This window comes from Cervus canadensis, chromosome 4 (genome assembly GCF_019320065.1).
Source record: "Cervus canadensis isolate Bull #8, Minnesota chromosome 4, ASM1932006v1, whole genome shotgun sequence".
NCBI lineage: Eukaryota > Metazoa > Chordata > Mammalia > Artiodactyla > Cervidae > Cervus > Cervus canadensis.
Window position 1 is genome coordinate 29,171,453 of NC_057389.1, and position 127,445 is coordinate 29,298,897.

The window sequence follows — 127,445 nt, forward strand, 5'->3', positions numbered from 1 at the left end:
GGAAGCAAAACACGCTCTGATTTACTCAGTCTGACAAGAAGTTTAGCTTAATGTCTTCCTATAGCCTTTCCTGTCCCAAAGAGAACCCTCCTCCAAAGATTATATTCACTGTGTTTGAATCTTAAGTGAAAACAGCCTTGAAAAATGTATTTGCATCTCAAGAGCTGAAACTAAATATTTTTCCTGTATTGCTGAGAAGGTCAGGGGCCACAGGCTGTCAAGGCCAGAGGAGGAGAGCTCCATGCTGCCTGAACTGGATTCAGAACGCCCCCACCACCGTCCTGGTGGGCCCAGCGGTCCCCTGGGCCTAGGAACCTGGGGATGGAGGGAGGGGGAGGGAGGAAGGCTTCTGGAGCCCCCTCCCCGACTCCTCCATCTCCACACCAATCACACAGTGTCACCTGTCATCCCTTGTCTACCACAACTGCTCTGAGACACACCACTTAAGGCTTTCAAAAATTGTGAATTATTGTCTTTAAGATGGCTAATTTTGCGTTATGTGAATTTTATCTCCAACATTTTTTTCCTTTAAAAAGTTTTTAAAAAAAAAAAAAACAAAAACATGTGAACTGATGGGCAGAAAACATAGTCAAGGAAGGTTACCTGTTTAAATGCTAGCTCCCTCATCCATCCCCAATACAGGTTATCCCCTCTCCCACCAATCCTGGTTTGGTCCCATGGTGCTAAAGCCTCATTCTACCACTCCTTCCCCTAACAGGGGAATATCCTATTAGGGGATATAGGGGATATAGGTATATCACTAATATACCTATTAGGTATCACTAGTATACCTATTAGGTAATATACCCTAATAGGTATCACTATTTCAAGTGTCTCCAGTGAGTACCTCTATCATTTCTTGTTCAATCAAACATAGCCACACCCTGCTTTGTGAAGGGAGGCCCGCTCCACTTTCTTTTCACTCACTTTCTCCTAACTCCATGCTCTGTCATCTGTATTTTAATTTTTGCATCATTAAAGTTGACAGAAGTTATTCTCTTCTGAAATTATAATTATTTTTTTCCTTTTTTTTTTTTTTGCCATGCCATATGGTTAGTGGAATCTTCTTTCCTCCACCAGGGATTGAAATGGTACCTGTGACAATGAAAGTGCAGAGTCCCAATCACTAGACTTCCAGGGAATTCCCTGCCATTATATGAAGTCTTCCGTGCTTTGCCTTCACAGTTGAAAATCAAGTAAGTGCTCATACCACCCTAATTGCCCATATAATGTTTACTGCACAGTTTAATAACTGCTTTCTAAGAAAATTTCCCAGAACTGAACAACATGGGTTTTCCTGTGTGCTAAGTCGCTTCAGTCGTGTCCAACTCTGTGGGACCCTATGGACTGCAGACTGTCAGGCTCCTCCATCCATGGGATTCTCCAGGAAAGAATACTGGAGTGGGTTGCCATGCCCCTCCTCCAAGGGTATCTTCCCAACTCAAGGATGGAACCCACTTCTCTTACATCTACCTGCACGGCATGTGGGTTCTTTACCACTAGCACCACCTAGGAAGCCCAGGCAAAGGGCTCACTGAGTGCCTAAAGTATTACATAAAAATATTACTAGACACAGATTGAGGCAAACAATAGTGAAATTTAAACCACTGTAGGAAAAAAAAAAGGGTAAATGCTGCATGTTTGTAAAGACAGAGGGAAGAAAACATCCCAAATGAAAGACTGCAAATCAGAATGGCTTCAAAGTTTCTCTCAATAACTCTGGGAACTAGAAGACAGAGAATGCTTTCAGACTTTTGAAGAACAATCATTTTCAACTTGGAATTTTTATACCCAGAAAAATTATCAAACAAGTGTTCTGGCAAAATAAAGACATTTTCAGATATGCAAGGACTCAAAAATTTACCTTCCATATATACTTTCTGGGAAGTTACTGGAGATATGTACCAACAAATAGAGGAAGTAAGTTAAGAAAAGGAAAGATAGATATAGGACCATCCAGGAGAATCACAGAATCCTAGGGGGACAGCAAGCAGAAAGCAGTCAATTAAAATTTGAAAAGAGTGAAGTAAAAGGAGATATAAAAGACTTGACACTATCCTTGAGCTCTTGGAACAACTTAGGTAAGCAGCCAAGACAGAAAAGCTTAAGGAGAGAGGGGCGTGGTGGAAAGGAAGACAAGAAGTCCAGGGGAAAAACAGCTGTTCAAGAAAGGAAATAGTTATGAATAACGATGATGAGTACGATGATGATAACCATGGGATTTTTAACTCAAAATGGCACACATCTCCTCTCTGTCTTGAGATCTGAATTAAATAGATAGTAAGTGAATTATAAACCACTATTTTGAGGAGAACTGGAGGGGATCCATCAGTAGACCAAAGTGTTCAGGGAGGCAGAAAATAGTTGGAAGGATTTTGGATCAAGATGCTTATCAAACATAGGCATTTATTTTTACTTGTTCCTAAAACCCCATGAAAACATATTATTAAGGGTATAAAACCATGAAGACAACACGTTTCATATTCCAGATCATCCCACTTTATCACCCACAAAATACGATGTGTTTAATTTGGTTTGTACACCTTGGGTCAGTTCTGCCTCTCAGCTCTCATCACCTGGGGATCTCAGTGAATCTCACACAGCAGGGAGCTGGAGGAATGCCAAGGACAACAGGAAGAACGCCAAGACTCATACCATTTTTGGTTCCATTCCCGAGCCTCCTTGAGTAAATTAGAGGGCCTCTCAGAGCCCTGCTGGTCTCATCAGTAAAGTGGAGATTATAACATCTGTCCTATTTCCTTTAAGTTGCACTTGCTGAACTAAAGTGAGACCAGGAGTAAATAGAAACTATATGTTCTCATCCTCAAGCCTTGACTGTTAAAGTCTTCACCTTTTAATATTCAAGTTACAATGAAGGCAGGGCATGCTTGCCTAGATGAACAGACTCTTCTTCACCCCATCTCATCCTCACCTCACCTCACCTATTATGGGAAGTCAGTCCCTTCAGTTCCACCATCAGCCCCAAAACAGGTCAGTGGAATACTATACAGCAAAAGGAAGGAAGAAGCGAGGGACTTCCCCGGCAGTCCAGTGATTAAGACTCTTCACTTGCACTGCTTGTCAAAAATGAATAAATAAATAAAAGTATGAAAAAAGCTAAATCTATATATAGTATGCACCTCCTCAACACATTCTTAAGAGAGAAGCCAGAAAGAGTGTATTCTGTATGATTCAATTGCTATAAAATGTAAATATAAGCCAAAGCAATCTATGCTGGTTGAAGCCACTACCCTGCCCCCTAGAAGAGAGAAAAAAGACACAGTCTTCTGGAGAACTAGTAATAGTCTGTCTCTGGATGTTAATGATGCGTTAGTTTAAGCAAAATCATTGAAACTGTGAAAAGCATACATATTAAATATCTACTATCAGTTCAGTTCAGTTCAGGTCAGTCCCTCAGTGGTGTCTGACTCTCCCTGACCCCATGGAAGCAGCAGGCCAGGCTTCCCTTATCCATCACCAGCCCCCGGAGCTTGCTCAAACTCCATTGTCCATGGAGTTGGTGATGCCATCCAACCATCTCATACTCTGTCATCCCCTTCTGCTCCTGCCTTCAATCTTTCCCAGCATCAGGGTCTTTTCCAAGTATCTACTATACACTAATAAAAACTTCTTTAATGGGGGAAAGGAGACCTGTGCCCTCATGCAAATTTGCCCAGTCCCTTCCTGTTAATTCTGATTTCCACAAACAAATGGATGCGGGCAACGGACAATCCAAACCTAGGACTCCAGCTCCGTAGAGCTCAACCCTAGGTTAAAATAATCTATGAACTTAACATATACTTACTAAAGGGCCAATTTTAGCAGATTATTTTTCTAAATAATCCGCTCAAAGTTAAATCTACTTTCCCCCTTTAAGGACTCTAAACTACAAATTATTTTTAACTGACGTCATCTGAACAACCATAAAAGACAGTCACTGTCCTTTCTCCACCAAATGATTCCTGATAAATGAATTCAAATCATTGCTTCTTTTAAAATTCGTCTCTTTTTAATTCTATAGAGGAGTTTCACACGTAAAACATACATCAATTAATATGTATTAATGCTTTGATAATACTAGAATCAAGTTATAAACTCACAAAAACGAAAGAACAGCTGCTCCCACGACTGCCCTCAACCTGAAGTGAGATTCTGGCTTTACCAAAACAGGGGACAGGGACGGGAAAGGGGACGAGTGACCCGTGGAGGACAGACTCGTGGACCAGCCGTGTGGGTAAGAACTAGAAGGAGGGACGCAGACATAGACAGGGGGAACCAAGAGCAATTATGTAGAGGTGACTGACGCCCTGCAGTGGAAAAAACCCTGCCGCCCCTGCTCTGGGTCAAATCACCGCAGCCAAAGCGCGGTGGCCGGGCTGGGGTGTGAGGATAGCGGGTGGAGGATACTCGAGGGGACAAAAGGCGGAGCTTCAGAGGCCACACTTCGGCCCCGGGGCCGGAACAGACTTTGGCCCCGCCGCCCCCACCTGCAGCACAGCCCCGAACCCGCGCGTCACTCCCAGCGGAAACGAGGCGCAGCCCGGGCTTCTGGCGAGGTGCGCGCCTCCCGGCCCCCGCTCCGACGCTTCGCAGCTCCGGGTCCGCTGCCCGCATCTCTCCGCCGAGCGGGGGCGGGGACAGGGCTGCACCTACCAGGATCTGCGACTCGAGCGGCGGTGCAGCCAGCGGAGACAACATCCCAGCCGGGACGGCGCCCTGGGTCCACCGGCACGAAGGGTCGGAGCGGAACCCGGGAGGCGGGAGGCCCCCCGCCGACTCGACAGCGCGTCGCAGGTCAGTGTGCGGCGCCGGCTGTGCGGGCTGCACTTAGGAAAACTTTGGTTTGCGTGTCGGCTGCCGGGAGGAGGGCGCGGAGCGCGCAGCCCGGGCCCAGGGCCTCCGTGCGCCCCGCCGGGTATACTTGGGCCCTGGGAGCCGGCATCTCCCGCGCCCTGGCACTGCGGAGCCCTGGCGCCCACCGAGGGCCGCCGGAGTGCAGGGTCCTTTCCAGAGACTCTGCCCCGCCGAGCCGGGCGCGCTCCGCGGAACCCACACTCGCGCCTCCCGCAGTCCCCGCCCGTTCTTGGCGGGGGCTCTGCGGCGGCGCGGGCTCGGACCCCGCGGGCGAGCGAGTTTCGCCTCCTCCTCGGCCTTGCAGCGCTGGGGAAGTGATGAGGGTAGCCGGCGGCCGCAGGATATCTGAGAGGATTCGGACAGGGGCCCCGCGGGCGCGGGTCGGCGCCGCAGCGGGAACGGCGCGCGCTCGGCTGCCAGAGCGCGCGGGTCGGAGGGGCGGACTTGGGCGCGTCTCCGCAGGTGCCTGCGGCCGCCTGGCTGTGGGAGGTGCGGGCCGGGCGCGGGGCGCGGGCTAGCGGGGGTTGCGGAGCCGTTTGCAGTACGGTCTTCACAAATGCGAGCCACACAGGGGCCGGCAGCCGGGCCCCCGGAGCCTGTTGGGGCTCCAGGACCCCAGGCCCCTTGTCAGAGAACCGGGGTCCAGAGGTGCGCCTGCCCCCAGCAGAGGGGCAATGGCTTCTCCTCTCGGGCGTGCCATTTCCCAAAAGGAGGGCCGTGTCCCCCGGGCGGGCGGTGCGGGGAGCGCTCCGCAGCGACTCTGCTCAGACCCCTTCTCGTGGAGGGCCATCGCCTCAGCCTGCCAGCTGTACCCTGGCTCCGAGCAGAGGCGCCGAAACGCGCACCCCGCCCCCATCGGTGTCCCGACGCTGTCGCCCCAGTCACCTTCCTGTGCCCTTCTCCGACAGCTCCTCGGGCTCGCTGCCTCCCCGCTCTCGGGAAAAACTGAGGCAACAACTCCGTTCCGGAGGCCGCGAGGACTGTGAGGACGCCGCCAGAATCCTCGGCAGCCTGGAAATCCCATCACGTTGGTTCCCTGAGACTTGGCGGTATAGGTTTGCATGTCTTTATGTGTGTGTGCTGGGAAGGCAGGGTTGGGGGGGTGGTGCGGGTTCTGCAGAGGGATGTGAGGGTGCAGCTTCCCCAGGGCCCAGCACCAGAGACCTGGGGTCGGCTGCAGTAGGTAGAAGTAACCAGCATTTTGGGGGTACGTGTGGGAAAGTCAGCAAACCGCACCAGCTTGGGTCGTTTGTAAATATTTCTTACAAGCCCGGTGCCAGAGAACACTTTACCTGGCAAGTCATGACGTTCCCTGAGACAATCTCAGTGGCATCTCTTGTTCTGGCTTTGTCCCTTCCCTTGCATGGGGAAGGAGATGCGTATTTTGCTGGTGGTGGGCAGGCTTGCCTCATTCCAGGCGCAGCTGGCCTCCACGTCCTGGCCTGGGCTGCCCACTACAAAGCTTGACTTTCTCAGACCTGTCTGGGAAGGGTAGGGCAGCAGACCTCCAATACCTCGGCTGCTGTAACTCAAGGCTGCACTCTTCTCTGGACCTGTGGGCTCTCTTTGCCCACTCAGGCAGGGCAGTTCTCTCTGCCCCGTTGCTCCTGCAGCAGAGCTAAGCCTCAGATGCCCTGGAGGTGAAATGATGGAGACAGCCTGGTGGGGGAGCCTCAGGCAGGGACTGATAGCTAATAGGAAGTGGGACTGGGGGACGAGTTTGTCGCAGATTTTTCCCAAGTATGTACAAGAAGCACCCGCTATGGGGAGTGGAGTCTGGGATCTAATTAACAAGCTCTCCATGTAATTGTTAGGCCCATTGTAGGTGGAGGAACAGGAGGCACCTTAGCCCCGATTCTTAGACCCCCTAGCCCAGAGCACTCGCATTGAGTGATGTATGTTTAGAAAGTGACATAATTGAATTCCTAAGTGGCAAATGTATAAGGATCTTCTGAAATCCTCACAGTCATTGTCAGTAAATATTATCCCCACTTTAGGAATGGGGAAACAGAGGCTCAGAGAAACGGCTTCTCCAGGGTTCGTGACTTGGGAGGAGACAGAGCCCCAGGCTTTGACACACAGCCTGCTGCCCCCTCTGAGCATGCTCTGGTCCCCTGCAGGCAGCACAAAGACAGGGTAACCTGCTGCAGAGGTGAGGGCCTGAGTTTCCAGCTCGAAACCCATTTGTTAATTTCCACACACCCCCTCCCTCTCGCTGCCCTTTCTCAACATGGCCAGATAAATATTAATAACTTTCTGGGAGGAAGCATAGATCCTATTTGGAGGTGGACTAAGAGGCTCAAAGGAAAGTAAAATTTCTTCCCGAATGACAGGAAAACTAGGGGTGGCTTGGGGAGAAAAATGCCACAAGCAAGACCAAGCCTAGTATCTCCAAGATGACTTTTAAAGCACCTTGGCCCCTGTGGCAGTTGTGCGTGCTCAGTCACTTCAGTCGTGTCCGACTCTTTATGACCCTATGGTCCACAACCTGCCAGGCTCCTCTGTCCGTGGGGATTCTTCAGGCAAGAACTTTGGAGTGAGTTGCCAAGCCCTCCTCCAAGGGATCTTCCGGACCCAGGGATTGAACACCCCTCCTGCATTACAGGCGGATTCTATACCGCTGAGCCACAGGGGAAGTCCATAGATACCACACAAATCAGGTACTCAAAACAGAACTCTACCCTGTGGGAAGCTGGTGTCTAAGAAGCAAGGAGACGTAAGAGAAGGAACATGGGAGCATCTATTAACTCCTGGTGAGCAGGCGGGTAAGAGAAGTGACTCTGAGAGTTCTCTGACCTTTCTCTCCTCAGCCACATCAATGGGGCAGACCTCAGCATGGACTGGGGCAGACCAGGTGAATGCCACAGCTCAGCGGTCCTTGCAGGGCAGGCTTCGTCCTGTGTGCGTGAGTGCGTGTCTGTGTGTGGACACACACAGGATTGCCCTGCGTAGAATCCACTCCTAACACTTCACAGATTTATAAACAGTGAAACATGATTAACTGCATAAACACTGTGGGGATGTCTTCCTTAACAGGGAATTAAAAAACTAGACTCCTAATGGGAGAGATGTGTGGGACAAATTATTGGTATTTATGTAGCTCTGAATAGCTTTGATTTCCTTTAGTAGGAACTGACAGCTGGCTGACAGAAAACTCATCCAAGGAGAGAAAAGACATAAGTGAAGTATGAAATTTTGAATAACATTTTCAGGTAACTTTCTATTTCCATTTAAAGTGGGTGTCTGGAGGGGCGAATGTGGTTATGATTTGAATTGCTTCACTTATCTATAGAGATTTTTTAATAGGGCTCATAATTCTGAGATCCAATGCCTTTTACTTCTTTTTCCTACCTCCCAGTCCCCTGGTGACAGGGCAGCGAGCTGGGAATTGCACCATGCAGCCTGTAAACTCTCAGTTTCCCCCATTTTCAGCACGTGGCTTCTACGGCTGGAGCCTTCCTGATCAATTTGTTTAGAGAACAAATCTTCATTTTCTTGCCCAGGAGAGTTGTTGTCTACTTAGGGTGGGGTAAAGTTCTGGGGGTCTGGTTGTTCTATCCAACCATCCTGTCATGTTCAGCCGTGTGCCTCATTGCCCATTTCTGTGTCATTTGGAACCTCCATGTCCTAAGCTTCCAGGATCCTGCTGGTAAACTGGCTCTCTTCTCGCTGGGGCCATCTCCCTGGGGGGATTTATGTTGTAGCTTCTACTATGTTAAGGCAGTTAACCATGCCACCCCCACCTCTGTCTCCTCAGCAAGTTTGAAATTGATCATCTGATGCTACCCTCTTTCCGTTTTCTTTGTTCTTCAGAATAGATATCTTCTTAAAAAATAAACTGTAATTTTAGAAGGGCCTTGGGAGGTGGAGACCATCCTGGTGACTCAGATGGTGGAGAATATGCCTGCAATGCAGGAGACCTGGATTCAATCACTGGGTTGGGGAGATCCCCTGGAGAAGACAGAGAGGCAGTAAAAGAGTAGAGTAAATATGCCATGATGAATCATGCGCCTTGTTAAAGACAATTTAATTTTAAAAATAAAAGCAGTTTATCTGGCTGTTTAATAATTAATATCTTACATTACCCATATCTTTAATGCTGAAATTACTGTATTTGGAAATTATAAGGAAAATGCCCTTAAAGGGGTAGCTTATTCCATAGTTCACCTATTAGGTTACATTTATGTTTACAAACATTATTTACAGATTCTAGAAAAACAACATTTTAAATTTTTTATGTTATTTAAATAGCCTGTCAGTTAGAGACTTGGTGGGCTTCCCCAGTGGCTTAGCTGATAAAGAATCTGCCTGCAATACAGGAGACCCAGGTTAGATCCTTGGGTCGGGAAGATTCTCCTGGAGAAGGAAATGGCAACCCACTCCAGTATTCTTGCCTGGAGAATCCCTGTGGACAGAGGAGCCTGGCAGGCTACAGTCAGTCCATGGGATTGGAAAGAGTCGGACACAACCGAGCGACGAACGTTTTCACTTTTCACTGTAGAGACAGGATAAAAATAAAAGATGGCTAAATTCTGAGATAAAAATTTTAAAAAGGAGAACACAGTGAGTAGGAAGGCATACAGGAAAGCCTTTTTCCAGGTGTTGTGTGATTTCATCACCAGCCCCCAGGGGATGAATGTTTTATGATTGTCTTCCACAGATGGGGAACCCAAGACTCTGAGAGGCTGAGATATTTGACCAGGGCACACAGCTAGAAACTAGGAGAGTCAGGGTGGGAATCTGGGTCTACCTGACCTTCAGATTTTCTCCAGTTGAACAGTCTGTTTGGAAGGTGTCACTGACCTGGGGGATCATTTACAAGCTAGATTATAACAGAGCCTGACTGGGTGAGTACCGTACTAGTACGAGGTGCCCTGGGTGGGGATGTTTCCAGGGAAGAGACATAAGGCAGGAACACTTCTGAACTAGGATCACTGTAGCCTGGAGAAGTGATCTTCATCCCAGGTGGGGCTCACCTCTATGAAGAGTAAATTAGTCAAACTTCAGTATCAGCATTTTTGATGTGCAAATGGATGAGGTGAGAGAAAAGAATAGACTGAAAGAAGGTGAAGGCATGAAAACAAGGGGGTTATTCCAATAAAGTCCTGATTACAAGATGAGACACTAGGAAACCAAAAATATATGCATATGGAGAATAAAGTACGTGGTAACTTTTTTTCTGAAAAATTTAATGTTTAAACAATTTCAGAATTTCTCTATTAAGTGTAAACAGTTTAAAGAGTGAGCAGTCCGACATTTAAAATAGATAACCAGCAAGGACCTACTGTATAGACCATGGAACTGCTCAGTGTTATGTGGCAGCCTGGATGGGAGACGTGTTTGGGGGAGAATGGATACATGTATATGTTTGGCTAAGTCCCTTCTCATTGTTCACCTGAAACTATCACAACATTGTTAACTGGCTGTACCCCAATACAAAATTAAAATTTTTTTTAAAAAGTGATCAGTCCAATAGGCTTAGAAGTCTTTATAATGAGCAAGTTAAGCCTTTGTTGTTTTGACAGCCTGCAGTACTCAGGGGCGGGTCTGCCTACAGCCACGTGGCCGCACCTTTGCTAGCTGCCACCAGCTAGAGGTGCCACTTCCCAGCTTCTCTGAAGCCCTGGAGCCCACGGCATCTTCTCTTTCCACAGGACCGCGGCGGAACCGCTGCCCGGCCTAGACATCCCAGCCAGCTCCCCTTCTTCTCCCAGTGAGAGGGAAACTTTCCCTGTGGGAGGGAAAGTTATGGCAGGAAGTGGCCAGGTTTAGCACTGTGAAGAGAGGTCTCTACATGAGGATAGGTGAAAAAATTTGAATGTTGTTCCAAAAGATTCTTTTAAAACTTAAAAAAAAAGGAAGAGGATTGGCTCCAATACTAGAAACTATATTTAATACTGAAATCTGGTATCTGGCAACTGGTTCTCATTTGAATCTCTCTCTCAAATGCTACTTTTGGTCAGAGGTGTTTTTACATGATTGATACTATTACCTCTTCTCGAATGGCAGTTACAGAGTAGTTTTTATATTTTATGTTATGTTCCAGCTCATTTCTATAAGTCTCTTTGCTTTATTAAACCCATTTGTATATGAAAAATGCTAAAAGAAGGGTTTTTTTGTGATCACTGTCTCATGTGAACTCTTTTCAGATGTTTCACATTCTGAATAGACCTCTGAATTGGGCCCCAATCTGTCAGCCAGCCATAAATTCTTAGGTTGCAGGTACATCTGGTTCTGGAATAGCTTTTTTAGAAGGTTGCACAGAGGACAAAAAATAATGTATTTTATGTATTACTTTCTATACGATAGTAGTATCGTGTAGAGGAGTATATGAAGTGTATACTATTTGAAAAATAAAAATAAAATGGACACCTATATACACACCATCCAGGTTGAGAGACAGAACATCAGGTGAATCTTAAAAACCTCTCTGTGTCCCTCCCAAAGTGCATTAATCTCCTGATCCCCAGCGAGAGGTCACTTGGTCTTAACTATTGTGTGGATCATTCCCTTTGCTTCTTTTTTCCCCAGTTTCCCACTTGTATATAATCCTTAAGTAGACTGTTTATTTTTTGGCAAACTGGGTAGCAAGCACAAATTAGTTGAATAAAGGAAGATCAATATTGCCAAAATATGGCAGAAGTTCTCAGGAGAAGATAAGTTGAACAATCTCTGGATCTCGGTTCAGCTCAGCATCCCTGAGTGTTTACAGGAGCCCTTCTGGGCAAGTCAAGAGTGAATCCTGGGAAACATGGATTTACCATGACAGGGCTTCTGGCAGGCTACAGTGTAGACCAGATACTGAATATCCAAAGGCATTTGGTCCTCAGTTAACAAGATGGTAAAATGGCAGTATAATCTCAAAGAGGATGCCTGTGCACATTCATTATCCTGGCATCTCACCATCTTCCTGGGGATTTTTGTTGCTTCTCCTCTGATGATCTCCAGATCTCGTTTCTTCTTTCTTGTTCCACCATTTCATCTTGATAGATCATATTCTTCAGTAGATTCTTGAAAGTGAATTGGGATTCAATTGAAAGTGATTCCCAATTATTGACTAATGGTTTGGCTAGCAGAGAATTCTAACCTGGGAATCATTTATCCTTCAGATTAAAAAAAAAAAAAAAGGTATCCCTCTGTTGTCTCTCATTATTCTTGTTGATAGATCTGAATCCTTTGTAATTTTTGATCCTCTCTAGGTGACTTATCCATTCCACTCCCCTTACCTGCCTCCAAACTTGTGGAATCTTCTCTGTTCTCAGTGTTCTGGAAATTTACAACCATGTGCCATGGTCAGGGTCTGTCTTCATCCATTGTGCTGTGTTCTAATTGGCCCCTCTCAATTCAAGAACTTGTGTCCGTCACGTCTAGAAAATTTTCTTGATCTTAGTCATCATTTCCTCTCCTGCTCACCCATTCCTCCACCCCCACTATTTTCTCTAGCAGGAACTTCTGTTAGTTGAATCTTGGATTTCCTGATCTAGTCCTCTAATTTTCTCATTTTTTTTCTTTCTATTCTTTTTGCTTGACTGTGTTAGAGATTTTATCAACGTTATTATTCAACCCTTCTATTGAGTTTTGCAGTTTGTATCATGTTTTTATCTTTTGAGAGCTTTTTACAGTCTCTGAATATTCTTTTTAATAGACTCGTATCCTTGTTTCATGGTTACAATATCTTCTTATCCTTTTGAGGATAATGAGTTTTGGAAGCTTTCATTTTCTGGACTTCTCCAGGTTACATTTTCCTATTTGTTCTGGTCTCTACCTTTAGTATAAGAGGCTTTTTTGTTTGCATTCTCATGATTAAAGGGCTTGGGTTAAAAAGCTAATGTCAAGCTTTGAGCACATGAGTGATGTTTTATACCACCCTATGGGATGATTTGGGTGGCATGTTGAAGAATCCCTGTGATCAGTATACTTTAGGTATTTTCTCCTTGGTAGGTCACATTCTTGAGAGGAGCCTATTCCATTTTCTTCTGAAGAATAAAGATATGGGTGCTGTCCTTGAAGCTGAGTAGGGGGGCAGTGCTGTGAGTCCTTTGATATTGATGGTCAGTAAGCATACCGTCGTTGTTGTGGTGCAGTGGTAAAGAATCTGCTTGCAGTGCAGGAGATATGGATTTGCAAGGGTTCAGTACCGGAATTGGGAAGATCCCTTGGAGAAGGAAATGGCAGCCTGTTCCAGTGTTCTTGCCTGAGAAATCCCATGGACAGAGAAGCCTGGCAGGCCACAGTCCATGAGGTCATAGAAGAGTCAGACATGACTTAGCGACTAATCAAGAAGCATACAGTCACTTATTCTCCTGTTTTCTTGTCCTCAGATTTACCCAGCGGCTGTCAGTCCAGAGATTCTCCGTTTCACCGTTTCTGGAGAATAAACTGGACATCTTTTGAGGTGGGAAATGACAGTCCTCTGTCTCCGAGTGGCTTGGAGTGGTGAAGTGTTTCTCGTATTTTAATGTGCATGCAAGTCACCTGGGGATCTAGTTGAACCATAGGCTCTGATTCAGTAGGTCTGGGATCGGAGCCTGAGATTTTGCACATTTAACAAGTTTCGGGTAGGGCCACTGCTGGGGGTCCAAGGTAGGACCACCACACTTCTTGTAGCAAATCCCAGATCTAACTGCCTCTCTCACGGCCCTTCTCCTAACCCTCTAGGAGGGCTGTACTCTCCACTTGCTCCACTAGCTAGTTCTAGAGCCTCCGGCTGCTGCCTCTTTCAAGGATTCTGTAGTGTACACGGGTTCATTCTCAACTCTGCCACGATGACTCGAGGCACAGCCTTTTCAGGTTGGCTGAGTCAGTTACCACTGGCTCATTTGCTTTCTGGCTTCCAAAATGTTACTGTCATCTTCTGTCCTTTTCCTGCTATCTTTGTGAGTTTATCTTTCTGAAAAAAAAAATCTTTACTTTTAGGGGGTTTCAGGCAGGGTTAAAAATTAGATGTGTTTGTTCTGCCGTATCACCCTAACCATAATCAGCTGCTAAAGTATTTTCCTAAAGTTGATTATGGTATTGGTATAGAGCCTGATCTGTGATAAATAACTGTGCTAATTAAAGTTTTCAGGTCTTTGCACAAGAAATGGTCTCTACTTCTCCGTTCCCCCTTTTTCTTCCTGCTAAACTCTTTCACAGTCGTCAAGGTTTAGCTCAAATGGCTGGTCTCTGTGACGCCCCTCTTCCGTCCTCACACTATTAAGGTCTGTGTGTTCTCATGACTTTAAGCCATAACCAGCTGCTTATTCCAAAGAGCTGTATAAGCTCCTCAGGGCTGGGGCCTGTACCTTTATAACTCAGAACCCATCACAATATTAAGAGCTTATAGCTGTTTATCACTGCATTAATTTCTGTGTACATGTCTATCTCTTTTTTCTTCACTTTCTTTCTGCTCTCTTCATCTCTTCTTTCTTTTAAGAAGTCATATTTATTATCTATTCTACTATCCAATAGAAGTTCATGTCCAATATTCTTAATCTTAAAAGTAAATGAGTAGAATAAATAATCCTCAATTTATCAAAGCTACCAAATTAAATGAAATAGACTTAAATATTACATAAACTTTTATTTGCTTTTTATCCCTAGCTCCAAGGACTGTTGTAAAACTAACATGTCCTTGGCTCTCAATAAAGATATAATTCTTACCACCTTTTGAAATTATCTGTTGAGTGAGTTTGAATCTAAATTATTTAAATAAACATAAATCATCTTCCATTTTAATGATAACAAAATGTTTATGAAGTCTACATGTCTTCATTTGTTTTTAGCCTAGAAAACTCCTTTAAAGCAGCTGTCAAAATTTAACCCAATAGTACGTTTCTAACCCCATAACCTAGTCAGTATATGATTTAAATAATGGAGTCAAGAAAAATGCATAATCACATACTCACCATTCCTATCTCAGTGTCAGACACATCAGTTATTTTAACATCTTGTAGTCCAGATATTTTTCATCCTTTAAAAGAAACATCAAAATGCTCCTCAAATTGGAAATCTAGATCTTAATTATATTATTTAGTTGAAGAGCATATTTAGGTAATTTAATACTAAGAAGTATTTTATATTAAGCTGCCATAAACATGTTCTACTTCAGTTGATTCAGTTGCAATTACTCATAAATTTGGCTTTTTGGCTTAAATTTGCATTTTAATATTATTTTAAAAAAACTTTTCCAAGTAGAAAATAAGGTGATGATTATTTAGTCAATGTGGGGTTTAGAGAAATATCAGGCTAGTGTTATATCATAAATATTCAATGAAGATTTTAAAAGTAAATTTTAGTTTGAATGCCGTAAAGGTTGTTACTATTCTAAAATTATTTTTAATTTTGCAGTTCACTATTTTGCTCTGTATTTATTAAAGAACAATTTTATTTATGTCTTCTTTCTCTAGACATATTTCAGAAATCGTGAATAACAACATGAATATAAATTGGGACATTGATTCCGACTAATCTTTTGTTCTTCATCTTCTTTGATAACCAGGTATTGATTCTGACTTTTGAAGATGGATGAATGTGTTGAAATTTCCAGTGATGGAAATTCTCTAATTAAAGCGGTCCATCAGAGCCGGCTTCGCCTAACAAGACTTTTGTTGGAAGGTGGCGCCTACATCAATGAGAGCAATGACCGTGGGGAAACACCTTTAATGATTGCTTGTAAGACCAAACATGTTGATCACCAGAGTGTCAGTAAAGCCAAAATGGTTAAGTACCTGTTAGAAAACAATGCTGATCCCAACATACAGGACAAATCTGGGAAAACTGCCTTAATGCATGCTTGCTTAGAAAAAGCTGGTCCTGAAGTTGTTTCGTTGCTCCTAAAGAGCGGGGCTGACCTCAGCTTGCAAGATCATTCTAGTTCCTCGGCCCTGGTTTATGCTATAAATTCAGAAGATAGAGAGACCCTGAAAGTTCTCCTTAGTGCTTGCAAGGCAAAGGGGAAAGAGGTCATTATCATAACGACAGCAAAATCGCCCTCTGGCAGACACACCACCAAACAGTACTTAAATATGCCTCCTGGGGGTATGGATGGGTGTCATACCCCAGCCAGCTGTGCCTCTCCTTCAGAAATAGACTTAAAAACAGCCTCATCACCACTTTCACATTCTTCTGAAACTGAAACGACACTTTTTGGCTTTAAAGATCTGGAGCCTGCAGGAAGCAGTGATGATACTGGGGATCGAGGCTCCCCTGTGAGGAAGCCTGGTCTGGCTCCTAACGGGCCCAAGCTCCCTCAGGCTCCTCACTGGATCAGGAGCCCTCCTTCGTTAATGCACAGAGTGGCCTCCTTACAAGAGGAGCTCCAGGATATTACTCCAGAGGAAGAATTATCCTACAAAGCCAACCGGCTGGCACTTTCCAAGCGATTCATTACTAGGCACCAAAGTATTGATGTAAAAGACACTGCGCATTTGCTAAGAGCCTTTGATCAGGCCAGCTCAAGAAAGATGTCATTTGACGAAGTAAATCATCAATCATTTTTTTCTGAAGGAAATCAGCAATGCATTGACATCCCAGTGGATCAGGACCCAGACTCTAACCAGACAATATTTGCTTCCACCCTGAGAAGTATAGTTCAAAAAAGAAACTCAGGGGCAAATCACTACAGTTCTGATTCCCAGCTCTCGGCTGGTCTTACCCCTGCAGCTTCAGACGATGGCAAAGCACTTATAGGAAAGAAAAAGATTCTCTCGCCATCTTCCTCCTTGCTATCAGGGTCCAAAGAATTGTTGGAGAATATGCCCCCAGGTCCCCTGAGCAGGAGAACTCATGCCCTTTTAGAAAGGCGTGGTTCAGGAGCTTTCTCTTTAGATCACAACAGTACACAAACCAGACCAGGATTCCTGCCACCCTTAAATGTGAACCCTCACCCTCCCATATCAGATATCAATGTCAGCAACAAGATTTCCAGCCTTCTTTCTTGCGGTCAAAAAGTGCTTATGCCAACAGTTCCTAGTTTCCCCAAAGAATTCAAAAGTAAAAAGATGTTGTTAAGGAGACAATCATTGCAAACAGAACAAATTAAGCAGTTAGTTAATTTTTAAGACATGGCTAGAAAATACATTTTGTTCACGTTTAACCAGAAAAATACAGAACTAGAAGATTTAAATGTTCATCCTTTTAAATCTTTTTATTGGTTAGTTCATAATAGTTAGGGGTTATCAAAATGTACTGTGTCCCATCATACTATGCACTGTAGATATACAAATAATAGATAATTTTTGAAAAGAGATTCTCTCAAAGCGATTTGTTTTAAAAACCTTCCATATTTAACACACTTTATGTGGTCCAAGTTTTTAATTTAAACAAAAATAAGCAAACAAAGAAGGTTACATATGTTGGCGATAACTTTAAAGTTTTCAATTTTGCCAAAATTTTATTAGGAAACATTGTGTTCAAATCAGTAATTTTTTAAAAAAGCATTTCAAGATTGTAATTTGCCACGATGCCAACATCATAAAAGAGAACATTAACAGCTATAAATTGTTCTATGGTCAATAAGCCTAAGCTACAAAGAAAGAATGAACTAATTCTTGAAAAATCTTGACTGCAGGTAGGTGACAATCTAATTAATATTTTTAAAGGTCAACCATTATAGTAGACAAGGCAGCTAATATGTGTTGTCAGCTTAATCAGTGTCAAAGTGGCAGATCTGAGTTTTATAAGCTAGTTATAATCTATGCCAAATGTTTGTGTGCTATTTTTTGCTTTGCCTTTTTTTTTCAATAGGAACTTTTCTTCTTTTTATTCTATTTCCCAAGAGCAAACACAGTAAGACTAAAGCAAGAATAGAATACATTTAAAATACATAAAATATTAGTGAAAAGAAATTATAACAACAAAAATGTTAGTTTGTTGCTTGACATTGTGACAAAGTTTACTGAAATTTCTTCCAGATACTAAGCTTCTGCAGTATTGAATTTACAGGATTATTAGTCAAAGGAACATTTCTGTTCATTTGCTGTTGACAGAACCTTTTTCTTTATTTTATATTATGGACATTTTCAGTCACACAAATGTAGAGAGAATAGTTCAATGAGGCTTCATATATACAGTGTAATAGAGTATTGATTTTTTAAAACACGAAGGCATTTTGGTGTAATATTAACTCTTCAGTCCATAAATTCAATGTGGATCCAGATTTTTTTTTTAGTCCTCATATAGTGTCCTTCTTTACCTATCTTTATGACATTTGTTTTAAAGTCTATTTTGTCTGAAATGAGTATTGCTACCTCCAATTTCTTGTCATTTCTGTTTGCAAGAAATATCTTTTTCCATCCCCTTACTTTAAGTTTATGTGTGTCCTTTGCCCCATAGGGGTCGTTTATAGGCAGCATATTGTAGGCTCTTGTTTTCTTATCCTGTCAACCACTCTGCATCTTTCAATTGGAGCATTTAATCCATTGACATTTAAGGTAATTACTGATAGGTGTGTATTTATTGCCTTTGTTAACCTTGTTTTCCAGGTAATTTTTGGTTTCTTCTTTGTTGCTTTTTTTAAAAAAAAAATTGTTTTTCCTTTTGTGGTTTGATGAGTTTCATTTTTGTGTTCTCTTCTTCTTGGTTTTTGTGAATCTGTTGAATGTTTTTGACACATGGTTGCCCTGTGTTTCAAGTGTGTTAATCCATTACTATATCTTCTTGCAGTTCAGTTACCTATTACTATATCTTAGTGCAGTTCAGTTCAGTGTGTGCATGCTTAGTCACGTCCAACTCTGCAATCCCAGGGACTGTAGCCCACCAGACTCCTCTGTCCGTGGAATTTTCCAGGCAAGACTACTGGAGTGGGTTTTTGCCTTTTTCATTTTTAATGTTATTTTATGGAATTCTTTCTCCATATCTTTTCATCCCTGTTATTGTTTTTTGAAGCTTAGTCATAGATTCCCAATGACAAGATAATACAACTGTTAAAAGCATTTCTTGTTTTGTTGTATTAAACTATTCTTGTCTTTATAAATACAACCAAAAAAAAAGTGTGGGATTTATCACAAAAAGAAACTAAATGCTTGCTTTGTTGTAAAAAAGGAAAACTGATTATTAGATTATATTAGGTTAGCTAAAATTAAGAAAGCTGGTAGAAAATTTAATTACAAAATGTATTAAGTATTCGGTCAATATTAAAGCATATCTTTTTATTACTGAGATATGATTATTAGATTATTTATATAATTAGAATAATAAGGGTAATATCCTTAGTGTGACATTCCAATTATCTAGTATTTAGGACCTGTGAATAATTTCTAACAAAATAAATGAATGTGATGCTACTATCATAAAATATTATGGATATACTATCTATATTATTTCAAAATATGGTATCTATACAGAGTCCTTATTTCAAGTTAGCAGTTTTACAACAAAGAGTAAATCAAACTATACAGAGCCTGAGTATATTAATTTGAGGTCCTGGCAATTGACACGATGCTTTTCTTCATAATTTGATATAAGCAAGTTGTTGTTTAACATAGTAATTAATTTCTTGTGGCTTTTATTTGAAAAATAAATGGAAACTGGAAGTTTTCCATTTAATGTTTTGAAAAACATTAATATTAATTGCATTAAAAGTATTCTTTGGTTCAGAACTTAGAATTGTGCCTGATGTTTATAGGTAACTAAACCCTTTTTGCAAGTTTTAATACTGAGAAAAGTTCTTGGCTTCAAGTTGTAAGGATACGGTTTGGAAGAATATGTAGCTTGATTAGTTCATAAACAAAATGATATCAATAAAGATTTAAATGTCATTTTGAGTATCAGTGCTGTTTTTTACTTTTCATTATATAGTACACATACTAATGATAAAAATTAACATAATCTGAAGAGAAATTGTGCCATATACGTTTTCTTTGAGTAAATAGAAAGCTAAGAAAGAATAACTTTTGTTGTTACTCTTATCCCAACATGAAAATAATATTTAAAGTATTAAAACTTTGTTGGCCATGTTTGGAAGAGTTTTAGTCTTCTATCAATCCTAGGAACATTTTAGGGGCTGAGGTTGTTTGAGCCTGGTTGTAAAGTCATCCCGTGGGACTCAATTGAGATTTGACCTTAAGTACTGAAAGGACTGATGACTGACTTAGTCCGAATCCTCCAGATTAAGAAAAACAACTAAAGCCAGAAAATTGAAGTTACAAAAATATTTCAATTATTTTACCTATCCTAGGAAGATAACAATCACTTTTGGAAACAGGCTGAGAATAGATGTTAATCAAAGATTTAACAAAAGAGATTCCTTTGACTAACCATCAAAGTCTTATGAACTTCAAAGATTTTTTGAGACAGGCTTTACTTGACAATTCTAGATTCATTGGGACAAGTTGAAAACTAATGATTGAGATTACATTTTTGAATTTCAGTTATCCATGCAACTTCTTAGCTTTATTTTCATGTTTATTCCGTGTTAGCTTTAGTGGCATAAATATGAATTTTGACTGTCAGGCAACACATTTCAAAAAGGCTCTTCTCAATTTCTAAAAAAAAAAAAAATGTCTATATTATCCCTACAGCTTTGGGCCCTATAAATGTGAGGAATCTGACATCCAAGGGAAGAACTGTTCCACCAAGGGATTCAATCACAGTCCACCGGAATGTAAACTGTGATAACCATCTGATCATTCCAGGTTCCTTCACAGGAGAAAAAGGTTTCATGACACTGGTTGGAATAAATACGGATAGAATTTGAGGAATTCACTGGGGACCCCCTTGCATTATCATAGCCAGGGGTAAATGTAGGTTATCCCAGTTCCACACAAATGGAGCATCAAGCCATCAGAATTCTCAAGAATGAAGAGATGGGGGTACACCACCAGGTACATTCTTGGCTGTTTCTGCCCACAGCTTTTAGAAGGGGCAGCCTAAGGTATCATATCATCCCATTGGTTCCCTTACTCCCCGACAGTAAACTGGATGAAGGATGGACAAGTGGCCCAAAGGAACAAAGCTGCAAACTGAGATGAATCAATGGGGGCTTTCTCTCAGTATCTGAATTTGTCTGTGGCATACTGGAGTTTGTGACCTCCCACTGCTAAGGACCTTGTCTTAGTTGCTTAGGACAGTGGTCTTAGATTTTGCCCTTCCTGCAGCCTACGTGTTCAACATTTCTCTGAATTTTCTGGATATTTCTCCTATGGTAAGTTCTTCCCTAGCCTCAGTTATTTGAGTTAATTTGAGCAGGATTCTATTATTACATCCAAAATGTTTCAGACCAAGACAGTACCTAAAGCAGTATCAGTTGGATCAAAATGGAAAATATGGTCCAGAAAGAAGGTAATCATTATCAAAACAAGGGCTTCATGGCTCACGCCAAGAGAGTTCCAACTTTATAAGACAGCTTTGACACCTAAGGCTTCAGCTTTGAAGAGCGTATCAGGAGACAGTATCTTTATCAGTGATCATAGTATGTCACAGAGGCTCTTTAGTACAATGCCTGGCGTATAGTACACACTTCAGATTTTTACTGCTTCTCATAAATATAAGGATAAGGGAATTTTAAAAACTAGAAAACATTTGATAAGTTGGTAAGACAATGGTTATAATTATTCTCTTTCCTCTACAAAGTTCCAAATGGGTCATTATTTTATACAGGCTTTTAACTAAAAAACAACTTCAATATACTTCTGTACTGTTTGAGTCTTAAAACTGCTTGCATGTATATTTTTCAATTTAAAGGCTAATAGAGAATTCCCTGATTGTCTGGTGATTAGGACTTTGAACTTTCACTGCTGATGGCCTGGTTCAATCCCTGGTTGGGAAGTTAAGATTCCGCAAACTGAGTGGTGCGGCCAAGAAATAAATAAATAAAGACTAATAAAGCTATTTTTCAAGGATTGAATATGTTTAGACACAAAATACATTTAAATTAGAGATGCCAAGGGAACATTTCATGCAAAGATGGGCTCAATAAAGGACAGAAATTGTATGGACCTAACAGAAGAAGATATTAAGCAGAGGTGGCAAGAATGCACAGAAGAACTGTACAAAAAAGATCTTCACAACCCAGATAATCACGATGGTGTGATCACTCAACTAGAGCCAGACATTCTGGAATGTGAAGTCAAGTGGGCCTTAGGAAGCATCACTACGAACAAAGCTAGTGGAGGTGATGGAATTCCAGGTGAGCTATTTCAAATCCTGAAAGATGATGCTGTGAATGTGCTGCACTCGATATGCCAGCAAATTTGGAAAACTCAGCAGTGGCCACAGGACTGGAAAAGGTCAGTTTTCATTCCAATCTCAAAGAAAGGCAATGCCAAAGTATGCTCAAACTACCACACAATTGCACTCATCTCAAATGCTAGCAAAGTAACACTCAAAATTCTCCAAGCCAGCCTTCAACAATATATGAACCGTGAACTTCCAGATGTTCAAGCTGGTTTTATTTTTTTTTTTATTTTTATTTTTCAAGCTGGTTTTAGAAAAGGCAAAGCAACCAGAGATAAGTTGCCAACATCCGCTGGATCATCGAAAAAGCAAGACAGTTCCAGAAAAACATACATTTCTGCTTTATTGACCATGCCAAGGCCTTTGACTATGTGGATCACAACAAACTGTGGAAAATTCTGAAAGAGATGGGAATACCAGACTACCTGACCTGCCTCTTGAGAAACCTGTATGCAGGTCAGGAAGCAACGGTTAGAACTGGACATGGAACAACAGACTGGTTCCAAATCGGGAAAGGAGTATGTCAAGACTGTATATTGTCACCATGCTTATTTAACTTATATGCAGAGTACATCATGAGAAACGCTGGGCTGGATGAAGAACAAGCTGGAATCAAATTGCTAGGAGAAATATCAATAACCTCAGATATGCAGATGACACCACACTTATGGCAGAAAGTGAAGAAAAACTAAAGAGCCTCTTGATGAAAGTGAAAGAGGAGAGTGAAAAAGTTGGCTTAAAGCTCAGCATTCAGAAAACAAAGATTATGGCATTCGGTCCCATCACTTCACAGCAAATAGATGGAGAAACAGTGGAAATAGTGGCAGACTTTTTTTTGGGGGGGGGGGGCTCCAAAATCACTGCAGATGGTACTTCAGCCATGAAATAAAAAGACGGTTACTCCTTGGAAGGAAATTTATGACCAACCTAGACAGCATGTTAAAAAGCAGAGACATTACTTTGCCGACAAAGTCCGTCTAGTCAAGGCTGTGGTTTTTTCGGTAGTCATGTATGAATGTGAGAGTTGGACTATAAAGGAAGCTGAGCGTCGAAGAATTGATGCTTTTGAACTGTGGTGTTGGAGAAGACTCTTGAGAGTCCCTTGGACTGCAAGGAAATCCAACCAGTCCATCCTAAAGGAGATCAGTCCTGGGTGTTCATTGGAAGGTTCATTGAGGTCGAAACTCCAATACTTTGGTCACCTGATGCGAAGAGCTGACTCATTTGCAAAGACCCTGATGCTGGGAAAGATTGAGAGCAGGAGGAGAAGGGGACGACAGAAGATGAGATGGTTGGATGGCATCACCAACACAACGGACATGAGTTTGAGTAAACTCTGGGAGTTGGTGATGGACAGGGAGGCCTGGCGTGCTGCAGTCCATGGGGTCGCAAAGAGTCAGACATGACTGAGCGACTGAACTGACTGACTGACTGACTGACATACATTTTATAGCTTAAAGAAACAATGCTAGAATGATCACAGCAGAAATGGTATGAACCTTTTATCCACAAATGCTGAGCACCTGAAACACCTTGATACATTCACACATTTTGGTCTTAGAACTCTACAGTATTAAAAATTAGAACCACAAAGGTTTTTTGTTGTTATTTTGTTTTTGTATATCTGGGTTATGTGTATCAATATTTACTACATTAAAATTTAAAACTGGGACATTTAAAAATATTGTTTTAAAATACCAAGCCCATTACACAATAGCATAAATATTTTATGAAAAATAACTACATTTTCCAAAATATATTTAGTGAGAAGAGTGGCACTGTTTTATGTTTTTGCAGTGTCTTAAATTTTGACTTAATAGAAAACAGCTGGATTCTCATCTGTGTTTCTGCTTCAATCTATTGTAAAATGTTTAGTGGAAACATGAAGAAAATGTGGTATCACACAGATATAAAAGGAAGAAATAATTTAATAGGTTTTTCAGATAATTATAGATCATCCATCTTTTTTTTTTCCTTCATGAAGATTTTATTTTTTTGTTGTTTTTTTTGTTTGTTTGTTTTAATTTTAATTGGAGGCTAATTACTTTATGATATTGTGGTGGTTTTTGCCATACATTAACATGAATCAGCCATGGGTGTACATGTGTTCCCCATCCTCCTACATCCCTCCCCATCCCATCCCTCAGGGTCATCCCAGTGCACCAGCCCTGAGCACCCTGTCTCATGCGTCAGACCTGGACTGGTGATCTGTTTCACATATGGTAATATACATGTTTCAACACTCTTCTCTCAAACCATCCCACCCTCGCCTTCTCCCACAGAGTCCAACAGTCTGTTCTTTACATCTGTGTCTCTTTCGCTGTCTCACATGTAGGGTCATCATTACCATCTTTCTAAATTCCATATGTATGTGTTAATATACTGTATTGGTGTTTTTCTTTCTGACTGACTTTGCTCTATATAATAGGCTCTAGTTTTATCCACCTCATTAGAACTGTAGATCATTTTTCTTGGTACTGTACTCAAAATTGTTAAGTAGGTGGTAGTTTCTTAAACGGTTAGTTGTAGTATAGAATTTGAAGCCACGCCAAGGAACTTTCATTTTCTGTTACATTAAATTTCATTGCTTTGTCTTGCACTTTGAATGGATTCCTTATCCAAGCAAGACCTTATAATATCATGCATTAGTAATTTGTAAAACAATGATTCCTTGAGTTATGCAGATATTCTAAGTGTTGACACATTGTACTATGTAGCATTAAAAAATAACATTTATTAATATCACCACTGATATCAAAGTCCTTAGGTATTGGAAATTGTCAACTCACAATGATGAGTTCAAGTTTAGTTAAATTCTAATTTTTCATGTAAAAACTCAGGTTTTATCATTGGCAGAAGATACTGTCAGTTGTTTTCCTTTAAGTGACAAGCTTGCTTTGTTCATTTTTGAGAAAATATCTGCCAATTACCCAAGACTAAGTAACTGGGCTGTCAGTTGTTCTTTCAAGTAAATATTTTTTTCATGAAAAAAATGGCTGGTTCAGTTTGCATCAAGGGCTTTTCTTTAAAACAAGCCCTGAACTTCAGTACAACAGAGCTGTACTCTACCTCAATTCCTTCACATGGAATCTTAAAAAGATATGTACTCAAGATCAAGATTGACTGAAATGACTATTGCTGAATCTTCGATTCCTTCACATGGAATCTTAAAAAGATATGTACTCAAGATCAAGATTGACTGAAATGACTATTGCTGAATCTTCGATGATATTCCTGTGTCCTTTTTGTTTGAGCATGTGGGGTAGTGGAGATTATGACTGATAGTCGATGCCATGAATTTGATTCATACTCAGGGCTTCGCTGGTGGTTCACACAGTAAAGAACCCACCTGCAATGTGGGAGACCTGGGTTCGATTCCTGGGTTGGGAAGATCCCCTGGAGGATGGCCTGGCAACCCACTCCAGTATTCTTGCCTGGAGAAGCCCCATGGACAAGAAGAGCCTGGCGAGCTACAGTCCATGGGGTCACAAGGAGTCAGACACGACTGTGTGGCTAAGCGCAGCACACAGCACACGGGGTATCCACAGCTGAGCCTAACATTCTTTTTTCTGCCATCACTGCAAGTGTCAACACAGTGAGACAGGCAATTTCACAAATGGTTTTTATCTCATCCACCTTCTAAAAGCATCTCAGGGACACTGAGGGGTTTGTGGGCCACACTTTAAGAACAATTGATCTAAGAGAATTGCTGAGGTTTTGTGTCATCTATCCATCCATTCATCCATCATTTCTTAAGGGCCTGTTCTGACCAGGTATCATAGAAAAATGATGAATAACCTCTCCCCCAACAGCACAGTTGAGGGCAAAACACAAACCTATACAATAATCATAGTCTAACAGAGGATGTGCACCAGGAGAAAGCCCTGGGGAAGTCATGAAAGACCTTATAGAGACCTTGGCTTAGGGACAGAGCTCAACAGGCTGTGTGAAGAGATCACACCCTTCAAATTTAATTCAGAATTTTTTGATTAGCTCTTGAATTCACAAAGTGACAACAGACTCTCACAGTAAATATTTCAATTAAATTTTCTAAATTCTTACTACATTATGTGACCCCCAAGAAAGGGATAAAGAAGAAAGGGGCAATGACCAGCCTTTATGAAGATTCTATAGCAGGAATCAAACCCAGAACAACTCAACTGCCTGATTTAGTCAGACTGGTTCCTTTTGCAAGCAGAAGCATAGAAACCAAAAAGCCTCCCTTAGAGGACAGGAGGTTGGGTGAGTACCTTTCAAGGTTTGCCTGTTTTCTCTCTACTCTGATGGTTAGGCTGTGAGGTAGCTTTTGTTGGTTAAAATTATGACATAATTAAAAATATGTAGTAAAGTAGCAGTTCCTGGGGAGTGGGTGTAGTTATTTAAGAAACTGATAGAATTAAGTCCAACTCTTTACAGCCCCATGGACTATAGCCCACCAGCTGCTCTGTCCATGGAATTTTCCAGGCAAGAATACTGGAGTGGGTTGCCATTTCCTACTCCAGGGGATCTTCCTGACCTGAGGATTGAACCCTCCACTCTTGCATCTCGTGCACTGGCAGATGGATTCTTTACCACCAGCACTACCTGGGAAAACTGAATTAAAGAGCATTCTTTCTAAAGTCAGAAGGGGAGATGAGTTCAAACGAGATTGGGCGTGTTCCGTGTGGTATGACCATAGATGGGAGGTGAGTTCAAAGGCAGGAAGATGGGGTTTTTATTTTTCTTTCCAAATTGGTATAAAGTAGCAATGTCATCAAATCACTGAGAAATATAGCAATATCTAGCCTCTGTCTTATCCTGTTTGGGTCAGTGGCTCCTCCTGACCCTCTGTTACACGAGCCCAAAATATGTGTTATTAGATTCTTCCTCCTCCCCCATACTTCTCATTCAACTGGTTTACAAAGTCTTAAAAGTTCTTCCCTCTTAACCTTTCCTCTATATTTTGAGCCTTCCCATCCCATTTTGCTGCCACCTTAATTCAAGGCCCGAAAAGGCAATGGCACCCCACTCCAGTACTCTTGCCTGGAAAATCCCATGGACGGAGGAGCCTGGTAGGCTGCAGTCCATGAGGTCACAAAGAGTCGGACATGACTGAGCGACTTCATTTTCACTTTTCACTTTTATGCATTGGAGAAGGACATGGCAACCCACTCCAGTGTTCTTGCCTGGAGAATCCCAGGGATGGGATCGTATAGAGTCGGACACGACTAAAGTGACTTAGCAGCAGCAGTAATTCAAGGTGTCATCTCCTTTCAAGAATTCTAAGGCTCCTTCTCATGCCATTGGAATCATCTTTGTAACACTCAAAACTGATAACGCATCCCTGCTTAAAATGGTATGATGCCTCCTACAGCTTGAGAGAAAAGGAACAAGCTCCTTAGCTTGAAAAGTGAATCTGGCCCCTGCTTAATGTTCAGCTTTGAGATACATTGCCTCCACAAAAACTTTTCTGAACAAGTTTTTCCTCCTTAAGAGTTCCTCTGCTCATGTGCTTCTGTCAGAAAGGCCATTCCCTTTGTCTACATGGTGAATCTTACTTAACACAACTCAAGTATTCTCTCCAAATTAGAACAGACTGCTGTCTCTTGCCACAACCTGGAGTACAGTTCCATTACAGGAGTTATAGCAAATATCCAACATACTATTTACAAGTCTCTCTCCCCCTACTGGGCTTCCTCTGTGGCTCGAGCTTGCCTGGTGGCTTAGACAGCAAAATCGCTTGCAATGCTGGAGACCCAGGTTCAGCCCTGGGTCGGTGAGATCCCCTGGAGAAGAAAACGGCAACCCAGTCCAGTACTCTTGCCTGAAAAATTCCATGGGTGGAGGAACCTCATAGGCTACAGTCCATGGGGTCACAAAGAGTCAGACACGACTGAGTGACTTCGCTTTCACTTTTGCTCCCCCTACTAGACGATAAGAGCCTTGAGACAGAAATCATTTCTGAATTATTTGCCCTGTTTCAATAAATCAGACATCAATTAGGTGTCCCTTTTTCTCCCCCACCCCTGCCCCCCACAATCCCAGAGTTCCTACTGAACCGTGAAGTACTGTTACATGTCTCCCTCATGACAGACACAAGTGACTGGACAAATTAAGGTCTCTGGACCAAAGCCTGGCAGTCCAGATGTACGAGGAACAGAGAGGTAATCACAGTGAAGACTAGAAGAGTGACGCTGAGGTGGGACTCTGGATCAAGGCCCCTGAACTCCTGTTGCTCAGGCCGCCAAGCGCTCCTGGATCCTGTCCCACTTCTTTCAAGACCTGTTATCAGTTCTTTTCCATTTCACTAACTCATTACACTCTCATTTTCTAGACTAAAAAGTACTTCAGCACTACTATTCTCATCTTTCTAACACACGATATTCCTTGCATTGATTCATGAACTTATAAGATAGTAAGCTCATACTAGGTAGACTCCCATCTTAAATTTCAAAATGAGAAATATCACATTTTTCTATATATTCACTAGGTATTTAGGTGGTTGTTGTTGTTGTTTTAGTTACAAGGAAAAACCTAAAACCCAAGCTCCAACAAACAAGCAAATGAACAACCTGCTCTGAATAACTTGCATCAATTTCCCACTGGATAAATGAGTATGCATATGGTTACTCAGCAATCAAATCACCTTTACAGGGCCATAGGCCACTCTCCTTTTAAAAGCTCTGATTTTTTGAACAATTGGATCTTGTACGAAAGCATCTTCTAGGGCAAGGATTGCTCTGCAGGCTTGAGAAATGGCGTTTGGATGCTGTGGGATCTTAATATCAATACATTAAACCAGAGAATCTGGAGAGAAAAAAACAGGTGATATTAAATCATTTACTTGTGTCTGTGAACTTCTTCCCAAATATTTAATAATAATACCTTACAATTTTATGTGTCACTTTATCTCAATAAAGCTGAAATTTAAAAAAGGAAAGAAATAATTGCCTAAAGTCATGAAAGCATTCTCTTTTATTCTCTTCTAAATGCTTTATAGATTTAGCTTTTACTTTTAGGCCTAAGATCCCACTCAAATTATTATCTGTGTAGGGTGTGAAGTAGGGATCGTTATCCTTTTTTCCATATGGACCATAATCCATTTAAATTTTACTTTTCAATAGAATAAATTTTATAATTCTCTTATATAATTTTATATGTGCTCATTGTGTCCAACTCTTTGCGACCCCATGGAGTGTAGCCCGCCAGGCTTCTCTGTCCATGGGATTTACTTGGTAAGAATGCTGAAGCAGGTTGCCATTTTCTCCTCCAGGTTATCTTTCCCATCCAAGTATCAAACCAGTATTTCTGGCATCTTCTGAATTGGCAGGTGGATTCTTTACCACTGAGTCACCTGGAAAGTCCTTTTATTCCCGAGAACACTTTAAAATATAGTTTTAAATCTTAATCTAAATAACACTAAGTTGATAAATTTCTCAATATAAAGGTATTTGGCTTTAAGATTAATACTTTAAAAAATATTATTGAAGACCAGATAAATAGTAAAAATAATCTGGGCAAATGAATTTTAAACTTAAATGTAGTTCACTTATAAATTCAACTCTTTTTGTGAAAGCAAAGCATGGTCATTTTTGAACATTTATAATGTAAACAATACTTTTTACCATAGGTTTTAAGAGTTATTCTTTGCTACAATTGTTATAATTTTATAATTATGAAATTTCACCTTTTGCTTTTGGCAAACAACCATAGAAAGTGAAGTTTTAGGTGTTATTTGACCAATAGCACCATATTCAGTTGTAGCTAAAATTTAAAGTAGAATATGATCATTTTCTTTAAGTATTGGCATGTGTACAATGTTTCACGTTATATCTCTTACCGCTATCTATCTACAATGGGTATGATCACATGGTAAGTCTAATAAGAAGGGACTATCTGTTGAACACTTGCTACCAGACGAGCACTGAGCTACATGCTTCCTTTGCAAGAATCTCCCTTAATCTTTACAACAACCCTATAAGGGAATCCTCATCCTCTGCCCGGCCTCCTGCCCCCATTTTATACATGAAGGAATCAAGACTCAATGAGGTTAAATATTTCCCCAAATCCATGGCTGGCAAGGGACAGAGGTGGGGCTGTAAGGGAAATCTATTTGAATTCAAAACCGAAGCTCTTTTCTCTGCACAGCACTATTTTATTCTCTGGGGGGAAATGGTTGATAAAAGACAAATTACATATCTTAGGACATTCATTGGTAAATTACTTTTCAATAAATCAAAGAAAGCAACATGTTTTTCTGAATATCTTGCTCAGGACTATGCCAGATACTGTAAAGACAATTAAGAACATTCTCTCACCATGAAGGACTTCATAGTCTAGCTAAGGAGACATAATTACAATGTATGACACAACTAGTGAACAGTATCAGTTAAAAGTAATCGTTAAAGTAAAATCTGGAGATTACTGATGGTGTAAGCATTTTTTAAACAAAGCACTGTGCTGAGGACACTGAATTAACTTTTAGAGTGGGACTATATTAGGAAGGGTATTGAAAGAGTAAAATTCAATGAAGTTTGAATTTAAGAAGCCCCTAGAGATTTTTGATTTGGCATTAAGAAAGAGGTGTTTTTAAAGTTGTGTTGTTTTTTTTTTTCCAGCAGAATTATCCAGGGCTTCTTTGAGTAATGTGAGGAATGAAGTCATGAGGAAATAATTTTTAAAAATCTAGTAGTAGAACAAGGGCCTGGAACAAAGTGGTGTGGGTGAAAAACTTGAAAAACAAATAACAGATTACCAGGATTACAATTCTGCTCTCCAATAGTATTTTGCTCACTCTAGATAAGTTACTATGATCAAAACAAAGAATATAAAACAACACATTAATATACGGCTGTCAGGATGCTCTGAACAATAAGGAAATTCTAGATACATCCTAATTTAATCCTCATTGCTTTCAGTAAATAGACTTGATCTTGTTATAAGAAAACTGCTCAACCCTGTGAAAGTTAAAAACGTTTTTAAAGCCCTCTTTCTCTTTTGCAGTCTCTGAAATAATTAGTTCTCCAGGGAAAAGAAAAGAGGATGGCATATTTTTATGGAATCTCTGTAATGCTAGCACCAACATGTAATTTAGTATCTGTATGACACGTGGATTTTTTCAATTATTTTCAATATACCAAAATATTTTTATTAAGGGTTTTAAAGATTCATTTTCCTAAATCATTATTACATGAGGCCCAATGAAATCTCTTCTTTCCAAATCTTGTAGGTAGGTACGGTATTATAAGGACATAAGCCTAAAGAGTAAGCCCTCAATAATTTTTTGACTGGATGAACTGGAACATAAATCAATCATCATAATTTATATGGTAATTAATTCAGATCAGACAAAGAAGGATTGCAAAAGCAAAACATGAAATAATTTAGCAGAATTTTCATCTTAGAGATTAATTTTGATTCCAATGGCTTGTTTAAATTCATGGTTTTGTGGTTCCAAGATGTCATAGAAAACTCGTTTTTTGTCAAAATGATCTCTAATAAAAAGTAAATCTTCAATGGAATAGCTATCATTTTTTCCAGTCCAAATGGTCAGGCTGTACCTGCATCAAAACAAAACAGAATTATATAGTTAACAGAGAAAGATAAGAAACAGTGATGAAGAATTCCAACAAGCCTAAACACAGTCACTCTCATTTGTCTCTAACCCAAATTCACACAGAAGAAAAATTAATTAGCACTGGTCGAACTGTATTTTCTTGTTTCATTCCTTCATCAACATCAAAGGGACTAGAGAGAATAAAATTCACATCACTATTGCCTAAATTAGGTAACCCTCATATCTGAATTAATGACTTTAGAAACCTAGAATGGTTAGCCCTGTAAACAGGCCCAATTTTGGACAAAAAAACAGAGGAGATTGTGCTGTTGATCGAGGAATCTGTTCCCCACACAAAACCACAGCTCTAACCTGGTTTCCTCAGCAGCCAGGCCAGAGTCAAAAGCACGACTGGAAGGGACAGGGAAGAGATACAACTGTCACTGACATTCCCAACATTCATATTCACTTCTAAGTGGCCCTGCTATCCCTTCTGGGGGTTTCTGTATGAGATATAAGAACGTCAAACAGAATAAACCTAGATCTATTTCTGGAGTCAAAAAATAATAATAATATATGCAGATTGATTATGGATGCAAGAATATGCTCAGAAATTAAAATGCTACTTAAATCATGTATTTTCATTTCTTCTGGTGACATTACTATTACACTGTTCTTATTAGAATTTAGAGAAACGCAAATCTCTTAAGTATTTTCATATTTATTTTCCTCATAAACATGTCAGAATCCAGGGGAAAATCTCCAAAGCAGTTGTTCTACTAAAGATGGGAAAACAGTCTAACCAATATATATATTCTTATTATTATACTGACACATTACTGTCCTTAAGGATGATAACACCATTCTGGAAATGTAACAAAGGAAAGTACTTCGGATTTTGCTCCATAATAGTATTATGTGACAAACCCAAAAGAATTTTAAACTACAGTGGGGAACACAGAAAAAAAATAAGAATTACTCTAAAAACATATTTTTGCAAAAATGGCATTTTTATTACTTTATTCAAGCACCATGGAGACAAACCTTATAAAAAAAACAGATATGAATTTAGGTTAAAAGAAGAGCTTTCCAGTGTTATTTTGCCTCTTTTAATCCTCCCACTATGGTATGCAAACTAAAACAGGAAAAATAAAATTGCCTAAGGGTATTTTAAATTGCATTCATTCAAATCACCTCTCAGGTTTCATTTTTAAAGCTCTTTCTGCTGTGAAATAACATATAGGAAAAGATGCATAAAACATAAATGTAAATTTTGACAAATTATTGTAAAATGAAATCCAGTGTAACACAACACAAACCAAGAAAAGAAATTTGCCAGCACCTTAGGAGACACCTGTATATCAGAGCCCCATCATAGCCTCTCCTCTCCCCCAGAGTTCTCACAACCTAGACTTTTCAGTTGCCATCTTCATGCTTTATTTACCACCTGTATATCCATCCTAAACAATACAGTTTAATTTTTGCCTGTTAATAAATTTTTATATAAGTGGAATCATATGGGATGTAATATTTTCGGTATTGATTCTTTTGCTGAATATTTTTTGTGAAATGTATTCAAGTTGAAACATGTAGCCACAGTTTATTCATTTTCTTTGGAAAATAGTTTAGCAGTATTCACTAAAATTAAAAATATGAACACCCTATGACCTAGAAATTCTATTTCTAGAAATTCCTTCCTGATATAATCTTTAGGCACATTTGCACCAGGATGTATGTGTGTGCCCACATTTACATATATATATATGAATGTTCACAACACCAATTTTTGTGATAGACAAAACCATGAAATAATCCAAATATCATTCAATAATAGATGAACTCTGAGGTGCACATAATAGAATATAGAATTCATTATAAATTCTGATTAGAGACCTTTTGATATACAAAAATCTTCCCCAACTCTGCCTAACCTATTCATATTCTTCATGGTGTTTTTTGATGGAAAGAACTTCCAAATTTTAATGTGTTCAAATTACTCAAACATATCCTATATGGCTAGTGATTTTTGTGTCTTGCTTAAGAATTCTTTCCCGTCCTTAACAGTCCTGGAAACACTGACACTCTAGGAGCAATGATTATACTAAAATCCCAGATTTTGCTTTCTAAATACCACCTGCCACTATACTCAAGAAGGGATCCTTGAAGAAGTAACTGATTTGGGAATTGGGACAAGTATGTGATTAGCTTGCCAAGAATACAAGACCTGAGATCTAGTATAAGGAAATATTGAACTGATTGAGACTGAGGATATTTTTCATAATAATGGGCCTGAAGTCTTTAGGACTGTTGCGTGTATGAGAGGAAAGGAAAAATTGAGGAAGAAGGGAATGGCAACCCTCTCTGGTATTCCTGCCTGGAGAATTTCATGGACAGAGGAGCCTGGTGGGCTACTGTCCATGGGGTCACAAAGAGTCAGATACGACTGAGCCTCTAACACTAAGCACTAGGTTGGTTTCAACGCTGAATTTATTCAAACTCATGCACAGGCTATTTGAATGTTATTTTTAACATCCTAGGAAATGTAAAAAGAAAGAAAGGTCCTTAGTTTTTTTTAATGAAATGTCCATGATATAGATACTCAAAACTGAGAAAGAAAAAACTACAGACCAATCTCACTTTAAAATGCTGAAATTCTAACTAAAATATTAGCAATAAAATTCAGCAGACTTTAAAAGAATGATAAATCTCAATCAAGAGGGATTTATTCTGTAAATGTGTGGATGATTCAATATATAAAATGCTAATATAATTTTATTAATATATAATGTGAGAAAATATGGTTATTTTTATAAAAACTGAAAAAGCATTTAGTAAAAACTCAATACCCACAGGAATATGGATATTTCTCTAATATTTGAGTATATGCTTCCCTTACTCTCTAAAGTACAGTGAATTATCAAACTGGGTCTTTCTCTGGATGATTTGTGATAATTATTTGTTTGTTACAATTGTTTACAACTATGTAACATATGTGTTGAGGGCAGTTTTACCAGAATCTTTTCATTTCTTTGTATTCAAATATATCAAACTTTCCTTATATTGCTTCTGGGTTTTGTGCCTTACCAAGAAGTGTCTTCTCCATTCTGAAACCATACATACAAAAAAAAAAAAAATCATCAATTGTGTTTTCTTTATGCATTTATTGTTTGGCATTCAAATCTTTAATTCATCTGGAATTTATTTTGGAGGAAGATTAAGGAAGGTCATTTACTTTGTTTTTCCTACAGTGTTGCCTGTCCCAATACAAGTTATTGAACTTTTGCACCAATGATCTGAAATACCAGCCTTTTCCTATCCTAAGTTTCATGATAGGGCTGAGTTTATTTCTAGGCTTTCCCTGCTGTCCTATTGACTAACCTATTAAAAATCATAGTATCAAAACTGTTTTACTCTCTGTAGCTTTATAATATTTAATACATGGTCCAACAAATTTTTATGACATGCTAAAATAATAAAATATGGGGAATTCCTTGGCAGTCCAGTGGTTAGGACTTGGTACTTTCACTGCCAAGGGTACAAATTCAATCTCTGGTTAGGGAACTAAGATCTCACAAGCTGCACAGCCAAAACAATTAATTTTTAAAATAACAAAATTTTTATATGGAAAAGACTTGGGATTATGACAGAATTCAAAGGGCAATTATTGTATCCATTTATACTTTTTTTGTTAATGTTTAGCATATTGAAAAAAATGACAGACATTTACTGGGTACCTATTATGTGCAAAAGGTTTTGTGTGGAATAGAGGTGAAAGACCTGATATTAAGATTCATCAAGGAACTTTATTCCAGTGAGGAAGTCTGAGCACTGACAGAATCAGTGTCCATTTTCTGTCTCTTTCTCTCACACACACTGTCTGTATTGGCACTTTTCATCTTTCTATCTTTCACACACACTCACATGTACACACTACACATACCTGTTTGATTGCTTCAACAGCCAAAGTAACTGAGAACAAGACTGCCTGACTAATGCTGCTCTGACAGGAAATGTTACAGGCTGATTTAGTTCATTACATATATATTCCATTTCTTTCACCATTGTCCAACTGTAACCTGAAATGAAAAGAAAGAAATTTAACTTTTCTCACCAGAATCCTGAAAAGTCAATTAAGTAAAAATTAAATTATATATGAATATGTAAATTCATAGGTAATTCATTAAAATTTCCATTTGGATTCAGAGAAAGTCCATGGACTGTAACCTATCAGGCTCCTCTGACCATGGGATTTTCCAGGCAAGAATACTGGAGTGGGTTGCCATTTCCTTCTCCAAGGGATCTTCCCGACCCAAGGATCAAACCTGGGTCTCCTGCATTGCAGGCAGACGCTTTACCATCTGAGCCACCAGGGAAGGGTAAAAATTAAATTATATATGAGTATGTAAATTCATAGGTAATTCAGTAAAATTTCCATTTGGATTCAGAGAAAGTAGAATACCACTTAATGCAGGAAAATATTTCAAGTGGGATGCAGATAAAAAAATTATATCTAAAGTAATGTCACAAATGAACAAGAGCAAATCAAACAAAAAAATTGAAACCTTAGAAAAGAATTGATTAATCTATCAAGTACAAAAAAGGAAATGTTGGCACTATATATATATATAGATACACATATATATGTATATATATATATAAAATTTAAAATTCTAAGGCTCTGCATCATTAATATACTCTATAAACTTAAGATTTTCCACTTGTGTTAAGCTTTCTTTTCCAGGAAAAAGATGGTTGCTAGGTACTTACGAGCTATTTAAGTAATAATTAACTTCAATTTTTTTTAAATGTGGAGGCTAGTCCAAATTACTTACACATTTTATCTAAAATAGAAATAGTGTTTAAATTGGCTTTTACATATGTGTTTTGTGTTTTAAATCAAGTTTAGACATTGTAGAAAATATATCTGCCTATTTATAAACAGCTTCAGAAAAAAAAAATGTGTATTTTAAAAATAACCCCTAAATTCTATCAAAAGTAGGTTGAAAAAGTACTGGTCTGTAAAGGAACAATTTACAAAAAGCCTATAGCAGCTAAATTCCTCATGAAAGAAGGGATAGGTCTGCTTTCCTTTAAAATCTAGAAAATTGTATCTTTTTAATTAGAAAAAGGGGTTGCTAACATAAGCTACTACTTACATTACTACAAACATATAAACTCTCTTTACTAAAATTTGTAGCATAAGAAGTAAGGGAGGATAAAACACATGGTGGTAATGACCACAGGCCAGCAGGAGAAAAGTAGCCTGGAAACACTCAACACCAACATGACTTAAAGACCCAGACATGGTTTAATTCAGTTCAAGCCTGAGATTAAAGTCAGAGCTTGACTACACTGACTAAAAAGAGATCCGAAGCAGTATGGAAGCTATTAAATCGTTGCTAGTTTACCTTCTTTAAACACTTTGAATTATAGGCCAAATCCTTTACTGACACTAATAAAATGATTAGAAAATTAAAATAGAACAAATTTAAAGTATACCATTTTTCTCTCGATTATATCAATTGTTGGTCCATGGGTTTTGACCTAAATGTCACTACGCACCAGATAGCAGTTACACTAATCTCATGTTTAGATTTTAAAACTTTACATCTAAAGACAGTAATAGCAAATAACTAAATTTTAAAATGCCCTAAACACAAGATAAAGGCTAACATTTCCATAAATTCTAAATATTTTCTTGGTTAATTATTTTTACCATGTGTTTAGGTGTCCCAGAGCATCTGATTTTACTGGATCCCTGATTTAGGATCCCTAATTAGTGATTTTACTGGACAGTCACTAAATAGGGATGTATGAAGAAAAAGATGAATCCAAATGTTGTAACAAGTTTCATCCAGAAAAAAGAAGCTGAATATCAGGTCCATCGAAAAGAGTACATGAAGAGAAAGAAGAAACTTCCCCGAGAGGAAAGTCCCGTGGCCTCCCACGCCCTCTGTCTAGCCAGAGGGCATGAGGGCACCAAGCTTCCTTTCTAGCAGTCTACATTTCGAGGACCTTCTAATATCAAGGGAACAGAATCCGTGCTCTTCAACCACACATCCCCTACTTCTGGCCTTACATCACTTAAAAAGATTTTATTCCTACTTCTTTATCTTTCATCCAACATAGAGAGTTTGCTTCAAAGTAAAAGGAAAAAAAAGAGTACAGAATGCTCCACAAGTACAGAGAAACCAACTCAGAATTTGCTTAAAGTATGTAAACAGGCAGCTTTGGTTATTCTAGACCTCGCAAATAAATATTTTCTATGGGAGCCTGGTGACAAAATATCACCAGTGAACGAGATCTATCTGAAATAACGGAAGGAAGAGTCATACACACATCTTTAGGGCCAGATCTTTTCTCTCCATTAGGCTCTTGGATTTACAGAACATGGTTTTGGTTTTGTATTAAAGGTTATTATTTTTATATCTGAATATATGTTACTTTGACCAAAAAGGAACACATATTTTAAATTATCACCTTCATTCACTTTCTCAGGATGCCATCCTGTTGTCCAACCCAGGGAAAATGTCACATCTGGAAAGAAGGATGTCACAGTGTCTATAAAAGGTTTTGCATCCACTGCTCTGCTATTTCCATTTGGACCAGGAAGAACATCAGCATTAATCCACACCGGACGCTTCAGATGCCTCTTGACATTTTCCAAGAGCATCATGGATGGTTCTACAGCTGCCAAACTAAAGACAATTTGTTGTCAATGAGATACATTCCTAAAGTAAAAGTAAAAAGTTCTTTTAGACTAGTGGCTTTAACATTCTCAAATTCATAATAAAAGTATAATATCATAATGCTTGAATTAAATAAAATCAAAGATTAGATATCACTAGAGGGGAAAGTTAACATGTGCCATATCTTAAAATACTGATTTATATTTATTATTCATGAAGGTACTTAGAAGTTTCTATAAATGTATGAATAATGCCACTACCTATAGATAGAAAGATGTTTCAAAACCCTGTATTATGATCCCTCAGTATAAAAACAATTTAAGAAAAGACACAAACATTCACTCATCGAAGAATGTATAACTAGGATTGAAAATTAAACATACTCACAACCTGCAAATTCCAGTTTATGAAAATACCCAAAGTGCACTCAGACACCATGTCTCTAACATTGGCTAATGACCTTGGGGAAAAGAGCCTCTTTCCCTTTATGTTTCTTGTGTGAGTCTGGACACACAAACACATTTCTAAAAATGACTGCAAAATGTAAAATTAAAACATTTTCTTAAAGCTTTTGTAAACTTCATTTTTCTCCTCTACTGTGAACATCTTTTCTGAAAACTCGAGACAACTATATTTTAGTTACTTTTAAACTAAAAAGCAACTTCACTCCTTTTACTTCCCTATGTCTTTTTGGACAAACGCATTTTGAAATAATAAGACTCTGAACAGCCAATATAATTTTTACTTTTAAAAAATATAAACACAAACTTTATTGGAAAACTACTCTAAATACAATCTTGAATCGCTTCTGAATCTTTGAGGCCTATGCATATTTCTCAGAAAATTAGCTTTTAATGAACACAATGATTGGAGGGACTAAGAATCTGGGAGATGGATATTGGGAGAGAGAACATGCAGCACCCCTTTTCAGTCTTCAACTTTTCTTCTTAATGGACTGAGGTCCTTCTGCCTATGCTTCCACCACTCTTCCTCACTCCTTTTGGGCTTCCTACTTTATGAGCAGAAACTGATAATGTCATCATTATTGTTCGTGTTGTTCAGTTGCCAGTCACATCTGACTCTTTGCAACCCCAATGGACTGCAGCACAGCAGGCTTCCCTATCCCTCACCATCTCCAGGAGTTTGCCCAGGTTCATGTCGATTGCATCAGTGATACCGTCCAACCATCTCATCCTCTGTTGCCCTCTTTTCCTGCCTTTTCAGTCTTTCACAGAGTCAGGGCCTTTTCCAATGAGCCAGCTGTTCACATTAGATGACCAGAGTATTGGAGCTTCAGCTTCAGCATCAGTTCTTCCAGAGTATTCAGGGTTGATTTCCTTTAAAATTGACTGGTTTGAGCTCCTTGCTTTCCAAGGGATTCTTAAGAGTCTTCTCCAGCACCACAGTTAGAAAGCATCAATTCTTTGCCACTGTGCCTTCTTCATAGTTCAGCTCTCAAATCCATACATGACTACTAGAAAGATCATAGCCTTGACTATATGGATCTTTGTCAGCAAAATGATGTTTTTGCTTTCTTTTTTGTCTTTGCTTTTTAACACACTGTTTTAGGTTTGTCATAGCTTTTCTGCCAAAAAGCAATCATCTTCTAATTTCATGGATGCAGTTATCATCTACAGTGATTTTAGAGCCCCAGAAGAAAAAGTCTGTTACTGCTTCCACCTTTTCCCTTCCATTTGCCATGAAGTGAAAGGACCAGATGCCAGGATCCTTGTTTTTTTTAGTATTTAGTTTTAAGTTGGCTTTTTCACTCTCCTCCTTCATCAGGAGACTCTTCAAGAATTCCTCTTCACTTTCTGCCATGAGAATGGTATGTATCATCAGCATATCTGAGGCTGTTGATATTACTCCCAGCAATCTTGATTCCAGCTTGTAACTCATCCAGCCTGGCATTGTGCATGATGTGCTCTGTGTATAAGTTAAACAAACAGGGAGACAATAAACAGCCTTTTCATACTCTTCTCAATCCCGAACCACTCAGGTGTTCCATACAGGGTTCTAACTATTGCTTCTTGACCCACATACAGGTTTCCCAAGAGACAAGTAAGATGGTCTGGTATTCCCATCTCTCTAAGAGTTTTTCACAGTTTGTTATGATACACACAGTCAAAGATTTTAGCATAGTCAATGAAACAGAGATAGATATTTTTCTGGAATTCCCTTGCTTTCCCTGTGATCCAACAAATGTTGACAATTTGATCTCTGGCTCCTCTGTCTTTTCTGAACCCAGTTTGGACATCTGGAAGCTCTCAGTTCGTGTAATGCTGAAGCCTAGCTTGGAGGATTTTGAGCATAACCTTACTAGCACAGGAGATGAGTGCAACCGTCTGGTGGTTTGACCATTCTTTAGTACTACCCTTCTTTGGAATTGGGATGAAGACTGACCTTTTCCAGTCCTGTGGCCACTGCTGAGTTTTCCAAATTTGCTGACATATTGAATGCAGCACTTTCATAGCATCATCTTTTAGGATTTTAAATAGCTCTGCTAGGATTCCATCATCTCCACTGACTTTATTGGCAGCACACTTCCTAAGGCCCACTTGATTTTATATTCCACAATGTTCGGCTCTGAGTGAGAGACTACACCATCATCAATAGCTGGGTCATTAAGATCTTTTTTTGTACAGTTCTTCTTCTTGATCTCTTCCGCCTCATAGGGTCATATTTATTAGTGAGCAAGGATACTGTACACTAAAACCAGAGGAAATCAGCCTCTCTTTAACTCTGCTCCCATGTAATAAGCTGCTTTTTTCCCTCATTCTTATGCCCCTGAAATGCAGGCCCTAGATTATAGTGGATTAATAAACTCTAATGCAGGACTTTAACAGATTCTAATATAGATGTTGTCATTTCTCTGTCTCAAATGCTTTCTGCCTTGAATGGTATCAACGCTGTGTTAAAAACCACAATTCTGAGATCTGGCCAACTGTACTTCCTACAAAATTCCCTCATTTTTAGTACCTTGTACCTATTACAGGGTACTTAAGCAACTTGTACCTCTTACTCCAAAGCTTGCTTGTCTGCAAGTCCCACACAGCAGCTAAGTGCTGGTGGGGTTCTGCTCTTCAAAAGTGGAGTAGGAGGAAACCTTAAACTAATCCACACATGTCTTACAGCTGACCTCCTCTCCTTTTCTAGAAATGGTTCTGCTTTCTTAAGAAATCTGGTGTCTGTGGAGTTGGGTTAATCACTAACTTCCCGTTTATATTCAACAGGAAGCTTCTTAGCCTTTCTCAATTTAGTAAACTGACATCAGGCTGTTTAAGGATGGCTCGCCATCTGATAATACCTAGTCTCGGCACATTCCCCACCAAACTGACATGGCAACAGCATATAGTAGGTGTCTGCCATGTGCAAAGCACTGCACAGTTAGACATAAAGAGCTACGACACAGAACATAATGAAGTAAGATTTTAATATACATATTCTCTTTTACATGTAAATGTTTTAATTATCACTAATGCAACAGACTATAGTACCGCCACTTTCCCCTTCCAGAAACTTCGATTAAAAAAAAAAACACCTATATTAAGAAAAACACAAAATCTTACTTAGGAAAGAATTAGTTTTAATTTTTGGAACTTTATAAAATAATTACAAAATTCTTCTGGAAGAGTAAATGTGGAGGAAATGCCATATTTGGGGAGAAAAAAAAAAAGACTGAGGATAAACTTTTGCCCAACAGCAAAATACAATGTTTACTACAAAGAATAATATACTAGATTCCTAGCCTGGAAGACTCAATGTGTAAATATTGCAAAATAACAATTCTCTCCCAATTAATCTATAAATTCCTCTGTTCCTTCATCTGGAAGATGAGAATAGGAAGATTCTTAGGATTGTTATAAAGATTAAATGAATTAACATTCAGTGCTCTTAGACCATGGAGGAGGAAATGTCAACCACTCCAGTGTTCTTGCCTGGAAAAGTCCCACGGACAGAGGAGCCTGGCAGACTATAATCCCCAGGGTCACAAAGAATAGGACAGAACTGAGCGACTGAGCACGCTCTTACTCTTAGAACTGTGTCTGACACACAGTATGTGTTTATATAATTGTTATTAAATTCATTCCCCTTCAAATATGTATGATCAAAAAACATGCAAAATCTTTTTCTAACTGCACAGCCTTTTACTGGTGACTGCTAGCATTTAGGAATGAATGAGCTGATCTGACTGGTGAGGAGTCAGAGAGTATATCACATAGAGAACAAGTCTATGGGCAATGGTAAACACTGAAAAACAGAAAACTGAGCACGTGAAAAGGCAAGGAGATCTAAAGCTCTGCTCGTCAAGCACTAAGGATTAAATACTTTATTTCATGGTCCCTGGTGGCTTAGTCGGCAAAGAATCCACTTGTAATGCAGGAGACCACCTGCAATGCAGGAGATGCCGGTTCAATCCCTGGGAAGATCCCCTAGAAAAGGAAATGGCAACCCACTCCAGTATTCTTGCCTGGGAAATTCCATGGACAGAGGAGCCTGGTGGGCTATATAGTTCACGGGGTTGCAAAGAGTCAGCCACAACTGAGTGACTAAACCACCATTACAGAGAACACTGGACTGGCTCTAGGAAACCTGGAGTCTGATCCTAGCTCAGCTCTCAAGTTTAGCTGTTGTCACGCAACCTCTTTAGGACCAAGTTCCTTGTCAGTAAAATGGAGTTGGACTATTATCATTCTAAAAGCTTTAAGATCTTACAATAGTTTTCATTCACAGTATAAAGAGGTTTACTAGTATATTTAGCCCCACAACAAATGAAAAGGCAAGGAGATCTAAAGTTTTGCTTGCCAAGCATTAATGATTAAATGCTTATTAGGTTTTTAAAAACCCTATGAATAAGATTCCCAATTCTTATTCATTTCTTGAGATGATTCAATTTTAAAATATTGTTCAAAGATAAAGTAAGTTTACCACACATCCTAGATTCTCATAGCAGTTGCCTTCATGGGTTTCATGAAGAGCTTTTATGGTGTCACAATAAATCCCTGGCTCTAGCTATAATTTTTACACTGCCAAAATACCACAAAAGTAAAACTTTCTGTGATGGCCATGGAGAAGAAAATGATACTTAATCTTGCTCTCTTCATTATCAATGTTTCTAAAACATTATTTTTAGTAATCAAAGAATTCTAAATAATTCCCCAAATATAATAACACAAATCAAGTAGGAAAGGCATTAACTAACCCAACTTCTGCCAACTCTCTCTCAGACTACTTCTTAACGAAAGTAGCATTTTAAATGTATTGTTCTATGGACTTGTGGACTTGTATTGTTCTATGACTTCCCTGGTGGCTCAGACGGTGAAGCGTCTGCCTATAATGCAGGAGACCCGGGTTCAACCCTTGGGTCGGGAAGATTCTCTGGAGAAGGAAATGGCTACCCACTCCAGTACTCTTGCCTGGAAAATCCCATGGATGGAGGAGCCTGGCGAGCTAAGGCCCATGGTGTCGAAAAGAGTCAGACACGACTGAGTGACTTTACTTTCTTTCTTTCAAATGGACTTGTGGACATAGTGGGGGAAGGAGAGGGTGAGACAAATTAAGAGAGAAACACTGAAATATATACACTACTATGTGTAAGACAGGTAGCTAATGGGAAGCTTCTGTATAACACAGGGAGCTCAGCTCCGTGCCCTGTGATGACCTAGAAGAGTGGGATGGTGGGGGAGCAGGAAAGTTCAAGAGAGAGGGGATATTATATATATATACACATACAACTTATTTACTTCATTGTACAGCAGAAACTAACACAACATTTTAAAGCAATTATCCTCCAATTAAAATTTTAAAAAGGTACTGGGAGTTATTCACATAGAAAAAAAAATTTGCCATTCTATTACTACAATGGTCAGTTATGATAAATTCCTTTATAAAAATTAAGTTTAGCCTCAAAACGTTCCCAAGAAACAATTTTAGCAGACAACTCTGTGGGTCTTTGGTCCATTCCTGAAACATATTAATTTGCAATTCCATTTTCAGTTTAGATAAAGTATAAAGTTACTTAGGTACAGAAATGAGAAGTTACTGATTTTTTTCCCTTATTGTTTTTCTACAACAACCAGAAGACTGAACATGTTTATACAAATACCTCTTAAAATCCAGCTTGATGCCTTTATTGCTTTTAATAACTTCAGCCAGCCATTCTTGTAAAGTATTATCACTGTTTATTTCTGGAGGATGGGCCATGATTGGTTGGCCATGTTCTGATCCATCGCTTGGAAGAATGACATCGGCCTCTAGCATATGAGCAGTACCTGTCCACATAAAAGAATCTATGTTAGTGTTAATAGAGACTACAGCAGATGGCATATCCAGTATCTTTTTGAGGAAGATAAAAAGGAGGAAAGAAAATAATATTTATTGAGAAACAACTAAGTGCCAGGTACTATGTCAGGCCTTGCACGTTGCCCTTATTTGTTAGTCATGAGCAAACAGGTAGTGAGGAGTTAAATATCTTTGCTTAGGTCATCCGCAAACTGTTGTCCTAATATCTAATTTCTTCCCAGTATACAGCAAAGTGAGTATACAAAAGGAAGCTTAATAAGTATTTGTTGAAGCTTCTGAGAACACAAATAGTACTTTTATCTGCTCACTCCTGAAATTAGAAACTATAGATGTTTATTGTTTAAACGCTATGCTATAGATTTAGTTCTTTGACCCAAAGCTTAGCTACTATGTAAAAGCACACATCCCTGGAATGGGTAAGAAGCTTCACTAGTCACTTAGTGTGACTTAGCAGGCTTTGGTAGACTAATTTCAAAGATGTCTGACAACAATTCCTCCTATCCTCTCATCTCTTTCTCTTCCCCTTGAATCTGGGTTGGTTTTGTGACTTGCTTTGACCAACAAAAGGAAAACTGTCAGTTCTAGGCTTAGCTCTTAAAAGGTTTGGCAGCTTCTGCTTCCATCCTCTAGAAAGCCAGTTACCATGTAAAGAAGTTCAGGTAAGAATTCTCAGGTAAGAAGACTCAAAAACCACATAGAGAAAGAGAAGCCACATAGAAGAAAACTAAAGCTTCATGTCTGACAGACAGCATTAGGTCTCTGACACGTGAGTGAGGCCATTTCAAAATTTCCAGGCCCAGCTGAGCAACCAGCCAAGTGCAGCAACATGAGTGTCCCCAACCTATTCCACATGGAAGAGAAGAACCACAAAATCAGGAAAAATAATAAATCATTGTTATTTGAAGCCACGAAGTTTTGGAGGTAATTTATCACACAGTAACAGAAAAACAAGCAGAAATAGTTATCTGGAAGTGGGGCACTGGCATAAGAAAAACCTGAAATGTGTGACACTGGCTTTGGAATCCAGTAGATTCTAGAAAGGCACTGTTAACAGAGGCTGGAAGAGCACTGAGAAAACTCTTTTTACATAGCAGTGAAACTTCTGGCAACCCTGGCACTTGTAGCAACTGGTGGAAGATAGATAGGATGCCTAATGAATTTGTGCATTTGGCTAAGGAGGTTTCCAGGCAGAATGTTGAAAGCGTTAATTGGCTTCTTTTAGTTCCTATGATAAAGGACGGAAAGAAAGAGCTGAGTTAAATAATTAGCTGTTTAGACTCTAAGCAGCATAAAGAGGAAATATTTCCAGCTCAGAACTCGTGTGAGTTAGAAAATAAAACCACTCTTTCCATCTGGTGAAAGATTCTCAAAGGAAGAGAAAGCCTCAGTCCAAAAGTCAAGTCCAGGATGCTGCTAGTAAACTATAGCCTCAGGATCAAGGCCAAATCAAGGATACAACTACAGGACACTTTATTAAGACCTGAGAAATATGGAGCCTTGGATACCGATACAACTAGATAAAAGAACTTATAGAATCTTAAGGGTGTTAACCCATAGCACCCTAACTAGCAAACCAAAGGAGAGAGACCTGCCTCAAAGAGATTTGGCAGTAAAGCTTTTGACTAAAGGGATGGTTTATAACTTGATATATAAAAATCCCAGTACATTTTTAATAGAACTGTTACAGACTTGGACCTGAAAAAAGAGAGAGAGGTAAAATGAAAAGAGGTCTGCTGTTGCTGTTGTTCAGTTGCTAAGCCATGTCCGACTCTTTGCAAGACTGTAGCATGCCAGGCTCCTCTGTGCTCCACTATCGCCTGGAGTTTGCTCAAATTCATGTCCACTGAGTCAGTGATGCTATCTAACCATCTCATCCTCTGCCACTCCCTTCTTTTGCCTTCACTCTTTCCCAGCATCAGAGTCTTTTCTAATGAGTCAGCTCTTCGCATCAGGTGGCTGAAGTATTGGAGCTTCAGCTTCAGCATCAGTCCTTCCAATAAATATTCAGGACTGATTTCCTTTAAGATTTACTGGTTTGATCTCCTTGCAGTCCAAGGGACTCTCAAGAGTCTTCTCCAACACCACAATTTGAAAGAATCAATTCTTTATCACTCGGTCTTCTTTATGGTACAACTCTGATATCCATACATGACTACTGGAAAAACCATAGCTTTAACTAGATGGAATTTTGTCAGCAAAGTGATGTCTCTGCTTTTTAATATGCTGTCTAGGTTTGGCACAGCTTTCCTATCAAGAACTAAGCATCTTTTAATTTCATTGCTGCGATCACCACCTGTAGTGATTTTGGAGCCCAAGAAAACAAAATCTGTCATGCTTCCACTTTTTCCTCTTCTATTTACCATGAAGTGATGGGACCAGTTGCCATGATTTTAGTTTTTCAAATGTTGATTTTTAAACCAACAATCAACCAATGTTGATTTTTTCACTCTTGTCTTTTACCCTCATCAAGAGGTTTTCTTATTCCTCTTTCTTTTCTGCAATTAAGAGTGGTATGAGCTGTTTTTCTGAGGTTGTTGATATTTCTGCTGGCAATCTTGATTCTAGCTTGTGATTTATCCAGCCTGGCATTTCACATAATGTACTCTGCATAGAAGTTAAATAAGCAGGGTGACAATATACAGCCTTTCCCAATATGGAACCAGTCCGTTGTTCCATGACAAGTTCTAACTGTTGCTTCTTGACCCTTATGCAGGTTTCTCAGGAGGCAGGTAAGGTGGTCTGGTATTCCCATCTCTTTAAGAATTTTCCACAGTTTGTTGTGATCCACACCGTCAAAGGCTTTAACATAGTCAATGAAGCAGAAGTAGATGTTTTTTCTGGAAATCCCCTGCTTTCTCTATGATCCAAGGAATGTTGGTGATTTGATCTCTAATTCCTCTGCCTTTTCTAAACCCAGCTGGTACATCTGGAAGTTCTCAGTTCACATACTGCTTAAGCCCAGCTTGAAGGATTTTGAAAAGAAATCTATGAACTCTCCAGTTTCTACAGGCAGGAAATAGGCTGAAAAAGCTACTCAGCTGCACATACAGGTCATTTTCCAATAGCTGCATGAAGAGATGCTCAACATCATTAATCTTCTGGGAAATGCAAATCTAAACTACAATGAGATACCAACTCACAAATGCTAGGACAACTATAATGAAAAAGACAGACAATAACTAATGTTGACAAGGACATGGGGAAATTGGAAACATCATTCACTTTGCTGGTGAGAATACAAGAACCCACTCAGCTGCTTCAGAAAAGCTTGGCAGTTTCTCAAAAAAAGTTAAACAGAGCTATATTTAAGATGAAATAGGTCAAGCTTCTGTATAATTTTATAAGTCACACAAACATGATTTCTCAGTAAAGTGGTATTTAGTATAACATATGTAGGCATTCCATCTTGTCTACCAGTGCAGTTGTAAAGGAACACGTAGGCTTTGGAATTCCTTAAGAGTAATAGTCAGTTTCTCCATTTATTAACGCCATTCATTGCCCATGAGTAGAAAAAAAAAATCACAAAATGGCAGTGTCAAGAGTCTCAGGCTCCATGTAAATTACGTTCCTGATGGTTCTTTTAAGAATAAGAATGGAAGCTATGTAGTAAGGACAAGAGATCATGGTGGCTTGGACTAGGGTGAAGACAACAGAGATGGAGAGATGTGGACTAATTCAAAATGTATTTTGGAATAGAATTATAATGTCCAATAGGGTAGATACAAAAAAAACCAAAAAACAAAGAATAGATGACTCCCAGATTTCTGGCTTAAGAATATATGCAGACTATGGTGCCATTTACTGAGAGAGGAAGGATCACAGGAAATACATGTTAGCAAACACAATTAAGAATGTGATGCCCATTCATTTCAGTTCAGTCACTCAGTTAGGTCTCACTCTTTGTGACCCCATGGACTGCAGCACGCCAGGCCTCCCTGTCCATCACCAACTCCCTGAGCTTACTCAAACTCATGTCCATCGAGTCGGTGATGCCATCCAACCATCTCATCCTCTGTCGTCCCCTTCTCCTCCTTCCTTCAATGTTTCCCAGCATCAGTATCTTTTCTAGTGAGTCAGCTCTTCGCATCAGGTGGCCAAAGTATTGGAGCTTCAGCTTCAGCATCAGTCCTTCCAATGAATATTCAGGACTGATTTCTTTTAGGATTGACTGGTTTGATCTCCTTGCTGTCCGAGGGACTCTCAAGAGTCTTCTCTAACACCACAGTTCAAAAGCATCAATTTCTTGGTGCTCAGTTTTCTTTATACTCCAACTCTCATATCCATACATGACTACTGGAAAAACCATAGCTTTGACTAGATGGACCTTTGTCGGCAAAGTAATGTCTCTGCTTTTTAATATGCTGTCTAGATTGGTCATAATTTTTCTTTCAAGGAGCAAGCATCTTTTAATTTCATGGCTGCAGTCACCATCTGCAGTGATTTTGGAGCCCAAAAACATAAAGTTTCTCACTGTTTCCATGTTTCCCCATCTATTTGCCATGAAGTGATGGGACCAGATGCCATGATCTTAGTTTTCTGAATGCTGAGTTTCAAGTCAACTTTTTCACTCTCCTCTTTCAGTTTCATCAAGAGGCTCTTTAGTTCTTCTTCACTTTCTTGCATAAGGGTAGTGTCATCTGTATATCTGAGGTTATTGATATTTCTCCCTGCAATCTTGATTCCATTTTGTGCTTCATCCAGCCTGGTATTTCACATGATGTACTCTGCATATAAGTTAAATACGTATGACAATATACAGCCTTGACATACTCCTTTCCCGATTTGGAACCAGTCTGTTGTTCCATGTCCAGTTCTAACTGCTGCTTCTTGACCTGCAAACAGATTTTTCAGGAGGCAGGTCAGGTGGTCTGGTATTCCCATCTCTTTAAGAATTTTCCACAGTTTGTTGTAATCCACACAGTCAAAGGCTTTGGCATAGTCAATAAAGCAGATGTTTTTCTGGAACTCTCTTGCTTTTTCGATGATCCAGTGGATGTTGGCTATCTGATCTCTGATTCCTCTGCCTATTCTAAATCCATCTTGAACATCTGGAAGTTCACAGATCATGTACTGTTGAAGCCTGGCTTGGAGAATTTTAAGCATTACTTTGCTAGCGTGTGAGATGAGTGCAATTGTGTAGTAGTTTGAGCATTCTTTGGCATTGTCTTTTTCTTTGGGATTGGAATGAAAACTGACCTTTTCCAGTCCTGTGGCCACTGCTGAGTTTTCCAAATTTGCTGGCATATTGAGTGCAGCACTTTCACAGCATCATCTTTTAGGATTTGAAGTAGCTCAACTGGAATTCCATCACCTCCACTAGCTTTGTTCGTAGTGATGCTTCCTAAGGCCCGCTTGACTTCGCATTCCAGGATGTCTGGCTCTAGGTGAGTGATCACACCATTGTGATTATCTGGGTCATGAAGATCTTCTTTCTATAGTTCTTCTGTGTATTCTTGCCACCTCTTCTTAATATCTTCTGCTTCTGTTAGGTCCATACCATTTCTGTCCTTTATTGTGCCCATCTTTGCATGAAATGTTCCTTTGATATCTCTAATTTTCTAGTCTCTAGTATTTCCCATTCTATTGTTTTCCTCTATTTCTTTGCATTGATCACTGAGGAAGGATTTCTTATCTCTCCTTGCTATACTTTGGAACTCTGCATTCAGATGGGTATAACTTTCCTTTTCTCCTTTGCCTTTCGCTGCTCTTCTTTTCACAGCTGTTGTAAGGCCTCCTCAAACAGCCATTTTGCCTTTTTGCACTTCTTTTTCTTGGGAATGGTCTTGATCACTGCCTCCTGTATGATGTCATGAACCTCCGTCCATAGTTCTTCAGGCACTCTATCTATCAGATCTAATCCCTTGAATCTATTTGTCACTTCCACTGTATAATCATAAGGGATTTGATTTAGGTCATACCTGAATATTTTTCAGGTTTTCCCTACTTTCTTCAATTTAAGTCTGAATTTGGCAATAAAGAGTTCATGATCTGAGCCACAGTCAGCTCCCAGTCTTGTTTTTGCTGACTGTATAGAGTTTCTCCATCTTTGGCTGCAAAGAATATAATTAATCTGATTTCGGTATTGATCACCTGGTGATGTCCATGTGTGAAGTGTCCTCTTGTGTTGTTGGAAGAGGGTGTTTGCTATGACCAGTGCATTCGCTTGGCAAAACTCTGTTAGTCTTTGCCCTGCTTCATTCTGTACTTCAAGGCCAAATTTGCCTGTTAATTCTCCAGCTATCTCTTGAATTCCTACTTTTGCATTCCAGTCCCCTATAATGAAAAGGACATCTTATTTGGGGGTTAGTTCTAAAAGGTAGTGTAGGTCTTCATAGAACCATTCAACTTCAGCTTTTTCAGCATTACTGGTTGGGGCTCAGACTTGGATTACTCTGATATTGAATGGCTTGCCTTGGAAACAAACAGAGATCACTCTGTTGTTTTTGAGATTGCATCCAAGTACTGCATTTTAGACTCTTCTGTCAACTGTGAGGGCTACTCCATGTCTTCTAAGGGATTCTTGCCCACAATAGTAGATATAATGGTCATCTGAGTTAAATTTACCCATTCTGGTCCATTTTAGTTCACTGATTCCTAAAATGTTGATGTTCACTCTTGCCATCTCCTGTTTGACCACTTCCAATTTGCCTTGATTCATGGACCTAACAGTCCAGGTTCCTACACAATATTGTTCTTTACAACATCGGACTTTACTTCCATCACCAGTTACATCCACAACTGGGTGTTGTTTTTAAACACTTTGACTCCATCTCTTCATTTTCTCTAGAGCTATTTCTCCACTGTTCTCCAGTAGTATATTGGGCACCTACCAACCTGGAGAGTTCATCTTTCACTGTCCTATTTTTTTGCCTTTTCATACTGTTCATGGGGTTCTCAAGGCAAGAATACTGAAGTGGTTTGCCATTCCCTTCTCCAGTGGACCACGCTTTATCAGAACTCTCCACCATGACCCATCTGTCTTGGGTGGCCCTACAGGGCATGGCTCATAGTCTCATTGAGTTAGACAAGGCTGTTGTCCATGTGATCAGTTTGATTAGTTTTCTGTGATTGTGGTTTTCATTCTGTCTGCCCTCTGATGGATGAGAATAAGAGGCTTATTGATGGGAGAGACTGACTGAGGGGGAAACTGGGTCTTGTTCTGATGGGCAGGGCCATGCTCAGTAAATCTTTAATCAAATTTTCTGTTGATGCATAAGAACTCTATAAGTGAAAACAGCAAATAAGAAGTTGGATAGACTAGTTTTCAGAAGAGAGGGAAATCTGACCTGGAGACATGTATGTGAGTTGCCCAGCCTCTCTCCCTATTCTCCCACCCATGGCTGTTGGGTAGAAGGTTTTTGAAGGTCAGGGTATGCCTCTGCTTTGGGAGACTGCCTGGTCACCATGTTTCCCATCTCAGGGAGAGTCAGAGGAAGAAGTCTGCACATCAAGATTAACAATCCAATGACAGGAGCCCCAACTTTTGACAAGAGCCAGACAACAGAAAACAGCTTTAGGTTTTTTGGTGATTTTCTACACAAGAAAATCCCAAATAGATGCTACTTACATTAAAACAAAACTCAAAGAAATATGCTTATGACTTCCCTGGTGGCTCAGACGGTAAAGCATCTGCCTACAGTGCGGGAGACCCGGGTTTGATCCCTGGGTCGGGAAGATCTCCTGGAGAAGGGAATGGCAACCCACTCCAGTATTCTTGCCCCCCCACCCAAAAAAGGGGGCTCAAAGAAATATTTGGGTTTCCCTGGTGGCTCAGACGGTAAAGCGTCTGCCTGCAATGTGGGAGACCCGGGTTCAATCCCCGGGTCGGGAAGATCCCTGGAGAAGGATATGGCAACCCACTCTAGTGCTCTTGCCTGGGAAATTCCACGGACTGAGGAGCCTAGTAGGCTACAGTCCCACGGGGTCGCAAAGAATTGGACACAACTATGTTTCCCATCTCAGGGAGAGTCAGAGAAAGAAGTCTGCACATCAAGATTAACACTTCAATCATAGGAGCCCCAACTTTTGACAAGAGCCAGACAACAGAAAACAGCTAAATCCCAAATAGATGCTACTTACATTAAAACAAAGCTCAAAGAAATATGTTTATAGAAATGAAGTTAAAAATATCTATCTTGCTTATACTGTTTACATGCCCTAATGCAGCAATTTACTATATTTTTATTAATACATTTAGCTGATGACTATAGTCACACTTTTCCTAAATATGTTACAAAGGTTTTTTTAAAAATATGACATTTTTTATTCTCAAAGAGATTTAATAATTTCTATTTTTAACAAGCATTTCTTTTAATATACATTTTAAAAATCTACATGCAAAAAATAAATATATACATAAAAACAAAAATCCACATGCAGAACTGTCATAACAAAAAATAACATTATATGTAATAACTTTTGTAAACAATTTTGACTATTCTGAGATCAGATGTGTTGACAATGCAACTCTTATGTCGACAAATGGCACTCCTATATTGTTCCTCCTGTACTTTGCTTTTTTAAATCACAGACATTGTTGAAAATCCAATATCACATATTAATGAAAACAGAAACAGCTTCATTAATAACAGCTGTACTAAATTTAAATATTCTGAAAGAAATGAGATAAAGCAGTGTGATACATGTCTCCAGGAACCTGTTTTCTTTCCTTTGTATTTGAAAGAAATTGCAAGATTAGCCAGGACTGAAAAAAGGGACTTGATAAAAAGTACACCCAAAACTATAAAACTTGGGGTTCTGGTTGACTAAGAGAAAGTAAAGAGGATATTATCTGAAAACTAAGTAACCTATGAAAAATTCCCAGGTCAACAGCAGACTGCCGGCAACTGGAAATGACTTCCATTGATTATTTTTAAAACAAGGCTAGAAGTATTCATATTTAATTAAATTATTTCTAGGTCTGAGACTTCTACATTTACTATTACAAACCATAAAATTTAAAGATTGCTTCCAAATTTTTAGCTGTTACAGAGAAATCCAATTTATTTTCTGCTTTGATTTTTATATTGTCAAAAAGGTTGAGATTGTCTATATCAACCTATGAGTTACAATCATTTAGCTGTAGAATCTTTTTGATTTTCTAAATATAAAACTATATTGTCTGCAAATAATAGATATATTTCTTCCTATTTTCTTCTATTTTAAAAAATTGATATATAATTCACAAGCTATAAAATTACTCTTTTAAAGCACACCATTTAGTGGTTTTCAGAATATTCAGAAGGTTGTGCAACCATCATGCGTGCATGTGTGCTCAGTCACTTCAGTCGTGTCTGACTCTTTGCGACGTTATGGACTGTAGCACACCAGGATCCTCTGTCTGTGGGATTCTCCAGGCAAGAATACTAGAGTGGGTTGCCACGCCCTCCTCCAGGGATCTTCCCGATTCAGGGATTGAGTCCGTTTCTCTAACATCTCCTGCACTGGCAGTGCAGTTCTTTACCACTAGAGCCACCTGGAAAGCCCTGTGCAACCATCATCACCATCTAATTCCAGAAAAATTTTATCATTCCAAAAAGAAACCTGTACCCATTAGCATTTACTCCCCAGCCCCTATTCATTTCAGCTCCAGGAAGCCATTAATCAATGTTTTCCTTAAGCATTGTTTCTCCTAAAATTTATTTATTAAAAAACCACTGTTAGGTTATTATGTGCTAGGCACTGTGTTAATTATGAGGCATTAAATATTAGAAGACAAATTTCTGCCCTTTGAAAAGCAACTGAAAATAATATCTTTTCAATAAAAGAAATATATTCAGATACATTATCCAGATACACAATTGAGTTAGATGTGTAAATTGTGTCAATTGAGTAAATGTGAAAATTTTTACAATAAAATATGAGATTACAAGGAAATCTTTCTGTTGGAACAGGGCACTTCAAGCTATGCCCCATCCCTCTGATGATACACCTTCATTCTCTTGCACCGTTGTAGCCAAAAGGGGTACTTCACAGGAAAAGGCTAACTAAACTGCTATAGTGTTCATCTATATACGATTACAGATGGAGTTAGCAAACCCAAAGGCTTGGTTTCTAGCCCAGGCATAAATACTGCCCAAAGCATTATAAATTAGCATTCAATGGCTTCATTCATCCATTAGACAAATATTTTTGAGCCTCTCCTGAGTACGCTGTGAAAGACACAAAAATACATATGACATACAATCGTGATCTTAAACATTTTACTTAAATCACTATATATAAGCAAATGTAATAATACATGAGAACTTTAAATAAGGCATAGTAAAGGTAAATAATTTCTGGAAAATGAGAAAATTCTTCCATTAGGAAAATTTGTTCATTTTGTAAATAAAATGAGATCTTTAAGAAGAATGTTTATATTAGCCAAGAATTTACACTTGAATCATCTAAGGCTCTGGTACCTGCAAATATGACCAGATTTTTTAAAAAAAATTGAATTCATCTAAGCATGGGGAATACTGACTTACTTCTCAGTGCCTCATTCATTTGCACCTTGTGGTTAGCTGCATGATACCAGATGATTTGGGCGCCATCTTCTGTTGTGATCTGGTTATTTCTCAGAAAATATTCCAGTATATTTTCACTCCAAGATCCTAAAATGACGGCATTCATATTAAAAATAATTTTATAGGGTATTTTTTTTTAATCAAAAGGGCACAGCATATGTTGATGGAGAAAAACAAAGCAATAAAACTGAGAAAAGATTTTTAAAAAATTAAGAACCAGTATCAAGATGGGCTTCCCAGGTGGCGCTAGTGGTAAAGAATCTGCTTGCCAATGAAGGAGACGTAAGAGATGAGGGCTCGATCCCTGGGTCGGGAAGATCCCCTGGAGGAGGGCATGGCAATCCACTCCAGTATTCTTGCCTGGAGAATCCCATGGACAGAGAAGCGTGGGGGGCTACAGTCCATGGGGTCACAAAGAGCCAGACATGACTGAAGTGACTCAGCATACATTAAGATGTGACAAATATAAAGAGATATATATATATTTATTTATATATAAATATGCTATAAATGTGGAATAGGAAATTGCAACCCACTCCAGTATTCTTGCCTGGAGGATCCATGGACAGAGAAGTGTGGGGGCTACAGTCCATGGGGTCACAAAGAGTCGGACCTGACTGAGTACGCACACATGCATGCTACATATGATGTAAGCAATGATTAGTAAACATATAGGATAATCTGAGCCTCAGAAGTATAAAGAGAAATGCAGGAAGAAAAAAAAAACTGTTAAGAAGCAGATATTTTAAAGCAGGAATTTTCACATGGTATCTTCTCCAATTCTAGACCCATAATTAAGTAAAACGTATGTAAAGGCAAAGCTATATTAAAAACATCAAAATTTTATAGAACTTAAACTCTCCACCTGAGGCTCCATTCTATATTTATATTAACCATTAGAATTTTAAATTATACATTTAAGCATGCGTGTGTGCTAAATCACTTCAGTTGTGTCTGACTCTTTTCGACCCTATGGGCTACAGTCCATTAGGCTCCTCTGTCCATGAGATCCTCCAGGCAAGAATACTGGAGTGGGTTGCCATGCTCTCCTCCAGGGGATCTTTCCCACCCAGGAATCAAACCCACTGTCTCTTATGTCTCCTGCATTGACAGGTAGGTTCTTTACCACTAGCGCCACCTGGGAAGCCCAACATTTAAGCATATTCACCTTCAAATTATGAGTGTCAGCAACACTTATGAGTGACTAAGTAAATTCTGAGTTAGTATTTTTAGATTTCTCTAACATGTACAAATATACATAATTCCTGTATCTTTTGACTACTTTTTGGCAGACCAGATTTTTTTTCTTAATTAGGCATTAAAATGTGTGAGTTAATTTAGTTAAGACTAAAATACTTGAATCAGTTCTACTTCATACAATGCCATATCCCACTGAAAGTGAAAGTGTTAGTCACTCAGTCGTGTCTGACTCTTTGCAATCCCTTGGACTGTAGCCCGCTAGGCTCTTCTGTCTGTGGGATTCTCCAGGCAAGAATACTGGAGGGGGTTGCCATTTCCTTCTCCAGGGGATCTTCCCAACCCAGGGATCGAACCCTGGTCTCCTGCATTGCAGGCAGATTCTTTACTGTCTGAGCCATGGGGGAAGCCCCCATAACAAGGAGAAAAGGCTGAAAAACAGTAAGAGTTATCTATAACCTTACCTCCCCAATTTTTATTCATTGTTTTGAACACTTAAGTACCTACCAAGTGGCTACAAATTCCCTATGCATGAGTGTGCATTAATTGTTTATTAATTCTACATAACAACAGTTTTAAAACTTAATGATGGCCATTATAAACTGCTGACAAGACATAGAAAGAAAATAAAATTTGATAAGAGAATGGAGGGGCATATAAAAATAACTTCTAAGTAATATTCATGGAACTTAGTGACTACTCTGCATACTAGGTTACAGAATAAAGAAAGGGGAGAGTTAATTGTAGTATCCACTATCCCCCAAGCAGTCTCCTATAGAAAAACACATGTCCCTTTTTAGCATATGCAATAGTCACAGACCTTTCAGACTCAGATGAAAATATATGGTCATCATTTTTTAAATGTTTAACTTATGCATCTTAAAAAGGCACAGGAATTATTGGCTAAAACAGAAATGTTCAACAATGGTAAGTAATTAAATCACAGTTTATCCTCATGGTAAAATATGTAATTGATGTGGCTGTTAAAAATGAAGTTTATGAGATATGTGACTTCCCTGGCAGTCCAGTGGTTAAGACTCTGCACTTCCAATGCAGGGGGCATGGGTTTTTGATCTTTGGTTGGGGAACTAAAGAGCCCACTAAAGATGCTGTGTGGTGTAGAAAACAAACAAAGAAACAAAAATTAAAAAATTCACCCCTATGTTCATAGCAGCACTAGTCACAATAGCCAGGTTATGGAAATAACCTAAATGTCCATGGACAGATGAATGGACAAAGAAAATGTAGTACATATATACAAGGGAATAATACTCAGCCATAAAAAGAACAAAATAATGCCACCTGCAGCAACATGGATGCAACTAGAATGTTAAAGAGTTATTTTTATATGCCTGCATGTCACAATGAAGACCTAGTGCAGCACCCCCCTCCCCAAAAGTCAACTGTTTTCCTATTTACACAGCAATGAGTAAGTGGAAGTTGAAAACACAATACCATTTACATTAAACCCACAAAACCAAAACACTTTGGGATAAAGCTAACAAAATATGTAAAGATCTACATGAGGATAACTACTCTGATGAATAAAATCAAAGAAGAATTAAATAAATGGATAGATATTCCATGTTTATGGATAGGAAAACTCTATATTGTCAAGATATCAGTTCTTCCCAACTTAATCTATAGATTCAAGCAATTCCAATCAAAATCCCACCAAGTTATTTTGTGGCTATCAACCAACTGGTCCTAAAGTGTATGCGGAGGGCAAAAACTCAGAATAGTCAATATAATACGGAAGGAGAACAAAGTGATGACTCTATCCAACATCAAGACTTACTATAAAGCTACTGCAATTAAGACAGTGTTGTTTTGGTGAAAGAATAAACAAATAGATCAACGGACCAAAACAGAGAGGCCCCCAAACAGACCCTCAGAGATAACTGATCTTCAATGAAGGCACAAAGGCAATACAATGGGGAAAAGACAGCCTTTTCAACAAACTTTTTTTTTTTCCCCGTAAAAAAAGAAAAAAATCTAGACACAGAACTCATACCTTCACAAAAATTAACTCAATACAGATCATAGACCTAAGTGTAAAATTCAAAACTATAAAACTCCTACAAGATAACATAGAAGAAAACATAGATGACTTTCAATACAGCAATGACTTTTTAGATACAGCACTAAAGGCACCATTCATGAAAGAAATAATGGATATGCTGGACTTCATTAAAATGACAAACTTGTGCTCTGCAAAAGATAACGTCAAGAGAATGAAAAAATAAGCTGCAGACTGGGGGAAAACATTTGCAAAAGACACATATGATAAAAGACTATTAACCTAAATATACAAAGAACTCTTAATACTCAACAATAAGAAAACAACCCCATTAAAAAAAAAAAAATGGGCCAAAGACCTTAACAGACACCTTAACAAGGAAGACAGATGGCAACCATATAAAAAGGTGCTCCACATCACTTTTCATCAAACACAAATTAAAACAATAGGGTATAACTACACACTTACTAAAATGGCCATAATCCAGAACACTAGTATATCAAACGCTGGTGAGGATGTGGAATAACAGGAATCTTCACTCATTGTGTGGGAATGCACAATGGTATAGCCACTTTAAAATAAAGCTTGCCGGTTTCTTACAAAGCTAAGTATATTCCCATCATACAATCCAGAAATCACCCCTTGATATTTACCCAATGGAGTTGAAAAGTTATGTCCATACAATAACCTGCACACTTATGTTTTTAGCAGTTTTATTTACAGCACACTTAGGTTGATAGCAGTTTTATTTACAACTGCCGAAACTTGGAAGCAACCAAGATCTCTCTCAGAATATGAATGGATAAACTGTGGTTCACTCACACAACAGGATTATTACGGTTCGCTAAAAAGGAATGCGCTCTCAAGCTATGAAAAGACATGGGGAAAGCTTAAACACACATTACTAAGTGAAAAAGAGCCAATGTGGAAAGCCGATGTACTCTATGATTCCAACTACATGACGTTCTGGAAAAGACAAAAAAAATCTATGGATACAATAGAAAGATCACTGATTTTCAGTGGTTGGGGGGAAGAAGATAAGTAGGTAAAGCACAAAGGATTTTTAGGACAGTGAAACTATTTTGTATGATACTCTACCATGGACCATGTCATTCATTATACATTTGTCTAAACTCACAGATCCTGCACCACCAAGAGTGAACAATGTAAATGATGGACTTTGAGTGATTGTGATACATCAAGGCAGGCTCACAGATGTAACAAAAGTACCACTCTGAAGAGGAAGATTGATAATGGGAAGCTATGTATTTGTCCCTAGAGTAGGAAATGGCAAACCACTCCGGTATTTTTGCCTGCAAAATCCCAGGTCATGGGTTCGCAGAGGCCAACACGACTGAACACGCATGCGTATGTCAGGTAGGGCTGAATGGAGAACCTCCAGGTCTGCCACTTAGTATTCCTAAGAACCTAAAACTGCTCTTTTGAAAAAAAGAAATCCTTTACAAAAAGGCACAATATTCTTGCCATTCTCGAACTCCCCAAAAGCTTTTCGCGTTTTTAACGCCCACACTGGGAACCAAGGCTCTAGGCCAGCTGATTATGGGCACACGTGGAGAACGCGAACCACGAAGATTCAAAATAGGAAGGAGTGCCACCAGAGGAGACTCTCAAAAGGGCCCCCAACTACGGCACCGGGCCGGAGAAAATGTCCACTCACTGCAAGCCAACAGTGTGGAGCACGGTCTCAGACTCGGAGCCGGGGGAGCCCCGCTTACCAGGGCCCCCGGCGGGCGCTGTCATGGTGACAGTGAGCCTCAGTCTGCGCAGGCGCCGAGGGTGGGCACCTCTGACGACCCGTCACCGGTGGCGAGAAAACCCGACTCGACAGACTAAGAGGAGTGGCCTGCGAGACGGAGGCGGAAGAGGCTGAGGAGCAATGCGCACGCGCAGAGGCTGCAGCTCGAGTTTCGCGGGTGCGCGGTCCTGCCGGCTGTTGTTCGCGTCCAAGTGTCGCGCGACTTGCTCTTCTGAAAAGCAGTCACAGTAGTTCTGTAGAACGTCTCGTCAGGGAGGACGGCGGCTGTGTTGAGACGCCTAGCTGCTGCAGTGGGGCACGAATTTCCAAAGTTCGATATATATATTTTTCTTTTTAATTTGATAACATCCTAAAAAATGACATGAAATCATAGCTTCATAAAGATGAGTATTCCTGCATGAGGAGGCTGAAATGCTAAGTCACATTTTTTCTGTCCCCTCTTCTTGCTGACGGTTTTCTTTAGAAACACTCCTGTCAGAGTCTCCCACCCAGCGCCTTCTTTGCCCTCCCTAACTCCTTTCCACAACCAAGCTGGGATTGGAAAAAGCGCCAGTGGGGTCAGACTGATGAGAATTAGCAACGTATCACTGCCGTATTCTAGTACTGTAACTAATTCCACTCAGTCTGTCAGTTGTAAAATTAGGATAACAAATAGCACACGTTACATAAAGGACAAATGGCAGTCCTTCTCGCCCAACTCTGCAGATTTTGACATAGGTTAAGTCCAGACGAGATGCAATTATCTCACTGTGTCTTCAATTAGGCTGGATTTCCTCAAGATCAAAAGATTTCTTGAGTTTCAGAAAACACTAAATTTCAATGACTTCACTTATCTTAAAGAAAAATCTTTCTGGAGACATACAATTGATCGGCTTGTATTTGATCTGCATTTCCTAATGATACAAAATGTTACACATTTAAAGGGTACAATTTACAATTGAGTGTAGTCATAGCATTGTGCAGCCAGCACCACAATTTTAGAACGTCTCCATCATCCAAAGCAGTCACTCCCCATTTTCTTCCTAAATTTAGGGAGCCACTAATCCACTTTCTGGCTCTATGAATTTGCCCATTCTGGACATTTCATTTAAATGAGATCATACTGTTATTTTGTGACTGGCTTCTTTCACTTAGCAGGTTTTCAAGGTTCATCCCTATGGTAGCATGTATCAGTACTTTCTTGTTTTTTGTGGCCAAATAAATTTTCATTGTTTGCATATACCACATTTATTTGTCCATTCATCAATTAATGGATGAACCATTGCATTGTTTCCATTTCTTGACTACTAGTGAATTTTGACTGCTATAAACACTCTTGTACAAAATTCTGTGTGGAAGTATATGTGGATGTATTTCTCTTGGGTATATACATAGGAGTGGAATTGCTGGTTCATATGTTAACTCATGTTTATCTTTTTGAGGAATTGCCAGTTTTGCCAAGCAGCTACATAAGACATTTTACATTCCCACCAGCAATGTATGAGGGTTCCAGTTTCTCCACATCCTCGCCAATACTTAAAAAAAGTTTAATTATAGTCATCGAAATGAATATGAAGTAACATCTCATTGTGGTCTTTGTGTATTGCTAGTGACTAATAATGCTTAACTATTTACAAGTGCCTATTGGCTTTTTATATATTTTCTATGGAGAAGTGTCTATTCAAATTATCTGCACATTTTAAAATTAGGTTATTTGTGGAGATTTTGTTGAATTGTAAAAATTTTTTGTAAAGTCTGACTACAAATTCCTTAACAAATGTTTGATTTACAAATATTCTCTTCCATTTTACAGGCTGTCTTTTTCTTTTTAAGTAATTTATTTTTGGCTGTGCTGAGTCTTTGCTGCATGCAGGCTTTCTCTAGTTGCTAAGAGTGGGGGCTATTGTAGTTGTGGTGTGCAGGCCTTCTCACTGCAGTGGCCTCTCTTACTGTGGGGCATAGGCTCTAGGCGCGCTGGCTTCAGTTGTAGTTCAAGGGCTCTAGAGCTCGAGCTCAGCAGTTGTGGTACACAGGCTTGCTTACCCACAGCATAAGGAATCTTCTCAACCCAGGGATCAAACCTGTGTCCCCTGCGTTGGCAGGCAGATTCTTATCCACTGTACCACCAGTGAAGTCCCGCAGGTTGTCTTTTCACTTTCTAGATCATACCAGTTGCAGTGCAAAAGTTTTTTTTTTTTTTTTAGTACAAAAGTTTTTATGACCTGTTGATCACCATATTGGGGCAATATTTTTTAGATTTTTATAGTAACTGGCTCAAACTTACTCTTAACTGTCCATTTTTTAGAACTATATAGTGGAATATGTAAAGAATCTGCCTGCAATGCGGGAGACCTGGGTTTGATCCCTGGGTTGGGAAGATACCCTGGAGGAGGCCATGGCAACCCACTCCAGTATTCTTACCTGGAGAATCCCCATGGACAAGAGGAGCCTAGTGGGCTACAGTCCATGGCGTCACAAAGAGTTGGACATGACTAAGCACAGCACAGCAAGTGGAGTAAGTGGCATGAGATAATGATGTCTGATTATCTTGAAAATACTCCAGCAAAGAAATCAAGAGGTAAATGAAGCAAAAGTGGAAAATCTTGATTAACTTTTGAATCTGAGGATTGTTATAGGAATGAGTACATGGAATTTCATATTACTAAGATTTTCTCTATTTTCAAATGTTTGGAAAATTTTATAGCAAATATGTGTGATTACTTTTCATTTTTTTCCCACAAAGGAAGGGTTTCATGTGTTAAGGGTACATGATACATTGAAGAAAGATGATGTACAGGGCTTTATGAAGATAGAATGTGAAAAATGGGCATTGACCTGATAGTTTGGAGCTGCTTTTGATGACATATTTAAATATTTAAATAGGAATAAATGATATAAAGATAAGTTCTAATTAACCTGATCTGGGTATAGGTGGTGAGATTATATGTACTCCTCCTCTAGGAGTGGAATGAGATGAGGTGTCTGTGGAAGTATGACCTGTGATTCTGGTTAATTTCTCCTGATTTTTTTTTCAAGTTTCAAATATTTTCTTATTCATACAGTATGAAGCTTCCTGAAGATCCCACAACATGATGTTTTATGCAGAAGAAAAACTAAACATTCAACATAAACCATACCCTACCCACCCACCCACCCACCCACACTAAAAAAAAAAGAAAAAACCCTCATTCCCCAGTAAGGAAATAATGTTTACACTATTTTTCTGTAATGCCAGCCAAGATATGCACAAGCAAGAGAAAGCATTTGCTAAAATATCTGTAACAAATATTTATGTACAAAAAATTCACAAAAGACCAGCTCCCCTCTTGAAGAAGAGCACATGACAGTTGACATCGAAACAGATCAAACCACTGGCTGGGATTATAAGCCACCTACTGATTTATACTCCAGTCTATAAAGCCTTCCAATTGGCTATATTCTATTCTGCCATTAAACCTACTTCCCAATTTTTAAATATTCTTGCAATATTTGTATTTCCCAGATGAGTTCCATCACTTTTTAATTTCCCATTGCCTACCGGTACTTAACAGTTTATTTCTTTAAACACAGAAAGCATAAATTTAATATCTAAGGTGATACAAATTTACCTGTTTCTACTAATTCCTGCTTCTGGAATCTAGTTCCCTCACATGCCTTTTCAGTTTGTGTGTGTGTGTGTTTTGTTTTTACTGTGTGCAAATAGATACCATATTTGAAAATTAATTTGAGACCTACAATTACTTTCTATGGAGAGAATTTACAGTTCTATTCCTCCTAGCACCTGAAGGAGGCATCACCAGTGGGGGACCACCTTAAAGCAAGTTGAATGCTTGAGTCTTTGGGAGATGTAGGCAATTCTAAACTTGGCTGTAATTTTACATAATTTATATTTCTGGTTCATCTTCATCCAAAGGCCAAAACCCTCTGAGGGAATCTCAGACTACTGTAGGGGACTATTGTAGGGGACTATTCTGTCGGATTCACAATTCCTGTTAGATTCACCATCTTGTGTGGGTCTTGAACTTTGATATCTGTCCCCCTTACCCCATTAGGCTATCATATTAGGGGACCATGCTCACTTCTTTTTTTTTGACTGGATGTTCCATACTGTCTTAAAATCTCTTTGAGGTTTTAAGATTCTTTTTGTATTTTAATCAGCTTTGGTTTTTTAGCAAAAGCATACTCTAAATATCCTAACAAGCAATTTGGAGAGAGAGAGTTTCCCACAGTCCCATCTTTGTTCTTACATGGCCAAACCTACTCTTTCTCATGGTATTCTCTGTACTTAGCACATACTCCTTGTGGCATGCAATCCATAAATGTTGATAAGAATTACGCTTAATTTTGTCAGAGCAATTTTTTTTTTAGAAATTTTTACTTAGAGCTGCTGTAAGATACCAGTATTTTGTTTCAGTTACCTAGTATTAGTTGCTTTATGTAATTAACCAACAGAAAATGTAGCAGCTTAAAACAACAGACATTTTGGACTCAGTGGGAGAAGGAAAGGGTGGGATGATTTGAGAGAATAATACTCAAACATATATTTACCATATGTAAAACAGATAACCAGTGTGAGTTTGACTCATAAAGCAGGGCACCCAAACGCAGTGCTCTGTGACAACCTAGAGGGAGGGATAGGGTGGGGAGGGACGGCGGAGGCGGGGTTCGGGATGGAAGGACACATGTATACCTATGGCTGATTCATACTGACGTATAGCAAAAACCATCACATTGTAAAATAATTATCCTCCAATTAAAATAAAAACACAACAAAAAACATACTTATATCTGAGATTCAGAAATCTAAGAACTGCTTAGTTGGGTGGTCTCTGGGACAGTACAGTCAAGCTGTGGTTGGGGCTGCAATTTGAAGTCTTGACTAGGGTTGGAGGATCCCCTTCCACTTTCCTGGCAGCTGACTTCCCCAAGAATGAGTGACTCAATAGAGAAGGAGAAAGAGAAAGGGACAGACAGGGAGGGAGAGGTGGGGAGAAATGTACCAAAGATGGCAGCCATAGAACTTTTATAATGTAATATTGGAAATAACATCCCATCCCTTCTTCCATATTCTATTAGTCACAAACACCAACAGTGGTACAATGTGGGAAGTGACTACACAAGGGTGTGAATACCAACAGGCAGGGATCATTGTGGGCTATTTTGGAGGCTGGCTAGTATCTTATTTTACCAAAAGGGGGGAAAAAAAACAACTTTATATTCAGAGGTTCAGAATAAAGCACTTGAATTAGACATATTTCTTCATTTGTAAAAACATGAAAATATGGCTGTAATTTTCTCAATGCGAATGCAGATGTTTTCCAAAAGGTGTTAAATATTGTATATCATCCCAACCTAAGCTAAATCCAAAACACAGACTATAAAGAGAAGATTTAAACATACTAAAAATCAGATGTAAAAAACAAAAAAACAATGTGTCAATTAAGTGGTAACAGATAAATTTAGATGGTGAGGCTTAGTATTGAGTAAGAAAAAAAAATAAAGGTTTTAAATATAGCTCAAATACAAAATAACCCTGCAAGTATTTTTGTAAAAATTTGTTATGAGAAAAATAGTCCTCCTACTGAAACATATGGTCATAATCCCAATAATGGATATTCTTCTTGTCTTTCTGCCATTAAGATTGCTTTTATCAATCAAATAGTAGTTTGAGAAGCAGTGAAACTTTTTTAAGATAGAAGCCACATAACTTTTCTAAGTAGAAGCCACATAATCAAAAGTACCTGAGGAGATGACACTGTGTTCTTCAGTGTAAACAGCACACTATATTTTGTATAAAAAATGAGGGGGAAAAAATAAAAATATATATTCCTATTTGCTTCTACTGTACCTAAACCTTGGGAAGATACACAATAATAAAGATCACTTCTTATTGAGATTGGAGAGTGAGAAGAACAAGATACATGCATACAAAGTCGGCAGGAAAATGTATATTGATAAGTTTTTAACATTTCTGATTTTTTAATGTTTATATATTATATATGAACCATTATTTTAACCACAAAAGAATAAATTAAAACCTAGGATTGTTCAGAGGTTTCTGGTTTATTTCAAGATATTTTCTTTTAAAACTTGAGTCAAGTTATCAAAGTTATGCTTGCTATTAAAAAAAACCTTGTATTCTTATAAAACAATATTTAAATCTAGGCTGTTGAAACACCATAGTCAGGCTACTCCTTTTATGATTAAATTATAAGGAAAGATATTCACACAACACAGAAGACTCTTTAAATTGCCTTAAGAGGGAAAATTCAATGTTTTGACATATTATCTACTCTTCAGATGCTCACCTCTTGCTTGAGGTAGACCCGAATATTAGTCATGTTCTAGTTCTTGGCTGCAGAGAAGGCAATGGCACCCCACTCCAGTACTCTTGCCTGGAAAATCCCATGGACAGAGGAGCCTGGTAGGCTGCAGTCCATGGGGTTGTGAAGAGTTGGACATGACTGAGTGACTTCACTTTCACTTTTCATTTTTATGCACTGGAGAAGGAAATGGCAACCCACTCCAGTGTTCTTGCCTGGAGAATCCCAGGGATGGGGTCGCACAGAGTCGGACACGACTGAAGTGACTTAGCAGTAGCAGTAGCAGTTCTTGGCTGAGTGATGATTCACCTAAGTTTGAGGTATTATGCTTTGTAACTTACATATATTCTTTTGTAAGTATCAAATACATTTTTAAAAGGAGACAGAAAACATCTTTACATTAAAGCAATCTTAAAGAAGAAACTCATACCTTCAACTATGCTGGACTTAGCAAGAAATCCTGAAGATGCTTTTAGAGCTCCATTGAATACCACAAAGCTTGCACCTGTCACTGATTAAAAAAAAAAATAACCAATAATAATTATGTTTTAAACTGTTCTTTTTATGGTATATGATATTTGTTAAATGCATGGTCAGAGAAGTTCTGCCATGCCACATAGTGTAGCCAAGGGAAAAAAAAGTAGAAGAAAGGTGTGTGTATGGAGGGGTATTGCTTAAATATACACACAAGCAAGAAGTCTCTGAAAGGATATACCAAAAATTGATAATGTTGGTTTGGTTGTCTGTAGGGAGTGGAAAAGGGTAGTCTGGGGGGTCTAGGGAGGAAAGGAGATTTTGCAGTGTAAATACTTATACCTTGTGAATTTTGTCTACATAAGTATTTATCAAACAAATGTTAAATTCTTAAATTTTAATTTAAAATTAATTTGAATGGAAAAGATGTCAATGGTATGTTTAAAAAGGCACAATATAAAGTATCTAGTATAAAATCATCTAATCAACATATATATCAATATAAGAAGGAAATATCTTAAAATGTCAACAAAGGCCACATCTCACACTTTTTTCTTTTTACTACTCCTTGAAACACGTTTTCCAAGCTTACTACAAATAAGCATACATACTTTTATAATCAGAGGAAAAAATTTTATTAGCAGTCAGAATGTCTATTTTAAATGTTATTTTATAATAATGTATTAATTTTATGGAATACTCACTTCTACTTAACTCAATTTGTTAGGATCTGTATTGCAAGGATTTGGTAATCACAGCAGTCATTGAGACCATTCAGCCGAGTAATGTAATCTTTATCATTTTTACATTCCTGGACACTTAAGAGTTTTATAAATCATTCTTACACTTATCTACCCTGTGCTTCCTGCTATTAGGAGTTGCAGCAGAGCTTGCAAAACACTCTTTGGCAAAAACACTCCAGAGAACGCACTATATGAGACACACTAAACCTGAAGACATCAAAATAAATACTGTACCCCGAGTCTTTAAACCTAACGTTGCCCAAGATAAACACACACACACACACACACAAATTAGAAGCAATTTTTTTCTGTTTGTATAGCTAAATATTTAAAATATACTGTTTCATCATCTTCAATTCAGGAAATAAGTAAAACATCTATATATATACATTTCCTCTTTGAAAGGAATTCTATTTTTTGATGGTTTTATGGATCAACACTAGGAACCAATACTCACCTTTTCTAGGATGGCCAGTAGCACTGTTGGCCTGTGTCTGATAAACTCCATCATTCTGTATACAGACTAGATGAGAATCTGCTTCTGTACTAAAACTAGCTCCAATGCTAATGACATGCTCATTAGAAGAATTTATTACTTTCATTACCTAGGGAAAAAATACTCATTTAGAAATATTTTTAACATTTTATGCCTTTATTAGTTGCAATAATTCAGAGTCATATTTCTGACCACCTTTATCAAGCTTTTAGTCTGGACAACTCCCTGAGTCAGAAACAAATGTTTTAAGATAAAATTACCTCAATTAAAATACAGATAAAAATAGTAAGAAAAAGAAAAAATAGAATTAAACATATCCTCTATTAGGAAACAAATCTTAAATTTTAACAATAACTTTTTCCTGCCATTATATATTAGTCCAATTCAGAACAAGAAATTTAACACACTTCTAAAGAAATCTAATGTTCAATATTATTTTCAAAACTTGAATCAAGTAATTATACTTACATCATTGTATTTTTTCCGAGGTATTTTTATGCAGCTCTTCCCCATTTCCATATGAATCAACAGCTGATCTATATTATGCAAGGTATACTGGTAATTTCGAAGGTCCTACATAAAACAATGATATTTCATAAAACTCATACTACTATTCATGAACATTTACCCATTCATTAAATCTTTCTTTTAAAGATTATCTGTCATTTTTAAACTTGTCATACATAACTACCAAAATGCCATCCAGAAAGCATTGCCAACTTCACAAACTAATCCTTCCAGCTACTTTATAATAATATAAAAATATTCTCAGGAAGAACTCTAGTATTTGAGGGTGATCTACTCTTTTCTTTGGGGCTTCCCTGGTGGCTCAGATGGTAAAGAATCTTCAGTGTGGGAGACCTGGATTCAATCCCTGGGTTGGGAAGATCCCATGGAAAAGGAACTGGATACCCACTCCAGTATTCTTGCCTGGAGAATTCCATGGACAGAGGAGCCTGGCGGGCTACAGTCCATGGGATCACAGAGTCAGACACCACTGAATGACTAACACTTTCACTCCTCTCTCCAGTTATACGTCTTCCAAAATAGGTCTTCTAACTGAACATTTATAAATAAAAGCAAGTCCACTGAAATACTTTTCTATAATAAAAGGTAAACACAAAATTAGAGAAATTAGAGTACAAGGGAACCAGAAATCACCTAATCCAATAGTTCCTAGTAAAAATGAGATGACTTAGGCCAGCTTGCTCAAAATCACCAAACTGACTGTACTTTTACTAAAACTTCAACAACTGTGTAAATCTCACATTACCTAAATGTGTAAGCACTGCAGCTGAATAAATCATAGGCAATTTAAATCAGGTATACATAAATGAAGAAATGTGTTCTAAAAGCACTTCATCAAAAAAGCTCATTTATGTTAAATAAATTAGGATTTATTATAAATGAACTTTCATTATAACAAATATGCCAAATTAAAATAGAAAAAATAAATATATAAAATTTGCTAAATTAATTTTTTAAGTAGCAATATAATAATACTTAATAAAACAGTTCAATTACTCACAACAAGTAAGTTCATAATAGTGTGTCCTATTTCTCCAAAAAGAGGTTTTCGGCCTCTGATACTTGTTAAAGGAGCAGGATATGCTATATATAAGAATAGAAAACTGGTTACCATCAACAAAAACCAAAAGAAGCCTTGAATTTATTACAGCTAATTCTCATTTTTCAAAATTTATGAATAAATACCACTTATTCTGATCTTTGGGGAGAGTAAGAGGTGACGTTAACCCATATTGTGTATGTACTAGATGCTACACTGAACTGGGACCTCTATATATGGTGTCCTATTTAAATTGCATTAACAACCCAATTAGGCAAGTATATCTACACTTACTTTATAAATGGGAAGTAGAGACAGAGATTAATAACCCTGCTTGTGGTTTCTAAGCTAAAAACTATTAAAAGAGATATGTAACCAGGATTGCCCAATTCCAAAGCACTTAATCTTTTCATCATACATGTTGTTTACAAACATCATAATGTCTGCAAAATTACCATAACTGGCTGGACCTCTATAAAGTTCTCATAATTTAAAAAGAAACATTCTGAAAACTTAAAACAAAGTATGAAAAATTCAAGATTTTTAAGGGATTTGTAATTAATGTTCAGTTGTGTTAATTAAGGATGATATAGTTCTTGGATCACCATGATAAAAGGAACATGTAGGAAGACAGTGCAAAGAAGTGACGTGGAATCTGTCACCTAACTACTTTTCTCTTTCTCTAGGACACCATAAACACTGCACACCAAAAAAGAAAAGTACCTCGGTGGCAATGCAGCAGGACTTCTGAAGAAAAGGAAAGTAAGAACAGGAAGATGAGACTATTTCTATGACGGTAAAAATCAGACATGTTAAACTGAGAATTTCAGTCCTCAGCTTAGGTTAAATAAATACCTATTTTAATACCTATTTTAATACCTTAAATTAAGTATTAAATTAAATCTTTAATACCTATTATATAGATGTACTTTCTTAAGACTCTAAGAAAACACACCTGACATTATCTACTTAAAACAAATTAAGTTAGGGCAACTCACATCTTTTGCTATTACAAACACATTTTTTTAGTTTTAAAAAATGACAACTAAGCTATTTGGATGACAGAGAATACAGAAAAAATGTAAGTTAGTGGCAAAACACATTAAAATGGTAAATAATATAATTAAGGTAAAGGCTGATTTTTTTACTTCATTGTATATGAATAAGGGAGCATCCTTTGCAACTTGATAGAGGTAATTTTACCTAAAACATTAATCTTCAAAAGGTTATGACTTAGAATGACATTCTGTCAGAGTTAAAAAGGGACTTCATAAATCATCTAACTCAACATTTAATGATATTCCAAATAGCCTCAACATAAAAGTGCAGGAAATTGCTATTTGAAAATTATTAATTTCAGACAGTTTTCAGTCTTTAATCTTGGGACTCTAACTTTTGCCATGAACTTTTCCATAGGTATATTATCTCTAAAACAAAATAATCACACACATACACACACACCCCACAAATTCAAGTTCTAGTCTAAAGTGGCATGAACACCAATAACATCAAAATGCTGGTCTATCTAAAATCCAGCAAAACACAAAGAACTCGGAAAACAGAGACTAATTAACTTCTGTGTATAACTGGTAATTTTTCTCATTACCACTAAACAGCTGTCATAGTTTTCCAGCTCCAACCTGATATTTTGAGAAGTCTCTCAAAATATTACTCTGTGATTTTCCTATTTTCAGTATAAGAAAAACAGATTTAGTATATAGAAGTGATACTGGCAAAAATACTGGCCAAATTTACAGATTATTATGTTCCATAATGATTTAAGATTAGCCAGTAACCTAACTTTCCATAAAAATAACATACAAGTATTAGTATCAGAGACAAAACATGAGGCTGAATGGATGAAACACATGGCTCAGAATGCTATCTCTTAAGCTCTCTGGTTCACAGTACAAAACCTGAGATGAAAGTTAATTTTTTACTTCTTACAACACAATTTAATAGTATCACGTATTTAAATGGTAAGGACCATCCATTCAAATTAGAGATTAATAAATTTGCCAAATAGATTTAAATGTATGTCTCTTTCATGGAATTTGTCCATTTTGAAATAGAAATAGTCACTTTTATAACTTCTCTACATTTAATTTTCCTCCAAGAAAATATCCATTAAATGAGAAGCAAATGCCTACATTTTCCTTATATGTGATATACTTTACATGCAATAAATAAATTACTCTTTTTTGTAAGGGACAAAAGTTTAACACATAAATTATTTTAGCTTAGAGATAACCTTAGAAATATACATAAGCCTGGACTATTACTTCACAACCATTTATGTCTGGCATTATAGTATGTACAAATTGGGGTAAGGAACAATGATTTACCTTCTTAATATATAGGCAACATAACAAAATGAACTCCTTACAGGAAATACTTTTAAGAAAACTTTTCAAGGTTTTCTGTGTTTGGTCTCGAAGTTCAAAAAATTTTTAAGGTAAGTTAATAATATAATAATTATGAACATCTAGAAACTCATAACATATCAAGGCTGTCTAGACTAATCTTGTACCAGAGGAGGGCTGTTTCAGAATTTTAAAAGTACATCAAAACAAAAGTAGTAAAACAAAAACAAAAACAAAAGTAGTCCCATTAATACATTAAAAATTCATTTTAATGATATGTGAAATTCTTATTTACAGTCAGTATATGAACCTATATAACTTATTATTCTAAAACTTACCTTTATATTCTGCACCCAATCTCAACATTAAACGCATAGGAAAAACCTTTGCCCAGGGAATCTCTAGCTTCTGGATAAGAATTCCACAAAGAAAAGGATTACTTGGTAATAGGAGATCATCAAGTTTCTGAAAAGTAGGTGTAATAAATAAAAATCCTCCATGATCCTTGCTGCTGAGAAAACTCTCAGTAAAGGTAATACTGTCCAAGTTTTCTATATATTTTCCTAGAAATAAAATCATTAATAAAAAGATTTTGAATTGTTTTGAAGTGGCATTCTGAGTCTGAGTGTCCCAATATAAACTTTCTTAAAGAAAAGCAATATATTTTCCTTACTTTCACTCTTGAAGAAGCATTAAATACCTTGTGTGCATAAAGTGCAGTTATTTCTGCGGATTGGGAATTGTGAACAAAAATTTGAGAATGTTTCTAACCACAGGTGTTTTTAAACTTTTCTCCTTACTTCATGGTCAAGTGAAAAGCCTTTCCATGGTTTCTGGTCAACTGTGGTCCAAAAATACCAAATGGAAAATTAAATAAATCTCTTGCTATCCTGCCCCGCCCCACTGGGATGTGAAGCACACCATGGGTCGTTTGTCCAGCATGCTCACACTGCATATGCTACAGGCCACTAGTCGCTCAGGAGCAGTCTCAGTTATTGGATCAACTGTTACAGTTACTGTGCTTGTGTTCAGGTAACCCTTGTTTCTCTTAATATTGGCCCCAAGGCACAAGAGAAGTGATGTTGGCAATTCGGATGTTCTCTTACTCTGCCTAATTTGTAAATTAAGCTTCATCATAGGTATGTATGAAAAAATAGTATGTGTGTGGTGTTTGTGTGGCTCAGCTGGTAAAGAACCTGCCTGCAATGCAGGAGACCCCAGTTCGATTTCTGGGTCAGGAAGCCCTCCCGTGAAGGGAGAGGCTGCCCACTCCAGTATTCTTGGACGTCCCTGGTGGCTCAGACACTGCCTGCAATACAGGAGACCTGAGTTTGATCCCTGGGTTGGGAAGATTCTCTGGAGGAGGGCATCGCAACCCACTCCAGTACTCTTGCTTGGACAATCTCCATGGAGAGAGGAGCCTGGTAGGCTGCAGTCCATGGGGTCGTAAAGAGTCGGACACGACTGAGCACAGCACATATATATATATATACATATATGCTATTTTTCATATAGTATATATATACTACAGAAAAATAGTACAATAGGGTTCAGTACCATTTCCAGTTTTAGGCAGCCACTGAGGTCTTGGAACTTATCCCCTGCAGATAAAGGGGGACTACTGTGTAGACACATAAAAAGATCAAGAAGGTAAATATATTTTACCTTTCAAAATAGAAAAGAAAACAATAAAGACACTAATCACGTAAAATGTTAGATTTAAGGAGACTGAAAATGATGACTAAGCTCTTTTAAGTAATCAGTAATCTCTTCATAAAATAAACCTTTAGTATAGTTAGCACTGCTAAAAGCAAAAATGCCCCTCATTTACCCATCCCCTGGTCTGAACAGTTAAAAATAAAATACTGTACCTTTCAGAGCATCCTTATAAATGGTGATAAACAATCTGAAGATGTCCTTAGGAATAGTATCTTCATTTGGCAAACATAACAATAGAATAATAATTTCTGCCTGTCCCAAGCCATGCAATCCATTGGTTGAGAAGTACCAGTATTTGTCTGAGGAATCTTAAGTGACAAAAGCAAACAACTATAAATGTCAACTTCTAATTGTCCTATGCATGAAGCACAACTTTTCAAACTCCTTATTTCCCCAATGTTCTCACAAAAACTTTAAACTGAATTGTATAAGATTACTTGTGTAACTGTGTAAGATTACTTCAATAGTTTTGGCCTCAGGTCAAATAACAGGGAGGGAACACAGCCCCTTACTGAGCATGGCCCCGCCCATGAGAACAAGATTCAGTTTCCCCCTCAGTCAGTCTCTCCCATCAGGAAGCTGGCATAAGCCTCTTATCCTTCTCCACCAGAGGTGGACAGAATGAAGACCAGCATCAGAGAAAATTAACCAATCTGATCACATGGACAACAGCCTTGTCTAACTCAACGAAACTATGAGCTATGCCCTGTAGGGCCGCCTAAGACGGACAGGTCATGGTGGTGAGTTCTGACCAAATGTGGTCCACTGGAACTCCCCCAGTCGGTAGGTGCCCAATACGCTACTGGAGATCAGAGGAGAAATAACTCCAGAAAGAAAGAAGAGACAGAGCCAAAGCAAAAGCAACATCCAGTTGTAGATGTGACTGGTGATAGAAGTAAAGTCCGATGCTTTAAAGAGCAATATTGCAAGGAACCTGGAATGTTAGGTCGATGAATCAAGACAAATTGGAAGTGGTCAAACAGGAGATGGCAAGAGTGAACACTGATATTTTAGTAATCAGTGAACTGAATGGACTGGAATGGGTGAATTTAACTCAGATGACCATTATATCTACTACTGTGGGCAAGAATCCCTTAGAAGAAATGGAGTAGCCATCATAGTCAACAAAAGAGTCCAAAATGCAGTACTTGGATGCAATTTCAACAATGACAGAATGATCTCTGTTTGTTTCCAAGGCAAACCATTCAATATCACAGTAATCCAAGTCTATGCCTGGACCAGTAATGCTAAACAAGCTGAAGTTGAACAGTTCTATAAAAACCTACAAGACCTTCTAGAACTAACACCCATAAAAGATATCCTTTTCATTATATGGTACTGGAATGCAAAAGTAGATGCAAGAAATACCTGGAGTAATAGGCAAATTTGGCCATGGAGTACAGAAGGAAGCAGGGCAAAGATTAATAGAGTTTTGCCAAGAGAACGCACTGGTCATAGCAAACACCCTCTTCCAACAACACAAGAGAAGACTCTACACATGGACATCATCAGATGATCAATACCTAAATCGGATTGATTATATACTTTGCAGCCAAAGATGGAGAAGCTCTATACAGTCAGCAAAAGCAAGACCGGGAGCTAACTGTGGCTCAGATCATGAACTCCTTATTGCCAAATTCATACTTAAACTGAATAAAGTAGAGAAAACCTCTAGACCATTCAGGTACGACCTAAATCAAATCCCTTATGATTATACAGTGTAAGTGACAAATAGATTCAAGGGATTAGATCTGATAAACAAAGTGCCTGAAGAACTATGGACAGAGGTTCGTGACATCGTACAGGAGGCAGTGATCAAGACCATTCCCAAGAAAAAGAAATGCAAAAAGGCAAAACGGTTGTCTGAGGAGGCCTTACAGATACCTGAGAAAAGAAGAGAAGCAAAAGGCAAAGAAGAAAAGGAAAGATATACCCATCTGAATGCAGAGTTCCAAAGAACAGCAAGAAGAGATAAGAAAGCCTTCCTCAGTGATCAATGCAAAGAAATACAGGAAAACAATAGAATGGGAAATAGAGAGGTCTTCAAGAAAATTAGAGATACCGAAGGAACATTTCATGGAAAGATGGGTTCAATAAAGGACAGAAGTGGTATGAACCTAACAGAAGCAAAAGATATAAAGAAGAGGTGGCAAGAATATACAGAAGAACTATATAAAAAAGATCTTCATGACCCAGATAATCACAATGGTATGATCACTCACCTAGAGTCAGACAGCCTGGAATGTGAGGTCAAGTGGGCCTTAGGAAGCATCACTACGAACAAAGCTAGTGGAGGTGATGGAATTCCAGTTGAGATATTCTAAACCTTAAAAGATGATGCTGTGAAAGTGCTGCACTCAATATGCCAACAAATTTGGAAAACTCAGCAGTGACCACAGGACTGGAAAAGGTCAGTTTTCATTCCAATCCCAAAGAAAGGCAATGCCAAAGAATGCTTAAACTACCACACAACTGCACTCATCTCACACGCTAGCAAAGTAATGCTCAAAATTCTCCAAGCCAGTCTTCAACAGTACATGAACCGTAAACTTCCAGATGTTCAAGCTGTGTTTAGAAAAGGCAGAAGAACCAGAGATCAAATTGCCAACACCCACTGGATCACTGAAAAAGCAAGAGAGTTCCAGAAAAACATATGCTTTATTGACTATGCCAAAGCCTTTGACTGTGAGGATTACAACAAACTGGCCTGCCTCCTGGGAAATCTGTATGCAGGTCAAGAAGCAACAGTTAGAACTGGACATGGAACAACAGACTGGTTCCAAATCAGGAAAGGAGTACGTCAAGGCTGTATATTGTCACCCTGCTTATTTAACTTATCTGCAGAGTACATTATGCAAAATGCTGGACTGGATGAAGCACAAGCTGGTATCAAGATTGTCGGGAGAAATATCAATAACCTCAGATACGCAGATGACCACCACCCTTATGGCAGAAAGTGAAGAACTAAAGAGCCTCTTGATGAAAGTGAAAGAGGAGAGTGAAAAAGTTGGCTTAAAACTCAACATTTAAAAAAAAACAAACAAAAAAACTCAACATTCAGAAAACTAAGATCATGGCATCTTATCCCATCACTTCATGGCAAACAGATGGGAAAACAATAGAAACGGTGACAGACTTTATTTTGGGGGGGCTCCAAAATCACTGCAGACGGTGACCACAGCCATGAAATTAAAAGACGCTTGCTCCTCGGAAGAAATATTATGACCAACCTAGACAGCATATTAAAAAGCAGAGACGTTACTTTGCCGACAAAGGTCCGTCTAGTCAAAGCTATGGTATTTCCAGTAGTCGTGTATGGATGTGAGAGCTGAAGTATAAAGAAAGCTAAGCACCGAAGAATTGATTCTTTTGAACTGTGGTTTGGAGAAGACTCTTCAGAGTCCCTCGGACAGCAAGGAGATCCAACCAGTACATTCTAAAGGAAATCAGTCCTGAATATTCATTGGAAGGACTGATGCTGAAGTTGAAACTCCAATACTTTGGCTACTTGATGCGAAGAACTGACTCTCTTGAAAAGACCCTGATGCTGGAAAAGATTGATCGTGGGAGGAGAAGGGGATGACAGAGGATGAGATGGTTGGATGGCATCACTGACTCAACGGACATGAGTTTGAGTAGGCTCCGGGAGTTGGTGATGGACAGGGAGGCCTGGTGTACTGCAGTCCATGAGGTCGCAAAGGGTCGGATACAACCGAGTGACTGAACTAAGTAAAAATCTAAACTATTACTTCAAATCTCATTGCATGTAAAACTGCAAAATTTATTTATATTAATATTTGACTAAAAAAATCAATATCTAATACTGCTTATTTTTTTACAGTTGCGAATCAAAATTCAACCTGACAATGAAATTAATTATTCAGAAATCCTGCTTACCAATTAGGCCAAGAAAAATAAATCGTTACTTACAAAATGCTAACTTGACATTCACAAGCAGATTAGCATTTAAGACAAAAGTAACAGGACAAGAACCTTCGCCTTCAAGAAGCAAAATGATTTGTTCATGAGATGGGTGTTCTTCTACTACAGGCACTAAAACATAAAGATAACATATTAATTAGAATAAACAGGTCTCCTGTTAAATACGCCTATCATAAAAAAGCCACATTTATAAATCCGCCAATGACTTGATCTCAGTTAAAAAGCAAAAACACATGTCATGAAATCAATCAACAACCAGACAACTGTTATATACTACTAATTTTTACTTTTCAATTTATGTGAATATATTAAAATTAGAATACATATAAATTCTGATCAATTATATTACATATATAGTCTATGCACAAATATGTTGATTAAACAGCATACTGACACAATTTCAGCACCTTTAAGCTTTTAAGACAGTTTTCTAAAGTCAATTCCAATCTGCCAGCCACTCCAATTATAAATTCTGAAATTTGCAACTGTAAAAGTAGTCTAGACCCAAACTGTATATACTGCTTGCTGCGATATGCCTTAGGTCAGTGACAAGTGGCTAAGAAAGAACTTGACAATCGACAGGAAAATATACCAATGGCATACAAAGATCAGGCTTACAGTATTTTTGCCACTATCACTAGGATCATGAAATAGCTCCTACCTACAGAACAGAGATCCTAGCCTTCATTCTCCTACACTATCAGGCACAGAACATACTCATTTCATGTGGGATGCAGCATAATGCCTGGAGTTACATGGATGTATTCTTAGGGAACTATTCCAAGGTGGGAGATAGCCACAGAATCTCCAGCTTAAAAAGGTCCTTAGAGATCACCTATATTATCTTCTTTTACAAAGGAAGCTGAGGCCCAAAAGATTAAATTATGCTTCAAGTCATAGGTATATTATGTAGCAGATGAGGAACTAAAATTTCTATTTCTGTCATCCAATCCAATTCTCTTTTCTTTAGGCATTATGCATCTTTAAAAAAAAATGATATGGAGTCAAAACTAATACAGGACTTAAAGTCTATGAATTTTTCTGCTGTACTGGACTTTAAATTAGGGACCCAAATAAGTGAATCACATTCACATTCAAATAAACTCAAGAGGTCAGATCTTTTTAGAATTGTTTTTATACAGTAAGACTTTTTGTAAACTAGTGTTCCATGCCATCATACATATTTCAACCACAGTAAGTTTAAAAAAATAACATTTCATATATCAGAGACAAAACTCATCAATATAATCTTCTTTTAAAAAACAATAACAAAACTCCTTTTTAAATAAATGCTATCCTACCTGATCCCTTTTCTCCAGATGTAACCAGAAGGGGGGGCAAGCTGTCCTCATCATCAGGTAGAAGACTAACCTTATTGCAAACATTATCATCAATACCACACAATAACCTATAATCTGAAGCACTAGCAACAGGTAAACTGCTGTTAACCAAGACATCAGTAGGATCTGATGGCTCCTCGGTTTCTGCAAAAACATCATCATCTAGTGTAAAAGCAGCAGATGCAGGCAACCCCTCAGTTCCTGTGTTCGCAGGCAGTTTTTCCACAGGTGGAACCTGACAAGTAGGACTTCGAATTATCTCATTTCTTGTATCTCCTGTGTCACTGTTTGGTTCTTCCACTGGAATAGAATGGGCATGGTCCACTGTGTCTACCATCTGTGAAATACAGAGGACAAAGCCCAAATCAGTTCATGGTCTCTGCTCAAATGTGAAATATTGATTTCTACAGTCAAAAGATATCTTTTTAAAAAGAATAAATAAAATCAAAATGGGCTCAGAAATTCTTTAGAAGCCAAATTTCCCAAGAAACAGTACCATCTTGCTTCTAAATTCAAGTACACACAGGTTTAGCTTTACTATATGCTCAGGTAAGTGTGACTTTAATTTCATAGACTGGAAAAAGGAGGCAAGGAGAAATTCAGGATCCTATCCCATACCACAAAGTGAGCATGTTTATTAGTTCAACCCAAGGCACTCCTCCTCCTAATGACAAAAATGCCTGGCTGAGAGGTGGCAAGGAAGAGGAAAAGGGGAGAAGGAGGAGAGGGGAGTGGTTAGGAAGCAAAATGATCGATATATTCCACAACAGTAGCGATCTGGAATAAACTATACATTAAATCTGCTTCAATTAAGCCCCCCTCCACCCCCCGCTTTTTTAGACTGGCCAAACCTGAGTCAATAGAGAACTGTTTATGAACTCAAGTAATACTAGCCTCTGTAAAAATTCCATTTTGTTAAAATATTGATTGAGGGTAGGTGCTAGCTAAGGAACATACTTTTGGGAATTACTTTTGGTAATTACGGCTCCTTGTAAAACCTAGCTCATGAATTCTTACTGACAAACAACCTAAGTTTACATAGTATGGGAACTTGAAAAGAGGATACATGTGCATCTTGTCTAATATATGTACCCTGGATAAACCAGGTAACTGGCTCAGAGGAGATGCTCAATAAATCTCTGTTTAATGAATAAACAAGATTTCTACTTCATATGTTAATACTTGCTTTTGTAAGTATTATACTATTTTACAATTAAGAGTTCTTAGTGGGTTGGGATTCTATATTATGTCTTCTATTTAACACCTAGTACATCTCTGTAAATATAAACATATATACTACCATCAGATACGTCACTGAATGTTTGAAAATCATTAAACAAATTAGTCTAAATTGCCTTACTAAATCTCAGTTCTATTTCCCCATACTAGTGGTTCTCAAAATGTGGTCCAGTGATCTCAACACCCTTTCAGGAAGTCAGTAAGTCCCAGGATTTTCTTCATTTAGTTTAACTGAAACAACGTATCACAACAGACTGAATTTAGAAGTAGATGTAAGAATCTATCTTCTATTAAGCCAGATGTTAAAGAAATTCACACAAAATATAAAACAATGTTATTCCTCTCACTAAACTTTTATTTTGAAAACTCTTCATAAAAATATTATTTCTATTAATGAGTTTATTTTTATTTGTTTAAAATTTTTGTCAGTTTTAATTCAGTAATTATCAATAAACATAACCCACATAACCTATAGTTCTTTTGAGTTCTCAATAATTTTTAAGAGCATAAAGGGGTCCTGAGATTAAAAAAAAATTTAAGAATCATTGCCTTAAACTGGCATTAAAAAATAAAATTTAAAATATATTCACTACATCATATGTTTCTCATTTAATGAAGCTCAAAGAATTTTTTAAAAAGTACTCTAGTAATCGGGGGCTTCTCTGGTGGCTCAGTGGTAAAATATCCGCCTACCAATGCAGGAGAGGCAGGTTCAATCCCTGGGTCAGGAACATCCCCTGGAGAAGGAAATGGCAACCCACTCCAGTATTCTTGCCTGGGAAATCCCACGGACTGAGGAGTTTGGCAGGCTATAGTCTGTGGGGTCGTCAGAGTCAGATATGACTTAGCAACTAAACGACGACTCTAATAATCATACAAGGAATTACCTATGAAATAAAATTTTACTAATTAGCAAGTCATTCTTTAGATTCCTTACCAACGGCATATCGGGTAAGAGAGGACTAAAGTCTTCAGAACATCTTTTACTTCCAGATGATAATTTTGTTGTATCTGCAACTTCACCATTGGGCAATATACCATCTGCAAACCATACTCTCTTCTGTTCTTTGGAGCATAATCCTAGAATCAGTTTAAAAAAGTAATGCATTTTAATTTGATACTGCAATGATTTAATATTAAATAGGTCAGGAAAAGTTTTCAAAAGCTTTTTCTAACTATTGGCAAGCCCTGCATTGCAGGGTTTTAAGGCCTACAGAAATAGCTTTTTGTGATTCATCTACCTGGAATAGTTTTTTTTCCTAATTCCCACAAAGGCAGGGCTGGCCCTAGGAATCCCTTAGTCAAAAAAAGTGTAGACAGGAGAGGTTACACCTTAAAGACATCAAATGTAGATTTAAAGCCTATATTATTAAGGCTAACTTTGTGAGTATGGAGACCAAATAAAGTTTAGGGACTGAAGCACAGGGAGGGAAAATGGAATAGACCAGAGCGTGGAAGGTAAGCAAAGGAAAAAAGTATGAAGAACAGAAAAAAGAAGCATAAAAAGTCTAAAAAAAGAAATGGGATCATTTGGGCATCCGAGGTCAATTTCTACTTCTAACTTAACAGAAGCACGACATGTTTTGTTCTTATAATGTTGGATATTTACATTTTTAAATATAATTAATTTACATTTCTTAATAGTAATTAATATTTTCCTCTCAAATTTGGAGGAAATAACTAGATGTCAGCATAAATATCTGTTCTCTTTTGTTAAAAAGCATCTATGGAGGAAGGTTATTAAATTCCTACCAGATTTTAGAACATAACATCAAAAGGACCAACTTTCCATATCAAAATACAAATAACACTGAAAAAATTGGATTCATATATAATTTCTGCAACATGGGTGGATATATTTAAAAAGGAATCTTTCCTGTATTTGCAATGCTTCATAATTTAATAATTTTAAAGTCAATATAAGAAAATATATAAATATTTTAAAAAGCAGATTCATCATCTTTAGAGTTGTAATATATAACCATACATACTGAACCTCTTAAGTTACAATGATAAATAGAAAATAGCTATTAAGTTAGAGATAAGTGAAACTCAAAATAGTTAACAGAAATGCTTGAATTTGTCTGACAATTAGTTATTTTCTAGCATGTTACAGACTAACAGTTTATGTTGAAAAATATACACAGTACTGAATAGCACAGGGAACTACAGTCAATATTTTATAATAACCTATAAGGGAAAAGAATCTGAAAAAGAATATATATACATATATAACTGAATCACTGCATCATACACCTGAAAAGAACACAACATTGTAAATCAACTATATTTCAATTTGAAAATTAAATAAAAGTCTATACAGGTTTTACTCAAGATCCTACTACAATAGGTTGTAAAAACGAACAGAGAGACCAAAGGTTTTTAAATCTTTAAAAGTTTTTTAGAAGATATAAGAAACATTTTTCATTGTGGTGAAATACACATTTAAAAACAGATTTTTAAGGAAAGGGAGACATGCCAATTATTTACCTATTGTCTTTCAAATCCAAGCCCACCCTTCCACATGGTGCTCTTTGATACTCTCTGGACATCTGAAAAGCACAAGTCCCAGACCCCCTGCTAGTTGGTTCTGGTCAGGGTACTAATGACAGGCACTGGTTGAAGACTGAAAGGTGGGAAGAGAAGGAATTCTTTCTGTTTTTAGTTCCCGCCAAGATCTCTGCAGCAGCAGCACCACCAGATATACCTACATGTCCTGTGAGTTTCAGTACTCCTTACATCAATCAATTAATCAAGCTGGGAACACTCCTTCAGTCATCTTAACACCAATCCTATGAGGCTCCTTAATGGCCCCAGCATTTGCCACCTGGTGTTCCTCTAGAAGCAACAGCACCAGTCGCATGATGTGGTACCCTAATCCATGAACACCAAGTCTGAGAACCAAGCATCTCCTGGTATTCCTGTACTGAGTTCTAGTAACACTGACTCTCCCCTTTCATTCTCCCAACCCCAGGGATAGCGGCTGCTTCCTGCACTTACTAATCTCTGAGTCACTTGGTCACTCACTCAGTTGTGTCTGACTCTTTGAGACCCCATGGACTGCAGCACGCCAGGCCTCCCTGTCCATCACCATCTCCATGAGCTTGCCCAAACTCATGTCCATTGAGTCGGTGATGTCATCCAACCATCTTATCCTCTGTCATCCCCTTCTCCTGCCGCCTTTAACCCCTCCTAGTATCAGGGTCTTTTCCAATGAGTTGGCTCTTTGCATCAGGTGGCCAAAGTATTGGACCTTCAGCTTCAGCATCAGTCCTTCCAATGAACACCCAGGACTGATCTCCTTTAGGATGGACTGGTTTGATCTCCTTGCAGTCCAAGGGACTCTCAAGAGTCTTCTCCAACACCACAGTTCAAAAGCATCAGTTCTTCAGTGCTCAGCCTTCTTCATGGTCCAACTCTCACATCCATACATGACTACTGGAAAAACCATAGCTTTGACTAGACAGATCTTTGTCGGCAAAGTAATGTCTCTTCTTTTTAATACGTTGTCTAGGTTTGTCACAGCTTTTCATCCACCCTTGAGTGTCACGTGAGCATGCCCTTTTTGTTCTTCTACCCTTCTAACATACATACCCTTCATACCCTTCTAACTACTTCCCTGTATTAAGTTCCTTCTGGTAGCTAGTCTAGGTTCTCTATTCTCACTAGATTCCCTGAATATTAGAAAACTTCTATTTTAATAATTATCTTTAATATTAGACAGCATTTTCTTCTAGTTACCTTCAACACTTGGTTGTTTAAGTGCTGAGATTGGTAAAGTTGTAGGTGAAGGTATACTCAATGTTTGAGTCTCCTGAAGAGGCGGGACGGTGGCACACTCATCAGAATGATTAGATTTAAGATTAGAACCAGTTGGACTCATCATTCTTTCAAATGCCTGAGCTATAAAGGGAAAAAAAATTCATCTCAGATGTTTTTAAACTTCAAAGTAAGTTATGATAAATACTCTATTTTTCAAGTTGTAAGGAGAAAGAAATCAAATGGCGAAACAAGAAGTAGAACGTGGGAAAGATAATATTCTTACTTCCTTATTTTAGTTGGCAGCATTCTACTTCAGTATAAGCTACCAATTAGTTATTTCAATATAATTTTGGCTTATGTTTGGTATCTACTAAAGAAAATCACTGTTACTTAACATGACCATCTGTTTTTTGCCCTTGTACCCTTACAGTCTATTTCCAGTATAGTTCCTAGTGATTCTTTAAAGACATAAATCGTATCACATCATTCTTCTGTTTAAAATCCTTTAATGGCTTCCCTACTGAAATGAAAATTTAAGTTGTTACAGTGGCCCACAAGACCCTGTCTTAGTCTACATTTCTATTAATTCCGCCTCTGCTTTCCTAGTTAGCTGACATCATTTCTCACTAAAATCCTACCTACTCATCATGATACAGCCACTGAGGCCTTCTTGTTCAGCAGTGAAGCAAGCACTCTTCCAGGTTAGGGTCTGTGCTGTTACTGTTCTCTCTGCCTGGTATGTTCTGCCACATAGCTTTATTCTCTTATCTCCTTCAAGTCTCTGCTTAAATATCATCTTATCATAAACCCTTATTCTTACCACCTTTTAAAATAACCACCTCTTGCCCCTGAATCTGTTACCATCTATCCCTCTTACACTCTTTTATTTTGATTTAGAATATTATCACTATCTGATATTCTCTTTGCTATCCTATCCATCACTCCCCACATTCATAAGCTCTAGGAGATCAAAAAGTTCCATAAAAACAGGAAATATGTGTTGTTTTCAGCTGGATCTCTAAAGCACAGAACAGTGTCTGAACACTGTTGAATGATTTTGTATCCAAAGTACATGGAACAGCACTGGTAGCTCTCCCGTAAGCATTCCTCCAAATTGATCTGCTACAGATGCTGCCACTGCTACAATAATCTTCTTCAAGCGCCACTGAATTAGCACTCTCATGCAATGACTTCCACTAATCAAACATAATATTCAGAGTTTCAAAGTAATTTCCAACTTACCCTAAGTTTATGTAATGGCACTCACATGCATGCTTCTTTAAAACTTACAAAGTCTTAGCACAACTTCCTCATATCCAGTCTATAATGAAACTTCTTCCTGGAATTTGTCTTAAAAAAAGTCCTTGAGACATTTTTCTCCTATTAGTAATATTATTTTAAATGATCATGTCTACTATTTTCAACCCTGATGCTGGTGTTAAAGTAACTTATTTATGTTTTCTTATGGTGTATAAATTAATGATAAACAGAGCCACAAATGAAATTACATGTTATATCAAAACAGAATAAATAAAACAGATACCTAAATAAACAAATCCATTCAAAATATTTTCTTTAATAAACCAATGCTTGATCTCAGTTTCCTAGTAGATTTCTTTAATGACTGTATCATCTCTCCTGGATCCTTAAAGTCAGAATATATTTTAATGTTCACCTAAAAATCTGACTTGTCAACTCAAAGAATGTTTCAAATCTTCTTGGCTGCTTTATTTTTAACCAGGGAGATAATTATGTTGGAGCTTGCTCTAAGATTTCTTAATTCTAGCAGATTGCTTGGCCAGCAGCACCAGCAGCAGTCTTAAAGGCTACTGAAATGGCATAAGCAAAAGACAAAACAACTATAAGTACTTAAATTCTTCATAAAGACTGGTGGTATTATGGAATTATTAAAAGATTTATACTCTATTATCTTCCAGAGCAGAGGTCAACAGCAGGGAGTAAAGCAGCTTACCTCAGGCTAACAGACTCACATCAGAGCTTTTTGAAGAATTGCTGAAAAAATTTATCTTCATTCAAAAGAGAAAAACAAATTATTATCAAGTATTTATTCTCCTGACTAACAGGAAGCAGTACCTGAGCTAGTGCACAGGTATGGTCTAAAAAGTCCCAAGTAATATTTGCTGGGAATTAAACTGTCAACAAATCTTTAAAAATGCCAAGAAGTACTCAAAAGAACAAACGTGTATTTGAAGAAAAAAACAAACATAGACATATACAGACACATACACAACTGTGAGAACTCAAGTAAGACCACCAAGATTTCTGCTGATGATAATAGTAAACTAGCTAAACATACAAACAAAATTGTAAAACTGAGAAAGGAAAGAAATATGTAAAAGACGAAACTGTACAAATAGTGTAACAATTCTATGAATTTATATAAAAATTATAAATATTATTACTACCTTATCTTTCATTCCCACTGTAGGTTGTAATTTTCTATAAGGTGGGAACTATTATCTTGCCTTATGCTATTAATATATAAGACTGGATACTATTTACTGGTAGATATTCTATAAATGTTTAGATTAAGACGATGAGGATGACAATGATGGTGACAAAAACAAATAGGCAGATGAAATGTAGCATTTAGGGACTTGGTACCTGTTAAAAGTTAATGAACTGCCATTCCAGAAACTGAATGCTTCCTTTCCAGACTGGTAGTAATAATTGTGAGAGTGGAACAAAAAGAAGAGAAACCAAGCCTTGGGATGTCCCACCTAAGCCAGATAAGTCAACACTAGGTCCTCGCCTTAAGAAAATAAAGAAGTTTATCTTTGTCACAATCTAGTTGTTTTTAAGATATATTCAATTACTGGAAGAAGATAGGTCAGATTAATACTCACCTTTACTAATAGTCTCATAGCAGACTACACACACTCTTGCCTCCTTCTCTAGATACTGCAATTTACACTTCCTATTACAACAGACACCGCAAAACACCTAAAGAGAATAAAATATCGAATTTGATTTTGTTTCAAGCATGATTATACCTACTGGAGGCAAACACCATTTTTCTGATTACATGACAAGTTTTCTAATCACTGTAATCATAGGTAATTATTAAAATGCTTTTTTATTTTTATTGTTTTACTTACATGAGGTTTCTACAACTTAAAATTATATTACTGATGAGAATCCCTTTAAATCAATTACACTAATCAGAAGGGGAAAAAAACTTTCTTAAGTAATAAGTTCACAATTTTAAAAGCTTTCTGTCATCCTTTACAAACCTTTTTTTTTTTTTTTTCCCCAACTTTTTGGTTGTGCTGCATTGCATGTGAGATCTTCAAATCCCAATCAGGGATCAAACCCACACTCCATGCAGTGGAAGTACAGTCTTAACCACTGGACTGTCAGGGAAGTCTCCTTCCTTTACAACTTTTAGAAGTAGAATGTTGTTCAAAAGAGAAACAGACTCAGATTTACAGAGAACAAACTAGTGGTTACCAGTGAGGAAAGTGAGGAAGGGCAAGAAAGGGGCAGAGGATTAAAAGGCACAAACTAACAAGTACAAAATAAACTACAAGGATGTGTTGTATAGCACAGGGAATACAGCCAGGATTTTATAATAACTACAAATGGAGTATAATCTTTAAAAATTGGGAATCACTATGTTGTACACTTGAAACTTTCATAATATTATAAATCAACTACACTCAGTTAAAAAAAAAAAAACAGAACACAGTCAGGATGGCTGCTATCCAAAAGTCTTCAAGCAATAAATGCTGGAGAGGCTGTGGAGAGAAGGGAACCCTTTGCATGTGGGATGACTGACGGCCACTATGGAACAGTTTGGAGATTCCTTAAAAAACTGGAATTAGAACTGCCATATGAAGCAATACCACTTCGGCATACACACTGAGGAAACCAGATCTGAAAGAGACACGTGCCACCCCAATGTTCATCGCAAGACCTTTATAACTAGCCAGAATGAAGCAACCTAATGCCATCACCAGATGAAGATGAATAAGGAACTTTTGTACATATTACACAATGAATTTTACTCAGCCGTCCAAAAAGAATTCATTTTGAACCAGTCCTATGAGATGAGATAAACTGGACCCCTTATACACAGCTGAAGTTAGCCAGAAAGATAAAACAACACCAACAACACATATCACTATGGAATTTAAGAGAAAGATTAGGTACACGATAACCCGATATGCTAAAACAGAAAAAGAGACACAGAAAACATAACAGACTTTTAACCTTGTGGGAGACACGGTGAGGCTGGAACTGTTTCAACAAGAACAGCTATGTATACTATCTAGGAGTGAAACAGATCACCACGCCCAGGTGGGCGAATGCGAGACAATGCTCCGGCCTGGTCACTGGAAGACCCAGAGAATCGCGTGGAGAGGGAGATGGGGGGATCGGGATGGGAATTTAAGTGTAAATCTATGGCTGATTCATATCAACTGTATGAGCAAAAACCCGACTGAAATGTTTGTGAAGTTAATTAGCCTCGCAAACTGAATAAAAAAAATTTAAAAAAAAAAAAAAAAAAAAAAAAAAAAAAAAAAAAAAACAGAACAAAACAAAAACCACAAATAGAGGGCTTCTGCTGGCCAATGCAGGAGACACAGGTTCCACCCCTGATCCAGGAGGATCCCACATGCTGCAGAGCAGCTAAGCCCGTGTGCCACAACTCTTAAGCCTGTGCCCTAGAGTCTGTGAGCCGCAACAAGAGAAGTCACTGCCGTGAGAAGCCTGCACACTGCAACTAAACAGTAGCCCTTACTTGCTGCAGCTAAAGTGAAGTCACTCAGTCGTGTCTGACTCTCTGCGACCCCGTGGACTGTGGCCCACCAGGCTCCTCCGTCCGTGGGATTCTCCAGGCAAGAATACTGGAGTGGGTTACCATTTTGGGAAAAAATGCAATGTTATTTCTATAGGCAAGTCTTAGAATTCACAGACAATTAAGACAGAACACAAATGAAGTCATCTGCAGTGTTCTGAACCTCGGGCAAGTCAATCTGCTTTTTTTCTCAGTGTTTACCTCAGGTATCAAGCATAACACTACCTGCAGAGTAGTCGTGAAATTAACTATTCAAGGATAAACTGGAATCTAACTGAATTCCGTACATCTGATATATTAATGTCAGGGAGAAAATGACACACATTGTTAGATTTCACAAAAATCAGTGTTCCTCATTTCCTGGTATGTAATACCCATGACTGTGTGACATTTATTCAAACTTCAAGCAATCTATAAAAATGGCAGTGCTTTATATATTTCCACATAAATGAAAAACAATGATTTTAAATTAACTGAATCTTTTAATCGTCTATTAATCAGTTTTTCTGTCATATAAAATTTCATTTAAAATGCCTCAAAAGAATAAAAGACAAACATTTTTATAGCTTACTTTTCCACATGCTCGGCAATGATGTCTCCGTTTCGTAAAAGTAAATTTGACTTGGCAGTTCATACAATTTGGAGCTTCTGAATCAGGAACCCAAGTAGGTTGTTTCTGGCCCAAAACAAGGCCATCTTTGCAAGTGTTTGCAGGAAGAGACTCTTCATTTGCAGTTACAAAACTGGACCCACCTTCAAAATTACTTTCTATATCAATGTAATTAGAATTGAAGCTAACCTGAGGGTCAGTCACAGAATCTGTAGTATAGGTGGCTGGAACAGTGGTATTTGTTATCCTGGGTTTACTTTCAGGCATATTTGGAATATCCAGTTTATTTGGTTCCTTTGAACTCCTTGTTCTTGATGGAACACTAAACAATTGCTTAGGTCTGGCCCCTCTAACATGAACAGACTGACTGTTACTATCAGAGACTGATAATTCATTTGTAATCTCAGACTTACTGCTAGATAACCCTTGTTCAACTGGAACTGTACTTTTTTCACCTAAAGAAAGGCTACCATTTTCAGCTGTATTTTGTTTATCAACTGTTTCACAAATCATATTAATACCAGGACTTTCCCCAGTAGCTCCTGCTTCAGCATTGAAATATATATTATCAATACTTCCATCATCTAGGCCTTTCATATCTATCTGATTCATTTGAGACTTTGCATCATTTATATTTTCTTCAAATGATTTTATGTTACTCGTTTGAAGATACTGTTCAGTGAGAAAGGCATCAAGTTCAGCATCACTAATTGGTGCGCCACTTTTCATGCCTTCATCAATGTTAAAGTAATCTAAGTCTTGTCCATCAATATCACTGCTTGAAAAAGTGAGACCTTCACAATGATCAGGAGATTCTGGGGCACTAGCGCCAGAAAGCTCTATTTGAGATTCTGCGGGTGTACAAGAACTGCTGTTATCAGGGTAATCCACAGATTCAACTCTAATTACCATCTGGTTAGAATCTACCTTTCTATCTCCCATCTTTTCAGTTAATGGCTGATGAAGTATGTTTTTACATTTATCCTGTTTCAAAAGATCAGTCTCCTTCAAAGATTCCCCACCTGGAGTAACTTTCTTCTGTATTTCTTCATGTACAGTCACTGCATCCTGTACATTATCTTTATTTTCATTCTGGGGTAAAAAATCACCATGACCTTTACTGTCAATTAAAGATCCACACAAAGACCCAGGTACTGGAAGACAGGACAGTGAGGAGTATGTATTTTCACTTGAAACATGTAAAGCTGAAGCAGAATCTTGGATTACATCTCTATTATCATTAAGATCTAAATTTCTGGAGTCTTCTTTTGCAGATTCTTTTATAAATATAGCAGTCCTATCTTCCTCAATGGAAAAGTCGGGTAACTTGGAGCTTTCATCTCTTACATTTGAATCATTTAAGCATAAGCCTCCATTTTTTGGAAGACTGCTGCCTCCTTCTTTTAAACATTCTGTGGCAGCTTTACCTGGCACCTCTTCCTCTTCTTCTACCAAACAGCCAACAGCTTTTACTAACTCACATAGCTGGTTCTTGTGTTGTGGGTGGTCTTTGGCATCAAACACTTTGGAACTTTGTTGAGTCAAAGCAGATGGCATGCTAAAATCAACAACTGGTTCTGACTGATTAGAGATCTTTTTATCCTCTACATTTTCTTTCTCATTGTAATTACATGAATCTGAAAGTGCTGTATCCACTTTTACACCAAATTCTGTAGTTCCACTGATTCCTCTGCTTTGTAATTCAGAGCTGACATCATTCTGTTCCTCTCTGACTGTATTATTACCATGGTCTGTTGAAGACACACAGAAAGTTTCTGACACTGAAGATAAATCCAGTCCAATCAAGGAATCTGCACTAGACTTCGAATCATCTGGCAATAGTTTTTTAATATCTTCTTCACTATTAGTTACATGAACTAAATTACCCATGTCACTTATCAGATCACAGACAGGTTTACTACATCGTCCCATATATAGGGGCTGGATTTCATCTGAAGTGCCACCATCCACAGAAGAAAGGAGATCAAGCCCTGTTACATTTTTTTCATTCTGTATAGAAGTTAGTCCCTCAAGTATTTCTTCAGTCAGGGCAATCTGATTTGTCTCATAACCTGTTTCTGATGAGACACAACAATTAATGCACTGTTGATCCTTTGGTAGCAATGAAGTTACTTGTGAGGCAGTCAACTCCGAAGAGACTGAATAGTGCTTAGAATCATATGCCTTTTGTGCATCTTGGAGATAATCTTGTTCATCTAATTAAAACAGGAATATAATGTTAGTCAGGAGACCCAAATCAAAATTATTACAAAGATGTTATGGTTTCTACAACTTCTAAGCTTGTTTTTTTAGACCAGAGATAGATTACTCTCTTACTGATAATAATTTCAGAATTATTTTTATTTAGATTTAAACTATTTGGGGTTTTTACCTTTAAATGTAGATGTCATAATATGATAGAAACTCTACTTAAAATAACTGTTGCACTATAAAAACCAGACTGAGGAGAAGCTGCAAAACGATCTAACTTCTCTGTGCTGCCCGCCAGGTTCCTTGTCTTCATCCTGAGACAGGGAAGACATGATCTTTCATAGTAACGAAATACCAATTTCATGAAGAACTCTCAAGTTGCTTTTAGCTGGTTCATATGCTGGTTTTAAAGGTCTTTCTTTTACCTAAATTTATATCTGGAAAGAAACGTCTAGTTTTCTTACTTCTATGTCTGGCTATTGGTTCTATTCAGTATAAGATTACACTAATTCATTATAATGAGATATGTGAATGTTTTACAGAAGATAACCATGTGACCAAAATTGAAACCATATTTTGCTAAGAGTACTAATTACCAACATTTTAAAATTACATTAATGGTACAAATAAAAAATCAACAAACCTGGATTCTGTTCAAAATCATCGAGAAGTCTGTCCAAGTCACTGACTGCTGCTTTAAAATAACTGTCCATTCTACTTGTAGACTTATTCAGAATTTAATTCTTGTGTGGCTAAAAAATACAAAGTATGATAGTTCCTTTAATTCATTATATTCCTTTAATTCCACGTACTGCATGCCAAGAAACATAGTTAGGGAATAGACACAAATAAAATTTAAGAGTATTGTTTTGAAGAATCTGTGATATATTTGGGGAAATTCCTCTATACATACAAAAATGACATGAAAACAAACTCTTAACAACATAACACGTATACAGAAACTACTGTAAAATTTAAAACACTCATCTAAATAACTCATGGGTCAAAGAATTCATAGCTGAAAACTAAAAATAGCTGTAAGTACCATGTATCAAATAATATAAAATATACTACATATAAATAATACTGCATGTAAAAACTTGTGAGAATCAGTAAAAGTGGCACTTCAACAGATACGAAGAGACTTAGATGCTTAAACTAGGAAAGAAAGAATGAAAACAAGCTAAGAGCAGAAATTAAAGAAACAGAAAATAAGCATACAAGAGAGGTACAAGAAAGCTAAAATTAACTTTATGAATAAAGTAGATGAACCTTTGATCTGTGGCACAAACTCCACCAAATAAGCCTGAGAGACCTTGAAGGAATCTATCAATGACTAATGGGAAAATATAAAAGAACACAGGGGCTAAGCTGAAGGTGATCCCACTGGCTTAAATGGGACAAGTGAACATCAAATAAATGAGGCCTGACCACAAATCAAGAGGATTAGACACACATACACACACCAAGAGATCATAATGATACTAAAAACAGAAACAAAAACCATCACTCATTAGAGGGTTGCTAGGGCAGTAACCCATTACTCTGAAAATTGATATATTAAGAGAAAAGAACTAAGAATTTATTTTGCCCTTTATTTACAAAATGTACTTTAGGATAACAAAATAGTTGATAAGGAAGAGTTCTTTAGATAAGAATTCCAGTTGATAAATGCAGAAGGATGTTAACATTTTAAAAATCATCTCTTTACAGTCCCTACTGCAATAAATTGACTAGGCAATGGCTATCAATGGATGTCAAAACTGTTGAATGAAAGGCTGGTGGGAAACTTTATAACGTGGGATCAGGCCAATACATATGAATCCGGTGATCAATTTCACTATCAATAAATGTGAAAGAACCAAACATTACGTGCTTTATGTGGAAAACACAGAATCACATACAAAATATTCCTGCCTTAAAAAATAAAAACAGTAACTGACTCCAAATCTAATCAAGCTTTTAGCACTAACTGCATGCTTACAGGAAATTCAAGCATAGAGCGACAAGTTAAAGGACGTCATAAGAAAGCAATTAAGACTAAGTGCAGACCAGGGAACACTTCCAGCAATGTTCCTCAAACAGTTGATAGTGAATGACTTTTTAAGCTTTCAGTCTGTTACAAACTGTTACTTTTGTAAAACACAATACAAATTTTGCAGTAATATACAAACAAAAAGATATACATTATTAAACACATGTGAATGGTGGCCTGGAGTAAGGAAAAGGAGAGGGAAATGAAAGATACAAGACAATAAACAAATGAGAGCGCTTTACTAGAGCCACTGATGATAGTTACCACAAACTGCAACACAAGACTCAAAAAAATGATACTTTAAAGACGTAATTAAAAAGGTTAGAGTTTAATACAGAATCAAAGAACTGAAGACCTATCTGAAGAAATAACCTCAAATGCAGCCCAGAGAAATAGGGAAGAAGTAAATATGAAAAGAAGTTAAGAAACATGGATGACAGAATGAGACTGGCGCCCTACCAGGAGGATGGAGAGCACGGAACAAGCATGCTTGTAAAGATACTGCTAGGAGTTCCAGCACTGATCAAAGGCACAACAGATACAGGCCACCCATTACCAAGCAACATAAACACAGCTGACCCTTGAACCACATGGGTCTGAACTGCACAGTTCACTTACATGCAGGTTTTTTTCAATAGTAAATACTGCACAATCAGGGTTGGTGGAATCATGGATATGGAAGAACCATGGATACGGAGGACTGACTATAGGTTATGGAAGAATTTTTGACAGCAGAGAAGGTCAGCATCCCTAATCCTCATATGGTTCAACAGACTACAAAGAGGAATCCATAGTTACTCTATAGTGAAACTTTTGAATCCTGAAGACAGAAGAGACAGAAGGAAAGGGTCATCTTCAAAGGAACAATTAATTATCCTAGCACAAGGTAAACTTCAGAACAATTCTCAATAACAATGGTATGTCATCCTAATTCATTTAAGTGTATTACTTCTATTTCCATAAATTGTGGTTATACCATACATATACAAAAGAACATGAAAACACACAGACACCAAAAGAACTAAAAGGAACTTGGAGGAAGAGGTAATATAGGAAGAAGAAACATCAAAGAAACTTTCATTCTCAGAAAAAAAGCAACACAACTATGAAACAGCAACAGGAAGCCATACATTAGGAATATATGGAGAAAAAAGTAATCATGGAAATTGATAGCAGCAATCTAAAAATTCAAGTGAGGCTGACAGGATGAAGTAAAAGCAGTGCTTAGAGGGGTTTTTAATAGTATTAAGTGCATATATTAAAAAAGGAGAATGATCTAAAAATCCATCCTCTCAGTTTCCATCTTGGGAAATCAGAAAAAAAAGCAATTTAAGGCCAAAGTAGGTAGCAGAAAAGATAAATAAAATACATTAGAGCAGAAATCAATAAGTTAAAAACAGGAAAACAACAAAGAAATGAAGAAAATCACTGAAACCAAAAACTCTTTACAAAAGTAAAGTTGATAAACTAGGCTAATTTTAAAAAAGAGAGAAATACAAATTACCAATATCAGAAATGAGAGAGGGGTCATAACTACTAGTCAGGACACTTAGTGATATCATGGACACTTAGAGAAAAATAGAGGAATATTATGAACAACCCTATATCCCCAAACATGATCATTTCAATGAAATGGACCAATTTCTTGAAAAACACAAACTACCAAAATTCACGCAGGAGAAACAGGTAACCTAAAGTCCTACATATATCAATGAAACTGAATTAATAATTAAAAAACCTTCCACAAAATAAGTCACCAAGTCTAGACAGCTTCACTTGTGAATTTTATCAAACATTTAATGAAGAAATGATCCCAATTCTCCAAAGTCTCCTCCAGAAAAATGAAGCAGAGGGAACACTTCCTGAATCATTCTATAAAATCAGCATGACTCTAACACCAAACCATAAAGACATTACAGGAAAGGAAAACTGCAGACCAATGTAGCTTACGAACATAGACGTAAAAATCTACAACAAGATCTACCAAACTGAACCCAACGGTGCATAAACAGAATTATACACCACCACCAAATGGGATTTATCCAGGTACACAAGGGGGGTTCAACATCTGAAGATTAATCAATGTAATGTACCACATCAACAGACTAAAGAAGAGTTATCAAATAATCATACTGACTGAGGCAAAAGAAAAACCATTTGACAAAACCCAATACTCATGATAAAAACTCTCAGCAAATTATGATTAGAGGGGAACTTCTTCAGTTTGGTAAAGAGTATCTACAAAATACCTATAGCTCCTTCCATGGACACATCAAAATTACTATTTATTTTTAAAATATTTATTTATTTATTGTGGCTGTGCCAGGTCTCAGCTGTGGCATGTGGTTATCTTCGATCTGTTGTGGCATGCAGGATCTTTTAGTTGTTGCAGGCAAACTTAGGTGCAGCATGTGGGATCTAGTCCCCTGACCAAGGATCAAACCCAGGCTCCCTGCTTTGGAAATGCAGGGTCTTAGCCACTGGACCACCAAGAAAGTCCTAAGATTACTATTTAAAGAGCAACACTGATGAGAACTTGCAGAAAAGATCTTCTATAACTTAATATAAGAAGAAACCACAACAAGACGGGCAGGAAAGGTGGAGACATGGTACAGTTAAGACGCACAGCCCTGGGTGGGTGACCCATAAACAGCATGAACGATCGCAGAGGTTCTGCCCAAGGAATGAGAAGGCTGAGCCCCGCAGCAAGTTTCCCAGCCTGGAGGTCCTGCAACAGGAGGACAAGCGCCCTCAAACATTAGGCTTTAGGCTTACACTCAGGAAAGCCAGAGGGCCGGGAGAAAGAGAGACTTAAGAGTTCACACAAAATCACACATGCTCTGAGATCCAGGGCAGAAGCAGTAATTTGAGAGGAGGTTGTGTCAGACTCACTTGCTGATTTCAGAGAGCCTCTTGGAGAGGCAAGAGGCAACTGGGACTTACCCTGGGGACACAGATGCTGGCATCGGTGATTCTGAAGAGCTCATTGTACCATTTGGATACTTGTGATGATAAGCATCATTCTGGCTTATTAGCCATAAGATCTGGACCCAACCAACAGCAGGCCAGCATCAGCTCCAGGACACCCCAGATCTCAAAGCCACCCATGTCAGGAAACAGCCCCACCTACCGGCAGGCCAACACCAGCCTCAGGACCCAGCGTCGCCCACTAATGGGCCAGTACTAGTCCTGGGCCAATCAGCTCATGACCCAGCCCTGTCCACCAGCAGTCCAGCATCAGGATTGGGACACCCCAGGCCATACAGCCAGCCATGCCAGGACCTGCCCCTGCCACCAGCAGCGGGCAGCCTTCACACTTAGGGCCTGGCAACCAAACCAGAGGTCAGCCACACCTACCAGGATGCCCACAGCAGTCGTCCCACCACAAAGGAAGGGCCCATGCCGTCCACCCAGAGTGCACTCCCTACAGCACAGAGGTCTGCGGACGAGAGGGGAGAGGGCCATGGACACCACAGGACACCTTCTACATGAGGCCACTAGTCCAAGAGCAGGAAGTGCAACCCACCTACCAAACACACAGAGTCAGAGACAGAATGAGGCAACAGGAGAGTACGTCCCAAATGAAGGAATAAAAGAAAACCCCAGAGGAAGAACTAAGTGGAGATAAGCAACCCACTTGATAAAGAGTTCATGGTAATGATCACAAAAATGCTCAAGCACTTGGTAGAAGAACAGATGAACACGGTGAGAAATTAGTTCCTAGCAAAGAATTAGAAAATATAAAGAACCAAACAGAGTTGGAGAATACAGTAACTGAAAGAAAAAAATACACTGGAAGGAATCAGCAGTAGGAAAATACAGAAGAACAGATCAGTGAACTGGAAGACAGAGTAGTAGAAATCACTCAAGCTGAACAGGAAAAAAAAAAAGAATTCAGGGGAAAAAAAAAGACAAGAGACCTCTGAGACGACATTAAATGTACTAACTTTACATTATAGGAGTTTCAGGAGAGGAGGAGAGAAAGGAGCAGACACATATTGCACATACTGCAAAACACATAACTGATAAAGGACTTGTATCTAAAATCCTCAAAAAAACTCTTAAAATTCAATAATTATTGGGCTGGCCAAAAAGTTCGTTCAGATTTTCCATACGATGTTACGGGAAAACCTGAAGGAACTTTTTAGCCTACCCCAATAGATAATAAACAATCCAGTTTAAAAACAGGCAAGAGTTCTGAACAAATATGTCTCCAGACAAGAAAGGAAATCAATCCTGAATATTCATTGGAAGGAATGATGCTGAAGCTCCAATAGTTTGGCCACCTGATAACAAAGAGCCAACTCATTGGAAAAGACCCTGATACTGGGAAAGATTGAGGGCAAGAGGAGGAGGAGGCAACAGAGGATAACACAGGGTGGATGGCATCACTAACTCAATGGACATGAGTATGAGCAAGCTCCAGGAGATGGTGAAGGACAGGGAGGCCTGGTGTGCTGCAGTCCGTGGGGTCACAAAGAGCCAGACACGACTGAACAACAACATATAGCACAGGGAACTCTGCTCAGTTCTCTGTAATAACCTAAATGGGAAAAGATTTTTAAAAAGAATGGGTACATGCATATGTATAACTGAATCACTCTGCTGTACACTGAAACAAACAATTATTGTTCATCAGCTGTATTCCAACATAAAATAAAAGTTCAAAGGCTTCCCTGGAGGCTCAGTGCTGAAGAATCCACGTGCCATGCAGAAGACACACGTCTGACCCCTGGTCTGGGAAGACCCAGATGCCACGGAGCAACTAAGTTTGTGCCACAACCGCTGAGTGTATGTGCCGGAGCCCAGGAACCACAACTACTGAAGCCCTCGCGCCCTAGGGCCCATGCTTTGAGACAAGAGCAGCCACTGCAACGAGAAGCCCATGCACCACAATAAAGAGCCCCTGCTCACTGTAACTAGAGAAAAGGCTGCACAGCAATGAAGACCCAGCACAGCCAAAAATGAAATATATAAAATTACTTTTTAATTTAAAAAAGATGAAAAAGTTGCAAACACGCATACGATAAAACACTGAACATTATTTATCTTTAGAGAACTATAGATTAAAATAATAAGATACCTTTTCGCATCTACTACAATGGCTGAAATTTTAAAAAAAACCCTGACAATACCAAATGCCCCAAGGAGGCCAAGCAGCAAGAACTTTCATTTAGGAATGCAACGTGTAAGGTGACCTGGGAAGACACCTTGGTGGTCTCTTATAAAACTACACATTGTCTTACCATATGATCCAGCAACGGTAATACTAGGTATTTACCCAACTGATTTAAAGATTTATGTCCACACAGGCACTTAGGTGTGAAAGTTTATAGCAATGTTATTCATAACTGCCAAAATGTGGAAGCATCCAAGATGTCCTTCAATAGGTGAGAGGATAAATAAACCTTGGTACATCCACGCAATGGAATTTAGTTATCCACTGAATATTATTCAGTCATATGAAGAAATATACTATCAAGCCACAAAAAGATGGATGAATTTTAAAGGGGTATTGCTAAAGAAGTCAGTCTAAAAAAAATCTATGTACTACTATAGGTTTCTAATTTTATGATATCCTGGAAAGGGTAAAACTAGATAGACAGTAAATAATACATCAGTGATAACCAGTGATCTGGACTAGGGGAGGACTGAACAGGTAAAGCAAAGTGGATTTTTTAGAGTGGTGAAATTATTCTGTAGAATACTATAATAGTGAATACAAAACATTAAGTGTTTGTTAATACCCACACAACTTTATAATACAAAGAACAATCTCAATGTATGCAAATTTAAAAAATATTTAGAAGACTGGAGAACTCAGATGGAACACAGAATTTGAAAAAAAAAAAGTCTAAATGCATTATGAATACATAAAACAACCATGCTGAAGAGGGTGGAAAAATAAAAGTTCTACCTTGGGAAATGAGTTGAGTCTAAAAGCAACACAAGCATTATATTCTAGTTCAGGGATTCCCAACCTCCGGGATCTAATGCCTCTGGGGAAGAGCTGATATAATAATAATAGAAATAAAGTACAGAATAAATGTAATGCACTTGAATCATCCTGAAAGCACCCTACCCACCCCGGTTCATGGAAAACTTGTCTTCCGTAAAACTGATCCCTGGGCCAACCACCCAGCAGAACCACTGCTCTAGTTGATAAAACTGTTTCTCATGGGGGTATAGGTTAATTCTGAAACCATCATACACATGTTAGAAATGAAATTAAATAAATGGATGGCTGATGGTGGGAGCAAGGTCTCCCACTTTCAGAGGGAAAGGTTATAGTTAAGTTAGGGGGAAGAAGCTAGAATATGATCCATACGGTAACAAATTTGAGCTGGAGACATCAGAATAAATTCATGTTCATCTTAATATGCACACAGGGGGTTACACATCTGTAATAATTTTTAACTTGAAATATTTGCAGATATTATCATAAACCCATTTACCTCTTGCTCCATCAGCTGAAAGGGCCTAAAATCAAGACAGTCCTAGTGACAACAAACACACTTGAGCCAGGGCCTGGTTTCTTCAACAGAAGGAACCAAGGTTCCTTGCAGAAATGGCTGACTCTAAGACTGGGACAGGAAATATACAAGAAGGGCATGGAGTATCTTGTAACGCCAGAAAGTAAGGAAACGCATGTGCACAGACACTGCACACACACTATGAACGAGGTATGTCAAAATCTACCTCCCATTTGGTCTTTTTCAGGAACTACTAGAAAATGTACTTTGCCAACATGAAGGTAACAGACACCAAGGAAGAAAGACCTGACATCCTAGAAACAAGCTATCCACCACAGGGGAGAGACAAAAGAAATTCACAGATGACCATAAACGACACTTCAGGAAGACAGCTGTGCAACAGGTCTAGAGAGCTACCCATCAAGATGGAAGCAGGGTGATAGGAAAGATGCTGCAAAGTAAACAGACAGATTATCTGATACATGAGAATCTACCAAAAGATTTACGTCTTGTCTGAAAGGTTGTTAACATATTAAATAAAAGATGAAAAAAGATATATTAAGAAACGAAGATAATTTTAACTATAGGAAAAACACAAAATTATCTAAGAACGTATCATTATAATATACTACCTAGCTCAGCTGCACAAAATATTTACATGGTTAAACAACGTGTGCTGGGACCCTTTGGATTGTAGCCCACTAGGCTCCTCTGTCCATGGGATTTTTCAGGCAAGAATACTGGAGTGGGTTGCCATGCCCTCCTCCAGGGGATCTTCCAACCCAGGGATGGAACCTGCGTCTCCTCGTCTCCTGCATTGCCAGGCAGATTCTTTACCACTGAACCACCTGGGAAGCCCCTAAAAATTAACATATAACATGCAAACATAAAGGAGAGAAGTGCGGTATTTAAATGTGGAGGTTGGTATAACAAAACTAAACTCCCACCTTCTGTAATAGAAGTTGGTAAATAATATCTAAAACTTATTTGTTTACTTTGTGGTAAGATAGGAGTAGGAGAGAGAGAGAGAGAGCTGTATAAGAAAGTGTCTTATTTAAAAACCTAGAGGTGAAAAAAAGAGTTGAATAATTGCTGACTGTGGGGCAACATTTCTCCATAAAGGTTCTGTGAGAGAATTAATCCTTAATGCCCTGAGGCGTCCACTCTATGCGATGAATTAACTTACAGTTGGCCCTCCATATCCACAGCTCCTCAGTATCTGAAATTCCTCTGTATCCATGGATTCAACCAAGCAGGATCATGTAGTACTGTAGTATTTATTTACTACTGGAAAAAATAAAGGTCCACGAATAAGTGGACCTGCAGTTCAAACTTCAGTTGTTCAAGGGTCAATTATAGTTATAAATCACCCCTTGGGGGAACTGAGAAAGCAGTTGGTCAAATTATTTTCTGTGTTTGTGATTCCGATGAGGAACATTTAGAAAAGCTGCTTCTGCTTTTGCTTCTGCAGAGGGGGATTTATGGGAGAGGATGAGGGCAGAGGGCTGTTTTTCATTATAAGTCTTGTAGTATTATTTCATTTTTTAAATTATGTACAGGTATCCTTTAGATAAATATTATGTTAAAAATAAACATAGCAAAAAGTAATAAAGGAATTCTGAATACAAAATGTATTAAAAAAAATAAAGTGCAGAACTGAAGGAAACACTTCTCATTAGAAAAAGCCAGATAATTTCTCTTGAAGAATATAGAATTTATTAAGTAATACTTAACAAAGTATTTCTACTTATAAAGTATTTCTATCTAAATAGCACTGTATTACTAAGCACTATGTTCTTTAAGGCACCCAAAAGATACAAAAAAAGTAGGATAATTAATCATAATCTAATAATTTATAAAAGGTATGATGGGGTGTGTGCTTAGTCACTCAGTCATGTCCAACTCTTTGCGACGCCATGGACTGTAGCCCACCAGGCTCCTCTGTCCACAGAATTCTCCAGGCAAGAATACCAGAGTGGGTTGTCATTCCTTTCTCCAGGGGATCTTCCCGACCCAGGGATCAAACCCTGGTCTCCTGCACTGCAGGCAGATTCTTTACCATCTGAGCCAGCAAGGAAGTATGATACTGAAATCTTTTGACATGAAATCTTACTAAACTGCACATACTTCCCATTTCAATCAAGACTGAGTTTATGTGCCAGTAATCTACCTTGTACAGAAGACACAAAATACAAGACATACTCCCTATTCTAAGGAATTTTATTTACATGTGCACAATAACCTGCTTTAAGTAGTATCTTTACTCACTTGGTTATTTATGTACACATAATTTTACAAACAAATATTTACACTATTTAGTTTTAAAAAAATGATTTTTAAAAATCTCTTCATGAGTGAAACCAAATTGGCAACAACGTGGAAGATTTGCCAGAAAACAAAAAACCAACAGTAAGGATGCTCCTAAAATGGTTCAAGTGAGAGATGATGAGAGCCTAAACTGAGACAGATTAGACAGAAAGGAAACAGATACAAAAGTGGCTAGAGAATGGTGACTTTTGGAGAGTGAAAACAAGGGAGAAAGCTAGGATTAGCTAGGTTGCCATCACAAGTGAGTAGGTGGCCAGCAGTACCACTGACCACAGCGGACCATACAAAGAGGAGCAGGACTGAGGGAAAACAAAGAGTTTGCGTTTGAACTGGTGTTTGAAGTACCTTGAGAATGTCCTGGGGGAGATGTCCAATAGGTAGCTGAATGTAAGGATCTGGAATGCAGGAGAGAGGTCTGAGATAAAGATTTGGAAATTGGCAGCACATAGCTGTTAACAGATGAAATCACCTAGGAAGAGAATACAGAAGAGGACAGGAGCCTGATATCAGAAAACTAAAGGTCACAACTGGTATTCCTAAAGCCACTCTGAAAGAACTTTGCCCAGAGTTCTACGTACTTCTATAGAAAAATATCCAGTATATAATGTTAAAAGACAAAAAAAAGAAAAAAATCAAACTATAAAAACTCATGCATAGTACAAACTCATTTTTACAAATAAGTTGTAAAAAAAAAAAAAAAATAGTATTAGCCAAGGGCACAATGAAAAAAAAAACAGAGGAGCAAACGCCAAACTATTAATAATGGTGTCTGAGATTATGTAAGCTTTTCACATCTATGTTATATGTCCTTATAGTATTTTTTAACAAAAATAAACTACTATAAATGGGAAAAAAGTTAATTTTGTTCCTTTCCTTCAAAAAATGATAGCATGTATCCTTATAATATAAAAAGATAATACAAATCTTTTAGAAAAACACTTGGACACTGGACCATAAATAGGCAAAAAATATGAACAAACAATTAGTAAAATCATGAAAAAAAATTCAGTGTACAGTCTGTACCATCAAAGTAACACAAATTAGAATACATACCTTTAGCTGCCTACTAAATCAGAATACAATCTTTCTAATAATAAAAGCACACATGGTTGGTAAGGGTCTGATAAAAAGAGCCTCACAGACCCTGATGATAAGAAGTAAATCGGTATACTCAGTCAGGGGAACAATATGACGATATATACCAAAAGACTCAAGAAAGATTCCTAAGATTTGATCTAATAATTCACATTTCATAAATTCAAGAAAATAATTCAAAACAACTAAAACTATGCAAAGATATTTTGCCAGATCATTAATTAAAACAATCTAGACACCAACATTAGGATATAAAAGATTATGTAGACATCAAAAGTAATGTTTATGTCTGTCAAGACAAAGGTACATACTCTATGACCTAGCAACTCTACTTCTAAAGAAACACTAGTACTATACTCAAGAATACATTACAAAGAACTTTCAATGTTGCAGTGTTTGTAATAGTGAAAACTGCAAAGAACCTAACAGCTCATTGATATGAGAATGATTAAATCAGCCTTTTCAAACTGTGGCCTGAGGGCCCCTAAAAACCCCAAATCTTTCCGGGGGTGAAGACCTTCCTGTCCAAATATTTATCTGTGCAAGGATGGCTTTTCTTAATATGCTTCAGCTTAAATAAGGTAGCACACCAAATGAGATTCTACCTGTCTCCTACAATACCAGATGTTAAAGTGATCTACAAAAATGTAAAAAACAACAAAAAACCACCTTTCTAATATTTTTTTAAAAATACTTTAGCTATTTTAAACATTATTTTTAATATATAATTAATTGGTTTATTGTTAATTTTAAATGAATAAATGAAAACTTTTAATTTTCAGTTTCAATTTCTAAAGTAGTATATACACTTCATTAGAAAAACAAAAACTCTATTACTCTTCGATAATATTTAAGTGTAGAAAGGGAACCTGAGACCCACTGGATTAAATAAACTGTGATACTTTCATATTATCTAGCATATCAGGGGATGACAGTTAACAGGTAATTTAGTTTTACCTGTAATATAACTATTTCAAAAGATAGTTTGTTCATGTATCAGTAGTGTAATCAAAATCATAGTTATATCTATGAAGTTTTTTTAAAACATGGGGAAATGCTCAAAATATAATTTTAAGCAAGAAAAGTGGGTAATCCAACTGTATATAAAATCTCATCATCTTAATTAAGAAAATGCCACGGGGAAAAGACTCGGGTAAAAAGTCAAAATTAACTATTGCTGATTACCTTTAACTGTGGAATCATAGTTGATTATTTTCCCTTTTCCTTTAACATTAAAAAAAAATTACACTAAACACGCAGTTTAATATCCGGGGGAGGAAAAAAAAAGAAAGAAATTAGATGAAAAACTAGTTCTCCCAGATCAAACCACTGAACTGCTAATTCAAAAGACAAGCTCGAAACAATAAATTAAGGAACCTAATTCGATCAACAAGCTGCCTATTTTGTCAAAGAAAAAAATAGTTATCAAATGTGGGGGCTAGAGGGTGCAAGAACACCCTCAGTCTGGAATATAATAATAGGCAATCACAGTAGTACAAATGAAGTTAACAGTTTAAAAGTTAGATCACCTTTTATAATTTTTCAAAGGTACAAAAGAAAACGTAGACGGAAGGAACGCCGCCGCGTCCTTCGGGTCTAAAACGACGAGAAAAAAAATGCCTGGGTGCGGGAACAGGCTTCGCTAGAGCTCGGGCGGCGATGACAGATCGGTCTGCGGGGGCCGAGTCCTTTCGGCGCAGAGGCTGCCACTCTCTCGCGAGGAACGGCAGCCCCTCGGGCAGGCGCTGCACCCCCGCCCCGGCCGGACAGGCGGCCCGGGGTCACGGGGGGCGCTTCTCCCTCCACCCGCCGCGGCCCCAGGGGGTCGCTCCCCCGGGCAGCGCCGAGCACTCCGGGCGGCCCAGGTGGGTGGGACCCGGCAAACAGTCGCCGTGATTGCCATCCTAGCCTGGCCCGGCCCTCCAGGCTTTACCGAGGGGGCCGCTCAGGTTGAGGGTGCTGATTTCCCAGCCAGTTTCGTGGCGGGGAGGTCGGAAAAGGAATGGCTCCGGGGGGCCCAAGGCTCTGCCCCTGGAGGCGCAGGAGGGCCAGACCCAGCGCCTAGCTCAGCGCGACCAGCGGCCACCCCGCCCCCTCCGGGAGGGCAACAGGGGTGAGAAGAAGCCAAGACGCCTGTAACAGGGAACTCTTACCTCCCCACACCCCTGCGGAGCTCTCTGACGACCTACCGAGACGCCGCGCGGAGGAGTGAAGGGCGACCCCGGCCGGGAGTCCAGAGAGTGCTAGACGTCGGCTCAAGGTTTGTTTCCAACCCCTTCCCTCCGCGACCGGGGAAAAAGCAGACAGCGCAGGCGCAGAAGAGGCTTTCCTCTGACTCGCACGCCCCCTCCTTCGGCGTCCGCGGCCTCCACTATCGCAAGGCGCCTGCGCGCAGCGATGCAGGGGTCTAAGCCCCGGGCCCTGGGCTTCTTACCGGAAATGCCTGAGGAGGCTCTGAGGTCGCGCGAATGCCGGGAAAATCGGCCGTAGGTTGGGAGTCGGTTTCTCACTAGAGGCCTTCGAGGCGGGATCCGGTGGCGGCCGGTGTCATTGTCCGGCTTCTTTCGTCCTTCGCTGACCTAGACGCAGCGCCCCCCGCCTCCCACCCCCGGCCTCCTGCGTCCTCCGGCCTGTACTGGACACACCCGCCTGCTGGGCAGCCAACCCGGCCTGCTCCCCCCGCCCCCGGCGCTGCTGCTATCCCGGAAAACCTCAGTTTTTTCTTTTTTTTTGGCTTCAGACTAGTTTTGCAACCACCCCACCACCCCTCCTCCTGGCAGCAACAGAAATGCTCCTAACCCACTGCCAAGCCTTAAGCCCTCCAGCTGACTGGCCATTCCCAAGGGCTCTGTCTTTGCCTCTCACTTGCTTTTAGTTCTGCTTTTCTGACAGTGGCCACGAGAACAGCTGCCTCTTCTGTCTGCAAACAAAAGCTAACTCATCTGGAGAAGTAAACGTCAATCATGTGATGTATATTTGGGCTTCTTTGAGCTTTACTATTTTCACCACCAATTTCCTGTAAATTTAAATGAGGGATGAAAAGACATCAATGTGGGTGCAGGGTATTACAGACTAGGGAAAATAATCCATCGGTGGCCAAAAAGTTTTAAAATTCACAATCCATACTGGTCTTTCAGAAATTTCAAGAGCTTTAGCATCTCAAGAGTATTTCAGTCTGATGTAAATTTGTGGTGAAAAATTTGAGAGTCAGGATCCAAATCTACAACTTGGACGTATGGTTTGTGATCTTTCAAAGATACTTCATCTTGATTTTCCTAAACTCTGAAATGAAATTGTGTAGGTTTAGCTCAACAGGGAAACGTATTGATTTCTTAAAATAATTTAGTGAGCATCTGCTATGTGACAGACACTGCTTTAAGTGCTTTGCTTAGATTATTCATTTAATCCTAAGAATAATTCTACCAAGTGCAGTGTGCATTTTCTCTACTGTATGTATGCTGTTGCTCCCAGATAAATAAAAAGAAGTCACTAACCCTTATAGAAACAGTCTTACAGCAGTGATGCATGTATACAAGTGCCTATTTGAGATAGAAGTATTTATATTGCACAATGTGAGGACAAAGACTAGAAATAGAAAACACTTAAGACCTTAAACAGATAAGTGGGAAAAGTGTCGACATGAACAGCAATTCACAAAATAAGAAATGTGTACTGCATGTTTTACTAATGTTCAAACTCATTAATATGAGAAGACAAAAGAGACATGTCCCCTGGATCTAATTAGTTTGTTTACTTTGTGAGTAAACTCCATTGGTGAGTGTAGAATGAAATGAGCACTCATGCCCTGTTGGGATATAAATGAGGACAAAGATTTTGTAAAGTTACTTGTCAACTCATTTCAAGAAATGTTCACATGACCTAATAAGTAGCTTTTCTTTTGGAAATTATAAGGATATATTTCAGAATACAAAGATTTAGATGAGTAACAGGAAAATATATCAAAAACTCAAATACCTTTCACATACAGATTGTACTTTGTATCACATTTATTTGTTTATGGGTGTTTCCTCTATAGAGTGCATTTTGCTAGGAGTTGTAAGTACTATAAAGATGGATAATTTATGATTTTTTCCCTGAAGAAGTTCACAACCCATTGTGTTATTCTTTCATTTATTAACATAAACAGCTGAAAGATTGCTGCAGTATAGTAAAATTACAAGAGCTGTGTGTAGATGCTTGGCCAACATTTCTTTGTTGGTTGAAATAAATCTACACATCAAATGCAATGCCCGAAAAAATATTAAGGAAAAAGAGTTCTTGGAAAAAGTTGAGTAATAATTGCTGAAATATATTGATGTATTATCTTTCACCTAAAGAGTCTAGTTTATAACTAAATGGACTCTGGAAAAGCCATCATCGTAGTTCTAACATATTTGGTTAATTTATTCCTTAGACTAGCCATTACTTGGATCATCAGCAGTTTTTATTATTTTGAAAGGCAACTAGAATCTTGATTATTTTAAGTGGCTTAAATTTCATTGTAATATGAACTTCCAAAGCTGTTCCCTTTTCTTAAGTAAACTGGGTAGAGAAAATACCAGAAACATATAAAAATAACTATTATAATTATTCATTTGTTTTATGGCTGGTCTGAGACTAAAAAGCAATTTTTAAACTAGGGATTCATTGCTCCAAAATACAGAATGTGACCTGCAACAGTTAGTTACTGATTGGCATTTAAGTGCTATATAGCCATGCTAAAATACCAGTGTTAGAAGGAAAAGAGCTGAAACATCTTTAAAAAAACATTGTCAGCTAGTTAGGGCCAGTTAGATCAGCTATTCAGAACAATGGCACCGATGAAGAAATAGTTATCATTTTGGTGACCATGCCAGCTAGTTTTTAAAAATATATAGAAAAAATTTGGAAGGAATTCTACTAAAATAGTAACTCTATTTTTGGAAGGTGAAATTATGGGTGATTTCTCCCTCTTCTTTTGAGTATTCCATTATTTTCCAAGTTTTTTTTTTTAATAATGAGAACATATTACTTTAATAATCCAAGAGGAAAAATGGAATAGTTCCTTTTAAAAAGAATTGCTGAATTCATAACTGAGTCAACCAATTACTTAATATTCATTATGCAATCTCTGCATGTAATATATTTCATGACTATGAATCATCAGAAAGAAATATACCCAAAATGATTGATGAGCACTTGTATCTGGATACATTCTTAGAGGTGATACATGGTACTGTCATGCCCAGAGCTCAAGTCTGATACTGCTTCAACATCATGACACAGGGTTTCTTGTTGAGGGGGTCAGAATTCTTTGCCAAGTATTTCTAGTTCTTATCTCTTCTGGACATGTGATGGCAGAGTACCTTCTGGTTCCCATGTGGTTGAATAGGGCCGAGTGACTGATTCAGGCTGATGAACTGTGTGAAGTGACATGTGTCTTCCTAGACTGGATATTTTGCTCACCAATGTGTGCTCAAGCAGGTGATGGCAAGACTGAATATAAACATTTTAGGAATCAGTGAACTGAAATGGACTGGAATGGGTGCATTTAACTCAGATGACCATTATATCTAAAACTGTGGGTGAGGAAATGGAGAAGGAAATGGCAACCCACTCCAGTTTCTTGCCTAGAGAATCCTGTGGACAGAGGAGCCTGGTGGGCTGCTGTCCATAGGGTTGCACAGAGTCAGACACCACTGAAGCAGCACATGCATTGGAGAAGGAAATGGCATCCCACTCCACTGTTTTTGCCTGGAGAATCCCAGGAGGAGCCTGGTGGGGTGCCATCTATGGGGTTGCACAGTTGGACATGATGGAAGTGACTTAGCAGCAGCAGCAGTGGGCAATAATCACTTAGAAGAAATGGAGTAGCCATCATAGTCAACAAAAACGTCCAAAGTGCAGTACTTGGATGCAATATCAAAAGTGACACAATGATTTCTGTTCGTTTCCAAGGCAAACCATTCAATATGACAGTAATCCAGGTCTATGCCCCAAACAGTAATGCTGAAGAAGTTGAAGTTGAACAGTTCTATGAAGAACTACAAGACCTTCTAGAACTAACACCCAAAAAAGATATCCTTTTCATTAGTGGGGACTGGAATGCAAAAGTAGGAAGTCAAGAAATAACTGGAGTAACAGGCAAATTTGGTCTTGGAATACAAGCAGAGCACAGGCTAATAGAGTTTTGCCAAGAGAACACACTGGTCATAACACCCTCTTCCAACAACACAAGAGAAGACTCTACGCATGGACATCATCAGATGGTCAATACCAAAATCAGATTGATTATATTCTTTGCAGCCAAAAATGGAGAGGCTCTTTACAGTCCGCAAAACAAGACTGGGAACTGACTGTGGCTCAGATCATGAACTCCTTATTGCCAAATTCAGACTTAAGTTGAAGAACCTAGGGAAAACCACTAGACTATTCAGTGACATAAATCCCTTATGACTGTACAGTGGAAGTGACAAATAGATTCAAGGGTTCAGTGACATAAATCAAATCCCTTATGACTATACAGTGGAAGTGACAAATAGATTCAAGGGATTAGATCTGATTGACAGCCTGAAGAACTGTGGATGGAGGTATGTGATATCCTACAGGAGGCAGGGATCAAGACCATTCCCAAGAAAAAGAAATGCAAAAAGGCAAAATGGTTGTCTGAGGAGGCCTTACAAATAGCTGTGAAAAGAAGAGCAGCAAAAGGCAAAGGAGAAAAGGAAAGATATTCCATTTGAACACAGAGTTCCAAAGAATAGCAAGGAGAGATAAGAAAGCCTTCTTCAGGATAAGGAAGCTGTGGTACATATACACCATGGAATATTACTCAGCCATTAAAAAGAATTCATTTGAATCAGTTCTAATGAGATGGATGAAACTGGAGCCCATTATACAGAGTGAAGTAAGCCAGAAAGATAAAGACCAATACAGAATACTAATGCATATATATGGAATTTTAAAAGATGGTAACGATAACCCTATATACAAAACAGAAAAAGAGACACAGATGTACAGAACAGACTTTTAGACTCTGTGGGAGAAGGCGAGGGTGGGATGTTCAGAGAGAACAACATTGAAACAAGTATACTATCAAGGGTGAAACAGATCACCAGCCCAGGTTGGATGCATGAGACAAGTGCTCAGGGCTGGTGCACTGGAAGACCCCGAGGGATGGGATGGAGAGGGAGGTGGGGGGGGGGGGATCGGGATGGGGAACACATGTAAATCCATGGCTGATTCATGTCATGTATGGCAAAAAACCACTACAATATTGTAAAGTAATTAGCCTCCAACTAATAAAAATAAATGGGGAAGAAAAAAAAAAAAAAAGCAAGCCTTCCTCAGTGAGCAATGCAAAGAAATAGAGGAAAACAATAGAATGGGAAAGACTAGAGAGGTCTTCAAGAAAATTAGGGATACCAAAGGAAAATTTCATGCAAAGACAGTCACAATAAAGGACAGAAATTGTATGGACCTAACAGAAGCAGAAGAAAAATAAGAAGAGGTGGCAAAAATACACAGAAGAACTGTACAAAAAAGATCTTCACAACCCAGATACTCATGATGGTGTGATCACTCACCTAGAGCCAGACATCCTGGAATATGAAGTCAAGCGGGCCTTAGGAAGCATCACTAAGAACAAAGCCAGTGGAGGTGATGGAATTCCAGTTGAGCTGTTTCAAATCCTAAAAGATGATGCTGTGAACGTGCTGCACTCAATATGCCAGCAAATTTGGAAAACTCAGCAGTGGCCACAGGACTGGAAAAGGTCAGTTTTCATTCCAATCCCAAAGAAAGGCAATGCCAAAGAATGCTCAAACTACCACACAATTGCACTCATCTCACACACTAGCAAAGTAATGATCAAAATTTCCAAGCCAGGCTTCTCCAAGCCAGTGAACTCATGTCCATTGAGTTGGTGATGCCATCCAGCCATCTCATCCTCTGTCGTCCTCTTCTCCTCCTGCCTTCAATCTTTCCCAGCATCAGAGTCTTTTCCAGTGATTCAGTTCTTTGCATCAGGTGGCCAAAGTATTGGAGTTTCAGCTTCAGCATCAGTCCTTCCAATGAACATTCAGGACTGACTTCCTTTAGGATGGACTGGTTGGATCTCCTTGCAGTTCAAGGGATTCTCAAGAGTCTTCTCCAACACCACAGTTCAAAAACATCAATTCTTCTGTGCTCTGCTTTCTTTATAGTCCAACTCTCACATCCATACATGACTACTGGAAAAACCATAGCCTTGACTAGATGGACTTTTGTTGGCAAAGTACTGTCTCTGCTTTTTAACATGCTGTCTAGGTTGGTCATTACTTTCCTTTCAAGGAGTAAGCATCTTTTAATTTCATGGCTGCACTCACCATCTGCAGTGATTTTGGAGCCCAAGAAAATAAAGTCTGCCACTGTTTCCACTGTTTCTCCATCTATTTGCCATGAAGTGATGGGACCGGATGCCATGATGTTAGTTTTCTGAATGTTGAGCTTTTAGCCAACTTTTTCACTCTCCTCTTTCACTTTCATCAAGAGGCTCTTTAGTTCTTCTTCACTTTCTCCCATAAGGGTGGTGTCATCTTCATATCTGAGGTTATTGATATTTCTCCCGGCAATCTTGATTCCAGCTTGTGCTTCCTTCAGCCAGTGTTTCTCATGATGTACTCTGCATATAAGTTAAATAAGCAGGGTAACAATATACAGCCTTGATGTACTCCTTTTCCTATTTGGAACCAGTCTGTTGTTCCATGTCCAGTTCTAACTGTTGCTTCCTGACCTGCATACAGATATCTCAAGAGGCAGGTCAGGTGGTCTGGTATTCCCATCTCTTTTAGAATTTTCCACAGTTTGTTGTGATCCACACAGTCAAAGGCTTTGGCATAGTTAATAAAGCAGAAGTAGATATTTTTCTGGAACTCTCTTGCTTTTTCAATGATCCAGCGGATGTGGGCAATTTGACCTCTGGTTCCCCTGCCTTTTCTAAAACCATCTTGAACATCTGGAAGTTCACGGTTCATGTATTGTTGAAGCCTGGCTTGGAGAATTTTCAGCATTACTTTACTAGCATGTGAGATGAGTGCAAATATGCGGTAGATTGAACAATCTTTGGCATTGCCTTTCTTTGGGATTGAAATGAAAACTGACCTTTTCCAGGGACTCTGGGTGTGGGTATGGTATAAGTCCTCTTGGAGGAGGTCGCCGTTAGCCCCACTATAGAGCTGCCAGAACTTACATAGGACTGGGAAATAGACTCTTGAAGGGCACAACAGAACCTTGGGCACCAGGACTCAGGAGAAGGGAATAGTGACCCCACAGCAGACTTGCCTCTGGGTGTCTGGGAGTCTCCAGTGAAGGCGTGGGTCGGTGGTGGTCTGCTACAGGGTTGGGGGCATGGACTGTGGCAGTACATGCCTGGGATCTTTTGAGGGAGATGAAAGTGAAAGAGGAGAGTGAAAAAGTGGCTTAAAGCTCAACATTCAGAAAACTAAGATCATGGCTTCTGGTCCCATCACCTCATGGGAAATAAATGGGAAGACAGTGGAAACAGTGTCAGATTTTATTTTTTTGGGCTCCAAAATCACTGCAGATGGTGAGTGCAGCCATGAAATTAAAAGATGCTTACTCTTTGGAGGAAAGTTATAACCAATCTAGATAGAATATTAAAAAGCAGAGAAATTACTTTGCCAACAAAAGTCCATCTGGTTAAGGCTATGGTTTTTCCAGTGGTCATGTATGGATGTGAGAGTTGGACTGTGAAGACAGCTGAGCACCGAAAAATTGATGCTTTTGAACTGTGGTGTTGGAGAAGACTCTTGAGAGTCCCATGGACTGCAAGGAGATCCAACCAGTCCATCCTGAAGGAGATAAGTCCTGAATGTTCATTGGAAGGACTGATGCTGAAGCTGAAACTCCAATACTTTGGCCAGCTCACACCAAGAGTTGACTCATTGGAAAAGACCCTGATGCTGGGAGGGATTGGGGGCAGGAGGAGAAGGGGACGACAGAGGATGAGATGGCTGGATGGTATCACCGACTCAATGGGCATGAGTTTGAGTAGACTCCCTGTGATGGACAGGGAGGCTTGGTGTGCTGGGGTTCATGGGGTCGCAAAGAGTCAGACACGACTGAGCAATTGAACTGAACTGAACTGAACCATTATCTTCATTACCTCCACTGTAGTTTGGCCCCAGGTAAACAGCAGGGAGGGAACATACCTCCACCCATCAACAGAAAATTGGATTAAATATTTACTGAACATGGCCCAGTCCATCAGAACAAGACCCAGTATCCCTCTCAGTCAGTCTATCCCATCAGGAAGCTTTCATAAGCCTCTTATACTTCTCCATCAGAGGGCAGACAGACTGAAAACCACCATCACAGAAAACTAACCAATCTAATAACATGGACCACAGCCTTGTCTAACTCAATGAAACTATGAGCCATGCTGTGTAGGGCCACCTAAAATGGACGGGTCACGGTGGAGAGTTCTGACAAAATGTGGTCCACTGGAGAAGGGAATAGCAAACTACTTCAGTATTCCTGCTTTGAGAATCCCATGAACCGTATGAAAAGGCAAGAAGATAGGACAGTGAAAGATGAACTCCCCAGGTCGGTAGGTGCCCAATATGCTACTGGAGATCAGTGGAGAAGTAACTCCAGAATGAATGAAGGGATGGAGCCAAAGCAAAAACAACATGTTTTTGTGATGTGACTGGTGATGGAAGCAAGGTCCAATGCTGTAAAGAGCAATATTACATAGGAACCTGGAATGTTAGGTCCATGAGTCAAGGCAAATTGGAAGTGATCAAAGAGGAGATGGCAAGAGTGAATGTTGACATTTTAGCAATCAATTAACTAAAATGGACTGGAATGGGTGAATTTAACTCAGATGACCATTCTATCTACTATTGTGGGCAAGAATCCCTTAGAAAAAATGGAGTAGCCATCATAGTCAACAGAGTCAGAAATGTAGTACTTGGATGCAATCTCAAAAACGACACAATGATCTCTCTTCGTCTCCAAGGCAAACCATTCAGTATCACAGTAATCCAAGTCTATGCCCCAACCAGTGATGCTGAAGAAGCTGAAGTTGAACAGTTCTGTTAAGACCTACAAGACCTTCTAGAACTAACACCTAGAAAGTATATCCTCTTAATTATAGGAGACTGGAATGCAAAAGTAGGAAGTCAAGAAACATCTGGAGTAACAGGCAAATTTGACCTTGGAGTACAGAATGAAGCAGGGCAAAGGCTAATAGAGTTCTGCCAAAAGAATGCACTGGTCATAGCAAACACCCTCCTCCAACTACACAAGAGAAGACTCTACACATGGACATCACCAGATGGTCAACACCGAAATCAGATTGATTATATTCTTTGCAGCCACAGATGGAGAAGCTCTATACAGTCAGCAAAAACAAGACTGGAAGCTAACTGTGGCTCAGATCATGAAGTCCTTATTGCTGAATTCAGACTTAAATTCAAGAAAGTAGGGAAAACCACTAGACCATTCAGATATGACCTCAATCAAATACCTAATGATTATACAGTGGAAGTGAGAAATAGATTTAAGGGACTAGATGTATTAGACAGAGTGCTTATGAGCTATGGAAGGAAGTTCGTGACATTGTACAGGAGACAGGGAGCAAGATCATCTCCAAGAAAAAGAAATGAAAAAAAGCAAAATGGCTGTCTGCAGAGGCCTTACAAATAGCTCTGAAAAGAAGAGAAGCCAAAAGCAAAGGAGAAAAGGAAAGACATACCCGTTTGAATGCAGAGTTCCAAAAAATAGCAAGGAGAGATAAGAAAGCCTTCCTCAGTGAGCAATGCAAAGAAATAGAGGAAAACAATAGAATGGGAAAGACTAGAGATCTCTTCAAGAAAATTAGAGATACCAAGGGAAAATGTCATGCAAAGATGGGCTCAATAAAGGACAGAAATGGTATGGACCTAACAGAAGCAGAAGATATTAAGAAGAGGTGGCAAGAATACACAGAAGAACTGTACAAAAAATATCTTCATGACCCAGATAATCACGATGGTATGATCACTCACCTAGAGGCAGACATCCTGGAATGCAAAGTCAAGTGGGCCTTAGGAAGCATCACTATGAACAAAGCTAGTGGAGATGATGGAATTCCAGTTGAGCTGTTTCAAATCCTAAAAGATGATGCTGTGAAAGTGCTGCACTCAATACGCCAGTAAATTTGGAAAACTGGATAATATCAGACCACATCTCCTCATGTGACATTTTCTTCCTATTATGGTCATTTCCCATTTCCTTCTCATTTTCTTTTTTATTTATCCTCTCTCCTTTCCCCGTTGGTAACTATAAATTTGTTTTCCATGTCTGTGAGTCAATTTCTGTTTTGTTTTGTAAATAAGTTCATTTGTATCATTTTTTTAGAGTCCACATATAAATGATATCATATGATATTTGACTTTGAAGGACTCAGTATGAAAATCTCTGGGTCCATCCATGTTGCTGCAAATGGCAGTATTTCATTCTTTTTAATGGCTGAGCCATATCCTATTGTATATATATACTACATCCTCTTTATCCATTCATCTGTTGACAGTCATTTAGGTTGCTTCCATATCTTCACTATTATAAATAGTACTTGTATAAACATCAGGATGTATGTATCTTTTTGAATTGGTGTTTTTGTCTTTTCCAGATATATGCCCAGGAATGAGATTGCTGGTTCATATAGTAGCTCTATTTTGAGAGTCTTAAGGAAGCTCCATACTGTTCTCTATAGTGGCTTCACCAATTTACATTCCAGTCAACAGGATAGGAGGGCTCCGTTTTCTCCACATCCTCTCCTGCATTTGTTATTTGTAGGCTTTTAATGATGGTCATTCTGACTGATATGAAGTAGTACCTCATTGTAGTTTTGATTCGCATTTCTCTAATAGTGATGTTGAGCATCTTTTCATGTGCCTGTTGGTCATCTGTATGACTTCTTTGGAGAAATGTCTATTTAGGTCTTCTGCCTATGTTTTAATTGGATTGTTTGTTTTTTGGATATTGAGATATACAAACTTTGTATATTTGAGAAATTAATCCCTGGTCAGTCGCATTGGTTGCAAATATTTTCTCCCATTCCACAGGTTGTCTTTTTGTTTTTTATAGTTTCCTTTTTGGTACAAAAGCTTTGAAGTTTAATTAGGTCCCATTTGTTTATCTTTGCTTTTATTTCCATTACTTTAAGAGATGGATGCAAAAAATTTGCTGCAATTTGTGTCAAAGATTGTTCTGCCTATGTTTTCCTCTAGGAGTTTTATAGTATCTGGTCTTACATTTAGATCTTTAATCGACTTTGAGTTTATTTTTATATATTGTTTTTAATTTTTAAAATTTACTTATTTAAAAATTGTAATTTTTTTTCTTAGAAAAAATTGTTACACTCCATTTATAGTTATTTCAAAATACTGGCTTGATTCCTTGTGTTATTCAATACATCCTGTAGCCTATCTTACATCTAATAGTTTGTGCCTTTCACTCTCCCATACCTAAGTTCTCCCCTAATAGTAACTACTAGGTTGTTCTCTCTATATATGAGTCTGCTTCTTTTTTGTAGTATTCACTAGTTTGTGTATATTTTAAGCTCCACATATAGATGAATTCATACAGTATTTGTCTTTCTCTATCTGACTTATTTCACTTTAGCATAATGCTCTCCAGGTCCATGCATGTTGCTGCAAATGGGAAACTTATATTCTTAATTTCCTTCTTAATATCAAGGACTCCTGACCAGTATCCGTGGTCTTAAATTAACACTATTATTTTTCCTAAATAGAATTTTCTCCAGTGACTTTTAATCCGCTTTCATTTCAGGGATGGATTGTCAATTTTATTAGTCTGCACTTTTCTTGCTGACCTTGTATATATTAATTAGATTTAGATTTGACTAAGTGGGCTTCCCTGGTAGCTCAGCTGGTGAAGAATCCACCTGTAATGCAGGAGATGATTCCTGGGTGGGGAAGACCCCCTGGAGAAGGGATAGGCTACCCACTCCAGTATTCTTGGGCTTCCCTGGTGTCTCAGATGGTAAAGAATCCACCCGGAGCAGACCTGGATTTGATCCCTGGGTTGGGAAGATCCCCTGGAGGAGGGCATGGCAATCCACTCCAGTATTCTTGCCTGGAGAATTCCATGGGCAGAGGAGCCTGGCGGGCTACAGTCCAGGTGGTTGCAAAGAGTTGGACACAACTGAGCAACTAAGCCCAGCACACAGCAAGGATATTAGTAACCTGCAAAATGTGAGGCTTAAATTAGATGCTTATTTTCCTTTTGCATTAACAAAATTTGCATTAATGTTACATTTTGTAACATTAACAGACACAGATTTCTAGGGCTGCCGTAGAACTCTGTTTTATGAAGTCAACACAGACTTTGGATCCTTCTAGCTTTTTACTCTGTCAACTATAGCCTCTATTCCCAAGGTCACCTCATGGTCCAAGATGGCTCTTCAGCTCCAACTATCGTGTCCATATTTCAACCAGCAAGGAAGAAGAAAGTGACATAGTGGGTCAAATGACTCGTGTAAGCTGTTGCTTAAGGAAGGTTCTCTGAAGTTGCTACAGGATGTTGTTGTTGTTTAGTCACTAAGTCGTGTCCTACTCTTTTGTAGCCCCATGGACTGTAGCCTGCCAGGCTCCTCTGTCCATGGGATTTCCCAGGCAAGAATACTGGAGTGGGTTGCTATTTCCTTCTCCAGGGGATCTTCTCGACTCAGGGATCGAACTCACGTCTTCTGGTTAGCAGGGGGATTCTTTACCACTGAGCCACCTGGGAAGCCCTGCTACAGGATACTCTCGCTTATTTGCATTGTTTAGGACTTATTTCCCTGGTCATATATAATTACAAGGGAGACTGAGGAATTGTCTTTAGTTTGGGAGGCCCTGTGCCTGGCTGAAAATTCTAACCTGCCTGGGAAAATGGATATTTGGAGGAAATAGCAATTTCTGCCACATTCTAATTGAATCATGGTGCCACTGGGAGCTGCCTTCTTGCAGGAACACAGATTCATCAAATAATATTGATCTGAACAGTCTCTGCATGATAACTGCAACTCCAGAATAAAGGCTGACTTCTCAACCACACTGGGACACACAATTAATGATTACATTGTCAATGCAAAGTCAAAAAACTAAAACTGTCCCTCCACCTCTCAATGTATTTCTTCCCCTCATCACATTTTTAGGAGAGTTTGCTCTTACTGACTCACTTCCTCACTTCTTGTTTTTATCTTCAACCTTTTCTAAAATGGATTGTCCCTGACTACTTCACTGTTCTTGCAAACACTAACAGTGACCCATGAAGCCAAATTAATCAGGTGCTTTCTGTCATCTTCCTTGGTTTCTCAGCATCTGGCAAAGCTGACACTTCCTCTTTCTTGAAATGCTGTCTTCCTTTGGATTCCATGACACAACATTGTTCCAGAAGCTTTGTGTAAATCTGCTTTGTGTACTTCTCCTCTATCAGAACACAAAATGGTGGATCTCCTAAGAGCTCAGTTCTAAGTCCTTCTCTCCTCCACAACTATACATAGATAAACTCATCTATTGCAGGCTTTAATTATCACATGTGCTGAAGATCCCCAAAACTCTATCTGTAATTTGATCTTTATTTTGTTTTGCAGTCTTTTACTTTTCTTTCAGTGTCAGAGTAAACAAGTAACTTGTATTTGACTAGCCAAAGCTGGTTATTATCCATCTGAATGCACAGAAATTTTAAAACACATATGAGCTTGTCAGCAAACCATAAACCGTATGCCATATTAAGACAAAAAAATACTATTATAGCTTATAATCACAGTATTTAGGCTTTCATTTCTTAAACTGTCAACCAATATGGCTCCTTTGTGGTTGAGAAGGTTCATATGACTGGTTCTAGCCCACTAGTGAGTGAGTTGTGGTTGGAACTACCACGTCATGGCTAGAACACATAATCACCGGCCTGAGACCTTCTGGAGCCATCTTTTCTTTCTTGACAGCCAACAGTATTCAAGATGGTGGCTGGTCTCTTAGCCTAGACCCTTAAGGGACTAAAATTAACTTGGTCACCTCTCTAAACCTCTCCCTCAACCCCCCACGAAGTAATGAAGGTAGTGTAGTATGAGGAAGAAAACAAACTGGTCATTTAGGCACAGACTTTGGGCATTTGTTACCATGACATAAGCCATCTGAGATACCCATCCCAACTGATATAAATGTTTGGACCAGCAGTAAATGCTATTGAACAGAAACCTAAACAAACTTGAGGCGCTGGATTAGGGACTGGCAGCAGGTGGCAAAGAAACTGCTATCAAAGGATGGAAGGATGGTGATTGATCTTGTGAAGAAGTGAAACTTTGGTCACCTGACAACTTGGAAGGTAGGTAACATACCATTGAATGTGTGACCTTAGGAGAAGTTGGAAAAGAGTGTTAGTAGCATATACTGGCAGCTGTTTCCATTTGATAATTTACTATGAGAAACAGGTTCAGGAAAGAATTGGCCAGTTTGCCAACAGAAATGCAGACAGGGACAGAACTTTAAGAGAGGAAGTGATTATAGACCATGAAATCAGTAAAGAGGGAAGTGAAGACTTGAGCAAGGGAGTTGAAAGGATGGTGAAAAGATGGTGGGTGAGAGAGTTTGAAGTCCTCAAGGGGTTGAATGATTGTTGAACTTGAGGTTCCTGAAGGCAGTGAGGTGGACAAACAAGTGGGGAGGAAAAGTGGGGGAAGATTAAAATCACATGAAAAGTAAGAAAGTCAAATATGCTCCATAAAAACAACATCAGCTCTTCTGTGTTCTGCCATGCTCAAGAGCCACTGCGCACAGCAAGAATTCCTGTGTGATGTTCTTAGGCACCCAAGTTCTCCAGGCAGAGGCTCAGCTGGAGGCAGTGGGCCTGGAGCCACAGCTGATGATGTGGGACTTGCTGGCCCCCAGGGAGTGGAAATAGAAGGAAAATGGAAAGGTAAGTTTGGGGGGAAAAAAAACCCAATTGCTTTCGCTCAAGAAACAGGAAAGACTGGGAAAACTATTCAGAGTTTGGATGAGGATATAGGCATTGCAGAATCAGCTTCTGGTTAAGGGTCGATTTGTGATTGATTTTTCAGGCCTGACCCCAGGCAATTAAGAAGGCTTTATCCAGAATACCTGGTAGGATGAGCGAGGAAGCTGCCCTCCCCTCACCAGACCTGGGGCACAGCCTGCGAACTTCTGTTTCTGAAGGGGGTTGCAGTCAAGGACTTAGGGCCATTCCTATCCGTCACTTTCATTCCAAAATGGTTTTTTGTTTTTTGTTAAATGTGAGTGGCATGTGGGATCTTATAGTTCCCCGAACAGGGGTTGAACCCTTGTCCCCTGCACTGGAAGTGCTGATCTTAACCACTGGACCACCAGGTAAGTCCCTTATAGGTTTCCATCTGAGGACCTCTGCTTCCTTATGAGCGAAGGGGAGAATCTTGAAAACTTTTCTGCTCCCAGACTTTCCCCCTCGTCCCCTCACCAGCGGTGTCAGGATCCTTAAAATACTGGAGCCTTTGGTTCCAGGACGCCTTCAGCAGTAAGACATCCCCATGTAGCTCTGATGCCACTGACTCTCAGCTGGGGTGCCTTTCCATGGGGGAATGTGGAACAGGGGAGCTGGCACTTTCTCGAATTTTAGCTGCTTGCTTATTCCATCACACTGCGTGTGAAGTCACTTCAGTTGTTTCTGACTCTTTACAACCCTGTGGACCGTGACCCTCTAGGTAAGAAGACTGGAGTGGGTTGCCATGTCCTTCTCCAGGGGATCTTCCCAAATCCGTATCTCTTACATCTCCAGCATTGGCAGGCAGGTTCTTTACCACAAGTGCCCATTCGATCACAGAAGTGATTAAAGACCCAAAGTCTCTCATTTTTGACTCCTTGCCTTTTGAACTCCTCCCACACCTGGCAGCTCAGCTGAGCTCCTTACAAACAAGATTAGCAGGCAGTCCTCAATCAGGGACTAAAGAGGCAGGAACGCCAGTAACTTCATTCACAGACTCCAACCCTTCTCCTCCTGGGAACCTCAAGGGGTCTCCTGGGCTATCATGGAGACCCCGCAGAAAAGCTCAGCTGTCATCTTCCAGTGATTCAATGTGCTGTCCTAATTCTGCCTTTCCCAATTGACAGCAAGAACGGTATGGGATAAAATAGTCGTGTCAGCCCTGGACGCACATTAGAATCAGCTGGGGACTTACCGAAAACATGCCAGGCCTTCTTTCCCCTAGAGTGTCAGGTTTTAATTTCACTGACTTAGAGAAAGAATACAGTTCCTCACAACTGTATTCTCCAGCACTCCTATTCCCAGATCTCCTATTGTATTCCTATATGTATTCCCAGATCTCCTCTTCTCCAGCTCTGTCGAACCTTGGGTGATTCCTGTCGCTTTCCTGACCCTCAGCTTCCTCCTCTGTGATGTGGGATTGATAACCCTTGACTCCTGGGGGGTGCTGTGAGGATGAAGTGAAGCAAAGTGTCTAGAGGTACCTGGAACATACCACGGGCACAGTAAATGTTATCTCCATCAGAACGTGAATCAAGAGGAATTTCCTGTGAGCCCAAGAGCGAGGAAAGACTACTAGGAAGAAAGAGTTAGACTTGCCTCCTTAAGGAGGAACACAGATTCAATTAGGTGGAGGGGCCACTCTCAGATCTGAGCAATCAGGGCCCCAGTCCAGGGCCCCACATATTGAGGGCTGCACTCTGACCTTCCCCTGTCTGCACCTTGGCCAACAGGGCAAGGAGTCCATAGTGGCCGAGTGCCGTGCCCCCAGGAGCCCACGCCCCCACCTTCTAGATCATGCATTGGGGCCAAGTCTTCCCCAGGCCAGTCCTCCTGAGGGTACCATCCTCCCAGTTTGCAAGTCCAGCCCAAGGGGCTTAAAGGAGGCTGTTTGAGGGGCAGGATCAAATCTTGGATTTGAGGGCTGGGAGTCTATTTACAGACATACGTGTGCATTCCTTCAGGGTGTGGGGGCAGAACCAGGGGTGGGAAGAAAAGGGGGCAGGTCACTGGTCAGGGGCTCTTACACGCTCTGTCACTCCAGCAACACAGACGTTTCAAATGGTGCTGACACCAGTATTCATTTTACAGCCAAGATTAATCTGAACATTTCCGTTTCAGTATTTTCTGGTACGTTTGTTCTTGTGATTAATTTAAAAACAACACTTTGCAATCAAATAAGTGCTTTATCTCTATGCCTGAGATATCGTAAGTGGTTGATAAATACAAGTGTAGTAGAATTCAAATGTATTCACTGCAGCTCAGATGGGGTTAAAGCATCTTGCTTGGTCGAGGGTTTGCAGCTGTGAGGGAAACTGCCACTTGAAAAGAAATTGGTTTCTTCTGGCTTAAAACAGTCCCAAAGGTTTTCTTCTCCCTCCTCATTCTTCCTCCCCTCGTCCCCAGGGGCATCAGGGTGGAGGAAGCTGACGGACATCATAGTGAGGGTGTGTGGAAGGCTGAGGTCTAGGGGTTCTTCCCACTGGTTTCTGCTGACACTGTTTGCGTCGGTGCATCTCACCTGGCCTTCGAGCATCAGCCTCCAGCCACACTGCCTCTGCTGGGCTGGGCTCAGCCATGGCTCTTGTCACTCCTGATTCTCTGAAACTAGCAGCAGGTTCTACCCAGCTTCCAGCTTGAAGCAATCCCTCTTAGAAGCTCAGCTCATTTCCCTCCCCACCACTGCCACCCCGCCTGCCCACCAGCACAGGCTTTATGTTACACTGACGACAGGAGGAGAGATGGGAGGAAGGGATGATGTGCCGAGCTCTGTGCAGGTACTTCAGCTGTGCACTGCTTTCCACAATCATTTCCCGGAAGCCAGTAAGACAGGCATTTTGACAGGAAGTTCCCATCCAGTCCCTAGCGTTATGGGCCGAATTGTGTTTCCCCAAATTAAAACGTTGAAGCCCTAACCCTCAAATGTGGCTGTATTTGGAGATGGGGACTTTATGGAGGTAACTAGGGTTCCAGGAGGTCATAGGGTGGAGCTGTAATTTGACAGGGCTGGAGTGCTCCTACAAAGAGGAAGAGACCAGAGATCCCACCCTCCTCTCCTATCTCTCTCCTCTCCCTTGCGCACTCACAGAAGAGACCATGTGAGGACCCAGGGAGAAGGCAGCCCTTGACAAGCCAAGGAGAGATGCTTCACCAGACACCAACCCTGCTGGCACCTTGACCCTGGGCTTCCAGCCTCCAGAACTGGGAGAAGGTGCATGTCTATTGAAGCCACGCAGACCATGGTATTTTTTTATACAGCCTCAACAGTCTAAGACTCCTAATCACCCCAAATTTAATGTCTTCTGGGAACCCAAGCAAATCAGGTGCTACCTGTGTCCTGAACCTCGCCGGCCACGGGAGTTACAGTCCCATACTTCCTTCCTGCCATTATCCTCCAAAACCAGGTTTCAGCTTCCCTCCCTACATTCCCTTAGTCCTTGTTCCCATATTTCTCCTGGGATTTACCATCTCATCCCATTTGCCCAAAGACCAATCTGCGGCTCAGAGACATTCTTTATGAGGATTTTTTTTTAAATGCCATTTCTCCACTGATGGTCACATGTCAAGCAGCTTCACACATGAACTATAAATTGTTTGTGTGTATGTGGGAATGCTCACACCAAGGAAGGAGGCCAAGGTTTCCCTGCCCTGTCCTCAATCTGGAAGGACAGAAATGCTCTACGGAGGCTCTAAAAGCTCCTTATCGAGGCTGAGCTGACTCTGAGGAAGGACTGGACCCCTTAAGATTCTGGAAGCAATCATCCTGTTTTCTGGGAGTCCATTCTCAGCCTGAGGGTTTTCTCTCTCTCTCTCTCTTTTTTTTTTTGGCCACTCTACCCAGCATGTGGGGTTCCCTGACTAAGGATTGAACTTGTGCCCCCTGTAGCAGAAGCATAGAGTCTTAACCCACTGGACCAGCAAGGAAGTCCTCTTTTTTTCTTTCCCTGTTTTTTTTTCAGCCTCCAGGTTTCATCTCAGCCATGAATCTGTTAGCTTAGGATTGTAGAAAGGGCTTTTCAAAGTAGAGGAAGCAGCACAGACCTCAGTGGAAAGGCCAGTGATTTTGGAGTCAGACTCCTGTGGGTCTGGTTTCTGGCTGTGAGTCTTACTGGAGGACCTTAAGCAAGTCATGTCATCTCTCCAAACTGCAGTTTCCTCATCTGTTAAACAGAAATGATCCTGGCTTTGCAAGGTTTTAATGAAGAGTTCACATTGTTTATGGAAATGCCTGGTTTGGGGTTCTGCAGACATTTACTGTATTCACCCTCTTCTTCCTGAGTCAGTCTGGCCAACAAATCTGAACGGTAGCTCTCCCCCTGCATTGTAGCATGTGTGTGTGTGTGTGTGTGTGTGTGTGAGATAGGGAAGTGGAGGGGAGGAGCAGAAGGGGTGGCTGCCATTTAAAAATCTGATTTATTTTTTTCTTGTGTGAAGGAAGTGTGTCCTCAGAAAACGCAGACTACCCATAGTCTCTGTGTGAACACACCTTTAGGAAGGTGGACCCGCTTTCTAAATGATGCTTTAGGGACCAGTCATTCCTGGATGAAATGTCCAGGACCTTGGCAATCGGCAGTGGGGAGTTCTTGAATGGATGAGTGAATGAATAAATAAAAGGCCTTTTAAAAGCATGATTTGGAACATTCACAGCTCTCCTGGGATTGTTCACTCTCCTGCTCCCTTTGGACTGATGTGGAGAGCCAGAATTGATGTACTGAACTTCAGGTCTGCAGGAAATGCCTCTCAGAGACAGGTACTTTCTGAGAGTCATTTTCCTGGTTATTTCTCAGACCCTTGGTGATGCCACTTTGAATGTGTTATGCCTTGCATTGGGAATACTTTGTTAGGTGGACTCACAGCCTACCTCCATACCCTGTATTACTATTTTGAAATCTAAGAAAAAGGGGAATTCCCTGGTGGTTCAGTGGTTAGGACTCCACACTCTCACTGCCAAGGGCCCAGGTTCAATCCCTAGCCTCAGAACTAAGATTCCCACAAGCCACATGGCATGGCCAAAAAAAAGTAAAGAGTATCATCAGGAGGGAGAGAAAGAACAAAGAAATCAAGAGTCCTGATCTGTGTCTTTGTGTCAGGACTTGTGCGGTCTCTTTAGCATGGGCCCTGTGGGGGCGAGGTAAGATCCTACTGGTGTACAAGAAATAGCAATGGATAAAGAGCTCCAAAGACTGGCAATTGAGTTCCATCTGGCTGTGCAAACTTGAGCAACCAGTTTACCTTCAGAAGCTCTGTTGCCTCTTGTGTAAAAAGGTAATGGTAACAAAGCCATCTTGGGGCTGGCATTCTCACTACATGCTGTGTGCTCAGTCACTCAGTTATGGCCAACTCCTTGCCACCCCATGGACTGTAGTCTGCTATGCTCCTCTGTCTATGAAATCTTCCAGGCAAGAATACTGATGTGGGTTGCCATTCCCTTCTCCAGGGGATCCTCCCGACCCAGGGATTGAACCCAGGTCTCCTGCATTGGCAGGCAGATTCTTTACCACTGAGCCACCTAAGAAGCCCCATTACACATAACAGCAAATGCAAAAGGTCTTATTTGAAGAGGAAAGTTGTTGTTGTTGTTTAGTTGCTTAGTCATATCCGACTCTTTTGTACTCCTATGGACTGTAGCCTACCAGGCTCCTCTGTCCATGGGATTTCCCAAGCAAGAATACTGAACTGGACGGCCATTTCCTTCTCCAGGGGATATTCCAGAATCAGGGACTGAACCCACATCTCCTGCATTGGCAGGCGGATTCTTTAACAGTGAGCCACCAGGGAAGCCTGAAGAGAAAAGTATTGACTATTTATTATGATTAGAACTCTGGCTTGGAGTCAGACAGATGGTTAGTCCCAGTGCCAATACCCAGTGTCACTCCCTGGAGTCAGGCTTGGTCACATGATGTGGTCAGTGTGTAGGAAGTGCTCCCCCCAACTCTACCCCCCCCTTCCAAAGATAACTTTATAAGCTCATTTCCCCAGCCCTTGTGATGAGGAAGTACATGTGAAGAGGGGCCCTGAGCAGTCAGGATTTTGAGTGGGTGGAGTAGGCACAGTCCCCAAGCTGTTGTTCTTGATTGACCCCTTTCATCAGGTATCTTAGCTATTTTAGGGTTTGGGGGATTTGGAGATGTGGGGATAACTCAGTGTAGCCTCACTGATACACCTGGGTACTGTTTCTTTATGTCATTTAATAGAAAAACAGTGCACGAAGAAAATATACAGTAACACGGAGCACAGTACAGTCTTGGGCACATCTCAGGGACCGCCCGAGCTGGGCGCTACTTGCCACCGCTCTTAGGAAGGGGCCGATAGACCCCGACCACCACAGCGTGGTCCCTTTCGTAGGGCTCCAGAGTCAGCTGTTCTTGAGGCTTTAAATTCTCCTGCTGCAACTTCCTCACCTCAGAGGCGAACACCGCCTCGGCCGACGCGGTAGAGTCGATGCAATTGGCCTTGATGGAGATAAGAAAGTGGCCCCCGTTGCGCAGGAAGGTATGGGCGTTCAGAGCCACGATGCGGGACTGGTCCGGCTGCGCCACGTCGGCGAAGATCACGTCCACCATGCCGATGAGCATGCGGTACTTGAGCGGGTGCCGCGCATCTTCGAGGACCGGGATGATGTTGGTTCGCTTCTTGGCCACGTTGACGAGATCGCGGCCGGCGCGGTGGGAGAACTCGACCGCGTAGACCAGGCCGTCCGGGCCGATGATGTCGGAGACGTGGGACACAGTGGTCCCCGAGGCGGCACCCAGGTACAGCACTTTGGACTTGGGCTTGATGTGAATCTGGTCGACCCCGCCCAGGATGGCCGCGGCCAGCTTGGAGCGGAAGGGGTTCCACGTGCGGTATTCCAGCTTTTCACCACCCTCGGTCACCGTGACCC

At 39.3% G+C, this 127,445-nt stretch overlaps 5 protein-coding genes across 10 annotated transcripts in view; 1 reads left to right on the forward strand and 4 right to left on the reverse strand.

Annotated features, from left to right (window-relative positions):
* Window positions 1-5,360: 5,360 nt before the first annotated feature.
* Window positions 5,361-19,565, forward strand: ANKRD34B (ankyrin repeat domain 34B). Of its 5 annotated transcripts, none has more exons than XM_043464757.1 (5): window positions 5,361-5,502; window positions 5,763-5,909; window positions 7,981-8,066; window positions 13,176-13,249; window positions 15,335-19,565. In XM_043464757.1, the coding sequence occupies exon 5, from the start codon at window positions 15,357-15,359 to the stop codon at window positions 16,893-16,895; it is 1,539 nt and encodes a 512-aa protein (XP_043320692.1). In that variant the 5' UTR covers window positions 5,361-5,502; window positions 5,763-5,909; window positions 7,981-8,066; window positions 13,176-13,249; window positions 15,335-15,356; the 3' UTR covers window positions 16,896-19,565. The 5 variants fall into 5 exon arrangements, with proteins under 5 accessions (XP_043320692.1, XP_043320690.1, XP_043320688.1 ...); XM_043464755.1 differs by having other exon boundaries at window positions 5,763-5,903; window positions 15,243-19,565; XM_043464753.1 differs by having other exon boundaries at window positions 5,763-5,903.
* Window positions 19,566-29,496: 9,931 nt separating this feature from the next.
* On the reverse strand, window positions 29,497-60,149 carry FAM151B (family with sequence similarity 151 member B). The gene is made up of 6 exons (XM_043464759.1): window positions 59,997-60,149; window positions 55,005-55,130; window positions 44,339-44,504; window positions 38,024-38,241; window positions 35,484-35,619; window positions 29,497-31,547 (listed from the first exon to the last, which is right to left on the reverse strand). Exons 1-6 carry the CDS (start codon window positions 60,019-60,021, stop codon window positions 31,388-31,390), a joined length of 831 nt encoding a protein of 276 aa, XP_043320694.1. The 5' UTR covers window positions 60,022-60,149; the 3' UTR covers window positions 29,497-31,387.
* On the reverse strand, window positions 60,079-86,011 carry LOC122440811 (zinc finger FYVE domain-containing protein 16-like). Its single transcript, XM_043467516.1, has 14 exons — window positions 85,957-86,011; window positions 83,964-84,125; window positions 81,160-81,302; window positions 78,945-79,320; window positions 77,632-77,754; window positions 73,854-74,009; window positions 72,321-72,545; window positions 69,581-69,663; window positions 68,521-68,625; window positions 68,014-68,161; window positions 66,770-66,850; window positions 66,525-66,648; window positions 63,555-63,574; window positions 60,079-60,248 (listed from the first exon to the last, which is right to left on the reverse strand). The coding sequence occupies exons 2-14, from the start codon at window positions 84,106-84,108 to the stop codon at window positions 60,079-60,081; spliced, it is 1,899 nt and encodes a 632-aa protein (XP_043323451.1). The 5' UTR covers window positions 84,109-84,125; window positions 85,957-86,011.
* A 506-nt stretch (window positions 86,012-86,517) lies between these two features.
* Window positions 86,518-105,901, reverse strand: LOC122439581 (zinc finger FYVE domain-containing protein 16-like). 2 transcript variants are annotated; one of them, XM_043464760.1, is made up of 6 exons: window positions 105,712-105,901; window positions 102,809-102,932; window positions 92,271-92,379; window positions 89,378-91,632; window positions 86,852-86,948; window positions 86,518-86,757 (listed from the first exon to the last, which is right to left on the reverse strand). In XM_043464760.1, the coding sequence occupies exons 3-6, from the start codon at window positions 92,338-92,340 to the stop codon at window positions 86,726-86,728; spliced, it is 2,454 nt and encodes an 817-aa protein (XP_043320695.1). In that variant the 5' UTR covers window positions 92,341-92,379; window positions 102,809-102,932; window positions 105,712-105,901; the 3' UTR covers window positions 86,518-86,725. The 2 variants fall into 2 exon arrangements, with proteins under 2 accessions (XP_043320695.1, XP_043320696.1); XM_043464761.1 differs by lacking the exon at window positions 102,809-102,932 and having other exon boundaries at window positions 86,518-86,948.
* Window positions 105,902-126,344: 20,443 nt separating this feature from the next.
* The window catches only part of FBLL1 (fibrillarin like 1), a 1,624-nt gene continuing 523 nt past the window's right edge, over window positions 126,345-127,445 (reverse strand). The window contains exon 1 of the mRNA XM_043464762.1: window positions 126,345-127,445. This exon is cut by the window's right edge and continues 523 nt beyond it. Coding sequence (XP_043320697.1) covers window positions 126,841-127,445 — 605 coding nt within the window. The 3' untranslated portion in view covers window positions 126,345-126,840.

Excerpts from the sequence above, each read along its gene's own strand:
- ANKRD34B (XM_043464757.1), top strand. The coding sequence starts at position 15,357 with ATGGATGAATGTGTTGAAATTTCCAGTGATGGAAATTCTCTAATTAAA.
- FAM151B (XM_043464759.1), bottom strand. The coding sequence starts at position 60,021 with ATGACAGCGCCCGCCGGGGGCCCTG. Across the intron at positions 38,242-44,338 it reads ATCAAGCTGGATTTTAAGAG|TTTGGCAGCTGTAGAACCAT; the intron begins GTATTTGTATAA and ends AATTGTCTTTAG. Across the intron at positions 35,620-38,023 it reads TCCTGAGAAAGTGAATGAAG|GTTACAGTTGGACAATGGTG; the intron begins GTGATAATTTAA and ends TTTTCATTTCAG.
- LOC122440811 (XM_043467516.1), bottom strand. The coding sequence starts at position 84,108 with ATGATGAGTCCAACTGGTTCTAATCTTAAATCTAATCATTCTGATGAG. Across the intron at positions 79,321-81,159 it reads TCTTACCCGATATGCCGTTG|ATGGTAGACACAGTGGACCA; the intron begins GTAAGGAATCTA and ends TGTATTTCACAG. Across the intron at positions 66,649-66,769 it reads TAAGTCCAGCATAGTTGAAG|GTGAATCATCACTCAGCCAA; the intron begins GTATGAGTTTCT and ends CCTCAAACTTAG.
- LOC122439581 (XM_043464760.1), bottom strand. The coding sequence starts at position 92,340 with ATGGACAGTTATTTTAAAGCAGCAGTCAGTGACTTGGACAGACTTCTC. Across the intron at positions 91,633-92,270 it reads TGATTTTGAACAGAATCCAG|ATGAACAAGATTATCTCCAA; the intron begins GTTTGTTGATTT and ends TGTTTTAATTAG. Across the intron at positions 86,758-86,851 it reads CTATGAGACTATTAGTAAAG|GCGAGGACCTAGTGTTGACT; the intron begins GTGAGTATTAAT and ends TATTTTCTTAAG.